The following is a 144,179-nucleotide window of genomic DNA, read 5'->3' on the forward strand; positions in this document are numbered from 1 at the left end:
GAGGTTCAGCGGGTCCATGTGGCGAATATTCACAGTGCATACACCAGAACGCCACCAATGATGATGAGGGTTTTACTAAATGGCATCCCAGTACGCATGGAGTTGGACACGGGGACCAGCCAGTCACTCATGGGCGTTCGAGAAACTATGGCCCAGTAAAGCCAGTAGACCCAAACTAGAACACATTGAGATACAATTATGGACGTATACTAAAGAGATTATTCCGGTGCTAGGCAGTGCAATGTTGGCTGTCACACACAATGGACTAGTGAATCGGCTGCCGCTCTGGGTTGTCCCGGGCGATGGTCTCGCACTGTTGGGGAGGAACTGGTTAGCCGAGATGAAGTGGAAATGGGGGACGTTCACGCAATGTCGCCTGTGGAGCGAAGTTCGTGCTCACAAGTCCTACAACAATTTGATTCACTATTTCAACCTGGCGTTGGGACTTTCAAAGGCACTAAAGTAGCAATACACATCACCCTGAACGCCAGGCCGGTGCACCACAAAGCCAGAGCGGTGCCATATGTGATGCGTGAAAAAATCGAGAGCGAGTTGGACCGGCTGTTGAGAGAGGGCATCATCTCGCCCGTTGAATTCAGCGACTGGGCGAGCCCCATCGTTCCCGTCCTAAAAGCAGATGGTTCTGTCAGGATCTTTTGCGACTACAAGGCCACCATCAATCGGGTGTCCCTACAAGATCAACACCCCCTCTCGAGAACGGAGGACCTTTTCGCCTCGCTGGCAGGCGGCAAGCTGTTCATCAAGTTGGATCTCACTTCAGCCTATTTGACTCAGGAACTGGCCGACGAATCTAAACTACTGACCACCATCACCACGCACAAGGGACTGTTCGTTTATAACGGGTGTCCTTTTGGCATTCGGTCAGCGGCCATGATTTTTCAAAGAAACATGGAAAGCCTGCTCAAATCCATACCTGGAACAATCGTATTTCAGGACGACATCCTCATCACGGGTCGAGACACCGAGGAACACCTCCACAACCTGGAGGAGGTGCTACACCAACTGGACCAGGTAGGCCTGCGACTCAAGAAGTCTAAATGTGTGTTTGTAGCTCCTGAGGTTGAGTTTCTGGGCAGGAGGTTTGCTGCAGATGGGATTCGGCCCACCGAATCCAAAACAGAGGTGATTCGACGAGCACCCAGGCCCTGTAACACGTTGGAGTTGCGTTCATTTCTGGGACTGTTGAACTATTTCGGGAACTTTCTGCCAAACTTGAGCACGTTGCTGGAGCCGTTACACGTGCTCCTGCGAAAGGGGTGCGATTGGTTTTGGGGGGACTGTCAGGAACGGGCTTTCGATCGGGCGTGGAACTTACTTTGTTTTAACAAATTGTTGACCCTGTAGGACCCCTGTAAAAAATTGGTTCTGACATGTGATGCATCGTCCTATGAGGTTGGGTGCGTGTTGCAGCAGGGCAATGCTGAGGCTTATGCCTCCAGGTCACTCTCTCAAGCAGAATGGGGATATGGGATGGTCGAGAAGGAAGCGCTTGCATGTGTCTATGGTGTAAAAAAAATACATCAGTACCTCTTTGGTAGGAAATTTGAATTAGAGACAGACCACAAGCAAGGCTGTCAACGCCAATGCATCTGCTCGCATACAGCGATGGGCCGTCATGCTGGCTGCTTATGACTCCACAATTTGGCACCGGCCCGGCACCAAAAATTGCGCAGACGCGCTCAGCAGGCTTCCGCTGGCCACCACTGAGGGGGCAGCAGAGCAAAGCGCTGAGATGGTCATGGCTGTCAATGCCTTCGACAGCACAGGCTCCCCCATCACAGCCCGCCAGATCAAAATCTGGACAAACAGAGATCCCCTCCTATCCCTGATTAAGAAATGTGTTCTGACTGGGGATTGGGCGTCCGCACACGGAGCATGCCCTGAGGAGGTCAGACCCTTCCACAGCCTGATGGATGAACTCTCCATCCAGGCCAACTGCCTAATATGGGGCAGCCGGGTAATTATGCCCCAGAAGGGGAGGGAGACATTCATCAGGGAACTCCACAGCGAGCATCCAGGCATCGTGCTGATGAAGGCCATTGCCCGGTCACACGTTTGGTGGCCTGGGATTGATTCAGACCTGGAACATTGTGTTCGCAGGTGCACGACATGTGCCCAGCTGGGTAATGCCCCCAGGGAAGCCCCGCTCAGCCCGTGGCCCTGGCCCACCAGACCATGGTCACGCATTCATGTAGACTACGCGGGCCCGTTCATGGGAAAGATGTTCCTCATCGTGGTAGACGCGTACTCGAAATGGATCGAGTGCATCATTTTGAATTCATGCACGACATCCACCACCGTGGAAAGCCTACGTGCGATCTTCGCAACTCATGGCTTGCTGGACATCCTGGTTAGTGATAATGGCCCATGTTTCACAAGCTACGAATTCCGGGAGTTCATGTTGGGTAATGGCATTAACCACGTCAGGACAGCGCCGTTCAAGCCGGCCTCCAATGGTCAGGCGGAACGTGCGGTCCAAATCATTAAGCAAGGTATGCTCGGGATCCAAGGACTCTCCCTACAATGTCACTTATCGCACCTCCTGCTGGCCTATAGATCCCAACTGCACTCGCTCATGGGGTCCCGCCATTAGTAGCAGAGCTACTAATGAAATGGACACTCAAAACTCGGTTGTCCCTCATTCACCCAATCCTGACCGACATTGTTGAGGACAAGCGCCAGTCCCAAAATGAGTACCATGACCGCAATTCAAGGGGGAGGTGTATAGAAATAAATGATCCCGTATTCATCCTCAATCATGCCATGGGGCCCAAATGGCTTGAGGTTACTGTAATTGACAAAGAGGGGAATAGGATCATTGTGGTAAAACTCCATAATGCTCAGATATGTCACAAGCATCTGGACGAAGTAAAAAAAAGGTTCAGCACCGACACAGAGGAACCTGAAGAAGACCACGAGTTGGAACACACACCACCGCCAGTGAACGAGCAACAAGAGCAATCAGCAGAATGCACAGTCCCTGCGGTCAGCCCGGAGAGGCCGGAATCACCACAGGTGACAGACACTCACGTCAGTGTCCAACAACCAGAACCCCAACTGCAGCGCTCCACGAGGGAGCGTAGACCACCTGAAAGACTAAACCTATGATCCCAATAAGACTTTGTGGGGGAGGTAATGTCATGTGTGTAACACCACTGTATTACTGTTAACACTTGACCTTGATGCACACCTTGACCACAAGAGGTGCACTTGTGGGAGACTGCCCCATACCTGGGCACCCAGGTATATAAAGGGAAGTCCCACGCAGGGTTGGGTTGTCTTTGTGCTGTAAATAAAGAAGTAAGGTCTGTGTGTGACCTTGTCCCCAGGATGTGCCTCGTGTGGTTTTATACTCTTGAGTAATGATTTTACAGTGAGATCCCCGGTGGACCCAGTGACGATGGCAGCAGTCAGAGCTCGTGTGGCACCCGGCTGAGACTGCATGAGGGCAGTCTGAGCTTCGATGCCAGCAACCATTCTCTGGACGTTGCGTTGCTTCATCCTGTGCTGCAATGGAAGTAGCCAAATCGCCCACGACATGCATAAAGAGGTCTGGGTACCCATGGTCTCTCTGGGAGTCCATCATCCTCTGCAGACTGGAAAGGATGAGCTCCATGGTGTGCGCAGAGTTCTGTGCAATGTTGCAGGCAGACTCCTCCACGTTCCTTACCATTGCCGAGAGGCTCTCAGGCATCCTTGCCATTGCACCTATCATCTCGGAGTGCATGGCCCTTGTTGTGAATACCTCCCCACCGAGATCCTCATCTGAGTCTTGTGTAGCAGAACTCGCGCACTAACTCGCCCTCCAGGGAGCTGATTCCAGAGCTATATCCCGCTCATCCCCGGTGCATCACCCAGTGCAGACCCCTCGACTAAACTTGCCTTTAATGATCGCGTAACGCCAGTCTCTGAAGTTATGCCTGCAGGTGAGAGATACAGTAACACGGTACTTGGGCCCTCCCATTCTTCTCCTTCATCACTCTCATTGGGGGGCTCAGGCATAGGCTGGTCATCTGGTTGCTGATTATCTGAAAGCATAAAGGCACAAGATTCACGTTAAGATGAGGGCAGGGGGGACGGAATGAAGCAAGGAATGCAGACAGTATCAGGAGCTGGTAACTGATAAAGCCTTCTGGTGTGAGGGGGAAGTGGGATGAGAAAAGGAGAGGGGATAAAGATACCATTGTTGCCCCCAATGGGGTCAATGGCGCCAATGGCCACAACACCCACCACCTGTCGCCCAATGAGTCGCAGCACTTGCTCCTCGAGGTCTGAGAGCTGCTGGAGCTGAGGTTCATCCCACCTGTCCTCTGCTGCTATTGTGGGCCATCTTGGTCTGCAAAAGAAACAAATGTTGTGAGTTAGGGTCCAGCTTTGTGTCTGGGAGATATTCCTGCCGTTGTTGAACAGTTGTGAATGTAGGCAAGGTGTGAGATGAGGATGTGAGTTTGTGTAGGTGCGGGTGAGTGGTGGGGGTGTGATGCTTTGCATACGGTGCATAGACAGAGGTTCAGATGCTGCTATGTTGAAGCATGTACTCACCTTGACCACCCGACTGAGGTATTTGAATTTTTTACGATACTGTGACAGGCTGTGTTGCATAACACTACTGACCGAAACCTCCTCTGCCACTTCCCTCCACACTGCCCTGAAGAGCTGGTGCAATGGCCTCCTTCCACTGGCCGGGAACAGCGCTTCCCTCCTTTGCTCCACTGTCACCACCAATGCCTCCAATGCCACGTAATGAACCAGCGAGCACTCTTCCTGGGATTTCGAGTTGGAGCAGCCATAGCCATGAGGTGTTTCACTTGCTCACAGGTCTCCTTCAGTTCCAAGAATGCTGAAAATGAGTAGCTGCACATTGATACAACCTCCCCTTTCTGACCTGGAATGAGCCAGTGTAAAAGATTGAAGGATTATTGCTAAATGCAAGTCACCTGAAATTCTGTAATGCTCTGGTGATAGCGTCCCTGTAGCTCCCCACTGAGGTCATTAGCACTTGATTTACCACCCCCCCTGCCTTCCTGGGGCGCTAAAGCCCAATTTAGAAGTTCAGAATCCTTAGCGCCTGCTGCTAATTTTTCAAAATTTAAAAAGTTAACACCCTGAACGGGGCATTACCGAATTTCTCCCCCCAAATATTTTAGTTCTACTGTTTATTCATAGACGGTCCCTCAAACGAGGATGACTTGCTTCTACACGAGTTCACAGATGTTTCAATGAAGGACCTGATGTTCCAGTCCTGAACTCCAATTAAGGGGGTGGAAGATGCCTGTGCGTGGATTTTTTTTTTATGTGTTGTGACCGTTGCACACCAGCCATCACACGGTCTTGACAAAGCTAGGCCTTTATCCAGTGGCAAGGATTAACCAGGATGATTGGAGACCTGCTCTGTTGCACAGACCTAGTGAGCACACACATCGCAGTGTGGGCTGGCCCGTGCTGCCCCTGGGCCCTCGGTTCTTCTGGGCCCCGTACTGTTTATTAGATTGTGACTGAATGTAATGAAGTTGGTCTGTCATATATAAATGACAGGTATTAGTCATTTAATTTCTCGCTGTAATACTTCTGAGACGATTTTGTTATATTTCACTTTAATACATTAGGAAGTCAGATTACCGATGTGGACCCAGAGTTATTCTCTGCTGCATTTGTTGTGTTTTTTTATTCACTCATGGGATGTGGGTGTTGCTGGCAAGGCCAGCATTTATTACCCATCCATAATTGCCCTTGAGAAGATGCCTTGGTGAATTGCTGCAGTGCATCTTGCAGATGGTGAAGTTAGTGGCAGTGCAGTTGCATTCTAAAATTTTAGGTAGTTTTGATTTCTAATATTATTTTCTTCATGCTTTTTACTTGGAGATCTGCATAGCTTGAATTAATACAGAGATGAGTCCATCAGTGCTGATGAAGCTTTGATGATCAGTTCTCCGGTTTTGACACAGGTATGATATGTTATACAACTATTGTTCAGATTCAGTTCCTTTCCAGTAGTCACGCCGATTACAAAATGCAAATGTAGCCGGAATCCATGGAAAGTTGATTGTCTCACTGTATATTGGTTACTGAGATGAGGAGGAATTTCTTCTCTGAGGATTGTAAATCTGTGGAATTCTCTGTCCCAGAGAGCTGTGGAGGCTGCGTCATTGAAGATATTTAAGGCGGAGATAGACAAATTTTTGAGCAATGAGGGAATAAAGGGTTATGGGGAGTGGGCAGGGAAGTGGAGCTGAGTCCATGATCAGATCAGCCATGATCTTATTGAATGGCGGAGCAGGCTCGAGGGGTCAAATGGCCTACTCCTGCTCCTATTTCTTATGTTCTTATGTGCATGAGGAATATTGAAATGGTAACATTATTCATTTTTATTCATTATGGATTTTGTAACTAGCTCGGACTGGTCAGTATGAGGCCAAAATTATTAATGTTTTTCTGTTCTCAGAGTTAGCAACTATTGGGAGAAATTTTGTTTCATCAAATGAGACTGCCTCACTCCTAGTTAAAAACAATCCGCTGCAAAATACAGAGAGTGTTCCTTCAATTTAAGCTCTTCTCGTCAAATCATAAACCAGCAATAAGATCCTTTCCTATGCAAATTTATTTTACTTGTCATGCATGTATTATGCCTGAGGTAATAATATATTCCTGATTAATGTTTGAATATATTTTTGCATAAAATATTCCTTATATAAATTGTTCCTTCTAAATATTTGAAATCAATTATTCAATAACCTAATACTTTATATTAAAAAACTTTAGAAGTTTCTGAATTGCATTGTTCGGTCAAAATTTGTATTTATCAGTTTTTGCATCTTAATGGATGGCTGATTCACAACATCAGTTTTACGTGGGGACGACAAGTTGAAAATCCACTCCATTACCTGACGTGGGGGCGGAGCATGTACCACTGAGTAAAAAGAAGACATCACTGAATCGATTGGTAAAATGTAAATCAATTGTCAAGCAGTGTAAAGAATTTTGAAAGGCTATTTATGGAAGTTAAGTCTTTGTAAATACACATAAGTAAAAGTTGTGCATTATGTGCTTCCTTTCCCCCTCCGCAGAAAAATTCCAAGCGTATCATAAATTTTCAGTTAATTACTCAGATTAGATTATATCATTCTACTTAATTTTTTAAACATTAAAATTAAGTGCTTGTAATGAGTAACAGAAATATTACATCCAGTTATGTATTTACCTGAACATTCAGCAGCGTGCCCAGCCAATCTAATGCAATGGGGTGGTAGTATCTTCTGGGGTATCCAATGATGTAGAAAATAGATCAGGTCAGACACAACTTGTTGGACTATGTGCCATAAAGTGGAAGGATGCGCATCCCCAACACAACCACCACTAAGTTTCCAATCTGAGTTACATTGTTTGGGGAGACACTGAGCACATGCCAGGCCCGGAGAAGGGAAAATTGCGATGGGAAGCTTTCATTGATTTTTACAGTGGCCCGCAGGAGGTGTTGAGCTGGAGGGGTTGGGTGGGTTAATTCATTAGGAGAAAATAAGGAGAAAAAGAGGGTGAGAGGGTGCTCCCACTTATTGGAAGGTATGTAATCTGAAAGAAACATCTGGTGAGCCAATCTTAAAACTAATTAAGGACTTAAAAAAAAAGTAATGCTTGTTCGTTGATCAGAAATCAGCACACCTGGAAAGTCAATAAGGTTGTTGTTTCCGTATATTCGCACTCTTCCCTTGGAGAATAGTGTGAAATAGTGCAAGAATTAACAGTCTGACAGGCCGTAATGTGAACCATCTTTCTAGGGTGGTTAGTCTTATATGTGGGAGGGCTTTTTGGGCCCCCACAACCGATAAGATGTGGGGGGGTGTGCGGGGGCAAGTGTTCCGCTGGATGTCAGAATTCAGAATCAGAACCCCAGTCTAGAGTGGGGTTCAAACCCTGCACCTTCTGACTCAGAGGCAGGAATGCCAACTCTAAGTTAAAACTGCACTCCGTCAAAGGGATGAAATTTTAGTTCTGACCGCAGAGGAAACAGCGCTATGGTAAAGCCATCTTCCTTTTTGCACATATGCTGCCTGTTATGGTTGCTATAAAATAAGAATTAAATCTGATCACAAAAAAAACAAGTGGCAGACAGCTTTTAGAATAAACCAAAAATCATTTTAAACCTAACTGCACGCTATGGGCTGTAAACATGCAGCCAGTACGCTGCTTTCCTCTGGCTGTTCTGAAATCCACTTGAGTGCTGTTTGGAGCATGTGTTCGGTAGAATTATCTGAGATATGTGTGAAATATATAACTCAAATGAGGATGCAGAATAAATCAACCCTATTTCCCTCCCATCTGGGCTGGGAAAATAACAAAAAGGGCACTTAGGATTTCCCTTTCAGAAAAAGCTGAATATTAATCTTGTCAGATTGTAGGTCATACGGGAATGAAAATAAGAACTTGACACAATATCTGTTATCTATTGCAGAGATTTCTGACTGTGTTTGTTTTGAGTGACTGCTTGTCTGACATTGCTCAGTTTCTTTGATGGTTGCTTAAAGATTTCACTTTATCTTCATTTGTCTCAAGCCTGACCTTCCTTCTGGTCCCTCTTGTATTGGTCCTGTCATAACTGGAGTGTTCTGCGGCTACTGGGCACCATGCAGCCCCAAGCTGTCTATAGTAATATGAGCTCAACTTGTCAACAGTAGTGCACAGACCAGATATTTGCTATGATTAGGATATTGGATTTTTGAAGCCATTTAATTGTTGTTTGGTCTATCATTCAGTATAACATTGATTATCAAGCTCATTTGTTAGAGACTGGCTATAATAAGATTCATAGAAAAGCATTGAAATGCACATAGTTATGAGATACAGCAACTGTCTCCTGATATAAATTATGCTACTGTGTTAGTAGTGCTGGTCTCGCACCTCTGTGGTCACGGGATTAAGTCGTGCATTTGTTGCCTTGCAAGCCACTTAACAGTATGCGTGATTGAGTTTCATTAGTTTTTCAGCCAAGCTGTTGGATGGATAGTTCCTCCAGGAGGAGAATCTAACAGTTTAGTATCACTCCAGTTCTACACACATCCTGTCAGCTGATCCACAGGGCTAGAGCCCAGAGTCTGGAGTTTTTTTCCGATTAGCCGGGGGATTGGTATTGGGTGCTAACAGCCATGAATGAGAATGGGAATAAAATTAGGAAAATCAGGGACACAACTATCAAAAGCAAATTAGTCAAATAATCTACCCATATTTTAACAAGTGTTTTACCATTTTATACTACTAATTGTACATGGATTGGGCACAATGTGATTATCTTCATTGGCTGTAAAACACTTTGAGATGTCCGGTGGTCGTGAAAAGCACTGTATAAATGCAAGTCTTTCTTTCTTTATATATTGCAACACTTATCCAGAGAAATGACAATAAAGTACTTTTTTTTTAAATAGTGGGATGTTGTGTGAACCAAGTGACATCACCAGATGCTTCCCTCCAATTTTCACGTAGTTTGGTTATTAGTGGTGGTCAGATCACTGGGCCATTGCTTGAGACAGGGACAATGCAATAAATGGTTTGAGCTTTAGTACCCAACTTGCCACACCTTAACCAGACTGTATTTTCCTTTAATCTTGTGCCATTGGCATTATGTCTGGAAAACTAATCCTGAAATAGCAAAGGATTTAGAATGATGATGCATTGTTTTGCAAAATGTGATGAAAAATGAACAGAATCAATTAATATTAACAAACTCTCAGGTAAGAAACAAGATCTCAGATTTTCTGTCATGTTGGCCTGATTTTGAAGCCGTAATTTGTTGGATGGGGGTGGGAAATGGGGCGGGAATCTATTTCACTGGATCCCCACTCACCTTGATGCCTGCCCAAGTTTTCACTGTCTTTCCTGGAATTGGAAGTTTGGATGGATGCATGTAAATGAGGTAGAAATAATGTGGTTCTATTCGCTCCATTTACTGTCATTTCTGCCTCATTGACACTGAGTCTTAATCAGGTCAATATAAACCTAGCATCCAGCATTGCTACAGACTAACCGAAGGGTAGAAGTGAGGTTACGGTGATATGCTGTTGTTGTCGAAACCTTTATTATGGTGATGATATTGTTATTTTTTTTGTTATAGTCTTTGATGTTTTCATCTACTTCTTGTGCCATTTGCTCAGGTGCTACCATTTGTTCTCCATCCCTCATCTCAACTCAAACTGTCATCTGCAGTGCAGTGTCCAATATGACCCCCAAAGTCTCCACCAAAGCATCCTTTTTTTAAATGCAGGCACTGCGAACTGCAGATTCCCAGGCTCGTCACCCAAGATGTAATAAACTTGTAGAATGGGCATCTAATTGGTAATTCAATTGCAATACAGATAAGTTGTGAGTTATTACAGTTTGGCAAGAAAAATAAGGAGGTCATACATTAATTGGGAAATAAGGCCGAGAGATTCGGGTCATTTTCACCTCCCGTTAGTGCCCCCGGGCGAACAGGGTGCAAACAACTTTTTGCTTGGGTGTGGCGCCACTAACAACTCCCGTTAAATCCGGCGAGAGTTTAGCGGTGGTGGTAACCCATAGCGCCTTGATCTTCTGCGCTGATGATGTCATCACTGTGCACAGCACCACATTAGCGCCCCGAATACTAAATTGGGTATCGCCCGCTAAAGCTGCGCCAGATGATAACGGCAGCTTCAGGGGACGTGAACCGGAGGAGGTGTAGTGGTTTTAAAAAAACAAAAACGGTGTGACTTTTTCCTGCGCCCCATTGCCGCTTTGAACGTGGGGACCGTGTCACGATCACTCTGCTTGAGTGCCGGGCTGTTGGCGCGGCACCCCCGCTACCCGGTGGTCTAGGTAGGGCCATTGTTATAAGGCAGAGTTTGCAGCTTGGGTCCTTCCCTATAATCAAGTGCAGAACACCTCCTACGCGGCAGCACTATTCGGCCCAGTGTGTAGCGCTGCTCCCTGCTCCCAATCCGTCCGCCCCACTACCACCCCAGAAAGGAAATAGAGCACTTTATTTTTATTCCACTTCCTTTTGGTGGCGGTAACCCCAATTTCTTGACAGAGGTGAGATTCTGCACTTGGTGCAAAGTCTCGCACCTCATGAGTGATACTGGGGCGGGACCCAATTTTTCCCCCAAAGAATTTAAATGGGGTAAAGGAGCAAAGAGATCTGGGTGTACAAATTCACAAATCACTAAAAGTAGCGACGCAGGTCAATAAGGCCATGCAAAAAATCAAGCTATGCACTAGGGTTTATTTCTAGAGGGATAGAATTGAAAAGTAGAGAGGTTATGCTAAACTTGTGATGAATCTTGGTTAGACCATATAGTGTACAGATCTGGTCACCGTATTACAAAAGAGATATAGAAGATAAAAAAGATTTACAAGGATGATACCAGAAATGCGAGGTTATACCTATCAGGAAAGGATGAACAGGCTGGGTTGAAAAGAGACAGCTGAGGGGTGACCTAATAGAATTGTTTTTAATTATGAAAGGTTTTGATAGAGTAGACACAGAGAGACTGTTTCCACTTGTGGGGAAGAGCAAAAGTAGATGCTATCAATATAAGATAGTCACTAAGCAATCAAATAGGGAAATAAGAAGAAATGTATTTATCTAGAGAGTGGTGAGAATGTGGAACTTGCTACCACAGGGAGTGATTGAGACAAATATTATATGTGCATTTAAGGGGAGGCTAGATAAACATAAGATAAGAAAAAAAGAAAGACTTGCATTTATATAGCGTCTTTCATGACCACCGGACGCCCCAAAGCGCTTTCACAGCCAATGAAGTACATTTTGCAGGGTAGTCACTGTTGTGATACAGGAAACACAGCAACCAAATTGCACACAGCAATCTCCCACAAACAGCAATGTGATAATGAGCAGATAATGTTTTAGTGATGTTGGTTGAGGGATAAGTATTGGCCAGGACAGCGGGGATAACTCCCCTGCTCTTCTTCGAAATAGTACCCTGGGATCGTTTACATCCACCTGAGAGAGCAGATGGGGCCTCAGTTTAACATCTCATCTGAAAGACAGCTCCTTCGACAGAGCAGCACTCCTTCGGTACTGTAGTGAGTTTCAGCCTAGAGAAGGAAATGCTGAAGAGTTAGATGAGGAAAGGTGGGAGGAGGCTGAAGTGGAGCATAAATGCCGGTATGGACTAGTTGGGCCGAATGGCCTGTTTCTAGCTGTATATTCCATGTAATTCTATGTAATTCTACGCAACACCTCTTGACTCTTTAGCCAGCAACATCTTACTTCTCCTATGGCACCATCAGCTGCTCCTACTCACCTGTGCTTTCTGTGTTACCCAGTGCACTCCCCACTATTTCAGTCCCCCCTCCCTTCCCCCTCTGGCTGATGCTTGAGAAGGACATAGTGAGTGATGCTGCATGCCATAGAGCTTTGCCACCATTGGGTGCTGAGGGATATGTTTGTTCCTTGTACTGTAGCATATCTGGGGTTGGGGCTAAGGATACAGAAGAGGAAGAGAGGCTAGAACAGTTTCATAAAGCTCACCTGCTGTTAATCAAATAAGTGAAATTAAGTTTTGTGTTATGGTTTATTGACAATAGGAGGAGAGACAGAATGTCCTTAGAAACGCTCAGCTGGCATATGCAGTCCTACTAACTAATCTCGAATATCCTTAAAAGAATGATATATCAATATCAGATTCCTCACTCAACAATATTTCCAAAACTTCCTCTTCACAGTGAGTATAAGAGTCCAAGGCCGGTGGGGGGGGGGGGGGGGGTTGGAATGACTCAAGAGTCTGGTTACTGTAAACTCACTCAGGTGCAACCTGATCCATCTTTATTCCAGCCCAAGAGTGCCAGCGACACAAAGACAGCCAGCTTATATACAGGTGACCAAGCACACATGCCACATGCGTACAGCCCGATGACCCCCAACTGCGGCACCCTCTGGTGTCTGGTGGCCCCCAAGCATTAATACATAACAACATCCCCCTTTTAAAATCTTGACAACAGTCTTTTTACAAATTAAGACGGTCTGGGGCTTTCCTCTCACGAGTTGATCGTCTCAGTTCAACTTTGGCTCTGGGCGAACATTCTGAGTCCGTTGAGACTGAGGGCTGAGTAGCCGATCTGATGGGAGTGGTCATGACCACATCAGAGACTAAAGGTTCAGAGTCAGTAATGTCAGCAGAGTCCTCTGATGAGTGAACAATGGTTGGTTGGTCACTGACTGCATCTTCCTCACTTGGTTCCAGTTCATCCGTGTGCCGCAGTTTAACCTGGTCATGGTGTTTCCTGCATGTTTGCCCATTCTTGAGCACAACAATAAACACTCTGTTACCCTCCTTGGCTGTAACAGTGCCGACGATCCACTTTGGACCTTGACCATAGTTCAGTACACAAACCGGATTGTTGACTGAGATATCACGTGATATGGCAACACGATCATGACACCCTTGCTGACTTGACATCTGTTTTCAACATGATCATTCAAATCAGGATGAACAAGAGAAAGCCTGGTCTTGAGATTTCTCTTCATCAGTAGTTCAGCAGGAGGAACCCTAGTAAGTGTATGAGGTCTTGACCTGTAACTAATGACAACCGTCTCTGCATTGAGCCCTGAGTTACACGTTTCATACTTTGCTTAATCTCTTGAACGGCACACTCTGCTTGACCATAAGAAGCAGGCTTGAATGGAGCTGATCTCACATGTCTGATGCCATTGAGTTTCATCTACTCCTGGAACTCAAGACTTGTGAAGCAAGATCCGTTGTCACTCACAACAATGTCAGGCAAACCATGAGTAGCAAACATGATACGAAGGCTCTAAATGGTAGCTGTGGACGTGCTGGATGACATAATAACACACTCTACCCACTTAGAATATGCATCTACTACGAATAAAAACATATTTTCTGGGAACAGGCCCGCAAAATCAATGTGGATCCTTGACCATGGTTTGGATGGCCACGACCAAAGACTCAGCGGAGATTCCACTGGTACTTTACTTAGCTGCATGTAAGTGTTGCACTGATGCACGCATGATTCCAGATCAGAGTCAATTCCAGGCCACCATTTTTGAGACCTAACAATGGACTTCATCATGACAATACCAGGATGAGTGCTATGAAGTTCACGTACAAATTTTTCTCGACCTTTCTTAGGCATGATTACACGATTACCCCACAGTAAACAGTCTGACTGAATGGACAGCTCATCCTTGCGATGGTTGTAAGGTTTGGTCTCACGCATCTCCATAGGTATGGCAGACCAATCACCACTGAGTACACACCATTTCACAACCGATAAGATCATGGCTGGTTCAGATCCTAACTTGTTGAGCAGTGACAGGAGATCCTTCACTCTCAAAAGCATCCATTTACTAACAATAGGTCTGCAGGTTGAGGTGTCTCCATCTCAGTTGTGGGTAAGGGCAGATGACTCAGTGCATCAGCACAATTCTCAGTGCCCAGTCTATGACGGATGACATAATCATAGGCAGACAATGTTAGCGCTCACCTTTGAATGCGGGACAATGCATTGGTATTAATACCTTTGTTTTCCGCAAACAATGAAATGAGTGGCTTGTGATCCGTTTCTAGTTCAAAACGAAGCCCAAACAGGTACTGGTGCATTTTTGTTACCCCTTACAGAGGCCAAAGCTTCTTTCTCTACTATACTGTAAGCTCTTTCCGCTTTAGACAGACTTCTCGAAGCATACCCAACAGGCTGTAGTTTGCCCGATTCATTTGCTTGTTGGAGTACGCAGCCAACTCCATATGATGAAGCATCACAGGCCAATACAAGACACTTACGCAGATCATAATGAACAAGCAACTTGTTTGAACATAGCAGATTCTTGGCTTTCTCAAAGGCTCTATCTTGAGACGCACCCCAGACCCAGTTGTCGCGTTTTCTTAGTAACACATGCAGTGGCTCTAGTAAAGTACTCAATCTGGGTAAGAAATTACCAAAATAGTTGTGTAGCCCAAGGAACGAACGCAGCTCTGTCACATTCTGAGGCCTGGGTGCATTTTTGTTGGCCTCGGTTTTCGAATCAGTGGGCCTGATGCCATCAGCAGCAATCTTCCTCCCGAGGAATTTGACTTCAGGTCCCATGAATACACACTTCGAGCGTTTCAGCCTGAGTCCACTTTGTCCAGATGCTGTAGGACTTCTTCAAGATTGTTCAGATGTTCAGCAGTGTCGTGACCTGTAACCAGAATGTCATCTTGAAACACGACAGTTCTAGGAACGGACTTCAGTAAACTCTCCATGTTCCTCTGAAATATGGCTGCAGCCGAACGAATCCCAAAAGGACACCTGTTGTAGACAAACAGTCCTTTATGGGTGTTGATGCAGGTGAGTTTCTTCGAAGTGTCGACAAGCTCCTGGGTCATATAGGCCGACGTCAGATCCAGTTTCGTGAATGACTTTCCACCAGCTAGCATGGCGAACAGGTCATCAGTCCTCGGTAACGGATACTGACCCTGTTTCGAAAATCGGTTAATCGTAACCTTGTAGTCTCCTCAAATCCTGACAGTGCCATCACTCTTCAACACAGGAACAATGGGACTAGCCCACTCATTAAACTCGACCGGTGATATGATCTCTTCATGCTGGAGTCTGTCAAGCTCAATTTCAACCTTCTCCCTCATCATGTACAGAACAGACCGAGCTTTGTGATAGATAGGCCTTGCATTGGAGTCCAGGTGAATCTGCACCTTGGCTCCCGTAAAATGACTAATGCCCGGTTCAAACAAAGAAGGAAACTTTTTCAATACTTGAACACACAAGGACATCCACCGAGGACACCATTTTGACATCATTCCAGTTCAGTTTGATTTTCTCAAGCCAATTCCTGTCGAACAGCGTTGGACCATTACCTGGGATGATCTATAATGGTAAATCGTGAACCACACCATCATATGACACCTCGATTGCTGCACTGCCGAGCACCGGTACGGGTTCCTTAGTGTAAGTACGCAACCTGGCATTGACTGGACTCAGCTTCAGTTTTGCAGCCTTAGTGCCCCACAGCTTGTCGAATGTCCTTTGGCTCATTATCGACTGGCTCACACCCGTGTCCAGCTCCCTTGATACAGGCACGCCATTCAGCTTCACATTAACGACTATCGGCTGGCTCTTGCTCAGGAACGAATACAGTCCATTCACTTCCTCCTCGGGTTGCGTATCCGGGCCATCACTGAACTGGTCCTCATCAACCACGTGGTGAGCCACACCATGCTTGCTCCGTTGTAGACACATCCTGTGAAGATGCCCCACTTTCGAACATCCATTGCATGAGTATTGTCTAAACCGACACTGATGAGGCCGATGATTGCCCCCACAACGCCAACAGGGTGAAATCTGGATCGAACCAGTTGGCGGGCTCTGAGCAGCAGCAGGTTTCACTTAAGCAGCTCTGCCCGAAGACGATACCATCTTGTTTACAGTACTTGCCGTGGAACTCCGACTCGTCGATGATATCTGCCTCAAATTATCATCCATCGTCATGCATGCCTGGGCAGTCACGATGGCCTTTTTCAAATCCAGCGTCTCTGCAGCCAACAGCTTCCTGAAGATCGCATTATAGCTGATGCCTATCACGAAGACATCATGCAGCATGTCTTCCAGCATGCTCCCGAACTTACACGGCTCAGCAAGATGTCGCAGGTCGGCGACAAATCCCGACACGTCCTGGCCCTCAGCACGAACATGCGAGTAGAAATGGTAGCGTGATACGATGATCCCCTCTTGTGGCTTCAGGTGGTTACCCACCAATGTACACAATTTCTCGTACCCTTTTTCCGCTGGACATACAAGCAAGAGAAGATTCTTCGTGAGACCGTAAATTTTCTGACTACAAACGGTGAGGAGAACTTTCCTGCATTTAATTGTGTAAGCCTCTGCCTCCATGCCTTTGGCCACAAAGTACTGATCCAGGCGGTCGACAAAATCCACCCAATCATTGCCCTCCACGAATCTCTCCAGGATTCCAACAGTGCCCATTGTGCATGCGAAGGTTCTTAAATTACCTCGTCGCCAATTGTAATGACTCAAGAGTCTGGTTACTGTAAACTCACTCAGGTGATCCATCTTTATTCCAGTCCAAGAGTGCCAGCGTGACAAAGACACCCAGCTTATATACAGATGATCAAGCACACATGCCACATGCGTACAGCCCGATGACCTCTGACCGCAGCGCCCTCTGGTGTCTGGTGACCCCCAAGCATTAATACATAACAAGGGAGTGGCATCCACTTGTAGGTAATCTGTCCCTGCTTTTATGAGCTACCCCATCTTAGATAAAGAAAACTAAAAGAGCCAAATTGAATTCAGTTACGTGACTTTCAGTAAAACCCAGGCATCAACATATATTGAGAATGAGGGTTGGTGCATGCAACAACCAAATACATTCCATGTAAGGATTTTTGTGGGGTGAATGCATGTATGAATATGACTGAAGCAGCAATTCCAAGTGAAGCTAAGGGTGTATATTCCTTATGGGCCTTCATGGTAACCAATTGAAACACTCGAACAGTGTGAGGAAAGCCTGCCTCATCGCACCCGATGGTAAAAACTTCAAAAGAAAGGTAGGTACGCCAGCTTTCTGGCAAGCCTGAATTTTGGCCCCAATGTCTTCTGACATCTATCTGCCTGACTATTAACCTGACTAAATCCTGAATAACTTCCCCAGTTAACTGTATTTCCTATTTTTGTGTCATCTGCAAATATTGTACCCAAGTGCAGATCATACATATAATAGAGAAAGAAGAGAGAAGCGTGACGATCCCAACACTGACTCCGGGGGACAACACTGTTTGCATCCTCTAGTCTGAAAAATATCCATTAGCCACTATTTTCCATTTTCTGTCATTTTCTATCCAAGCTGCTACATTCCCGTTAATTTTGTCAACGAGCCTGCTATGTGTTGCCTTGTCACATGCCTTTTGAAAATCTATATACACAACAGCTGCTGCAGTTCTTTTATCAAAACACTTCATTGTTTTCTTCAAGAACTTTATTACATTTTTCCGACATTAATTACCGTACAATATTTTTAGGTATGTATTAATTGTGGCCTCTAGAAGCTTGCCCATAAATGGGTGAGTTCTGAACTGAGCATCTCCAATGCCTCGAGTTTGCCCTTGGTAAGAACGTGACAAATGGAATATAATGGGGAGAAATGTAAAGTTATCCACTTTGGTAGGAAAAATAGAAAAACAGTATATTTTTTAAATGGTGAGAGATTGGGAAATGTTGGTGTTCAGAGGGACCTGGGTGTCCTTGTACACAAATCACTGAAAGTTAACATGCAGGTACAGCAAGCAATTAAGAAATGACATGGTATGTTGGCCTTTATTACAAGAGGATTTGAGTATAAGAGTAAAGACATCTTATTGCAATTATATAGGGCTCTGGTGAGACAACACCTGGAGCATTGTGTACAGTTTTGGTCTCCTTATCTAAGGAAGGATATACTTGCCATAGAGGGAGTGCAACAAAGGTTCACCAGACTGATTGCTGGGATGGGGGGGATTGTCCTATGAGGAGAGATTGAGTAGACTGGGCCTATATTCTCTCGAGTTTAGAAGAATGAGAGGTGATCTCATTGAAACATACAACATTCTTACAGGGCTAGACAGGGTAGATGCAGGGAAGATGTTTCCTCTGGCTGGGGAATCTAGAACCAGGGATCACAGTCTCAGAATAAGGGGTCGGCCATTTAGGACTGAGATGAGGAGAAACTTCTTCACTCAGAGGGTGGTGAATCTTTGGAATTCTCTACACCAGAGGTCTGTGGAAGCTCAGTCTTTGAGTATATTCAAGACAGAGATCGATAGATTTTTGAATATTAAGGGAATCAAGGGATATGGAGACAGTGCAGGAAAGTGTTGAGGTCGAAGATCAGCCATGATCTTATTGAATGGCAGAGCAGCCTCAAGGGACCAAATAGCCTACTCCTGCTCCTAATTCTTATGTTCTTATTATTCAAATGAGGCAACTCCAGATTGGGCAAAGAGCTGGACTTTACTGAGGACATACTTGCCATAGAGGGACTGCTCAAACATGTGCAAGACACATCTATCACATTTCCAGCAGAGATCATGTCCCTATGAGAATTTCAGCTAGGCAACATTGATTAAGCTACAAGAATATCAGCTCATGTGCCATGGAAGTCATGGACCACAGCTTCCTTTTGGGTTTGGGGTGTAGTTAAAAACTTTTTAGTACTGATCTATTCTGCTTCACTGGTGTATTCAGCTAAGAGCTCACAATAAACGTGACAGTGCTGGGCTGTATGAGGACTTATTTTCTGGAGGTTTTTACGGAGAGTGGGGAGGGGAATTAATGGATATATAGGGACTCCTCTTTACCCCACTGTGGGTATGCAGTAATCAAGAGACAGAATAATACATTTCTGGTGCTTTATAATATTGACATTGTTAATGTTTCCCTCTTTTTCAGGCACTGTCAGTCTCCCTTTCAAAACTGCCATCATCATCCCCCTTCTCTTAAAACCTTCAAGCCCCTCTGTCCTTGTTGACTACTGCACCATCTCCAACCTCCCTTTTTTCTCTCAAGTCCTTGCATATTATGTCATCTCCAAAATATCTGCTGCCATTCCCTTTCTGAATCTCCTAATTAGGTTTCCACTCTTGTAACAGTACTGAAGTAGCCCTAACATGATACAGCTTTGATATAGCTGAACACACCATCCTTCTCCAACACCTCTCCTCCATTGTTCAGCATCCTGCAACACTGTCCCCTTGTCCATCCCTTCACTCCCTTCACCCCACCAGTGGTGGTCGTGCCTCCAGCCTTCTAGGCCCTAAGCTCTGGGACTCCCTCCCTAAACATCTCTGCCTCTCCAGCTCTCTCTCCTCCTTTAAGACTCTCCTTAAATCCTAACTCTTTAACCAAATTTTTGGTCACCTGACCTAATATCTCCTTCTTTTGCTTGGTGTCAATTTTTGTTTGATTATGCTCACACGAAACACATTGGGACGATTTACTATATTAAAGGCTAAATAAATGCAAGTTGCTGTTGACTGCTCTTACTTGGTTCCACTCTTACCTATCCAATTATAGTCAGAGGTCTCTACCAATGGTTTCCCTTCCTACCCCATACCATTGCCTTGGATCCTTTCACTTCTTCATGTACATGCTGCTCCCAAGACAATATCATCCACAGACAATGGATCAGCTTCAACATATATGTTGATGACACCCAGCTCCTACTCTTCACCACTTCTCTCAACTCTGTTTCATCAGACTGCTTGTCCAACATTCAGTCTTGGATAAGTCACTAACCTCCATCTAATTATTGGGAAGATCAAGCCATCATCTTCAGCCCACATCTGAAACCCCATACCTTTGTCATTGGCTTCATCCTCCTCCCTAGCCACTGCCTTGGCTGAATCAGACTGTTCACAGCCTATTTAAGCCCAGAGTGAGGTTCCGACTCTATATCCGCTCCATCACAAAGACATTCCAAACCCCTCTCCACTTTCCTTGCTCTACCCTTGGCAGCTGTGCCTTCAATCGCTTCAGAATTTCCCCCAAAACCTCTGCCTCATTACCTCCTTTGTCTCCGTTAAGACCCTCAGTAAAGTCCAGCTCTTTGCCCAAGCTTTTGGTCTTCAGTCCCAACACCTCCTTCTTTGGCTCAATATCATTTTCTTTCCTTATGCAACTGTGAAGTACCTTAAGATGTTTTCCTATGTTAAAAGCACTGGTCAAGAGTTTCTGTAGTGGGCGCAATCGGCGATCCGGGCGTAAATTGTGCCCAAATTAAACTTAACTAATTTGCATATTGCAGAATGCAAAATCTGCCATGAACCAGCCCAATTGCGTTTGAAAATGTAATTTAAAAAAATTGCTTCAAAGTGTTTCTTGATATAATTAAGAGTGGTAACTTGGTGCAGTTTGTTTAATACAGCTCAAATTGGGTTTATCACAAAAAATAAGCATTTTTAATCACTGTCAATTCTTCAGCTGTGAGTAACCCAATTTTTAATTTACAGCAAAGGATTTTTCAAACTATACAGAATCATTTGCTAGTTATATAGTAGTCAGTTTATTAATAATTATTTTTAAATTCAAAAGCTTTTAAAATTAGCCTATTCGTATCCTTGCACCCAAAAGAACCAACTTAATATTTGGAGCCTCCTCGAAGGCCCGCAAGTGAGCACAATTAGCGGAAAGTCCCAGTGGTGATGAATTCAGCTTGGGAGAGTGGCCAGTTTTGTGGGCGGGCCAGCTTCTTCGTGATATTTTTTTAAACTAGCGCAAAAGATTGCAGAAACTTGATTAGGGCTGAATGCAATTTACGCTTACATTTCCGCAATCTTTTGATGTGGAGGGGAATTACCTTTTAACCCCTGGCTGGACATGTAGCTAGTGATAACAACATTTATAAGTGGGAATGGAACAGGAATGGTCGGTGTTAAAATCCTGTAAATTATAGTTACATTTTGCCTTCCCAATCTTTCCGTCAGCTTTGAAAAAAATTTTTTTTGTACTTCAATGTTATATTGTAATATGTTGTGAGATGAATATGTAAGGTTGTCCAAACTTACATTATTTTGTGGAAACATTTCTTAGCAGGAGTACAAGGTGTATGCATTCCTGCTTTAAACACATCTATCTGACATACTTATTTCTTGTTTTAGGTGTTCTGGGGTATAGTTTCCTATTAATAGAGGTTTAGCTTAATCTCAGCCTTTGTCCTCTATAATCTCCCTTTGAAAAATATTTCACCTCCACGTATTCCATAATAATTAGAATAATGGGCAAAATAAACTATGGTTGCCTCTACAACTGGTAATAAGAAATGAGAGGAACCATACTTTTCATGGAGCAGTTTGTATCTACAATGAGTTTTACCTCGTGATATGGTGTCCATGTTGAAGGCTTTGCTGAATTGAATAGATGTAGCTTGTAACTCAGTACGCATATATCGGGGATAGGAGCGTTAGCCAGTTTTGAAATGTGAATATCTTAACCATGGCACTCCTAGAAAACATTAAAACTTTATTTAGAAAAATTGTACCCGTGGTGCCTCTGCAATAAACTTTATAGAATATTTACTGTGTCCTTTATTAGAAAGTATCTTCAAATTTCTTCCTGTACAAATCTGAAGTGTGAGAATAATACAATGTATTGCAGGAATATTGTGATTTTTTTTAGTTAGTTTCATTTTTTTCTTGTGGTTTAATATGACAAACCACAAATTATTTAACAAAATTGAAAGCAAATATGAAGTAATGAATTTATAGATTAAATTACTTAGAAATTGCACACTTTTAATGGCGAATCTTTCTATTTGTCTGAATTTTCAACAAAATACTAAATACTTTCACCTTAAAACTAATTGGACACCAATACTTGAAACATGCCATGGGAGGGCAAACATCTGGCATTTGTAGACTGAATGCAGAAATCTTATTTTACTTATTTTCAGCTTACCTATAATGCGAATTTCAGGAAGCAATGTTTAAAGTAACAGGCTATTCTGCTGTGTAATCTACCAATAAATAATAACCTCGTTAAATTTCAGTACTAATATGATTCTGTCACACATAAAAGAACTACAACAGATTGCAAGAGCGTAATGAATCACAGCAGCAGTGTACTGTCACCAGATTAATTTAAGAACGTGCTCAGCTCATCTACAAATTCCTCAGAGAATGAGTGTAAAATGTTCTGAATAAGTGTGTAATTATGACATCTGCTTCACTCTTAGTACCTTTTTGTAGAATACTGACAAAGGAATAACAGGTTTAAAGATGTGTTAACACTTTGATAGCAAATATAATTGAAATTTAACTAAAGTGTAATGAAGATTGAATTGGAGTTTTTGGCCCCAAGTTTCCACATGATTTGCTCCTGATTTTTAGGAGCAACTGGTGTAGAACGGAGTATCTTAGAAATCGGAATTCTCCACATTTAGTTTGCTCCAGTTCTAGTCAGGTAGAACAGTTTCACTTTGGAACAGAATTTTTTTTTCAAAAGGGGGCGTGTCCAGCCACTTACGCCTGATTTCAAAGTTTCGTGAGTGAAAACTTACTCCAAACTAACTTAGAATGGAGTGTGAAGATTTTTGTACACTTGAAAAAACCTTGTCTACACTTTAGAAAATCAGGCGTAGGTTACAAATTAGGCGTAGGGAACGAGGTGGGGGGAAGGGAAGTCATTAAATTCTACAATCAATCCTTAGTTATACTTAGACAAATATTATACAAATAAATCCAACCTGAATAAAAATTTATAAGCAAAGAAAAGATTAAATAAACCATGTTCCTACCTGTGTGAAAGTGCTTCAGGCAGGCCTTTCATGTTGGAGACAGACAGCGGTGTGGCGTCAGTGTCTCGACGGCAGCGGCAGCAAGCTTCGAGCTGAGCTGCAGTGCTTGAGGCAGGCCTTCATTCTCTTCATGGCTGGCCGCGAAGAAGCAGCACCGGACGGACCCGAGGTCATTCAGCCATGAGATATCAGCGGCGTCAGTGGCTGGCCGGCAGTCGAAGAATCAGCGGACCGACGTGAGGCCATTCGGCCATGAGATAGCAGCGACATCAGTGGCTGGCTGGCAGCCGAAGAGTCAACGCAGGACACACGCAGCTCATTAAGGTTCTTAAGGCCATTCGGCCACGCTTTAGGGGCGGCGTCAGTGGCTGGCCGGCAGCCAAAGATACAGCAGCAGCCTTCAAGCTGTGAGGGGGACTGAGGCCATTTGGACAGGGAGAGGCAGCCACATAGACAGTTTTATATTTAAATTTGCAGAATGGGTGCTGCATTGTCAACACCACGTATTATGCAATGGTTTGCCATCAATTCACTGCATAGGAGAGAATTGATTAGAGCTCACCGCACCAGGAACGTCGTAGCCCGTAGGTTGATGGGCAGGAGACCTTACCCATGTCGACAATATCGAACCAGGCGCTCGTACCTGGACATGAGCGAGGCTGATTGTGTGAATAGGCTGCGTTTTCGCAGAGAAATTGTCACTGAGATCTGTGATATGGTGAGAGCAGATTTGCAGCCCAGAAGCAGAAGGATAACTGCCTTGTCTGTGGAAGTGAAGGTAACAGCTGCACTTTCTTTCTATGCCTCGGGATCGTTTCAGGCTACAACTGGAGATGTGTGTGCCATCTCGCAACGTGCAATACGTGCCTGCGTTTACCAGGTCACGGCTGCACTTTATGCGCGAAGGAATGACTTCATCAATTTCCCAATGACCGCACAAGCGATCCATGAGAGGGCTGTGGGCTTCTTTAGGATTGCCGGCTTCCCAAAGGTACAGGGCTGCATTGATTGTACCCACATAGCCTTGCGAGCACCCGTGGAGGAATCTGAGCAGTACCAAAATAGGAAAGGTTTCCACTCTATCAATGTGCAGCTCGTGTGTGACGACAAGCAACGCATCATGTCAGTCGATGCGAGATACCCTGGCAGCACCCACAATGCGTTCATCCTACGCAACAGCATTCTATCTGACATGTTTGAGCAGCAGTCAGAAGGGCAGAGCTGGCTACTGGGAGACAAAGGTTACGGCCTGACCACCTGGCTCATGACGCCCATACGCGTGACACGGACAGAAGCTGACCGACAATACAACATGGCGCACATTGCGACGCGCAGCATCATTGAGAGGACCATTGGCATATTGAAACAGTGATTCCGATGTCTGGACCATTCCGGAGGACAGTTGCAATACTCTCCTCAGATTGTCGGTCACTTCACTGTTGTGTGCTGCATGCTTCATAACTTAGCCATCATGAGGCAGCAGGAGCTGGTAGTGGAACCAGAAGACCAACGTGAGGGTCCAGTGCATGCTGATAGTATTACGGAAGATCAGGATGTGGATGATAACGACAATCAGGAAAGCATGCAAGTGCCTGATGCCGAAGCACGAGGTCGGAGGAGGTCCATCGTGCCCCTTTAACGATTGCTCGAGACTTGCGCCAGCAGTTCATCCGTGAACGCTTCAACTATTGATGCCTGAGGGCTCTGTGACCACTTTTGCATATGGACATGTTTATTCTTTGCAGTTGTTCCTACGTTGTGTTGTGTTAATGGAACATGAAACAGTTTTAATGAAAAAATATTTTATTGAAACGTTAACGTCACTCTAATAAAATATTTGTTGTATCAAACTATACTTTTTAATATGACTCTTGAAGATCACTTAAAAACTTTAAGATCACTTATAAACTTGTAAAGTTACAAAAGTTACAAAACACTTTCTATGTGAAAAATCTTACACTCTGAAGAACACTTAAGCTTCAGGATCACTTTTTAGGTGCAAAATTAAATAAGATACAAAAAAATGTGAGAGCATTTACACTATAAGATCACTTAAAAACCATAAGATCCCTTATAAGTTGTAAAGTTACAAAACTTACAAAACAATTTCAATTTGAAAAACGCTACTACAGCTACATCAAGAACAAGAACAAAAGCAGCAAAGAAAGGCTGCAACCATGTCTCATCCATATCTCAGTGAATGTTCACTTCCTCATGGGGGTATCATTTGATTGGCTGGGCTGTGTGCCCTTATTGCAGCAGCTACCTCAACCAGGCCCATCCTGACGGCCTGTGCCGACACTTGCATGCCCTCCCTGATGGCCTGTGTCATCGATTGCACTCCCTCGGACATTCCCTCCCTAAGTTCCCGTGTCATTACTGCTATTTCTCCCGTCAGGACCGTCAACTCTTCACCTACTGCATTGACGCCATCGATGAGTGATTGGGTAAGCTCATTGGTCTCCATACCCAATGCCACAACCTGAGTCGCATCTGTTGCACGCTGCATCTCAGGAGAGCGTGTCTCCAATCTCCTTCTCCTTTGCCTGGGTCTGCCTTGTGGCACCACTACACTGGGAGGCGCGGGCACGGACGGTGGGATGCTCGGTGTTGCAAGCGGCACCACTACACAGGGAGGTGCGGGCTGGGACTGTGGGACGCGAAAAACAGGCGCCCAGCTCGGAGGTGCGCCGTTTTCGCCGCGGCATGAAACTTGGGGCCTACGTACCTATCTACCATGGCAGATAATTGAACCACAGTTTGGAAAAGTGTGTCATGGATAGTACTGATTCACATTTATTGTAGGTAAAACATATTTACTGGTGAAGTGGCAAAAAACCCCATAAAAACAATTATACTATTTTTTGACAAGAATGAAAATAGCATCTTTGTGAATTTAACTTTTCATAACTTCCTATTTTCAAAATCTATCATGAGTTTTAATTATATACATAAAACATATATTTAGTGTGAGACTCTTAAATAAATTCTACGAATATAAAAATCTAATATGAATATATTAAGACCAATACTGTTGTAAAGCTAGTTCTGTCATTGTTGAAATTTATAATTGTACACCTATGCAGAAAAAACAATCCCAATAGAAAATGCTCTAAAATTAATTGGCTTGTGTCCAAAGAAAACTTACTAAGTTGCTCGATAATAACATTAGAATGTGATTAAATTCATCATATCATACCTTATACGTTTTACTGAGTTAAAGGCACCATATATATACAAGTTATAGCACAAAACACCTGGATAATTCCTTCAATAAAAACAAGTTCATTTCTCTCGGTCTATTATAGTTATGAGTTCTTCAAGTTATAAGTCCTAGAATTATCCTTGCAATGTTTTTCTAGATGGTCTCCAGTTGTTTTATAGATAAGCTGCCTAAAATTTCACAAATATTTTAAATGTTGACGAAATGCAATGACTTGTACAGAGTTGAAAGGGGAGAAATTCGCCTGGTTTGCACCTCCCGTTAGTGCCTGCGGGGGGCGGTAACGGGGCGCTAAGGGATTACCGACTGGGCACAGCAAATTCAACGATGCCTACGAGCTTCCCTGGTGATTTTACGCTGGCGCTAACGCTTACCGCCTCGCGATCTTATATTCCGTAGATCGTGACGTCATCCGGTGCGCAGCGCCCCATTAGCGCCCCAGGTGTGATATTCGCTCCCGCAACCAGCAGCATCGCTGGGCGTCAACAACAGCAGTTGCAGCAGGCATTGTCACCTCGGCTGGCCGCTTGGGGAACGATATTTAAAGGCAGTGGTAGTCAGGTAGGGCAAAATTTATTTCTCTCCCCAATCTGCCTCCTGATTTATTTTAATGCCATGATTCCTCAGCCCTGCACCCTCTTAGAGTACTTGGGGCTGCTATGCATGTAGCGCAGGTCCCATGACCTAACAGACAGTGCATGAAGAGTGATTGAACCCATCATTGGCCCTTTAAGAGAGGGAAGGGGCTTCTAAAGACAGCAGCGCTACATTGAACATTGCTCAGTGCTCTCCCACCCTCCTATATGGCTCAGAGACGTGGACCATATACAGCAGACACCTTAAATCGCTGGAGAAATACCACCAACGATATCTCCACAAGATCCTGCAAATCCTCTGGGAGGACAAACGCACCAACATTAGTATCCTCGATCAGGCCAACACCCCCAGCATCGAAGCACTGACCACACTCGACCAGCTCCGTTGGGCAGGCCACATTGTTCGCATGCTGAATACTAGATTCCCAAAGCAAGCGCTCTACTCGAAACTCCTACACAGCAAACGAGCCCCAGGTGCACAGAGGAAATGTTTCAAGTACACCCTCAAAGCCTCCTTGATAAAATGCAATATCCCCACTGGCACCTGGGAGTCCCTGGCAAAAGACCGTCCTAGGTGGAGAAGGTGCATCCGGGAGGGCGCTGAGCACCTCGAGTCTCGCCGCCAAGAGCATGCAGAAAACAGGCGCAGGCAGCGGAAGGAGCATGCAGCAAACCAATCCTACCCACCCTTTCCTTCAATGACTGTCTGTCCCACCTGTGACAGGGACTGTGGTTCCCGTATTGGACTGTTCAGTCACCTGAGAACTCACCTTTAGAGTGGACGCAAGTCTTCCTCGATTTCGAGGGACTGCCTATAACGATGATGCTACCCCCCCTCTCACTCACTTTAGCACACTAAAGGAAGTTACAGTGCTTGATTAAGCGTTCCACTTCCCTCTTGGAGCGCTAAAGTGGAAGCTCCTGGGAGCAAAAAATCTTTTTCGCTTGGTGATACTTTTGCGCTTCTTTGAAAGTTATCACAATTTCTAGCCTCAGAGGTTTTGATTTGTAATCACAAGCCTATTAGGTATATTCCAGTACTTGAACGGATACTTGCAGTGAGCAGATGCTCTTTTACATACAGAAAGAACAGTACTGGCTGTACAAATTGTCTTAAAAACATTTTTTCAGCAGATATTGTTCTTTCTGTACATGTTTCCGGTACCAATATGCAATATCTTATATTTATACATGTTAAATTCTGTTTACTATATTGTAGCTTGTTTACTTAATTTGTCGAAATTATTTTGAATGCTGACCTGACACTAATCAACCGGCCACCTTCCCCCCCCCCACCCACCAGAGATGAGGGCCCAGGGCAGCACGGGCCAGCCCACACTGCGGTCTATGGACAGTAGCAATATGTGAGTGCACGAGGTCCATGCAGCAGAGCTGGTCTCCAGTCATCTTGGGTTAACCCTTGCCACTGGATCAAGACCTAGCTCCGTCAAGCCCGTATGGTGGCTGGTGTGCAACAGCCACCCCACGTTAAAAGAATCCAGGCACAGGCATCTTCCCACCCTTCAGTATGTAATTCCGGACCTGGAATACCAGGTTCCTCATTAAATCAACTGTGAACTCATCCTTTTTTGGTTTAGAAGCGGGTCATCCTCGATACGAGGGACTGCCTAATACTATGAATACAACTGGCCACATAACTTGGTGCCATCAGCAAATATTAAATTACAAAAAAAATTACCCTCTTCCATATTTAGTATGAATTGTATAAACAGCTGAGAAACCAGAACAGACTCCTGTGGAACTCTCCCAGTCACTCCTTTCTGTTCCCCATTCCCCAGACAGTGTCATATATACTTATCATCAGCTTCTGCTTTCTTTTCCAAGTGAGTTTTCAATCTACCTAGCCAACTTGCTATTAATGTCATGTTACTTTACTTTAAAAGCCTGAGATCTACCAAATACCTCCTGAAAATGAAGGCTAATTATTCAGTTATTTAGTTGAGTGAGTTTGAGTCCTTCCCTCAAAGGTATTTTTATGGAACAGAAGCTGTTGAAATTGAGTACACAGGAAAGGCCTGCTTTTAGTGGATATAATCTGTGCTCATCTTTCAGTGCTGGACTATATCTTAGAAGTAGAAAATTGCATGGGCAACATGACAGTCCATCCTGGACCCATTTTTCCCTAAACCCACATGCTGTTTATGTTTTCAAAAGCAGGGGGAAGGGAACCAACATCGAAACGAAAGAAAAACAGCAACATATTTGTTTTCTTCATGACTAGATGCCACCTGAATGTAATTAAAGGGAAAACTTGCTCTAAAATATTTTTTATGTTTTGAAATTTTAAAGAATACCTTTTGATACTTAAAACAAATTCTGCGTTAAAAAGAAATCCAAAAAGAAGAAATAATTCAAATATAATAAAATGGTTAATGACAAGAGATTAGAAACTGTTACTACTAATGAACAGACCTTGGAACATTAGTGCCTAGTGCTTTTGACCATAATTAGCTCCTTGAAAAGCTCAATTGAAAGTATATTTTGTCAACCTCTGGTTCACAATCAAATGTGATATTCAATTTAAATGAATATTTTGGCAGAATTTTTTTTGGCTTTCCTCCATTGTTTAGAATTATTTTCCAGCCTTTCTACTAATTTTGTAGTGCTTTCCTTCAAAAAGAGGTTTTGAAGGTTTCACTTCTTTTCACTTTTTTTTTCTGTTGGCACACAGGAAATTCACAAATACTTTAACAGACCAATAGGCTTTTATAGCACACACAACAGATAAGGTAACCTTAAATTACTCCTTCCAAGAGCATGCAATAATTAATAGAAAATGCATTTGTTGTGGGATTTGATTCTTGTATGTTGTTTCCGATTGGAAGCCTGCCTATGAAGGGATTCAGAGTGACTAATAAATACTGTCGAGCTATTGAAAATGTCAAGCCTTTGAACGTGTTGGGAACTGATTCAGTAAACCTAGTGAATCAATGAATCAGTCAATCAATTTTTATTTATACATGGTATCCTAGTTACATGAACTGTGTTAGAGGTCGTCCAACCTTGGGGACTTGTTGTATTTAGGGCGGTGTATCTAATGGAAGGTAGGAAAAGAGAAATTACAAAGTAACAGCCAATTCCATTTACTAAGTAGCCGGTTTGAACAAATTTCCACCTATAGTGTACACATTTGAATGTCCTGATTTGTTACTCTGTGGTAATCCTGTTGGAATATAATGAATGGATTACAGTGCTGTATGCGGGCAGTATTACCATGCAATTCGGGACATCTAAATCTAAATTTCAAAGCTGTGACTTGTCAAAGCCAATCTTGTCCTTATCTAGTTCTGGAGCTCAACCTCCACTGCAGACTGCAAACTACTTCCACAGTAAACATTAAATACTGTATTAGCCATCAATCCTATCCATTTTCCTCTTTGTTCTCAGCATGGAACAGCAAGATGCCAAGTATACCTTGCTAATTGTCTCCAGTGTGAATTGTATGGTCTTGAGTTCCAACAATCATACAGAGTTTGATGTTTAAAATGATTATTATCCTTCATTCTTCTAAACACCAAGATAGCTCCCTGAAGTGTTCAAGTAAGAAAGATTACTTTGTATTTGAATGTACTCTGTATAAGATTAAGGCTTGTTTCTGACAGGTTCCATGATCATAACGGCGATGGTTGCACAATGATGTGTACACAGTTCTGTGTTGTATAGTAAGAGGAACAATTCTATCAAATGTTCTAATTATACGGTATCTTAAGGCTCTTTTCGGAAATCAGTCAATCCTCCATTGAATAAACACCTGCATGTAACAATGACAATACCTTATATTTATATAACACCTTTAATGTAGTAAAATGTCCCAAGGCGCTTTACAGGAGTGTTATAAGACAAAAATTTAACACTGAGCCATATAAGAAGAAATTACGGCAGATGACCAAAAGCTTGGTCAAAGAGGTAGGTTTAAAGGAGTAGTTTAAAGGAGAAAAGAGAGGTAATGAGGTGGAGAGATTTAGGGAGGGCAGCTGAAGGCATGGTTGAGCAATTATATCCAGGGATGCTCAAGAGGGCAGAATTTGAGGAGCGCAGATATCTCGGGGTAGTGGGGGAGGCTGTGAGGCTGAAGGAGATTACAGAGATAGGTAGGAGCAAAGCCATGGATGGATTTGTAAATAAAAATGAGAATTTTGAAATCACGCGTTGCTTAATCGGGAGCCAATGTAGTTCAGCGAACACAGGGGTGATGGGTGAACGCGACTTGGTGCGAGTTAGGACATGGGCTGCCGAGTTTTGGGTGACCTCAGGTTTACGTAGGGTAGAATGTGGGAGACCAGCCAGGAGTGTGTGGGAGTAGTCAAGTCTAGAGGTAACAAAGGCATGGATGGGGGATTCAGCAGTAGATGAGCTGAGGCAGGGACATGGACGGGCAATATTACAGAGGTGGAAATAGGTGGTTGTAGTTATGCTACGGATATGTGGTCAGAAGCACATTTCAGCGTCAAATATGACACCAAGTTTGAGAACAGTCTGGTTCAACCTCAGACAGATAGTAGGGAGAGGAATGGAGTCGGTGGCTAGGGAACAGAATTTGTAGTGGGGACCAAAGACAATGGCTTCGGTCGTCTTAATATTTAATTGGAAAACATTTCTGCTCATCCAGTACTGGATGTTGGACATGCAGTCTGATAATTTAGAGACCGAGGAGGGGTCGAGAGAAGTGGCGACGAGGTAGAGCTGGGTGTCATCAGCGTACATGTGGAAACTGACACTGTGTTTTCGGTTGATGTCGCCAAGGGGCAACATGTAGATGAGAAATAAAATTGAATAAACACCTGCATGTAATAATGTTTCAGCATGACCAATAAGCATTCATTATAGATGGACTCCATATAAGTAAGGAAAGCAAGGATGCATTTTCCATGTTATTTTCCCCCTCAGGTTTTGGTTCCCTCACTAAATGAGCATGACAGACAGCCTGCTGCTAGGCCTCTGTTTATTCTGCTGTGTAATTAACTGGTATTAGAGAGCTGTGTGGATTGAAACAACTTCTGATTTTCTCACCCTCCATGTGCGCAGTGTCGTACTTGTGCTTGGTCTTCTTTCAGACAGCCCTGCTGAGATTATCGCCATGCTACAGGCATCATGGGCAGGTTCTGAATCTGATAGCCCTTTTTTGCTGCAGCCTATATATTTCTACCCTTTGTTGCCTAGAATAGGCATTTTTTTTCCAACGTGATTCAGGAACGTATTATTTCAGTCTATCTCTCCGAGCTATCAGGAAGTGAAATCAACACAAGACCTTCATAGAGAAAATTATTGCTACCATTCTCCAAAATCAAAGGAGCAATGAACTTCGTTATTGGCCAGTTATTTTCACACAAGATTGACAGCAGCAGAAATCGAATTTCTCGGTTCAAACCAGCAGGTGGTGCCAGATATACTGACTGAAAGCAGTGGGACTTATCAATTGGACACATACGAAGGGGTTAAGGGAAAAAGCCAGTGGGAACAAGGTTATTTTGGAGAGAAACAAGTTCACATTCATTTTTCAGTCATAGTAAATTTCATTCAGGGTTAAAAGATTCATAGAAATGATAGCTTTGGCCCAATGGGCCTGTGTCAGTGCTAATTCTAATTCTAATTGGAGTTATGGTGATAGAAATTCAGCGATGCCCGAAACGAGTCGCACCTACCGCTGTTGATGTGTCTTCACCGCCGTTGTGGATGAGGTGGCCTCTTGGCCAGAAATTCATCTCTTTGTCATTTTTTTTTTTAGAGTGGACCGGAAGTCGGTCGTAATGGGGGCGGTAGAGGGGCGGCGTCTCCGCCGTTGTCAGTCATCAGCCTGGCACTGATAATGTCATGGTGCGTGTGCATCATCACGTCTCTTCCCTTCACTTAAAGGGGCGAGCTGCTGCGAGCTCTGCGATTATTTTAGTTAGGTCCATGGGCCACCAGGGAGGGTTTTGGCCGGGCCAGCAGCCTGGCACCCAAGAGGGGGTTCCAGGCTGCCTGTTGGGGGCCCGGCCGAACCCAGGGGCATAATTGTCAGGCCGCCCTGGCAGTCGGCTGACAAAAAATAAATAAAATGGCGTCGCGGCAGAGCGTCCTCCCACTGAATAACCGTCACACAGCCATGTCACACACACAGCGAACACAATGCACCGACAGAAAAAACTGTTGGGGGCACCGCTCAGCGGCCCGAAGATTTATTGCCCTGAATTTAGTTGGAGGTGCGGGAGATCGGCGGTGTGTGCTTTGATGGCGCACTTAGGAGGTGTCAGCAGCAGCGGGCCGGAAGTGGGGACTGCTGGAAAAAACACTGAGGATAATTTCGCAAGCGGCGGCCATTCGACTCCACTACGTGGCCGCCGCATTCCGACGGTAAGAGCCATTTTTGGGAGGCTGAATTTCGGCTCCCATGTACTCTAATCCCGCTTCCCTGCACTTTCCCCATATACGTGAGAATATGAGGGGTAAATTCCACAATTCAAGCTTCAAGTGAGCAGCCCTCTCTCTACGTGCTGCACTTGATTGTCCAACTATCTACTGGTAACGTGAAGTCGCAAAATTAGCCCGATAAAGTAAGCTACAAATAGTAACTGGGCAAAAATTACTCCTACCACACTTACTCCACAAAAGTTAACACATATTTAAAAAGGGATATAGGTAAAAGATTTGTTAATGTCTGGCTGAGGACGCTCGCTTTGATAGTGAGACACAACATGTAACAAAAATATCGTAAATCTGACCTGGATCATTTAAAACCCATTCTGTGTGTCAACAATAGCTTCTTGGGGTCGGAGTTGATTCTAGTGGAGGCTTATATGGTCCCTTTATTTAAGAAGCAATTGGACCCTGGGAATTAAAGGCCTGTCAGTCTGACATGAGGCTGTCGGGAAGCTGCTGGAAAGCATTATACGGGAAGTGATTTATGATCACTTGTAGAGTTGGGCAGTTATTAGGGATTCCCAGCATGACTTCAGGAAACGAAGGTCCTGCATCACTAACTTGATTGAGTTCTTTGAGGAAGTGGGCAGGCCAGTGGATGATGATTGTCCTGTTAATGTTGTATATGTTGATTTCTAAAAAAAACCTTTAATGTGGTGCTGTATAGATGGCTATTGTAAAAGATCAGATCATATTGGATTATAGGACAGATATTATGCTGAATAGGTTATTGATTGAAATCTTCCAGGCAGAGGGTTGTCAGTCCTTTGAGTGGATCTGAATAGGACCTGGTCACAAGCAGAGCTCCACAAAGCTTCAGGTTGGGGCTGTTGCTGTTTATCATTTTTATTAATGATTTGGAGGGGGGAATTAATGAAACGGTTTGTAAATTTGCAGATAAACAAATGTGTATGTGGGGAATAGTAATTTAGACCAAATCAATAGGTTGCAGGCCAGTTTGGATATGTGTGTGGCAGATGTCCTTCCATAAAGACAAATGTAGTATCATGTGTTTGGGCTTCAAAACACCAGGTACGATTATACCATAAAGAGAGAGAGACTTGAAATCATAGTTTGTAAAGGCTTACAAGCAGCTTAAGGTGGCTATAGATAAAGCAAATAGAATTTTTAGTTAGGACAATTAAGTACAGAACTATACTATACTTAAGCTCTACAAGACAAAGGCCTGCAATTTCCTGAAAATCTTGCGCCATGGTAATGTTGCATCTACATGGTATCATCTATTATGGTGCAGAAATTCCTGGAAATTATGACTCATTACTTTTACTTGCGCCACACCATAATTTTCTGAGACTCTTGCGCTGCTCTAAAGAGACCCTCACCTAAAAGCTCCGCACCGTTCAAAATCAATAGCAATCGCAAATTTACTGACTTAATACTACTTTTCGCTGCTGCCACTTAGACCATTACAGAATGGCACTGGTGGGTTTCAGACTGCCACTGGTGGGATACAGAATGGTGCTGGAGGGTTACAGACAGGCACTGGAGGGTTACAGAATGGCACTGGAAGGTTACAGAATGGCACTGGAGGGTTACAGAATGGTGCTGGTGGGATACAGAATGGCACTGGTGGGATACAGAATGGCACTGGAGGGTTACAGAATGGCACTGGTGGGATACAGAATGGCACTGGAGGGTTACAGAATGGCACTGGAGGGTTACAGAATAGCACTGGTGGGATACAGAATGGCACTGGAGGGTTACAGAATGGCACTGGTGGGATACAGAATGGCACTGGAGGGTTACAGAATGGTGCTGGTGGGATACAGAATGGAACTGGTGGGATACAGAATGGCACTGGAGGGTTACAGAATGGCACTGGTGGGATACAGAATGGCACTGGAGGGTTACAGAATAGTGCTGGTGGGATACAGACCGGCACTGGAGGGTTACAGAATGGCACTGGTGAGATACAGAATGGCACTGGAGGGTTACAGAATGGCACTGGTGGGATACAGAATTTGGTAAAGTATTCAATTGTTCAGCAGGTCACCACCAGTATCAAAGACAACTATTTAACATCTTGACTATAATGTTAACCAGGCACAGACACATGCAAGCATACACACCAGTTTTATCACTGCACACTGAGGAGCACAGTCATCTTAGGACTGACTTGAAGTTTAATGTGGTTTGGACCTTAAAGGAAATCTTGAGGGTAACATTTTTACTGACTTTTTCTAGGAATTTCATTTTATTCTTGAACCTCAATTATTTAATAAAATAAGTGTTTTGACAACCAGGCATTCTCCCTGACCGATATTACCGTTACATTAGTAAGGTCGTGCACTAAGCATGGAGGGGAGGGGAAGGTGGGGGAGGGGCACACACTTTTACCTGACATAATGCCATCTTTTGAAAGCCTTCTTTTTCACAAAAGACAAGAATATTCTTGTTGAACAACAGATGCAACTGAGGTACTAAATCTTTTCCCTCTTAACTGAAGCTGAATGTTAATCAAACTCTGACAATTTAAGTTGCTACTTGTGTAAATACTATTCATTTGGGGGCAATTGTTCTTAATCAAAATGCATTTGGAATTAATTTAAAGAGTTCCACATTTTCAGGTTGTAAACATTTACTATAAATATACATTTTGAAATTAATACATGTATTATTTTAAATAGTATTGTAATTTTGACCTCTTTAGTTTAAAGGTATTCCAATTCCTGCTATAATTTTTTTTGATTGCTTATGGATTTTAGCAACTAAATGATACAAGACATAAATTATATTTTTATATTCTAGTTACTGTTTTCCAATCTTAGCCTGAGTACATGACTAATTTTCAATTGATTTGTGCTTTATACATCATAAAATATTAAAAGTATATAAACTTTTAGGATGTGTGTGAGTGTTCAGAAAATTATATTAAATGAGAAGAATGCAAAGGTCACTTTTAATAATTCAACTCCAAACAATTGAAAGTATTTCACTTAAATGGTCTAAAGCTCTGACGCTATATCACATTAAACTTTTTACGGTACAATAGATAGATAGTATATGAATTTACTAATTTTTGTAACTAATGCTCTTTGATTAATTAAAATTATCTGTTGAATACCATTTGATGATTATTATAAAACAGCTTGGGTGAACTCTAGTTCTAATAAGCTGGTTTATTTAAACTTAAGCTCAACTAAAACTTTGAAGCCCGTGTCCTAACTCGCACCAAGTCCCGTTAACCAATCATCCCTGTGGACGCTGACCTACGTTGGCTCCCGGTCCAGCAACACCTCGATTTTAAAATTCTCAACCTTGTTTTCAAATCCCTCCATGGCCTCGCTCCTCCCTATCTCTTTAAACTCCTTCAGCCGACAAACCTCCGAAATCTCTGCGCTCCTCCAATTCTGGCCTTTTGCGCAATTGCAATTTTAATTGCTCCACCAATGTCGGCCATGCCTTCAGCTGCCAAGACTTTAAGCTCTGGAATTCCCTCCCTAAACCTCTGCATCTCTCGACATCTCTCTCCTCCTTTTAGACGCGCCTTAAAACCTACCTCTTTGACCAAGCTTTTGGACATCTGTCCTAATATCTCCTTATGTGGCTCGGTTACAAATTTTGTTTGATAATGCTCTTGTGAAGTGCCTTGGGATGTTTATTAATTAAAGGTGCTATATAAATTCAAGTTGTTGTTGTATTTGACTTTCCCAAGTGCTGAAAAGCATCAAGACCAAATGAAAAAAATATGCATTTTAATCTAGAAATTTCTCTTTTTATACAATACATTTCTATCCATAAATTTGTGCAAGTATTTGGTTACTGATGAGTGTATTTCCTGCCTGTGACACAAGTTTGAAAAATCTGTGTGGTACCTCAATAATTGTGGTTAGAGAAGAACATTGTTTTACTTACACTTAGTTAACAGTTTGCATGATTGTTTAAATAAGAATAGTCTTCTAATTGTTAAGCATACCTGTTAATGCATTGATCTTTTTAGAGCTCAGAATTATACTGTTAAGGCAAGGCTTGTTGTGGAGGCTGCATATCTGGTATTGTAATGTTTTTTTATGGTGGGAAGGATCATCTTCCAATGTTAATCATGATTATTATATGTATTTTGCAATACCTCCCGAAAACATTATAACCGTTTGAATAAATGGAAACACATTTTAAATCCTAAAACAAAAGTTGAGAGTTTTACACCCACATAAATTTCCTTTTCCCAGTATTGTCCCTTCACCCTCAAAGTCAGAGATCTTATAGAAGTTCTATAGAAATATAGAAACATAGAAAATAGGTGCAGGAGTAGGCCATTCGGTCCTTTGAGCCAGCACCACCATTCATGGCTGATCATTTTTGCAACTTTGGTACACCATTCCTGCTTTTTCTCCATACCCCTTGATCCCTTTAGCCGTAAGAGCCACATCTAACTCCTTTTTGAATATAACTAATGAACTGGCCTCAACAACTTTCTGTGGTAGAGAATTCCACAGGTTCACAATTCTCTGAGTGAAGAAGTTTTTCCTCATCTCGGTCCTAAATGGCTTACCCCTTACGCTTAGACTGTGACCCCTGGTTCTGGACTTCCCCCAACATCGGGAACACTGTTTCTGCATCTAACCTGTCCAATCCAGTCAGAATTTTATATGTTTCTATGAGATCCCCTCTCATTCTTCTAAATTCCAGTGAATATAAGCCTAGTCGATCCAGTCTTTCTTCATATGTCAATCCTGTCATCCCGGGAATCAGTCTGGTGAACCTTCGCTACACTCCCTCAATAGCAAGAATGTCCTTCCTCAGATTAGGAGACCAAAACTGAACCAAATATTCCAGGTGTAGCCTCACCAAGGCCCTATACCACTGCAGTAAGACCTCCCTGCTCCTATACTCAAATCCTCTCGCTCTGAAGGCCAACATGCTATTTGCCTTCTTCACCGCCTGCTGTACCTGCATGCCAACTTTCAATGACTGATGTAACATGACACCCAGGTCTCGTTGCACCTCCCCTTTTCCTAATCTGTCACCATTCAGATAATATTCTGCCTTGTTTTTGCCACCAAAGTGGATAACCTCACATTTATCCACATTATACTGCATCTGCCATGCATTTGCCCATTCACCTAACCTGTCCAAGTCACTCTGCAGCCTCTCAGCATCCTCCTCACAGCTCACACTGCCACCTAGTTTAGTGTCATCTGCAAACTTGGAGATATTACATTCAATTCCTTCATCTAAATCATTAATGCATACTGTAAATAGCTAGGGTCCCAGCAGTGAACCTTGCAGTACCTCACTAGTCACTGCCTGCCATTCTGAAAAGGATCCGTTTATTCCTACTCTTTGCTTCCTGTCTACCAACCAGTTCTCTATCCACGTCAATACATTACCCCCAATACCATGTGCTTTAATTTTGCACACCAATCTCTTGTGTGGGACCTTGTCAAAAGCCTTTTGAAAGTCCAAATACACCACATCCACTGGTTCTCCCTTGTCCACTCTACTAGTTACACCCTCAAAAAATTCTAGAAGCTTTGTCAAGCATGATTTCCCTTTCATAAATCCATGCTGACTTGGACTGATCCTGTCACTGCTTTCCAAATGCGCTGCTATTACATTTTCCCCACTACCGATGTCAGGCTAACCGGTCTATAATTCCCGTTTTTTTCTCTTCCTCCTTTTTTTAAAGAGTGGAGTTACATTAGCTACCCTCCAATTCATAGGAACTGATCCAGAGTCTATAGAATGTTGGAAAATAACCACCAATGCATCCACTATTTCTAGGGCTACTTCCTTAAGTACTCTGGGATGCAAACTATCAGGCCCTGGGGATTTATTGGCCTTCAGTCCCATCAATTTCCCTAATACAATTTCCTGACCAATAAGGATTTCCTTCAGTTCCTCCTTCTTGCTAGACCCTCGGTCCCCTAGTATTTCCGGTAGGTTATTTGTGTCTTCCTTAGTGAAAACAGAACCAAAGTATTTGTTCAATTGGTCTGCCATTTCTTTGTTCCCCATTATAAATTCACCTGATTCTCACTGCAAGAGACCTATATTTGTCTTCACTAATCTTTTTCTCTTCACGTATCTAAAAAAGTTTTTGCAGTCAGTCTTTATGTTCCCTGCAAGCTTACTCTCGTACTCTCTTTTCCCCCTCCTAATTAAACCCATTGTTCTCCTCTGCTGAATTCTAAATTTCTCCCAGTCCTCAGGTTTGCTGCTTTCTCTGGCCAATTTATATGCCTCGTCCTTGGTTTTAACACTATCCCTAATTTCCCTTGTTAGCCACGGTTGAGCCACCTTCCCCATTTTATTTTTATGCCAGCAGGGATGTACCGTTGTTGAAGTTCATCCATGTGATCTTTAAATGTCTGTCATTGCCTATCCTTCATCAACCCTTTAAGTATCATTCGCCAGTCTATTCTAGCCAATTCACGTCTCATACCATCGAAGTTACCCTTCTTTAAGTTCAGGACTCTAGTCTCTGAACTAACTGTGTCACTCTCCATCTTAATGAAGAATTCTACCATATTATGGTCACTCTTCCCCAAGGGGCCTCGCACAACAAGATTGCTAATTAATCCTCTCTCGTTACACAACACCCAGCTAGGATGGCCAGCTCTCTAGTTGGTTCATCGACATATTGGTCTAGAAAACCATCCCTTATACACTCCAGAAAATTCTCCTCCACCGTATTGCTACCAATTTGGTTAGCCCAATCTATATGCAGATTAAAGTCACCCATGATAACTGTTGTACCTTTATTGCACACATCCCTAATTTCCTGTTTGATGCCATCCCCAACTTCACTTCTACTGTTTGGTGGTCTGTACACAACTCCCACTAGCGTTTTCTGCCCCTTGGTGTTCTGCAGGTCTACCCATACAGCTTCCACATCATCCAAGCTAATGTCCTTCCTTACTATTGTGGCAATCTCCTCTTTAACCAGCAACGCTACCCCACCTCCTTTTCCTTTCTGTCTATCTTTCCTGAATATTGAATACCCTTGGATGTTGAGTACCCAGCCTTGGTCACCCTGGAGCCATGTCTCCGTAATCCCAATTACATCATATCAGCTAACAGTTATCTGCGCAGTTAATTCTTCCACCTTATTACGAATGCTCCTCGCATTGAGACTCAGAGCCTTCAGGCTTGTTTTTTTAACACTCTTTGTCCTTTTAGAATTATGTTGTAATGTGGCCCTTTTTGATTTTTGCCTTTGATTTCTCTGCCCTCCAATTTTCCTTATCTCCTTTCTACCTTTTGCTTCTGCCCCCATTTTACATCCCTCTGTCTCCCTGCATAGATTCCCATCCCCCTGCCATATTAGTTTAAATCCTCCCCAACACCACTAGCAAATACTCCACCTAGGATATTGGTTCCAGTCCTGCCCAGGTGCAGACCGTCCGGTTTGTACTGGTCCCACCTCCCCCAGAACCGGTTCCAATATCCCAGGAATTTGAATCCCTCCCTCTTGCACCATTCCTCAAGCCACATATTCATCTTAACTCTCCTGCTATTTTTATTCTGACCAGCACATGCCACTAGTAACAATCCTGAGATTATTACCTTTGAGGTCCTACTTTTTAATTTAACTCCTAGCTCCCTAAATTCAGCTTGTAGGACCATATCCCGTTTTTTACCTATATCATTGGTACCTATATGCACCACAACAACTGGCTGTTCACCCTCCCCCTCCAGAATTCCTTGCAGCAACTGTGAGACATCCTTGATCCTTGCACCAGGGAGGCAACATACCATCCTGGAGTCTCGATTACGGCCGCAGAAGCGCCTATCTATTCCCCTTACAATAGAATCCACAACCACTATAGCTCTCCTACTCTTTTTCCTGCCCTCCTGTGCAGCAGAGCCACCCATGGTGCCATGAACTTGGCTGCTGCTGCCTTCCCCTGATGAGTCATCTCCCCCAACAGTACCCAAAATGGTATATCTGTTTTGGAGGGAGATGACCGGAGGAGATCCCTGCACTACCTTCCTTTCACTGCTCTGCCTGATGGTCACCCATTCCCTATCTGCCTGTGTAACCTTTACCTGCGGTGTGACCAACTCACTAAACGTGCTATTCACGACATCTTCAGCATCGCGGATGCTCCAGAGTGAGTCCATGTGCAGCTCCAGTGCCGCAATGCTGTCTATCAGGAGCTGCAGCTGGACACACTTCCTGCACACATAGTAGTCAGTGACCTTGGAAGCGTCCCTGACTTCCCACATAGCACAGGAGGAGCATGACATGTGTCTGGGCTCTCCTGCCATGACTTAATCCTTAAATTAACTTAATTTGGCAACAATGAACCATGGTGGCCCAGACAGTGAGTTCTGGCAAGATATTCATCGTGGAATGCATCATAATTGACGGGAACTATTTCATTCCACAGGTTAGCTATACCTGTGGGTTTCCAGGAACTGACAAAGGATTTGGTTCTGTTTAAGTAAGCTTCCAGGCACAGAAAGCACATAGACCTCATCTGTTATCAGACCACAAAATAGTGATTCAGCTGTTTATCTAAGTGTGGGGAGAATGAGCTAATGCAGTTATTTCATTGGATGTTGATTTTTTCACCAATAGTGGGCTACTGAGACAAATGCTAGTAGGCTACATTAGACAACTAGAATCAAGTCTGTAGTAATCCAGTCATCCAGTTTGTAAATAGTTCTGATTCGATGGCAGAAGCAGAATTGATAGCAAACAATGTAACATAATCCTGGAAGATACTTGGCAGAGTGCATCACAATGCAACTTCCTTATGAGCTGAGTTCAGGGCCCCAAAATGTCATTTCAAAGGACATTAATATTTATATTCAGTAATATGCTGATGAAGTATTGTTTTGTGACTTGAATCATTGCCATCAGAGAACTGCTGAGTTATCCAGTTAGCAGAATGCTGGAAAGTGGTCAAAGTATGCAGAAAGTTGCAGTTCTGTATGTGATCACTATGCTGAGTCAAGCCCTACCATCAATAGAAATTATGTTCTAATTAGGATCGATTTGACCAATTGGAATGCACAACGAAAATATTTTAGGTTTCACTGACTTGATATCTTTGTGTCCAGGAGCAAAACTTGGTAAAACCACATAGTCAAATGCTGCTAGAGATTATGGCTTAGAAATTCGGTATCCTCGAAAACGGCCACGGGGATCACGATGCGTTAGCAATGTGCACCCGTTTGGAGGACTGTGAGCAACATGTAAAATTCATGCTGCCTGCTACGTTATATGGAGGAGTGCAGCTCCAGCCTTCTACGGGGTTTTGGGCAGAGCTTGGAGCCCATCCTTTCCAGTGTGGAAGGGTTGGGCAGATCCATTAAAGCATTTGTGAACCAAGACATCATGCCGCATAGATGGCCGAAGTCTCAGCTTCCACTGCAGCATAAGCAAAAGCCGCCCAATGTCTGAATGCTGCAATAGAAGCTCAAATTTAAGGCATACTGCCATCATGGCTGGGTTTACCAGTGTTGAAAGGGGCTTGCAGTGTGTCACAGCAGCCCAGCAGTCTGTAGTCCATCAGATTACGAGGATTGCTGAGGTGCTGCCCCAGGGGAGAGGCAATGGATCTGTTGAGGATAGATCCTGCTGTCCTCTCTCAGGATGACAGCATTCGTCCTCCCACCACTGCCACTGCACCACTGCCCCTTCTGTTGCCTGTCAGCCAGCCAACCCCGACTGCTGCCGCCCATGCCGAAGATGGTGCAGTCCGAAGCCGGGCCTTCTAGGCCCAGAGCTGCTTGAGGTCGTCCTGCAGAGCCATCTATAGTATTCCCTGCAGAAAATCAGCAGCCTTCCAGTAGCTATGCTGCAGCCACTGGGGCAGCATTGTGTAGGAGCACTAGGATAGGCAAAGACAAATGCAAGACAGCCACGCAAGGGCATGCACAGGGGTGATTAGTTGATGTTTTGGATGTAATAGTGGATGGATAGATGGATAAAGTTTGATTAGAATATTTGCTTTCTGGTGACTTTTATTTCAGCATTCTGGCCAAGATGACGCTGTGATGGTCAGTAACAGAGGGAAGATAAGGTGTTGGACTAATGTTGAAAGGGGCATTGGGGTTGCGTTCACTTATACTGCAGGTGGATGATTTGATCCCAGAAAGGGGCTGTTTCAGTTGTCTCCTTCCTTCTGCTTCTCCCGCCTCCTCTTCCTCCTCTTCTTACTGCTTCTGGGATGGTGGCCATATCCCTGTTGGGAAGATTGTGCACTCATGATGACCAGGTTGTGGTGGATACAGCAGACCACGATGAATCAGGACACACACTCTGGTGAGTACTGTAGGGCTCCTCCAGAGCAGTCCAGGCAGCGGAACTGTTGCTTCAGGACGTCAATGGTCTGCTCGATATTTTTTGTGCCAGCCTGGGTCTCATTGTCTGCATGTTGGCCACATGTGATTTGGGTTGCAGAGTGTGATATATTCACAGAGCACAACACACACAGCTTCCTACATGGCAGACAGCTCTCTCTCAGAAGCCTCCAGAATCTGCCTGGTTCTGTTTATTATTAACTATGCAGTTGCAGTACACAATACGTCCACATCCACAGTGTGGAGCTACAAACATTACAAGCTTACAGACATTACACTTCTCCCTCCTTAATGAAGAAGTTATTATAACAAACATTATACATAACTTTCATGTTTATACATAACACAGGATATAAACTTATTTTTTTTCTCCATATTTACAAATTTAAATTTACACTTGTTTTCTGTTTCGAAGAGGATACCTTCACTCTCGAACAGAACCTTCCAAACATCGTGTCGAATTTAAACTCATTCGAGGCTCATCCTGAGGAACGTTTTCCTCCACTGAATTTCCTTGATTTTCATTTGAACTCACTCTAACTTCAGGCTCTTTGTTTTCCTGACTCGGACTCAGACTTTCATTCTGATTCTCTCCTGGATTTGTTTCCAGTACATTGGATTTAGGATTTGCTACTGGTGTATCAAAACTACCTGATGAGTCAGAAATAATTGAATCATTCCCACCTTCAACTCCTTTCATGTCTGTAGGTAAAGTATGATCAATATGACCAAACCTAACCTGTCCATTATCAAACATCTTTACCAAATATGTGCGAGGACTACATTTCTTCACCACTCTTCCTGGTAACCACTTTAACCATTTATGGTGATGGTTCTTCACTCTCACCTTCTGGTTTAATTTCACACTTCTCTCTTTTACACTATCTCTATCATGATTCTCTTTCTATCTTAATTGTGTCTCTTCTACGGACTGTGGCAAATTTGGCTTTAACAACGAGAATCTGGTTTGTGGCTGTCGTTTGAGAAACAACTCTGCTGGTGTTCTACCCGTAGTTGTATGAGGAGTATTTCGATATGTAATCAAAAAATTAGCCAATTTGTGATCCAATGACAACTGTCATTTCCTTGGATTTGGATCTAACATTTGTTTTATGAGGGTACGTTTTACAATTTGTACAGTGCACTCTGTTGCACCATTCGAAGCAGGATGGTATGGTGGAACCTTGGTATGTTTCACACCATTTTTGCTCATGAATTGTGCAAATTATTCTGAAGGAAATTGTGGTCCATTATCTGAAACAATCTCTTCAGGGAGGCCAAATGAAGAAAATAATTTTCGTAAAATGTCCAATGTTTTACTTGTTGTTATTTTCCACATTGGAAACACCTCAACCCACTTCGAATCGCTATCAATCACAATGAACAATTGTTGTCCTTCTAACTCAGCAAAATCAATATGTAGCCTTTGTCACACCCTGGGAGGCCATTTCCATGGCTGTAATGGTACTGGTGGTGGTTGCTTGCTTACCGATTGACATGTCGTACACTGACTCACGATGTACTCTATATCTTTATCAAGACCTTGCCACCATAAATAACTGCGTGCAAAACTCTTGGTCAAGCACACTCCCAGGTGCTGGTCATGGAGGTCTCCTAATAATTTGGACCTGAATTTATTTGGTATAACCACACTTGCACCCCACATGATACAATCTCTATCGACTGATAATTAATTCCTACGAATGAAGAATGGATGTATATCTTTGTCTGTTACCTGGTTTGGCCATCCAGTTGCAATATACTCATACACCTTTGACATCACTGGGTCACGTTTGGTTGCTCTACCAATCTCTTCAGCTGTGACTGGCAGTTCATCAATGTATGAAAAATAAAACACTTCTTCCCTATCGGGTATAACTTGTGATGGGGAAGGCAATCTAGACATTGCATAAGCATTACTGTGATCAGCTGATCGTCTGTATTCAATATCATATGTATATGCTGACAAAATCAAAGCCCATCTCTGCATTCGGGCTGCAGCTAATGTTGGAACTGGGGACTTTGGATGGAGGATTGCTGTTGGGGGCTTATGGTCCGTAACAATGGTAAACTTATGACCATACAAGTATTGGTGAAACTTCTTGACCCCAAAAATTAATGCCAAAGCTTCCCTTTCAATTTGCGCATAATTACTCTCACTGGCACTGAGAGTGCGTGAAGCAAAAGCAATTGGTCTCTCCTCCACACTACGTGATACATGAGAGACCACTGCCCCAACTCCATACGGACAGGCATCACATGCTAGCTTAATCTCCTTAGATATGTCATAGTGAACTAACATGATGCTCTCTACCAATTTGCTTTTACACTCCTTGAATGCTGTATCCCATTCTTTTGGACCTGTTTTTTCAAAAGTTCATTCAGTGGATGTAATACTGTAGCCAAATTTGGTCGGAATTTCCCATAATAGTTCAAAAGACCCAAGAATGAACGAAGTTCAGTGACATTCCTGGGTGCATTTCTAATTGCATCCAATTTTTCCATGGTTGGATGTAAACCATCTTTGTCTACTCTGTACCCGAAGTACTCCACTGAGTTTTTAAATAACTCACACTTACGAGCAGACACTTGTACTCTGTGCTTCTCTAGCTATTTGAGGACATCATTCAATATGTTATTATGAATTTTCCTATTTGGTGCTGAAATGAGTATGTCATCCAAATAACATACTACCCCTTCAATACCTTGCAAAATCTGGTTCATCACCCCTTGGAATATGGCAGGGGCGGAAGACACTCCAAACGGTAGCCTATTAAATTGCTATAGGCCTAGATGAGTATTTATAGTCAAACATGGCTTGGACTCCTCTTCGAGTTCAAGCTGTAAGTAGGCATTCGTAAGATGCAGTTTTGAGAAGATCTGACCACCTGTCAGTGTCGTGAACAAATCTTCTATATTCGGCAATGTATTGGGGAAATTACCTTCGAGAACCTGGTTTACGGTTGCTTTATAATCACTACACAATCTTACCTTATCATCGGACTTAGGTACAACAACTATGGGTGTAGCCCAATTACATCGATCTATCTTACAAATAATGTTCTCAGTCTCTAGTCTTTGGAGTTCTTGCTCAACTTTCTCCTTGAGTGCATATGATATGGAACGTGGCTTGTAGTAAACTGATCTAGCGTCCTTCTGTACCCTGACACTCACCTTGAAGCCTTGGATCGGACTGCCCGTTTCGCAGAACACCTTCGGATACTTCTTGATAACCTCATCCATTGATGAAAATCTCGCTTCCACACAGAAAATTTTACTCCAATCCAGCTTCAGTTAGCTCAACCAATTTCTTCCTAGTAATGCAGACTTGTCTCCTTTCACTACTATTAGAGGCAAGTGAACTTCTGAAATTGAACTTTATATTTCACCGGTACGGTAATATGACCTACCACAGGAATTTTCTCTCCCGAGTAGCCTCGCAGCTCTATCTTGGATTTCTCCAGTTGGAAATCACGCAATTTGTCGAGCAACTCCGGTACTACACTCATGGATGCACCCGTGTCAATTTCCATTGATATCTTGAATCCCGCAATACCTGTATGGATTTTGATGCTTTCCGAATCGCTGTCTGTTAACCACGTGCTCCTGATGATGTGTAACTCTAACATCTCCTCGTCCTGTTGTTCTTCTTCCATGTTATGAGTCTCTTGGGATTTCTACTCATAGCTTTGAACGCTGGACTCATAGCTTTGGAAGCTGGTTTACCCTTCAGTCGGCATGCCTTCGCAAGATGCCCAGTCTTTCTGCAGAAGAAACACTCTGCCTTCACGTATGGACAACTTTAAGCAATGTGTTGTCCCAGGCACCTATAGCACGACTTCGACGCTCTGTTAGAATTTCCAGTTTCTGAGACTTTGGGCCCTCATCATCTTTTACCTTGAACCTGCCAGTGATTTACCTCGGTTGACTGACGACCGTAATTATTATTTAATTCTCGGGAATATTGTTCGGCCATGCTCATCGACCTCGCTGTCTGACAAACAATCTCAAAAGTCAAGTCATCCATCGTCAATAACTTCCTTCTGATCACATCATTTTTCACCCCACAAACAAAACGATCCCGTAATGCTCGGTTTTGAAAGTTTCCAAAATTACAGTACATCGATAGCTTTTTTAATGCTATGATGTAATCACGGATACTTTCATCAACCTTTTGATTCTGAATCCCGAAACGATAGCTTTCAGCAATTTCTAATGGTTTGGGGTTATAGTGCTGCTCCAGCTTTGTTAAAATCTCTTTAAACATTATGTCCTTTGGCTCGCCAGGCACAAGCAGATTTACAAGGGTTTCGTACAATACCGGACCCACCTCCAATAAGAAGATCGCTTTCTTACGTTCCAACACAGCCCGGTTCTGAACTGTATTGTCTGGAACTTTGATTATGTTATTTGCAGTGAAGTACATTTCTAGCTGATCCACATATGCTTTAAAACGTTCCCGGTCGTGTCTATATTCCCCCAAATGTCCAATTGCACCTGCCATTTTAATCTCTAGCTGTTCACACCGTGTGCTGTATTTTACCTCGGATTTTTTGTCGCTTTTTCCAAGAAATTAACAAAGTCTCTCTGTCGGCTGGCTGAATCCTTCACCAACAGAATTTAAGCTTTAAATCATCCGAAAAATCCCATCTCGCCACCAAATGTGATATATTCACAGAGCACAGCACACATAGCTTCCTACATGGCAGGCAGCTCTCTCTCGGAAGCCTCTGGAATCTGCCTGGTTCTGTTTATTATTAACTATGCAGTTGCAGTACACAATATGTCCACATCCACAGTGTGGAGCTACAAACATTACAAGCTTACAGACATTACACAGAGCAGAGTCATGAACCAGGTGGTCAAGAGTTAACCCTTGTCGCCCAGTAGCCACCCTCTGGTTTGTCTCGGTGGTTCAAAGACTGAAACAGCAGCGGAATGGCGCAGAATAAAAGCATCATGACTGCTGCTCGGATACCGGGCATTCACCATCATGATGTGCTGGGCATGGTCGCACACCAATTGCACATTCAGTGAATGGTAGGTAAACTTTGCGGTTGCGGTATATCTCAGCATTTAGATGCAGTGCCTGCAAAGCCACATGCGTGCAGTCGATGGCGCCCTGCACCATGGGAAATTTGCTATCCTGGCAAAGCCACTTGCACACTCTGTCTACTTCTGTCTGGTCAAAGAGAAGACAATGAAGTTTCCATTCCTGGCATAAAGAGGGTCTGTCATCTCTCTTACGCAGCAGTGGACGGCAAACTATGAGATGTTACAGATGTCGTCTGCTCCAGCCTGGAAGAATCCCGACGTGAAGAAATTCAGGGCCACGTTCACCTTCACATCCACTGGCAGTGCTGTCCTTGCCCTGATATGAGGCTGCTGGTCAGATTGCAAGAGGTGACAGAGTCCTGTGAGCACCTACTTTGTAAAGCGCAGACGCCTCACATGCTGCTCCTGGTAAGAGAATTGCTCTCGGAAGACCCGAGGTGGGTAAAGCCTCCTGCTGAGAACCCTTTTCTTCCTCCTCCACTTCCCTCTGTGAGCTTCTTGTCCTCTTATTTGCTGCCTCTGCTCCCTCTCCCTGTCATGCTGTAGGCCAAGGGGGATGACAACTAGAGCACCCTTGACTGCGAGCAAGTGGTTTACCAAAATCCTTGAAGTCAGAAGCAAAGCCTTCTACACTTGTTGCACCACTCCCTGTCACATCACCAACTTTATACAACTCTAAAAAGCTCCAAAACGTTCCACAAATTTACACAGAGCCAGTAGAAATCAAAAAGCATGTTACCTGAAAGTTGGCCATGATCCCTTTAAATAGCAGTGGTGGGGGGGTTCTTCCTGCTGCTGAATACATATTGAGAGGGCTTTAGCTCCAGCGATGACGACAAAAATAGCAGCATTACACGCTGATTGACGTCATGATCTGCCTATTTACCATACTTCTAGCGCATGCTCCTAATGGCCTCCCTACTGCCCTCACCAAGGTGATACCGGCTCGGCCTGCACCAGAAGGGCGCGCGCGCTTCGTGGATGCCATTCTGGTCCCAATTCAGCACCTGTGGTGCCCAAACAATGGGAGCTACACAACCTAATTTCTAGGCCTATATTTATGTTTTACCTCAAAAAAACGGAATTGGAGCTTTTAACAAATGCCGATCACTAAGCACAATGTTGGGGTATTACGGGAATCTCCATTTCTTTCTGCATTACCAGGCCCCTAAAGCTGATTGCTTAAGACATAGTGGTTATGCCATATTACTAATAACTGTAATATAGCATAAAAGGCAAGTATTTAACATATAAACAGTGTTTCATTTAAATGGTTATAACCACGTACTTGGATTTTTTCAAATCGCTGAAGGTACCAAAATTAAAACCTCCATCATATACACATTTTTAATAAACTATTGTTTTTCCTCCTACCTTCAAAAGCCCCAGAAAGCATGGGCTCTGAACCCATGACCCTGTTTCAAATGCTAGGTCCCTAAACAATAGTTTATCCTGGCTATTATCATTCCTCTATTCCTTACCTCATGTATGAGAATCCTGTCAAAAATAAATCTTTGCATTTTTGTGTCATAATCCTGTGTCTCCTTGTCTAATTGAGGACATTAATTAAAGGAGTGAAATTATTGCTCATTAAGGATTTGGGACTTACCGAGGAATGCTGTTTCCCTCGACACAGAATCAGCATGCAGTTTGAAAGTCTTCCTTGGCTGTGAGTCAGTTGTTAATTCAGGGCAAATAAATCAGCAGTCCTGATCAGCTGTGGCTGTTTGCCTGCTTTTCTCTCCATTGAACACAATCCTGCAGGGCATTGGCAAACGAGGCAGTCAGTCAGAATGGATCACTGAGGTCAGCATAGATTTTAATCCTCATCTGACAAATTAGCTCTCAACTAACAAGATAACTATGATATTTAAAAGGCTTGCGGCTTGAATTAATGTATACAGTGGTATTTTCAAAATTGTTTTGCATTCGATACAGAAACAGAAAATATTTGGTCTCAGTAAATTAAGAATTTGTTTCTCAATATAATACTCCTTTGCAAAATAGATGATGTAAGATTTTGACTCATAACATCCAGGAAAGTCAAAATTGGTAACTTGGGTATTTTATTTGTTTAGGTTGGGTTTTTGGAATTGCTTGTTGAATGCATTTTAGATTTGTTGTAAATTTGTCTGGAGACTCAAAAGTATCCTTTGGCCTCATGAATTGCCGATAAGTCCCAGAATTCATGATGTCACATTTTTCACAAGATTCTTCAGTGATTCAGGTGAGACAACTTCGTTTGACAGAAAATAATTCCTTTGAAATCATTTGCAAAGCAATGTGAAAGATGTAAATAAATGTTTGTTAGATAGTTCAACACCAGGCATTAGGCGACCTTGAAGCACCCATTTATTTAGTGCTATAGTTACATAATAGCTACATAATGAGATCCAATGGGGAAGCCCATTTCCGAACCAATTATATCACAGATGCCAGAACATCTGTGAGAGGTAGGGTAGAAGCATGTTTAGATTTCAAATATATACTTAAGAGTTATGCTTATGGCAAGGACAGATGCTCTGAAAAGTTTGAAGTGCTGTACTCTGGAATGGATTTTAGCACTTGAGAACCAGGAATGAGGACACAATGGTATGACACAACATTACGCAACATGGATCCAGAATTCCAACATTCCAAAGTGTCCTATCGATCCTCAGTTCCCTCTGTGAGGCCTAATTGGTGCCAGATGGAAGTCCTGTCATTAATTCACTTTTCAAGCAAGGGACTTGCATTGTAAAAAATCTGAGAGCCTTCCTCCTCAGAACCTGTTACATCCTGTCACAGATAAAATTGTGAATGTGCTGCAAAGGCCGCAGTCTTTACCGATTTCTGTCAAATAAAATCTTCTGAATCTTATTGTACATCCTCTTTGTGGACTGATATTAAGCTGAAGAAGTGAGCAGCATTGTCGAAAATCCCTCTTTAGCAGTCCCAGACATGATACAAAAAGAGGGACAATGAGCTCTTGTTATCTGGCAAAGATTGAGATAGGATCATTCAGAAACCCTTTCCATGATATAATGCCATGAAGAATAATGTCTTTGCACAGAATTTGTAACTCGGTACCATATTTGACAAATGATAGAACAATTGAATTACTGATTAGTAACATATTGAACTTCTAGGGTTCCACTTGGGCCCCTCCTTCTGGCCTTTTACCTTCTCTTGATCTTTTCATTGGGAACAGCCAACGTGACATTGGCCTTCTCAATATCCCTACTCCCCTCACTCACTCCAAATTACCTCCCTCTGGACTTGAACACTCCATTCTCTCAGGTCCAACCTTGATGCTGTTATTAAACGTGTTGTTTGGCAAACTTTGCGAAGGCTGAACATCAATTCTTCGACATCTCCTTTTACCTCCCTTGGACCATGACCTCACCGCTGAACATCAAGCCATCATTTCCTAGACTGTCACTGTCCTCATCTTTTCTGGAAATCTCCCGCACACCTCACGGCCTCCAACCTCAGTCTCTAAACCACACATAGCCCACTTCTACCTCCTGTCCAAGATCCACAAGCAGGACTGTCCTGGTAGACCTAGCGTTTCAGACTATTATTGCCCCACAGAACTTATTTCTTTCTACCTTGACTCTCCCATTGTCCACTGTGGGAGTACCTTCACCAGAAGGACTGCAGTGGTTCAAGAAGACGGCTCACCACCTCCTTCTCAAGGACAATTAGGGATGGGCAATAAATGATGGCCTTACCAGCGTTTCCCACATCCCAGAACAAATTTTTTTCAAAGTCTCTTCCGACATACATCCGCAACTCTTCCAACCTCCTCACCCACATGAACATTTTCCTTTTTCTGGGCCTAACACTCTCCTTTAACACTATGGGCATCCAGTCCCTCTACACCTCCATCCCTCACCAGAGTGGCCTGGCGGCCGTCCACTTCAACCTTGAATGGAAACCCAACCAGTCCCCATCCAGCACCAACCTCCTCTGTCTGGTTGAACTTGTTCTCACATTGAACAACTTTTTCTTTGACTCCACTCACTTCTTCCAAATAAAAGGTGTTGCTATGGGAACCCGTATGGGTCCTAGCTATGTTTGCCTTTTTGTGGGATACGTGAAACATTCTTTGTTCCAGTCCTGCGGTCCCCTACCTTACCTCTTTTTCTGGTACATGAAAGCCTGTGTTGCTGCCGATTCCTGCTGTTGCACAGAATTGGAAAATAGCAACTTTACTTCCAATTTCCACCCCTCCCTCACCTTCACATGATCGATTTCCGATCCTTCCCTTCCCTTCCTCGACTTCTTTCCTTCCGTAGACCCATTGCCGCCCCACCTCTACACTCCTCCCCACCTTCTTTCCCTGGCTCTGTATTCGCTTAGAAACTGTTAAATCTCTAACTTCTTCCAGTTCTGACGAAAGGTCATCAACCTGAGATGTTAACTGTTTCTCTCTCCACAGATGCTGCCTGACCTGCGGAGTGATTCCAGCATTTTCTGCTTTTATTTCAGATTTCCAGCACCCGCAGTATTTTTCTTCAATTATGAGGGTTGTTGACACTTGTAAATAATTACTTATTTGATTGTAATGAGACTCCATCATGACCAATGCCTTCACTGGCATTCGTTCATACAGAAACCTCGCAGATAAGGACATCTTAAGCCATCTACCACCAACACCCACCTCAGTCTGCTAGAAAACGAACAGGATAACAGAATTCTCCGTTGATCTTGATCTTGTTTATTCCTTCATTTAGCCATTTTCATCAAGCTTGTATGAGTGTGAAATTCAATAGTATGAACTTTTTACACTCTACAAAATGTTCGATTGTCTTTATGGACCGTTGATTAGACCGCACGTAGACCTGGTTTTCCTGAACACAGCTGGCCCAGCACCAGCTGCATTGAGGGCAACTCAATTTTGTGCACTGGGCCTCAAACAATAATTAGGCCCCTTATTTACATATGCAAAGGAGCTAACATCTGTTTCAGGCGCAGGACCTGGACACCTATTTATTTTCCTACATCAGTATGCCGAGCACACTTTCAGATCATACTGAGCGCGCACTTCCTGTTCGCCATTGGAGGCTTAGATGCCCTTTTACTGCCTGAAAAATAGGGGCGCAGTTTTTTGGGGTTACTTCTTTCTGACATCATTATGTCTGATGAACTATCTAATTTACAACCTTCAGTTCTGAGCTGTGAGCCATACTATAAATTTTCTGTCAATTGGAATGAGACTTATGCAATTTGATTTGAAATATTTAGCCTACTTCAATGTATCTCAATCCTAAAAATAAACATAGCTGTATGTATTAAAATGGGTTGCAAAATCTGTCTCACTTTTTTTCATCATGAATTTCCTGCTGATGACTACCTACTGCCCTCCTTCAGCTGATGAATCAATACTCCTCCATGATAAACACCACTTGGAAGAAGCACTGAGGGTAGTAAGGGCACAGAATGTACTCTGGGTGGGGAACTTCAATGTCCATCACTAAGGGTGACTCGGTAGCATCACTACTGACCAAGACTGGGCCTGCAGTAGGTGGTGAAAGAACCAACATGAGGGAAAAACCTACTTGACCTCATCCTCACGAATCTACCTGTCGCAGATGCATCTGTCCATGACAGCATTGGTAGCAGTGACAGCCGCACAGTCATTGTGGAGATGAAATCCCATCTTACACCGAGGACACTCTCCATCGTGTTGTGTGGCACTACCACCGTGCTAAATGAGATAGATTCAGATCAGATTTAGTAGCTCAAAACTGGTTATCCATGAGGCATTATGGGCCATCAGCAATAGCAGAATTGTATTCCGCCACAATCTGTTACCTCATGTTAACTCACTCTATCATTATCGTCAAGCCAGGGGAGCAACCCTGGTTCAATGAGGAGTTCAGAAGAACAGGCCAGGAGCAGCACCAGTCGTACCTAAGAATGAGGTGCCAACCTGGGGAAGCTGCAACACAGGACTACATGCATGCTAAGCAACGGAAGCAGCATGCTATAAACAGAGCGAAGGAATCCCACAAGCAACGGATCTGATCAAAGCTCTGCAGTCCTGCCACATCCAGTCATGAATGGTGGTGGACAATTAAACAACTAATGGGAGGAGGAGGCTCCAGGAATATCCTCATTCTCAATGATGGCGGAGCCCAGCACGCGAGTGCAAAAGACAAGAGTGAAAGGTTTGCAACAATCTACAGGCAGAAGTGTGGAGTGGCTGATCCATATCGGCCTCGTCCTGAGGTCCCCACCATCACAGAAGCCAGTCTTCAGCCAATTCGATTAATTCCACATGATATCAAGAAACGGCTGAACACATTGGATACAGCAAAGGCTATGGGGCCTGACAACATCCCGGCTGTCATGCTGAAAACTTGTGCTCCAGAACAAGCCACACCTCTAGCCAAGCTGTTCCAGTACAGCTACAATGCCGGTATCTATCCAACAATGTGAAAAAATGCCCAGGTATGTCCCGTCCACAAATAGCAGAACAAATCAAATCTGGCCAATTACCGCCCCATCAGTCTACTCTCAATCATCAGCAATGTGATGGAAGGTGTCGTCGACAGTGCTATCAAGCGGCACTTACTCACCAATAACCTGCTCACCAATGCTCAGTTTGGGTACCGCCAGGACCACTCGGCTCCAGACCTCATTACAGTCTTGATCCAAACATGGACAAAAGAGCTCAATTCCAGAGGTGCGGTGAGAGTGACTGCCCTTGACATTGTTACACTCATAATAAATGGTGAGACTGAGTTCTGTGTGTAATGAGCAAATGTGACCTTAGCTCCTTTATTAAGGTTCCAGAGTGCAGGTACCTTGTGGGTGGCCTGCTTATATATTGTGCTCCCAAGGGATGCTGGGATCCCTTGGGACTCCAACAGGTGGGCCCTCTGGTGGTCAGGTGTAGTGCAAGTTACAAAGGGTTAAATACATAACATCACTCACCCGTGAAGTCAACAGTACACTTATTTACAAGGTGAGACGATCTGCGGCTTTGCGCTCCCTTGTCGGTCGTCTCGGTACAAATGTGGGTGTGGGTGGGTTGGTCAGTTCTTCACTAGGCTGTTGGGCAGACGGCCTTGCCGGGCTGCTGGGGATAATGAGTTCGGTTTCGTGGTCAAATATGATGTCAGTTGCCACTTGTGTGTGTGTTGGAAGGTCAAAGTTACATAGAAACATAGAAAAATAGGTGCAGGAGTAGGCCATTCGGCCCTTCTAGCCTGCACCGCCATTCAATGAGTTCATGGCTGAACATGCAACTTCAGTACCCCATTCCTGCTTTCTCGCCATACCCCTTGATCCCCCTAGTAGTAAGGACTTCATCTAACTCCCTTTTGAATATATTTATTGAATTGGCCTCAACAACTTTCTGTGGTAGAGAATTCCACAGGTTCACCACTCTCTGGGTGAAGAAGTTTCTCCTCATCTCGGTCCTAAATGGCTTACCCCTTATCCTTAGACTGTGACCCCTGGTTCTGGACTTCCCCAACATTGGGAACATTCTTCCTGCATCTAACCTGTCTAAACCCGTCAGAATTTCAAACGTTTCTATGAGATCCCCTCTCATTCTTCTGAACTCCAGTGAATACAAGCCCAGTTGATCCAGTCTTTCTTGATAGGTCAGTCCCACCATCCCAGGAATCAGTCTGGTGAACCTTCGCTGCACTCCCTCAATAGCAAGAATGTCCTTCCTCAAGTTAGGAGACCAAAACTGTACACAATACTCCAGGTGTGGCCTCACCAAGGCTCTGTACAACTGTAGCAACTCCTCCCTGCCCCTGTACTCAAATCCCCTCGCTATGAAGGCCAACATGCCATTTGCTTTCTTAACCGCCTGCTGTACCTGCATGCCAACCTTTAATGACTGATGTACCATGACACCCAGGTCTCGTTGCACCTCCCCTTTTCCTAATCTGTCACCATTCAGATAAGAGTCTGTCTCTCTGTTTTACCAACAAAGTGGATAACCTCACATTTATCCACATTATACTTCATCTGCCATGCATTTTCCCACTCACCTAACCTTTCCAAGTCACTCTGCAGCTTCATAGCATCCTCCTCGCAGCTCACACTGCCACCCAACTTAGTGTCATCCGCAAATTTGGAGATACTACATTTAATCCCCTCGTCTAAATCATTAATGTACAGTGTAAACAGCTGAGGCCCCAGCACAGAACCTTGCAGTACCCCACTAGTCACTGCCTGCCATTCTGAAAAGTACCCATTTACTCCTACTCTTTGCTTCCTGTCTGCCAACCAGTTCTCAATCCACGTCAGCACACTACCCCCAATCCCATGTGCTTTAACTTTGCACATTAATCTCTTGTGTGGGACCTTGTCGAAAGCCTTCTGAAAGTCCAAATATACCACATCAACTGGTTGGTGGTGTTCTCTTCGGGTTGTTCATAACTGTTGGTGAACCGCAATTTGATTTGGTCCAAATGTTTTCTGTGCGTTTGTCCATTGGTCAGTTTGACCTGAAACACCCTACTCCCCTCTTTGGCTGTGACCGTGCCAGCGAGTCATTTGGGACCATGTCTATAATTGAGCACGAACACAGGAGCATTGATCTCATTATCGCGTGACAAATTTGCGCGGTCATGGTACATACTTTGTTGATGCCGCTTGTCCTCCACGTGATCATGAAGGTCAGGGTGGACAAGAGAAAGCCTTGTTTTAAGTGCCCTTTTCATGAGCAGCACAGCTGGGGGAATCCAGGTGAGTGAGTGGGGTCTGGTGCGGTAGCTGAGCAGCACTTGGGACAACCAGGTCTGCAGGGAGCCTTCCGACACACGTTTCAAGCTTTGCTTGATGGTCTGAACTGCCCATTCTGCCTGGCCATTGGATGCGTGCTTGAACAGAGCAGATGTGACATGTTTGATCCCATTGGGGTCATGAATTCTTTGAATTCAGCACTGGTGATGCACGGCCCATTGTCGCTGACTAGGACATCAGGCAAGCCGTGCGTGGCAAACATGGCTTGTAGGCTTTCAATGGTGGTCGTGGATGTGCTTACAGACATTATTGTACATTCAATCCATTTTGACAACCAAAACTTTTTGCCGAGGAATAGGCCCGCATAGTCTACATGGATCCTCGACGATGGTTTGGAGGACCATGACCACAAACTTGTGTGCGCCAGTGCAATACTTGCTCTCAGTTGAGCAACGCACCCAGAGAGGCACTGCTCTGGGTGCGTTGCTCAACTGAGAGCAAGTATTGCACTGGCGCACACATGACTCTAAATCTAAGTCGATGCCAGGCCACCACACGTGAGATCTGGCTGTGGCTTTCATCATTACAATGCCTGGGTGGGTGTTGTGCAGTTCACAAATAAATGTGTCTCTGCCTTTCTTGGGCAAGACCATGTGATTGCCCCACAAAAGACAGTCCGTCTGCAGGGACAATTCATCATTGCGTCTGCGGAACGGCTTAATCGCTTCCTGCATCTCCACTGGGACACTGGACCAGCTCCCATGGAGGACACAGTTTTTAACCAAGGACAGTAAAGGATCCTGGCTGGTCCAGGTCCTGATCTGGCGGGCCGTAACGGGGGACTTCTCATTCTCAAATGTCTCCATGACCATGAGCAAGTCCGCTGGCTGTGTCATTTCCACCCCGGTGATGGGCAATGGTAGCTGACTGAGAGCATCTGCACAGTTCTCTGTGCCCAGTCTGTGGCGGATTACATAGTTGCATGCCGACAGCTTGAGCGCCCATCTTTGGATGCGGGCAGAGGCATTGGTATTAATCCCTTTGGTCGCAGAGAACAGCGATATGAGCGGCTTGTGGTCAGTTTCAAGCTTGAACTTGAGGCCAAATAAGCATTTTTTTTACCCCGTAAACGCATGCCAGAGCCTCTTTTTCAACCATGCTGTAGGCCCTTTCGGCTTTGGACAAATTCCTGGATGCATACGCAACCGATTGCAAAATCCACGAATCATTAGCCTGTTGTAACACACACCCGACCCTGTATGATGACGCATCGCAAGCTAACACTAATCGTTTACATGGATTATACAGGACAAGCAGTTTGTTAGAACACAAGAAATTTCAGGCTTTCTTAAAGGCAGCCTCTTGTGAATTCCCCCATACCCAGTCATATCCCTTGCGCAGTAACACATGTAGGGGTTCTAGCAGGGTGCTTAACCCAGGAAGGAAATTACCAAAATAGTTAAGGAGTCCCAGGAACGACCGCAGCTCCATCACGTTCTGTGGTCGCGTTGCGTTCTTTAATGCCTCCATCTTGGCCTTGGTGGGTCTGATTTTCGTCTGCTGCGATTCTCCTTCTTAAGGATTCGACGTCATGTGCCAGGAAAACACACTTCGAGCATTTCAACCTGAGCCCCACGCGATCCAACCGACTAAGAACCTCCTCCAGATTCGTCAAGTGCTCCATGGTGTCCCGACCTGTAACCAATATATTATCCTGGAAGACCACTGTGCAAGGAACTGACTTTAGCAGGCTCTCCATGTTCCGCTGGAAGATCACTGCGGCCGACCGGATTCCGAATGGGCACCGGTTGTAGATAAACAGACCATTGTGCGTATTGATGCAGGTAAGACCTTTCGAAGACTTCTCCAGCTCCTGCGCCATGTAGGCCGAGGTCAGGTCCAGCTTGGTGAATGTCTTCCCTCCAGCCAGGGTCGCAAATAGGTCATCTGCCTTGGGTAGTGGAACTGGTCCTGCAGCGAAAAACGGTTAATTGTTATTTTATAGTCCCCGCAAATTCTAACTGTACCGTCCTCGTTGAGTACCGGGACAATCAGACTGGCCCAGTCGTTGAACTCCACCAGCGCGATGATGCCTTCACGTTGCAGCATGTCCAGCTCAATTTCCACTTTTTCATGCATCATATACAGTACCGCCCGAGCCTTGTGGTGGATGGGTCGCGTACCGGGAACCAAATGGATCTGCACTTTCGCCCCCGAGAAGCTTCCAATGCCTGGCTCGAATAACGATGGAAACTTGCTTAGAACCTGGGTACATGAGGCATCATCGACGGATGAAAGCGCTCGGATGTCGTCTCAGTTCCAGCGGATTTTCCCCAGCCAGCTTCTGCCAAACAACGTGGGGCCATCTCCTGGCACAATCCACAGCGGGAGTTCGTGTACTGCTCCATCATAGAAGATTTTGACTTCTGCACTGCCAATTACAGGGATTAGTTCCTTGGTGTAAGTCCTTACTTTAGTGTGAATGGGGCTGAGCTTGGGCCTGTGTGCCTTCTTTCCCCATAGCCTGTCCAAGGCCTTTTTACTCATTATGGATTGACTTGCCCCCGTGTCCAGCTCCATAGCTACTGGAATGCCTTTCAGTTTAACTTTCAACATTATTGGTGGGCATTTCGTCATGAATGTGTGTACCCCGTACACTTTTGCCTCCTCTGTATGAGTTTCCAACTCAGTCTGATCCACTGTGGATCGATCTTTCTCTGCAACGTGGTGGTTTGCAAGGTTTGTAGCTCGCCTGCACATTCGTTGGAGGTGTCCCATTGTTCTACAACCATTGCACGCATAGTGCTTAAAGTGGCATTGATATGGCCAATGATCACCTCCGCAGTGCCAACAGGGTGTAGCCTGCCTCGCATTAACAGATGGTGGTGGACTCTGGGTCAATTGAGGTCGGGCCACAGCAGCCGGCGTGTACGTTCTGCCATGTACATTTCTGCTCAAAACCAACATAACTTTATGCACAGTACTGGCCGAAACTTCTTTGTTCTGTGAAATCTGCTTGGTGTTGTCGCTGGCAGACATAAATGCCTGGGCTATCGTTATGGCTTTACTCAGATTCGGAGTTTCTACAGTCAAGAGTTTGCGAAGGATTGTCTCATGTCCGATGTTCAGTACAAAAAAGTCTCTGAGCATTTGTTCTAGGAATCCATCAAACTCACAATGTCCTGCGAGGCGCCTTAGTTCGGCAATGTAGCTCGCCACTTCCTGGCCCTCCAATCGTTGACACGTGTGAACCGATATCTCGCCATCAAAACACTTTCCTTAGGATTTACGTGCTCTCGGACCAGCGTACACAATTCTTCGTAGGATTTCTCTGTTGGTTTTGCCGGGGCCAGGAGATTCTTCATGAGGTCATAGGTTGTTGGCCCACAGACAGTTAGGAGGATCGCCCTTCATTTGGTGGTGTTCTCGTCCCTTTCCAGCTCGTTGGCCACAAAGTATTGGTCGAGTCTCTCCATGAAGGCCTCTCCCAATCGTCCCCTTCTGAGAACTTCTCCAGGATGCCGACTGTTCTTTGCATTTTTGCGCGGTTGTTCATTACCTCGTTGCCAATTGTTCCACTCACAATAAATGGTGAGACTGAGTACTGTGTGTAATGAGCAAGTGTGACCTTAGCTCCTTTATTAAGGTTCCAGAGTGCAGGTACCTCGTGGGTGGCCTGCTTATATACTGTGCTCCCAAGGGATGCTGCGATTCCTTGGGGCTCCAACAGGTGGGCCCTCTGGTGGTCAGGTGTAGTGCAAGTTACAAATGGTTAAATACATAACACATCAAGGCAGCATTTGACCAAGTGTGGTATCAAGGAGCCCTAGTAAAATTGAAGTCAATGGGAATCAGGGGGAAAACTCTCTTCTGGCTGGAGTCATACCTAGCACAAAGGAAGAGGGTTGTAGATGTTGGAGGTCAATCATCTCAGCCCCAGGACATCATTGCAACGGTTCCTCAGGGCAGTGTCCTCAGCATCTTCAGCTGCTTCATCAATGACCTTCCCCCATCATAAGGTCAGAAGTGAGGATGTTCGCTGATGATTGCACAGTGTTCAGTTCCATTTGCAACATCTCAGATAATGAAGCAGTCCATGCCTGAATTCAGCAAGACCTGGATGACGTTCAGGCTTGGTCAGATAAGTGGCAAGTAACAATCACACCAGACAAGTGCCAGGCAATGTCCATCTCTGACAAGTGACAGTCTAACCACCAACCCTTGATATTCAACGGCCATACCATCGCCGAATCTCCCAACATCAACATCCTAAGAGTCACCATTGAGCAGAAACTTAACTGGACCAGCCAGATAAACACTGTTACTGCAAGAACAGGTCAGAGGCTGGGTATTTTGCAGCGAGTGACTCACCTCCTGACTCCCCAGAGCCTTTCCACCATCTGCAAGGCACAATTCAGGAGTGTGATAGAATTCTCTCCACTTGCCTGGATGAGTGCAGCTCCAACAACTCTCAAGAACAATATCAGCCATGATATTGAATGGCGGTGCAGGCTCGAAGGGCCGAATGGCCTACTCCTGCACCTATTTTCTATGTTTTTAAGAAGTCTGGCACTATCAGGACAAAGCAGCCTGCTTGATTGTCACCCCATCCACCACCTTAAATATTCACTCCCTGCAACACCGACGTATCGTGGCTGCAGTGTGTATCATCTACAAGATGCACTGCAGCAACTCGTCAAGGCTTCTTTGGCAGCACCTCCCAAGCCCGCGACCTCTACCACCTAGCAGGATAAGGGCAGCAGGCACATGGGAATACCATTACCTGCAAGTTCCCTTCCAAGTTACACACCATCCTGACTTGGAAATATATCGCCGTTCCTTCATCGTCGCTGAGTCAAAATTCTCCCTCCCTCCCTAACAGCACTGTGGGAATACCTTCACCACAAGGACAGCAGCAGTTTAAGAAGGTGGCTCAACATCACCTTCTCAAGGGCAACTAGGGATGGGCAATAAATGTTGCCGTTGCCAGCGAAGCTCACATCCCAGGAACAAATCAAAAAATATTCCCTCAAAACATTTCCCTGATATTCATTCTTGAGCTTGGAGAGGGTGAGAGTCAAAATACAAAAAAAGTTGCAAAGTGTTTGGGGGAGGGGGGCGGGGGGGGGGTGGCATTCATGGTTAGGATGAATGAAGTGTTGATGGTTAAAGGGGCAAAGATAGGTGGCAGCAAATCAGCTGCATGTATGGTCTCAGTCATTCTTGAGCTCCCCGCAATTGGTGTTTGAGTTCAGGGTGGAAGAGTTACAGAAAGGTCGTTCAAAGAGATAATGTATCATAGAAAAATGTAATTTCTCAGTTGTTCTTACCCTCTGGGATGATCCTAGAGTTTTAAAAGGATTTGCCTTGGAGAAGGAATATGGTAATGCTTGACCCAGGCCAACTAAATTTGGCAGTGGTCAAAATGACTGGTGATTTTCCATTTACACTCAAGTCTACAACTCTTGGACTTAAGGATGTGAACTTGCAAGACTTACCAGGATGAATGACCGGGTGGAAGATGGTAATTGACTCTGTTTAGCCGGTCAAAAGCCACAGTAATAACATGACAATTAGAGGGCTCCAGGAGGGAGCTGGAAGTTGGAGATTGAATTGGTGAGTGAACTGAGGGCCGTTATTTTTTCCAGTAGTGAAGAGTGTGTTTGGTGGCTGGGAGCTATAGGGAGATGGGGATGGCAAGGGAGGCAAGGAAATCACTGGAGATGGTCATGTCAGTAATCAGAGTAACAAAATTACCAATAGTTAACAGGCTATTTACAAAGAACGGTTTTAGGTTTTCAATCTTTATTCACATAGAGAAATATTCATTAAACATATATGCATTTTATTTATTCATTCACGGGATGTGGGTGCCACTGGCAAGGCCAGCATTTATTGCCCATCATAATTGCCCATGAAAAAATGGTGGTGAGCCGCCTTCTTGAACTGCTAAAGTCCATGCAGTGAAGGTACTCCCACAGTGCTGTTCGGGAGGGAGTGCCAGGATTTTGAACCAGCGACGATGAAGGAATGGTGATCTATTTCCAAGTCAGGATGATGTGTGACTTAGAAGGGAACTTGGAGGTGCTGATGTTCCCATGTGTCTGCTGTCCTTGTCCTTCTAGATGGTAGAAGTTGCGGGTTTGGGACGTGCTTTTGAAGAAGCCTTGGTGAGTTGCTGCAGTGCATCTTATAGATGGTACATACTACAGACATGGTGCACCGGTGGTGAAGGGAGTGAATGTTTAAGGTGGTAGATGGGGTGCCAATTAAAGGGGCTGCTTTGTCCTGGATGGTGTCGAGCTTCTTGAGTGTTGTTGGAGCTGCACTCATCCAGGCAAATGGAGAGTATTACATCACACTCCTGACTTGTGCCTTGTAGCTAGTGGAAAGGCTTTGGGGAGTCAGGACGTAAGTCATTCACCACAGAATATCCAGCCTCTGAACTGCTCTTGTAGCCAAAGTATTTATGTGGCTGGTCCAGTTCAGTTTCTGGTCAGTGCTGACCCCCATGGTGGGTGGTGGGGGAATCGACATTAGTATTGCCATTGAATGTCAAGGAGAGGTAGTTAGATGTTCTCTTGTTGGAGATGGTCATTGCCTGGCACTTGTGTGGCATGAATGATATCTGCCACGTATCAGCCCAATCCTGAATCTTGTCCAGGTCTTGCTGCATGCGGGCACGGACTGCTTCAATATCTGAGGAATTGTGAATGGAACTGAACATTGTGCAATCATCAGCGAACATCCCCACTTCTGACCTTATGATGGAGGGGGTTTATTGTTGAAGCAGCTGAAGATGGTTAGGCCGAGAACACTGCCCTGAAGAACTCCTGCAGCGATGTCCTGGGGCTGAGATGATTGGCCTTCAACAACCACAACCATCTTCCTTTGTGCTAGGTGCAACTCCAGCCAGTGAAGAGTTTTCCCCCTGATTGCCATTGACTTCAATTTTACTTGGGCTCCTTCATGCCACACTTGGTCAAATGCTGCCTTGATGTCGAGGGCAGTCACTCTCTCCTCACCTTTGGAATTCAGCTCTTTTGTCCATGAGGTCTGTAGCCGAGTGGTACTAGCAGAACCCAAACTGAGCATCGGAGAGCAGTTTATTGGTGAGTAAGTGCCACTTGATGCATTTTCAGGGCAGGATATACTGGGCAGTTTTCCACATTGTTGGTAGATGCCAGTGGTGTAGCTGTACTAGAACAGCTTGGCTAGAGGCACCGCTAGTTCTGGCGAGCAAGTCTTCAGCACAACAACCGGGATGTTGTTGGGGCCCATAGCCTTTTTTTGTATCCAGTGTGCTCAGCTGTTTCTTGATATCACGTGGAGTGAATCAAATTGGCTGAAGACTGGCTTCTGTGATGGTGGGACCTCAGGAGGAGGCCGATATGGATCATCCACATGCCAATTCTGACTGAAGAAGGTTGTAAACACTTAAGCCTTGTCTTTTGCACTCATGTGCTGGGCTCCACCATCATTGAGGATGGGGATGTTCAAGAAGCCTCCTCCTCCTGTTAGTTGTTTAATTGTCCACTACCATTCACAACTGGATGTGACAAGACTGTAGAATCTTGATCTGATCCGTTTATTGCAGGATCACTTAGCTCTGTTTATAGCATGCTGCTTCTGCTGTTTAGCATGCATCTAGTCCTGTATCGTAGCTTCACCAGGTTGGCACTTTATTTTCAAGTACGCCTGGTGCTGCTCCTGGCATGCACTTCAAACTCCTTATTGAACCAGTGTTGGTCTCCTGGCTTGATGGTAATGGTAGAGTGAGCGATATGCCGGGCCATGAGGTTACAGATTATGGTGGAATATAATTCTGCTATTGCTGATGGCCCACAGCTCCTCATGGATACCCAGTTTTTAGCTCCTAGATCTATTCTGAATCTATCCCATTTAGCATGGTGGTAGTGCCACACAACACGATGGATGGTGTCCTCAGTGTGAAGACGGGACTTCTTCTCCGTAGGGCCTGTGCAGTGGTCACCCCAACCAATACTGTTATGGACAGATGCATCTGTGACAGGAGATTGGTGAGGACGAAGTGAAGTAGGTTTTATCCTCATGTTGGTTCTCTCACCCCCTGCTGTAGGCCCAGTCTGGCAACTATGTCCTTCAAGACTCGGCCAGCTCGGTCAGTAGTGATGCCACAAAGCCACTCTTGGTGATAGACATTGAAGTCCCCACCCAGAGTACATTCTGTGCCGTTGCCCTCAGTGCTTTTTCCAAGTGGTGTTCAACATGGAGGAGTACTGATTCATCAGCTGAGGAACGGCGGTAGGTGGGAATCAGCAGGAGGTTTCTTTGCCCATGCTTGACCTGAAGTCATGAGACTTCATGGGGTCCAGAATCAATAATCAAGGAAAGGTCAAAAGAAGTATCTTCAGTGAAATGGAGTTATATTTAACTTGATTGTCCTGACTGGGAAACTTGATGTTGGATTGTAAATTAGAAAAGATATTGTTGAATAAGATTTTAACTTGCTAATATGTATATCTACTAAGCCTCTAAAACCTTAAGCTCTAACACCCTCCCTAATCCCCTCTGTCTCTACCCCTCTCTCATTCTTTAAGACATTGTGTCAACAATGGCTCGGTTGATGACATGCTTGTCTCTGAGTCAGAAGGTTGCGAGTCCCACTCTCGAGATTTGAGTAAATAATCTAGGCTGACAGTCCAGTGCAGTGCTTGGTATCTAATTTTGTTTGATGAAGCACCTTTGGACGTTTTAATATGTTAAAGGCACTATATAAATGCAAGTTATTGTTGTGCTGTAAGCGCATGCAGTTTGCTCTCAACTGAGTTTCTGTCTTTTATTAGCTACATTATGAAAATGTAGTTAATAATGTTCAGTGTGCCTGAACATAAATTGCTCCATTTTTAAGAATGTTCTTATTAATCACATCACTGTAAAATTAGTCTGCTCTGTAAGTTATTTCTCCTAGACTTTAAGGGCTTATGAGTGGGTATCAAGTATAGACATATACCAGTTTTTGGTATTAATGATAACTTCCTTTTGTCAGCAGTGTACAAGGCAAAGAGCAACTCCCACGTGGATTAAATGTTGAAGCTGCAGGCTGCGGAGTTTACTCAGACCGTGACAAATGTAATGGTGAGGACACTTCACAGAAACAAACGTTATTACTATTATACTACACTTTTTAGAGTAATATAATGGAAGTTCTTGATTGCCATGTATTTTGTGAAAAGTGTATCCTTGAAACTTCATGTTCTTGTGTCTGAATGTACAGATTATTTTCTTGTAGTTTTGTGCCTCCAGATGTTGATTGCGATATCAGGTATCCATCGTTCTTAACTAACAAGAGACCCCTCATCTTTCTAGTCACCTCACTCTGACAGGCCACTATTCATAAAAGAAAACGAGGAACAAAATACCTTGTGTACATTTACACAAAATTATGGACGATCAAGGATGCATTCTACACATTTGTAGTCTCTCCTGAATTTGGAACTCAAATAGGTGCTTGTGGCCATGTCACCTGAACATATCGTGAGAAATTAGCAACTTAGAACTACATGGAAAATAGTGATCCATATTTTCATTAAATAATTAAAACTAATAGACGATGTTAATAAAGGAGGACATTTTTTTCTCCAAAGAAACTGCTATCGGGTACGTTCATGTGTACATCAAATGATACAGCATGAGTTTTTGGCAATCAAAAAAATGAAGAAATAATCTACTGTAACTAAACCATTAATATTCTGTACCCATGTATGTCTGGCGCACTCCATCTGATTTTGTGCAATGTGTTCATAACAATCCTGCATATGCCATTTGTAAAATTCTTAAGAAATTTAACTTGTGGTTATCTACAATATCAGTAAAACCTGCTAATTTTCCTCTGTCTCAACTATTGCAATCCGTGAATCATTTGTTCCACAGATTCTGAAATAGATATTAAAAAAATACCTTGTTGGTGCATGCATGGATAACTCTGCAAAATGCCAGGTGTCCAACGGTTCACTAGGAGCTGACTGTGAGTGGCCAGTACAGCAGGAAGCATTCGATACGGTTCACCCCATCTTCACCCTTCACAATTAATTTTTGTTTTCTCAGAATAGTTTTACTTATACTAATATCATACAAGGCCAACCTCCTCATTTGTGATGTTACCCATTAATAGAGGAACACTTGGTTAGATTAGTAAATCTATGGGTTAGTTCTAAAAACATTCTGAATAAACTGTGAGTCCACAGAAACTTAAACAGAATTTTTAAATTTGTACATGTAGGATTCCAGAGGAAAGAGCAATGTTTACGATGGATATAATCATACGCCATATTTTATTTGAATAGTTATTACAAAGCTAATTATTTTTTCAAAATGAAAGTGAATTATATTCCAAGCTGATTGCACTAAATGAATGTTCCATAAACAGATTTACTTGCCCTAATCGAACCTTATTTTCAAATATGTTTTCGTACCCTTTCTCCCTAACTAGGGACCAATATTGATTTTAATTAGTATTATTCAGAGGAACGCAAGTGTGTTTTAACCCAGATTACCTCAGAATTCTTGCTGTTTAAATGTCAGCTCTGTATATGTATAGGAGCCAGAAAAGTGAAGCTGACTCAGGTTACTGTGGCTCATTCTAATCTGAATCCTGCTTAAAATTCTGAATCAAATTACAGGTTGTGATATGTCATCCGCGATGCCAATGATGCAGCTTATTAACTGTGCACTTTTGAAACAGGTTCCACTTTGATTCACCTGATCTCACCCAAACGGGAAGTAAAATTAGTTTTCATGAAATTGGAATTTGATTGGAATTGTTTACACATGCACTTCATTCAAGCAGTTTGTTTGGAGTGAACAAAGTATGTCTGTGGAAATGAGACTATAGGTGAACCATTAGTAACACCTGTTTTAGTTCCAGCCCTGCCTTGTGTGGCTGTTCTGGGACTTTTCCTCAAAGCAGGAAATGTTTAGGGTTTCAGATCATCCGGATGGTTATTTGAAAACAAGTTCAGTAGAAATTCTTGGCTGAAGACATTTGGATTTTCAAACTGTACTGCAGTGATTGTCTGAAAGTTGTCAGCTAGGTTCCATTCCAGAAAGTTCATATCAGAATGTAGTCATATCTTTTGCCTTACTTTACTGGTTACCTCACCTTTTGCAGATAAAAATTGAATGCAGGTGGATGGAGGAGCAAACCTCCACAGCTGCTTCAGAGATGGTGCACAGTGTTAATGGCTTTGTGCCTTCCTTTGTGTCCTAGCTTGTCCATTGTATCATCTTTTTTTGCCTTTTTTCCCTTCCTTGGTTGCTGCTTATTTGTCACCATGATTTTTTTATGTGTGATCATTTTGATCTCGCCATTCAACTTCATTATTACAGACATGGCTTTGGCATTGTTTGTACATTGGCTGTATGTATTTTAAGGCTGCATTGCAGTGTAACATACACCAAGAGAAAGCAACAACATAAACAATGTACATAGAAGTGATCGAATCTTGTTGGTCACTAAAAACTGCTTAGGTGGTCCTTGGATAAATTGTGTTGCGAAGGGTGTGAAAATGACATAAGCATTCTGTATTTGTACATTATGTTGGTTGAGCCTGTGACTACACAACTTATTCTACGCTGCTGCCATTTTGTGTAAAAATATACCTTTTTCCTCTGTTTATTTCTGAATGAAATACAGCTGAAACTTTAGACAAGATAAATAATGTTGCGGCACTTGGACAAGAAAAGTCTCAACGAGCAGTGGCTGAAATTCAGTAGGCTTACATGTTTATTGAATTATGAGACACAAAGCTGCTTTTATTATGATGACATAACTCAACAGGAGGTCTGTTATTCATGGTAACTTAAGTTTTTTCCCAGGTGTTTCAGTTCACCACTTAACAGGAAATTACTTTTCACACCTAATTTAATTTTGAGGTACCCACCATTTAAACGTACACTGTGACCCTTTAATGACTAACACATTGTAAGCAGATCAATTGCAATCTCACAGTGGAGAGGCAACTAATCAAATGACAGCGAGTGCCTCCTTTCATTCACTCCCATCTCATGCAGGTGTCTTGCAAAGAAGTAAGCATTTTTGGGGTGGGAAGTTGTAAATTTAAACAGAGTTAACTAGATTTTTAAAGTAATGGTTTCTGATGTGCTGCTAAGCATATACATCAGTACAGAAATAGTGCGGATAAAGCAAATGTGCTTTAGCAGCAAGCGGTGAGATTGATCCTCAATTATTAACACAGTTTATCAGTGGGTATTTATTTTTGTTTGTCATCAAGGCAGCAAACGACATTAGGCTCAGGGAACCATGGTTGCTGCAATCCGCTGTTGCTTTTCCTTTGTTTCCAAGATGACGTTTTGTGTGTTCTATCAAAATGCCTGTACATATTGATGAAAGCTAAAGTATGCAACACAATCAATTCAACTGACGGGTAAACTAAGCACATTGATCTGTACCTACCTACGGGATAGTAATGTTTGGGCTTTTTTGGTAAATAGTTACATGTTAAAATTCAAAATAAATTTGTACAGCCAAGCAGTGAATGGATGCGAAGATGAATTTATCTTGTCTAAAGTTTCATCTGTATTTCATTCAGAAATAAACAGAGGAAAACGTATATTTTTACACAAAATGGCAGCAGTGAAGAAGAGCACACGGCAAAATGATTTCATGAATTTCTCATGCATTAAAATGAAATTTGTCCCTCGCTTCCTGTCACAGTTTGTCTGTTCCTCGCTCTCTCTCTGACCTGGAGGAAGACTCGGGCTCTGATAGCCACAGAAATAATCTGGGGTTTCCTTTTGTTTCCACAACTTTCCCCTTAATACAAGCCAAATCCTCAAATTTGCGTTGGAACAGAAATACTTAGAGAAAAGAAAGAACTTGCCTTACAATAGCACCTTTCACAACCTCCAAAGCTCTTTACAACAGACAAAGTACTTTTGAAGTGTAGTCACTGTTGCAATGTAGGAATCGTGGCAGCCAGATTGTGCACAGCAAGCTCCCACAAACAGCAACAAGGTAATGACCAGATAATCTGTTTAAGTGACAAAGGACAGTTTAGAGCTTGTAATAGAGGGAACAGAGTGGGAATGGTCTGGCTGGAAACTGGAAGTGGGTTAGGAGCAGAAGCATTGGTCCAGGATAACCACACGAATACTTCACCATGGACCAATTAGATATCGGAAATGGAGATACATGGATGGATCCAGTCTTATTTTGAACACTGTTGTTGCTCAAAAAGCTCAAGAAACCTGTCTACAGACAACCTCCTAGTACCCAGCTTCCCATTGCAGCCACCAAACCCACTGAAAACGTTCCCTCCTACTCACAACATGAACCCATGCCCTTCCAATTTACTCAAACAAAAAAAGTGCTCTGTACTCAAATCCCACTGGCAGTCACAGTCCTGGACAAAACAGCGGATCTTCTAGTTGAGGAAAATGCACAGTACTGATGAAGATGTGTGAGCGCAGTTGGTGGAGCAAACAGAATAAAAGTCTCCTCTCTCTCTCTCCTAGTTGTAAGGGTCCTATATGAATTGAGTTTTGGCAGTCACAGCCCAAAATGGTTCCTGATGTTCAGTCTCAATCAGTGATGCCACGCGATGGCTGGTGTGGGAAATCAAAATAAAATTGTTCCTGAGTTTGTGATTGAAGGGCAGAATAGTGAGAGCTTCAATTTGTGTTTAGCCGTGCTATACCTGACTTGAGAATGCTTGATGTTGACAATAGCTACCTGAGATGTGAAGAGTGCCATTCCTCAGCACTAATATTCCTCAGCTTTTTTTTAATGTTTCCAGAATGTAGGCAAAGCTGCATTTATTGCCCATCTTTAGTTGCACTTGGAAGGGTTTTTCCTTGAACCGCTACAGATCTTGTAGTAATGCCGCTCCCAAGATGATGATAGATAATGAATTCCAGGATATTGACCCAGCGATAATGAAGGACTGTTTATACACATCGCAAATCAGAATAGTATGTGACGTGGAGGGAAATGTGGAGTTATTATTATATAACTTTTATTTATATAGCACCTTTAACATAGTAAAACATCCCAAGGCGTTTCACAACAGTCTTACAACATGTTAGATATCGACAAGGGAAGTAAAGTGAGAAAAAGCAGGAGAAGGAAGTGTAACAGAGGTAAAAGTCTCGGGTTTGAAGCGGCAGCCAAAATGCACATGCAGATAGACACAGGCAAAAAAACTAAAAAAAAGAAATCCAAATTGCATTCTAAATGATACAATAAGGAGTATACAACAGTAAAATCAATATAATAAAGATTAATTATAGTTAAACAAAATTAAATAATATATACAATAATGGTGTTCCCATGACAATGCTACCTTTTTTCTTACTTTAGATAGAAGTTACAGGGGAGAAAGGTATTGTTGAAGCAATCTTGGTGAGTTGCTGCAGTACATCCTGTTGATCACACAGTAGATCCTGTTGATCACACAGTAGATCCTGTTGATCACACAGTACATCCTGTTGATCACACAGTACATACTGTTGATCACACAGTAGATCCTGTTGATCTCACTTGAAATAGTTTATATTTTCTGAGAAATTGGAAAATCTAGGTCAGTTTTCTTTTAATAAAATACATGATCACAAATAAAATTCCTTTAAAAACATATTAATAAAGTACACTTTTACCCATTGGATTCTTTATCAGCAATAGATTTTACGATAATGAAGGCCTCTATGGTAGAATAATTTTACAAGGGCTCAGGATCGTGTGAGCTTGATGGGACGAATAGCCTTTTATCACTCCAGAATTAATTATATAACAAGAATTTGGAATTGCTATTTATTGGGAACCAAGGAGAGGCTAAAAGTCATTGGGGCTGAAACTCAGGGTCTCAGAAAGACCCGTTACTGCCCGTTTGCGGCGACCATGCAGCGGAATCCAGTGGCCGCCGCTTTGTGGTCAACTGACTGCCCCGACCCAAATTCAGGTCGGGGATTTTTCGGCCTGGACCCGATTCTGCCCCGATGCTGATGACTGCCACAAGCGCGTCATCAGAATGCGCACCGCCGCTCTCCCTCACCTGAGAAAGACACCGAGCGAAATTCAGCTCAAAAAATCAATTCCCCGCCGCGTGGTGCCCCCACCAGCTTTTTCTGTCGGTGCACCTTAACCGGAGTGTGTGCTACCCGGCAGTGCAGCCATCCTTCAAGGGGAGGGCCCACTGCTGCGGCCACCATGTATTTATTTTTGCCGGCCGACTTTTCAATCAGCCGGCAAGATAGTGCCCACGGGTTTGGCCGAGCCACCAACGGGCAGCCACTGGCCCGGCCGAAACCCTCCCTGGTGGCCCAGTGGCTGAAGACAAAAAATGACAGATTCTCTCCCCTTTAACGGAGAGAATGTGGTGAAGCACACGTGCTGTGACGTCACCACCGCTCCACCGCTGAGTGACAGCGGCGAAGTCCCGGTCCCGACCCAAATTCAACCCCTCAGCCTGCCTTTCTGTCGATCTCCCGCCCCCACTATGAAAACATTTCAAAGTCCTAAAAATCAATCGGAAGGCCGCCCATGGATCCCAGCGGGAAAACCAGGTAAAATGTCAGGTGCGTACCTGAATTTCGGCCCCATTGAATAACTTGGACTATTTAGTGAAGAAATAGAAAGTGTGCTAGATCTTGTTTTAATACTTTCAAATTTTCTTCAATGGGTAGCCAAGATAGATACTGCAGCTTCTGAGAAATGCAATTGTTCGTTCTTGTACTGTAACATGTGGTATAAAGCTCATCCAGGCTTTGCTGAATGGCTTGATTAACTTTGTTCGAGACAAACAACAGTGTTGGAGTTGATGAATGAAGACCTTTGAAATATTAGCTTTGAAACTATTAATATTGCACTAGTTGAATAAACTAGGTTGTGCTGTTGGCTCGGAATTCTTGTATTCCATTACAAAATGAGTCATTTATTTTCCACGTTCTTAGACATTGCAGAAATAGATATAATGCCTTTGTCAGTGGGAAATAATAAAATATGATCTATCTGACTCAGAAGGTATTTGCATATTAGATGTTTTTATTGTTTGGGCAGCTCTCCGTCTGTCTCATTCTGAGAAACAGGTGCAAAAACCTCAGGAGCTTATGATTCAGTGGCAGCAATGAATATTCTCCTTTCTGAAAATAAATGGTGAAGGGCATGTGGGGTATGTTGTATTCTGAAGTGATTGATTATTGTACAACTGTCCCAACCCATTTAATATGGTCAGGGCTATCTGCTAATGTTATGTAGGATTGCCACACTCTGGAATTCCCTCCCTAAACCCTTCCCTTACATTTCTTTCTCCTCCTTTAAGACACTCCTTAAAACTTACCTCTTTGACTAAGTTTTTGGCCAGCCACCGAATAGTTCCTTCTTCTTTTTTGAATACGCCTCTGTGAAGCTCCTTGTGGCATTGGATCAGACAATTCTGATACTCATCACCTTGAAACCCTTTGAAATGCAAATGGAACTTTTAATTCAAGGGTGTCATCATCATTATCATAGGCAGTCCCTCGGAATCGAGGAAGACTTGCTTCCACTCTTAAAATGAGTCCTTAGATGACTGAACAGTCCAATACGAGAGCCACAGTTCCTGTCACAGGTGGGACAGATAGTCGTTGAGGGAAAGGGTGGGTGGGACAGGTTTGCCGCACGCTTTTTCCGCTGCCTGCGCTTGGTTTCTGCATGCTCTCGGCGATGAGACTTGAGGTGCTCAAGGGTGTAAAGCCAACAGGACCCACCGGCCACCTGCTCAGGAGCTGCACTGGGGGGGGACAGGTCCATTTTAATGGCCGGGCCTTATGAACATTCCACCAGCCTGAGCTGCCCATCTGAAATCGGCATCTGGAGGCAGCTTGCAGGCTTTGGGCCTATGAAGATCAGGCGGCACAAAGGCCACCAGGCGAGCAGTTGAGTAAGTTGCAGAGTTGGGGGGCGGGGTGGGGGGGGGGGGGAGCGGCGGGTATTCGGGAGGGTTCCGCATGTTGGGGGTAGCCTTGGCCGGCAGTATCCCAAACGTTCTTTGTGGGCCCCAGAGAAGCGTACTTGATCCTCCTGGCCCCACAAAGTTAAATTTGAACTTAGCTGATAGGCCCTCTGCTGAGTGTCCACCAGATTTTACTGAGCAGAGTTTCCACAGTAATTGCACTGTTCAGTCAGTTGTTAAAATTGCATTGGGGTCCTAATGACATCATAGGACCCTGATTTACACTTATTAATTAGGCTCTGGTCTGAGTCAGAAGGGTATCTCAACCACCCAGGAAAACAGTTAAAATGGCCATATTGCCAAGAAAAGAGTAGTAAGTGTACCACTTGGATTTTAATTCTTTTGGCCAGTTTCCATCATGCGGAGAGTTAAAATCCCTCCTACAGTCTCTGCTTCAAGAAGCCAACCTACAAGACAGAGGTGCTTTATTTAAATAGTGACAATAAGTCTCATAATGTATACACAATGGTCTGCAGATCACCATCATAGGCAGTCCCTCGGAATCAAGGAAGACTTGCTTCCACTCTTAAAAATGAGTCCTTAGGTGGCTGAACAGTCCAATACAAGAACCACAGTCCTTGTCACAAGTGGGACAGATAGTCGTCGAGGGAAGGGGTGGGTCGGACAGGTTTGCTGCATGCTCTTTCCGCTGCCTGCGCTTGATTTCTGCATGCTCTCGGCGATGAGACTCGAGATGCTCATCGCCCTCCCGGATGCAGTTTCTCCACTTAGAGCGATCTTTGTCCAGGAACTCTCAGGTGTCAGTGGGGATGTTGCACTTTTTCAGGAAGGCTTTCGGGGTGTCCCTGTAACGTTTCCTCTGCCCACCTTTGGCTCGTTTGCCGTGAAGGAGTTCTGAGTAAGCGCTTGCTTTGGGAGTCTCGTGTCTGGCATGCGAACGATGTGGCCTGCCCAGCAGAGCTGATCAAGTGTGGTCAGTGCTTCAATGCTAGGGATGTTGGCCTGGTCGAGGACGCTAATATTGGTGCATCTGTCCTCCCACGGACTACCAGCACTACCAGATAGGGCTTTCTTAATTAGATTATGCCATCAATTCATCATCATCATTATAGGCAGTCCCTCGGAGTCGAGGATGACTTGCTTCCACACTAAAAATGAGTTCTCAGGTGACTGAACAGTCCAATGTGGGATCTACAGTCTCTGTCACAGGTGGGGCAGATAATGGTTGAAGGAAAGGGTGGGTAGGGGGCTTGGGTTGCCGCGTGCTCCTTCCGCTGTCTGCGCTTGGCTTCAACTTGCTCTCAGTGAAGAGACTCAAGGTGCTCAGCGCCTTCCCAGATGCTTTCCTTCACTTTGAGCGGTCCTGGGCCAGGGATTCCCAGGTGTCGGTGGGGATTTACATTTTTTCAAGGAGACTATGAGAGTGCCCTTGAAGCATTTCTTCTGCCCACCTGGGGCCTGGCTGCCGCGTCGGAGCTCTGAGTAGAGTGTTTACTTTGGAATTCTCATGTCAGGCATGCGGACAATGTGGCCCATCCAGCTGAGCTGATGGAGCGTGGTCAGTGCTTCAATGCTGGGATGTTGGCTTGAGCGAGAACACTGACATTGGTGCGCCTATCCTGCCAGTGGATTTGCAGGATCTTGTGGAGGCAGCATTGGTGCCTGCTGTACATAGTCCATGTCTCTGAGCCATATAGGAGAGCGGGTATCACTACTGCTCTGTAGACCATGAGCGTGGTGCTGGGTTTGAGGTCCTGGTCTTTAAACATTCTCTTCCTCAGCTGACCGAAGACTGCACTGGCACACTGAAATCGATGTCTGCCCTTGCTGACAGTAGGCTCCCGAGGTATGGAAAATGGTCCATGTTGTCCAAGGCCTCGTTGTGGATTTTGATAACCGGGGGAGATTGGTGTGTGGCGGGGCAGATTGGTATAGGACCTTTGTCTTACGGATGTATAGTGTAAGGCCCATATTCTCGTATGCCTCGGTGAAGGTGTTGATGATGGCTTAGAGTTCGGCCTCCGAGTGTGCGCAGACACAAGCGTCGTCTGCATACTGTAATTCGATGACGGAGGATGGGACGACCTTGGATCTGGCCTGGAGGCAGCGGAAGTTGAACAGATTCCCGTTTGTCCTGTAATTTAGCTCTACTCCAGCGGGGAGCTTGCTGAGGGTGAGATGGAGCATTGCAGCAAGGAAGATCGAGAAGAGCGTTGGTGCAATGACATAGCCTTGCATGACCCTGATTTGAATGTGGATTGGGTCTGTGATGGATCCGTTTGTCAGGATCATGGCTTGCATGTTGTCATGGAGCAGGCGGAGGATGGTGACAAACCTTTGAGGGCAGCCGAATCTGGCACGGTTGACACGGTGAGGTCAAAGAAGGCCATGTACAAGGGTTGGTGCTGTTCCCTGCATTTTTCTTGTATCTGCTGTGTGGTGAAGGTCATATACATTGTGCCCCTTAGTGGGCGGAATCCATATTGCAACTCTGGGAGGAGCTCTTCAACCACAGGGAGAAGACGATTGAGGAGGATTCTTGCATTGACTTTTCTGCTAGTTGACAGCAGGGAGATTCCTCTATAGTTACCACAATTGTTTTTGTCACCTTTCTTGAAGATGGTCACGATTACAGCATCTCTGAGATCTCCTGGCATGATTTCCTCCTTCCAGATAAGGGAGATGAGGTCATGGATCCGTGCCAGTAGTGCTTCTCCGCCATGTTTTAGTGTTTCGGCGGGAATTCCATCTGCTCGTGATGACTTGTTGTTCTTAACTTGTCGGATGGCCTTTTCAACCTCGTGCCAGGCTGGGGTTGTGCTGAGATGGTGGCGGGTGGCATGCTGTGGGATGGAGTCGAGGACACTCACGTCGGAGACAGAGTCTCGGTTAAGGAGATCCTTGAAGTGCTGCTTCCAGCGAGCACTGACTGCCTCTCTGTACGTGATGAGCACTTCTCCGTTCTTGGCCAGTAGTGGTTTTGGACCGTAGATCATCTTGATTGCGCTGAAGAATCCTCGCACTTCATGGTTGTCAGCTAGCTGCTAGATTTCTCGAGCTTTCTCCATCCACCATCTGTTCTTTAGGTCACGGGTTTTCTGTTGGACCTTGGCCTTCAGATGCCTGTAGAGCTGCTTCCTTGCCCTCGAGTTGTGTTGCTGTTTCCAGTCCAAGAATGCCTTGCGCTTGCGGCATATTAGCTCCTGAATCTCCTGGTCATTCCCGTCGAACCAGTCTTGGTGTTTCCTGGTTGAGTGACCAAGCGTCTCTTTGCAGGTGCTAATTATGGAAGCCTTGAGGGCAGACCAGGCACTGTGGGCACTCTGCATCTCTGCGTCACTGGGAGTCATCAGGTTGGTAGCGAGGCGCTGGCCGAATAGGGCATTCTTAGCAGGATTTTGAGTGCTCTTGCATTCAATTATTATCCCAGTGATGTACACTAATTACTTCTAGTAATTGTGTTGAAATTGCACTGTGCAATATAAATAAACATTTAACTGCATTGTTATGAAATTCTGTTTTCTGCAGTTTTAAAAAGACAATTTTTCTGTTAAACAATTGCATGTCCAATTCCAGTTCTGTTGTGCTTTCCTTGTGTGCTTCTCACATGTTCTCCCTCGATCTCGCTCTATCTCTCTCTAAGTCTTGCACATCTATATTATTTCAATCTTAGTTTTCAACCAAAGTCTTCAAAGCAATATCAAATCTAACTGTAAATAATCACTGGATCCCAAGTGTTCCCCCACTTCCAGGTTACTAATCTGGTGCACTATTTAATATTAAATCTACCAACCATAAGTTATGTTAAGAAGTGGTTATTGAATGATCTCTAATGAAATTGTATTTTCACTCCTTTCTGATTGTCCCTTGTCTACTTGGTTTAGCTCTAGGACACTGATATTTTCCACTGACTCTTACTATAACCCCTTGCAACTTCTCTACTTTTCCTGAGCAACTTGCTATCTGTCTGCTAACCTTGCGCTGCCAATCAATCACAGTTGAGAATTATTGCAGTTGTCTTTATAATTTATTTTCTGTGCATATTAGTCTGCCATCTCCCCTTCCACTGTTATATAGTGCCTTTCTCTAACTTATTAGGGTTATAATTTGTGAAACTTTCTGTACCTTTTTAGTTTCATCTCTCGTTCTGAGAAGGTACACTGCCAAGTTTCTGTGATGCCAATAATGTCAATATTTTCACTAGCTGTGCAGACGTTTAATTCCCCAAGTTTATTCTTAATGCTCCTTGCATTAGTTTAAAAGATTTTAAGCTTATCCTTCAACACTTTCTTATCCCTATTTGACCTTTTTTTGTTATTCACATCTTTACTCTGAACATTATTTATCTTTACCACTTGATCACCAATAATCATTTGCTTAGCTGTGCTTAACTGAGTATTAGCACCTTTCCCCTCCAAATCTATTTTAAAAGAATTCCAATTTCTGCACCAGTCACTTCACTCGCGGTGTGGTTATCTGCAGACAATCCTTCCTGCATAAATTCTTTGTATTTGAATAAAATTTCTTACAAAGGCAGTTTATTGCACAGACCAGCCCACACTGCGATGTGTGCATGCACCAGGTCCGTGCAGCAGAGCAGGTCTCCAGTCGTCTTGATTAATCCTTGCCACTGGACAAAGGCTTAGCTCTGTCAAGCCCATGTAGTGGCTGATGTGCAACGGTCACCACACGTTAAAAACATCCATATACAGGCATCTTCCACCCTTCAGGATGTAGCTCTGGATCTGGAATATTAGGCCTTCATTGAAACACCTGTGAACTCATCCTTTTTTGGCGTGGAAGCAAGTCATCCTCATTTCAAGGGACTGTCTATAATGGCCTATGATTTCATTTTGAAATCTGTTCTACTTATTCTTCCCCAACCTGTTGTTTTGTTCTCTTTTTAGTTTCTTAGACGACTCATTTGTCTCCACATTTTATATTGTTACTAGTTCACCCTCCCCTTTTATTAGTTCAGCCCTTGTTTTTCTATCTCGTACTCTTGCCCTGAAAATCTTAAGAGCTGGGTTATGCCTGCACAACTCATTATCTGCTGGAGTATATAACATTTTATCATCAGCAGTCAACACTACCATGATGGAATGCATTTGTTGAGGTACCACCCACTCATTTGATGCTGCTGCCTGGAGTTAGAGAATCCAGGGATGCTTTAGTATATTATTAGATTAGGTCTATGTTTCACTTTGTGCTATCTTGCTAGATCTAACTCATCCTGCTCAAGTCTCTACTAAGAATCAAATATTTCGATGTCACAGCTCGGAGGAATCTGGAGTTATGTTGTTTCTTGCCATCACTAACATCAGAACCAATTCACTAACATCAGAACCAGTAAGCTACCTAGAGACATCATTTTAAAACATCAACCACTCACTGTGACAGATTAAGACTAATGAATGAATATGCACCCGTGTATTATGCAGGTGTTTCACGTCAGTGACAGAACACATGTAAGAAGACAAACATTGTAAATTGTAGACATTATTCTGTAGGTGTAAAGTACATTGAGTAAGAACTGAGTCGAAGTTTATACTAAGATGCAGTATGTGAAATATTTTGTGTTTGTACAGCATCAAACAGATATGTGGGCAATGGATAAGTGAGTTAATTTTATTTTCCAGCTGAAGCGTATGATCACTAATCTGGGCACTGAAAGTAAATGTAGTCTGGTCAAATTGAAGCTGCTCCTCAGCAGCTCCTGATTTGAGTTATCATCTGCTGAGTGTACTTTTGCTACAAATGAGACGCTGACAACTTTGTCAAGGACTGCTTTGTATTTTATGTATTTATAAGTTTGCAGCTAAGTTCCTCTGATACTTTAGTCTTAAGACAGTGAAAAACTAAACCATATGGGTCCTGAAAGTCTGGTTTGATTGCTGTTCCTGTGCTGGAAAAATTAACCTCAGTCAGGGCAGTGTTCGGAATGGTGCAATTGTCTCTGGTGTTCCTGATTGCTATCCATTGATTCCTACTGGAAGTATGAAACAATATTAGGCTTGTCAGTAATTTTCCGAGAATTTGAATAGCCTGCCAGCACTCACTATCTCGGCTTGTACTTGAAGAATAGCCACTTGGGTAAGATAAGGGAGTGCGCCTATTAAAGGAATCGTACACCAGAGAGGAGAAGGGGCCTAAGGAGAGAAATTGGTAGGGAGTCATTGTCTTCGGTCCTTGCCATTGACTCCAACCCCCTCCTTAATGCTAATCTCAAGCTGAACAAGCCTGTACACCACCTCCGCATCATATTCGCTGCCAAGCTGAACTTCTGACCCAATATCCTCTCCATCACAAAGACTCGGTAATATTACCTGCCTCCGCAGTCCCACCTCTGCTCAGCTATGTCTAAAACCCTCATTCATCTCTACGTCCCCACCTTCCAATGCTTTCCGGCTTCCTATCCTCCACTCTCTCTACACTTCAGCTCATCTAAAACTCAGCTACCCGTATCCCACACCCAATCAATTGCACTCGTGCATCACTCCTGTCCTTGCTGACCTATATCGACTTCCGGTCTCCCAGTACCTCAAATTTAAAATTCTCAGTCTCATGTTTAAATCTGTCCCTGGCCTTGCCCTGCCCTATCTCTGTCACTTCCTCCGGTGCTAAAATCCCCCGCCCTCCACATTCTTGTGCATTTCCCTTCCTTCTCCCCACTATTGGTGACCATGCCTTTACAATCCCTTCACCTCCTCCTCCTCTGTTAAGACCTTCCTGAATACTTACCTTTTGACTTTTAGGTCAACCCTCCTAATACCATCTCCTTGGGTTTAGTGACCATTTTCTTTGACTATGTGAAGTGCCTGGGAACATTTTCCTACATTACAGGCACTATATCAATGCAGGTTGTTGTCATCCCCCATTTTTAAAACTAATTTGGGGTCATTTTAACCTAATCTGACTGATGGGAAACCCACAGGATCGGATGGATGCCAGCTCTGCACCCCGCCCAATATTACTCTCCACTGACTTCAATGAAGAGTGAAATGAGACGGAGTGTAAAACCATTGGGTGGGTTCAGTTAAAATTAATCCCATTGTTCCCACTCAGACAGCTCTTTTTTTTCTCATGCCTACTCCATGCATAAAATTCACATATTCTTCACAATTTCAAGATCATCTCTCTCTTTTATTCCTCTCAAACCTCTTTTCCGCATTTTCCAAAGTCAGAAATCTTGACTTGTCGTTTGAAGAAATTACCCTTGTCACCTAACTGCAGAATGCCCCTCTCCTGTGTTTCTTTCCCTTGTAGAATAAATTGCTTTTCAGTTCTCTGCTTTTCTATCAGCCACAGCAGCAGCAGGATTTCCCAATCTCCTGTGATGTTCCAGTGCACATTATTTCCCAATCTTCTGTGGTAGTCCAGTGCATACTATTTCCTGGTAAATTCTCCTCCTATAGTAGACAACTGAGCTTCTCATCAATGACATATAGTTAGCCAGTTAGGTCAAGAAAGAAGCATGGCCCAACTTAAAGGGTTAAATTATGTGGAGAGGTGGCAGAAATAATAGAAAAGCAAATTATAATTTAAATGGAGAAAAATTGCAAAGTGCTACAGGACAGAGAGACCTGGGGGTCTTTGTGCATGCAATACAAAAAGTTAGTATGCAGGTACAGCAAGTAATCAGGAAGACAAATGGGATGTCGACCTTTATTGCAAGGGGGATAAAGTATAAAAGCAGAGAATTCCTGCTACACTATACAGGGTATTGATGAGGCCACACCTGGAGTACTGCATACAGTTTTGGTCTCCGTATTTAAGGAAGGATATACTTGCTTTGGAGGCTGTTCAGAGAAAGTTCACGAAGTTGATTCCGGAGATGAGGTGGTTGACTTATGAGGATAGGTTGAGTAGGTTGGGCCTATACACATTGGAGTTCAGAAGAATGAGAGGTGATCTTATTGAAATTATAAGGATAATGAGGGGAGCCCCACCAATTCCCCCCCTCTCCTCTCCCCTGCCTCTCCTCTCCTCTCTCTCCCCCACTCCTTTCTCCCCCCACTCTCCTCTCTCCCCCCCTCCCCCCCACACCCTCTCAACCCCCCCCTCTCCCTCTCACCACCCCACCTCCCCCCACTCCTAGCCCTGGTCGAATGGGCTCTCTCATCGGCGGCCCACTGCGTTCCCTAAGATAGGACTTCTATTTTTTATTTGTTATTTATTGATTGCTTATTACTTTGGTCTTGATGCTTTAGGGGCAGGGTTCCTTATATTTTATTTGTTAATTAATTGCTTATTACTTTTTGTGCTTTGTTTGGTACTTGGTGGTGCTTTAAATGTAGTTCCTTGTGCCGATTCCTTAACTGTAAGTAAGGTCTTTCTGTGCGGACAAAAGTGGACACATACGCTGCCCTAAGTTAGTTTAGTACAACTTTTTTCTGGCCAAATTGGCATAAATGGTGTAAGTGGCTGGGAACGTCCCCTTTTGAAAAAAAAAAACTGGCCTAACAAAAAACCTAACTAACTCACTTACACTGGCGCAAATGGCCATATTTGCAACTAAAAAGATACACCAGAAAAATCAAGTTACACCAAAAAAAACGGTGTAACTCATGGGGAAATTTAGGCCCATACTCAGAATAAGGGGCCGCCCATTTGAAACTGAGATGAGGAGGCATTTCTTCTCTCAGAAGGTTGCAAATATATGGAGTTCTCTGCCCCAGAGAGCTGTGGAGGCTGGGTCATTGAATATATTTAAGGCGGAGATAGACAGATTTTTGAGCGATAAGAAAATCAAAGGTTATGGGGAGCGGGCAGGGAAGTGGAGCTGAGTCCATGATCAGATCAGCCATGATCTTATTGAATGACGGAGCAGGCTCGAGGGGCCAAATGGCCTATTCCTGCTCCTATTTCTTATGTTCTTATAAACTTGTCTTGTATTCACTTTCGAAGGTTGAGGGATGTTCTATTCCAGGGGGCCAAAATTGCCCTCCGCCAAAAACAGGGCGCACCTACCAAATTTTAAGTGCTTCATCTGCCCCAATGCATGGGGCGGACATCCGGAGAAATTCAGCTCTTTGGCTTTTTTTTGGAGTGAGGCAGATGTGGTGTCATCGGTGGGGCGGCCGTCGATCCAAGTCATCAGTGCCGTGCTGATGACATCAGCGCGACACGGACGGGCTGCATTGTGCTGACGCATCACAATGTCCCTCCCCTTCAGTTAAAGGGGAAGGCAGCTGTGAACTCTGCAGCCACTTTAGTGGCAAACACTGGGCCACCAGGGAGGGTTACGGCCAGGCCAACGGCCCGGTACCCAAGAGCAGGTACCGGGCTGCCTGTTGCCGGCCCGGCCGGTCCCATGGCCGCCATTGTCGGACCGAGCTGGCAGTTGGCCGACAATTAAAATAAATTAGCGGCCGCAGCAGTGCACCCGCTCCTTTAAGGGCAGATGCGCTGTCTAGCCACAAGTAGCTTCCCGCCGGGAAAAGCTCTCAGTGGCACCGACCAGCAGCTGATCCACTCCCGCGGGGCAATTTCCCACGCGGGGCAGAAAGGGAGTTGCCGCTGGTCGTTAATAGATCGACAGGGTGGCAACAACAGGTGGAACGGAGACGCTTTCAGCTGGGAAAATCCACGGGGGCAATTTTCAAAATGGCGGCCCCTCCGCGCCGACCGAGCGGTGAGTGCTTACTGACCCGTGATCACTGCTTTGAGGCGGTCATGGCTCTTATAGAAAGGAACAATTTCGGCCCCAAGGTGTTTAAAATGATTAAAGGATTTGGTTGGGTCGATTGGTTTCAGTTGTGGCTCAGTGGGCAGCACGCTCATCTCTGAGATAGAAGGTTGTGGGTTCAAGTCCCACTCCAGAGATCTGAGCATAAAAATCTAGGCTGACATTCCAGTGCAGTACTGAGAGAGTGCTGTTTTTCGGATAAGACGTTAAACCGAGGCCCTGTCTGCTCTCCCAGGTGGACGTAAAAGATTTCATGGCACTATTTTGAAAAGGGCAGAGGTGTTATCCCCAGTGTCCTGGCCAATATTTATTCCTCAATCAACAGAGCAAAAAACAAGTTATCTGGTCATTGTCACGTTGTTGTTTTTGGGAGCTTGTTATGCACAAATTGGCTGGCACATTTCCTATATTACAACAGTGACAACACTTCAAAAGTATTTCATTGACTGTAAAGCACTTTGGGATGTCCTGAGTTCGTGAAAGGCGCTATACAAATGCAAGTCTTTCTTTCAGACACGGAGGGCTGGATTTGAATTCGGAGATGTGCTGGGACCGGGGGTCCCGATAGCAAGTGGGAAACCCGGACGTAAGTGCAGCGCATCTGTCAGTGTTTTTTTTAAACTCAGCCACATCATTGTCATTTTACTTCTGGGTTTCCCATCCAATTAGCGTCAGTGATGATGACCCGCATGATGCGATTTCCCTTCCAGTATTTAAAGGTGCATTCTAAACATGCAAGTTGAAGCAATTGGGACTGTCATGGAGAGACAAAGCACTAGTGCAATAGAGGCAAGGCGGGAAAAGACTGCACCCGCTTCAGCGATACCTTCCTGGATATGCTGCTGTGGGCTGTAAGGATGTTCAGCAAGATATTCTTCCCTAGTGACGGAAGGAAGAATCCCGCAGGTGCCACAAAGATTGCATGGTTGGAGGTTGCCCAGGAAATCAGCAGAAGGGTGGTGCCACCCTCCTGGATCCAATGCAGGAAGCACTACAATGATCTAAGCAGAGAAGGAAAGGTGAGAGCACATTGCCCTACATCCTGATAGGTGCTTTGGAGGGCACAAGATTCTGCAAGCCATGCGGAGCTGGATGCAGATGCTGAATCTCGGGGGTCGTTGATGAGCACAGTACTTCTGGAGCAGCAGCAGAGAATGTGTGATGTACTGGCAGGCATTCCAGCCACACTGAGCACATTACGGATAGATTGGAGGAGTCTGTCTCAAGTATGAGTGGCATGACATCACAGGCTTTTGCGATGATATCTTCGACCATGGAAAGTGTGGTTATCTGCCTGAAGCATCAAACACGGCAATCACACAAGTGCAAGCCTTCAACAGCAGCTTGCACACTTTGGATGCTACCTTAAATAGGATAAATTATACCCTAGCTTTGGCCATTTATCACCCCTCTGATCTGCAGCAAGGTGTTCTACAGCTCATTGTTAATAGGGAAGTGCGGGTGGGCCATGAGAGGGATGATGGTGAGAGGGGACAAGGAAATGGAGATTCGGCACTTCCACTTCTCACCCATTGACCTCCCCTTCCCCACCCCCACCAGTACCTGATATGTTGCCTCGTGCCCCTGCACAGGGATTGCACCACAAAGGAGCGCTAGGAAAAGGAAGAATAAAGAATTGTATTTGCATAATGCATGGATGTATTGCACATTGTTATATTGTTAAGTTTATGTTGTCTGTTTGAAGCACGTAAATATTATTCAGTTGCACCACGTTTCCGTCTTGCCCATTCTTGGTTGCTGGCTAGTGGCCTTTTCAGTTGTGTGGTGATGAATGGGAAGACATGAATTAACGGCGACTAATGGAAGGCTGTGGAAAGGATGCTTGGTTGTTTGCAGGACTGCTTTGTGTTAGTGACATTGGGTGGGGTGGGGGGAGGGGGGGGAGAGCAAAAGTGGTCTTTGCATGTGGTAGTTAGATGGGTGCACTGATGGCACCTAAATGATTCTTGCAATAATAGGGCATGTGGGGCAGCAATATGAGCAACTGGTGCTTCATTGTCCAAATCATCTTCCACCTCCTCATCTTCTTCCTCTTCCTCCTCCTCGGAATCATTCGAGGAAGCTCTGTTCTCTGCACCTTGTTTCTCCTGCCAGTCTAAACCTTGCTGCTTCGCAATGTTGTGCAGAGTGCAGCACACCACGACTGTTCTGGAGACGCTGGCTGATGCGCACGGAAGGGCTCCTCCAGATCTGTCTAGGCACCTGAAGCCCATCTTCAGCATGCTGATGGCTTGTTCAGTGACACATCTGGTGGTCATTTGGCATTCATTTGTAGCGCTCCTGGGCTTCATTTCTCAAGTTTCTGAGAGGTGTTACATCAGCCACGTTTTAAGTGGGTATTCTTTGTCTCCGAGTAGCCAGCCAGTAACTCTGCTTCCAGGTGCAAAGACATCTGGGAGGGTGGACCGCTGCAGGACGAAAGCATCAAGGCAGCTGCCTGGGCATCTTGCGCACACTTCCGAATAAAGATCTTTTTGAGGTCGCACGGCAGCTTCACATTGATGGCATGGCAGCCCTTGTGGTTGACGAACACTCCTGGCTGATCTTTGGATGCCTGAATTGCCACGTGTGTGCAGTCGATGACTCCCTGCATTGTGGGAAGCCGTCCCAAGCCACAAACCCGAGCACCCACTCATTCTGACTGGCGGCATCGCAGGCAAAGTTGACATAATTGGCGGCCCTCACAAATAAGCCATTAGTCACCTGCCTTATGCAATTGTGCGCCGGCGACTGCGAGATCCAGCAAATGTTGCTGGCAGAGCCCTGGAAGGATCCAGAGGCAAAAAAGTTGAGGGCGGTGGTGACTTTGACAGTCACTGGTAAAGCGTAGCCACCAGGTCCAGCTGGCAGCAGGTCTTATTCCATCACCCTGCGAATGTCTGCCACCACCTGCTGCAACACCTTGAGCGTCCTGAGACACTGGTGGTCAGACATGTCGAGGAAGCTTATTCTCTGTCTGTAGACCCTGAGTGCCGGGTACGGCCTCCTGTAAGCTGCATTTCTCTGCTGCTCCCCTCTCTCCTGTGGAGCACAGCTCTATGAGCAGCAGCCTGCAGAAGAGGTGCGGGCCCAGGTGTAGCACGGGCCAACCTACACTGCGGCCTATGGAGGGCTTGGTCTCCAGCCGTCTGCCACTGGATCAAGACCTAGCTCCGTCAAGCTTGTGTGATGGCTGGTGTGCAACAGCCACCCCATGTTAAAAGAATCCACGCACAGGCATCTTCCACCATTCAACATGTAGTTCTGGACCTGGAATATCAGGTCAATAATTGAAACACCTGTGAACTCATCCCTTCTTGGTGTGGAAGCAAGTCATCCTCGATGCGAGGGACTGCCTAATACTATACTGCTGTAATTGCTGCTGCTGCTGGTGCTGTTGCTGGTCCTCATCTGAAGCCCAATATAAGGTTGTGTAAGTGACACTCATGCTGATCTGATAGGTCAGAGCTCCAAAGTGCAGATTGGACCTCCAAACCTCCAAAGTGTAGATGGCACCTCCAAAGTGTTTTAGGAACATACAGAGTGTGTAAAGTAACCTCTCAGCACAAGTACTGTGAACAAACCATTTCCCACTGCCAGGTAAGAAAGCAGCTGAGCATACTGAGTACTTATGGAAATATTTCCCTCAGATTGTATCAGCCCCCTCAATTGCCGCTGTGTTCTTGCCTTGCTTTCACCGGCAAGCTCCAGGAAGCCCGGGAAACCCATGGACCCAAATTTAAAGTAGAAATCCCATGTCAATATCACTCTAATTGAGTGATTAAGATATTGAAATTGACAACGCGCCTGTCCCGAGGGGTCTACTCGCACGCAGCCGAATGCACTGCAGTGAAATGTGAAAGTAAGCCGGTCGCAGTTGGCTTCCCGACACGCTGTCAATTTCATCGGCTTTGACACCCCCCCCGCCCCCACCCCCGCCGACCCGCACCCAAATCCACAAACTCCTGCAGATTTAAATTTAGTCCAGAGAAACTAATTCCTTTGGTGGGAGAATCCAGAAGAAGATTAGCATTAGAGCTAGGCCAGTTAGGAGTGAAATCAGGAAGCACTTTTTCACACAAAGGGCAATGGAAATCTGGAACTCGCTTCCCCCAGAAGTTGTAGATGCTGGATCATTTGAAGCTTTCAAGACTGAGATCGATAAAAAAACAATTTAGGTAAGGGTGTCAAGGAATATGGAACAGAGGCAGGTAAATGGTGTTGAGGTACAGATCAGCTATGATCTAATTGAATGGCGGTACAGGCTCGAGGGCCTACTCCTGTTCCTATAGGGAAGGAGTTATAATATTGGCCAGGGATTCTTTTCATGAGGCAACAAGTGACAAAGAGAAACTGCCAACTCAGAATTGCGCAAAAGAGGCTCAATGCTTCAGAGCAAACAAAAGTTTTTGGTGGATTGCGAGGTTGGGGTAATTTTAGAGAAGGTAACTGATTGTGTTTGTCAAATTATTATCGCATAATACTTCTATTAAAGCACCTTGGGACGTTTCACTATATTAAAGGTGCTATATAAATACAAGTTGTTGTTGTTATGATGCAGATTACTTACAGTATATAATCATGCCAAAGATATTTTGAATCACGAAACTCAAATCTTCCCACCTTGGGCATTGCCAAACATCAGAAGATAATGCAAACACATTTGAAATTCATTTCATGAAAATGGATGTACAAAAACACTAAGGCTGAAAAGATATTGCTGAAAGCAAATGGCCAAACTTAAAAAAAAATCCGTGTCACAAGTCAAGAGAATGTAGTAGCTACTAAAGTATTGATAATTGATGTATCCTTGCTAAGCACATTCATTTGGTATGGCTTTGGTTCAGGAATATCTTGTTCCTGACACCCAAATTCTGAACTTAGTAATCACCTCATTATTTACTCTCTTAGCCAAACGGATGTGAATGTTACAGAATAGCTTAAATTACTTAACTATAGCTTTGTTGTGACTGTCATCTCATTTACTGCTCCCTGAGGTTTTAGGCCAATGATTCTGAGCCATGGTTTGCTCAAAAAAAACACAAAAAAATTCCAGTTGACCATTAAGGATAACAAGAAAATGGTAGTTATGGTAACTTTATAGGACTTTTATTAAAAGATTGATCGGTAGTTGCTGCATGGTGATATGAGAAGAGATGGTTCATACCATCAGGAAACACAATTTAATGGCTACCCTAAAGGGGCAGAGGTCATTTGTGCTTTCAATTCTCTATTAAATCATGACACATTTTTATTCAAGTGGCCTGGGTTGATTTGAGAATAATCTTCTAAAACATTAGATGTTGTAGGGCAGGTTTTCCTGGATTTAGCAATCAAATACCACCTGAAAAATGGATGCTATGCACAGGAAAAAATGGGTTTTTTCTTCTATTCCATTTCTGAGTAGCACTGTAGCTGAATTTCCTGTATGGCTTTTCAGGTGGTTGCACATGACTGCACCTTAAGAGCGAGCAGGAATGTAAATGAGGTGGAAATAAATGTCACACAGATCAGATTTCCTACTAAAGCACAGAGTGTAGTTCAACACTAAACTGCTTCCCCTACCCGCCAAAAAAACTAAACAGGTACTATGGCTTCCAGAGCTGCAGTTTAGCTGTTGCCTGTCTTAAAGGGACAGGATGCTCTTATCAAGAAAGGTCTTTGGCCTTTTGAATTCAAAAATGGCTTTCCAGCTTCAGAAATCATTGCCAAATTTTGTAACTCTTTTTTTAAAACTCATTGATAGAGGCAGAAGAGGGGCAACAACCACAAGCCCCCATAACATTGACTGAAGATATTTGCCTGGTCCTTTTCAGAGCCACGATTACCCTAACCCTCTCATAAGCGTCTGAGCATTTTCTATTTGGGGTACAGCTCAATATAAACTATACAATAGCATAACCCAGGGCTGATTTGAACTGGATATTGTGTCTCTCGCATGTGCGCCTCGACAATCTTTTTTAAGCTGGATTAAGAAAAGTTGAGGGCAGAACAGAACATTTACAGAGCAACAAGAGTTTCTATAGGTATATAAAAAGGAAAAGAGTGACTAGAGTAAATGTTAGTTCCTTAGAGGACGAGACCAGGGAATTAGTGATGGGGAACATGGAGATGGCAAAAACTCTGAACAAATATTTTGTATCAGTCTTTATGGTAGAGGACACTAAAAATATCCCAACAGTGGAGTGTCAAGGGGCTATAGGGGAGGAGGAGGAACTTAACACAATCATAATCACTAAGGAGGAGGTACTCAGTAAGATAATGGGACTAAAGCCAACTAAATCCCCTGGACCTGATGGCTTGCATCCGAGGGTCTTAAGAAAAGTAGTGACAGGGATAGTGGATGCATTGGTTGTAATTTACCAAAATTGCCTGGATTTTGGAGAGGTCCCAGCAGATTGGATAACTGCAAATATAATGCCCCTATTTAAAAAAGGAGGCAGACAAAAAGCAGGAAACTATAGACCAGTTAGCCTAACATCTGTGGTTGAGAGAATGTTAGAGGCCATTATTAAAGAAGCAATAGCAGGACATTTGGAAAAACATAATTCAGTCAGGCAGAGTCAGCATTGATTTATGAAGGGGAAGTTTGACAAATTTGCTGGAATTCTTTGAGGATGTAATGAACAGGGTGGATAAAGGGGAACCAGTGGGTGTGGTGTATTTGGACTTCCAGAAGGCATTTGACAAGGTGCCACATAAAAGGTTACTGCACAAGATAAAAGTTCACGGGGCTGGGGATAATATATTAGCATTGATAGAGGATTGGCTAACTAACAGAAAACAGAAAGTTGGGATAAATGGTTCATTCTCGGGTTGACAATCAGTAATCAGTGGGGTGCCGCAGGGATCAGTGCTGGGACCCCAACTATTTACAATCTATATTAACGACTTGGAAGAAGGGACCGAGTATAATGTAGCCAAGTTTGCTGACGATACAAAGATGGGAGGAAAAGCAATGTGTGAGGAGGACACAAAAAAATCTGCAAAAGGACATAGACAGGCTAAGTAAGTGGGCAAAAATTTGGCAAATGGAGTATAATGTTGGAAAGTGTGAGGTCATGCACATTGGCAGGAAAAATCAAAGAGCAAGTTATTATTTAAATGGAGAAAGATTGCAAAGTGCTGCAGTACAGCGGGACCTGGGCGTACTTGTGCATGAAACACAAAAGGTTAGTATGCAGGTACAGCAAGTGATCAGGAAGGCCAATGGAATCTTGGCCTTTATTGCAAAGGGAATGGAGTATAAAAGCAGGGAAGTCTTGCAACAGTTGTAAAGGGTATTGGTGAGGCCACACCTGGAATACTGCGTGCAGTTTTGGTTTTCATATTTACGAAAGGATATACTTGCTTTGGAGGCAGTTCAGAAAAGGTTCACAAGGTTGATTCCTGAGTTGAGGGGGTTGACTTATGAGGAAAGGTTGAGTAGGTTGGGCCTCTACTCATTGGAATTCAGAAGAATGAGAGGTGATCTTATCGAAACGTATAAGATTATGAGAGAGCTTGACAGGGTGGATTCAGAGAGGATGTTTCCACTGATAGGGGAGACTAGAACTAGAGGGCAAAATCTTAGAATAAGGGGTCGCCCATTTAAAACAGAAATGAGGAGAAATTTCTTCTCTCAGAGGGTTGTGGATCTGTGGAATTTGCTGCCTCAGAGAGCTGTAGAAGCTGGGACATTAAATAAATTTAAGACAAAAATAGACAGTATCTTAAACGATAAGGGAATAAGGGGTTCTGGAGAGCGGGCAGGGAAGTGGACCTGAGTCCATGATCAGATCAGCCATGATCGGATTAAATGGCGGAGCAGGCTCGAGGGGCCGTATGGCCGACTCCTGCTCCTATTTCTTATGTTCTTATGTTCAACAGTTAGAATTGGACTCAAGTGGTTTAATCAGTGCAACCTATCTTTGTGTAATAATACAAAATAAAATAACATACAGGCTTTCCAACATCAGTCTTGCTTAACTTAATTAATTTCAATCTACCCATCTGCATCCTAAATGTCTAGGTCAGCGCAAAAAACAGTTTTCTAGTTAAAAAGCTGACAGGCAGTTGTGTTTCTGTCACTATTTTTATATCTGTATTCACAATCATAGGGAAGAACCTATGGCATAAAATACCTGCTGTGTGCCTGGGACCAGGGACCTCCCAACACAATGGACTGATTACTGACATAGCCTAATAAATTGCTTATTGTTTTCAGTCTTTGAGGAAAAAGCTTCAATGCTTGGCATATTAGCATTTTAATCACCTTTTGTCTTTTCTTTAAAGTAACTTGCATTAATGCACAAAAAAACAATATTTAAATGTATCTCTTTTATTCCAGATCCTTTCTGTGAAAAAAATGGTCATGAAAGCCTGAACCATGATGCCCACTTTGCCCAAATGGAGTTCTGGGTACATGGTTACCTGTCCAAGTACTCCTTCTACATAATCTCCACTGACAGCATACTGGAAGAGGTAGCTAAGCTGCATCTCCAGAACATGATGCTCAAAATGAGGTGGTGTGGATCTCCTCGAGCATGAACTCTGAATGGTCTACAAGCTGTGAACTTTTTGTAGATGTGTAGATACCAAGGGCCTGAAATTCAGTACCACTGGAAAGCTGGAGCTTCCCCCCACCTTTTTGTGGCCATTAGTATCAAAAATTTTGGGTGGTTGAGTCTCCCCATATTCAGCTCCAAAAATGAACAAATGGGTTCCAGCGCAAATGAACCGTTCCAAATTGGATTTTTCAGCAGTATGCCTGTCTTAACTTGAGCGTTATCACCACTGAGAAATTCAGCATGCAGGTAAGGGTTTCTAATGAGCCAGCTGTTCAAAAGACCAGGGTTTGCAGCAAGGCCCTGAGGGGGGAAGGAGTTTGAAAGGATGGCTGGTGTAAGAGGTGCAAGGAAAGCCAATAGGTTCACTGATATGGAGCTGGAGACACTGATGGACGATGTGGAGGACAGAAGAATACTGTTTCCTGACGTGGGGAGACCTGGCAGACAGGCAGTACATAATGCATGGAGGGAGATTGCAGGGGAGGTGTCAGGCACCTCTATATATGTGAGGACGCACCCTCCCCTGAGGGTGCTGGCCAGTCTGCACCCGGCCCTTCCAGGTTGACGATGGGTCGATGCCTCCTAGCTCTGGGGCGACAGGGATCCTCCTCCTCCTCCTCCCCTTCCTCCTCCTGCATCTCCTCCTTCTCCTCCTCTGCCGCCTCCTCCTCCTCCACCTCCTCATCAGCTGCTACTGCTGGCTTGACCTGCAGTGGCTGTCCCCTCATGATGGCCAGATTGTGCAGTGCAGCATGCAGCAGACCATGACGATTATGGAGATCCATTGAGGAGAGTACTGCAAGGTGCCACCAGAGTGGTCCAGGCACTGGAACCTCTGCTTAAGGATGCTTATGCACTGCCCGATGATGCATCTGGTGGCACAATGAGCGTCATTGTATGGATGCTCTGGCGCTGTCCTGCTGTTCCGCAGTGGAGTGAGCAGCCAAGTGGACAGGGGATATTCCTTGTCCTCAAGCAGCCAACCGCAATCCTGATTCGGCCTGGTCAAGACTGTGGGCACACTGGTCTAGCGCAGAATGAATGAATCTTGGCTGCTACCTCCATGCTACCTATCTGCCCTGCTTCTGAGCAGATGTACCAGGTGTCACCCTCCCAACACGCCTCCCATCCTCAGGGTGAACCCTGCCAAGCAAGTCTCTGCAGCCCACAGGCCTCCTCCATTAAAGAGCCAGACCTGAAAGTTGTACAAAATTATGTGCAAACCTCTGAGCAGAACTCAGAAGGTTTAATGGAGCAAAAACAATTAATAAAACTATATGAAAACCTAAATACTGCAGATGATGGGATATGACATAAACACTAATAATTAATAAAACTATATGAAAAGCTAAATACTGCAGACCATCGAAAATGACATTAAAAACATTAATCAGTAATAAAACTATTTACCAACCAAAGGGCCCCAGCGGTGTCGCGTTCGAGCACTGCATTGAAAACCTCGCAGGAGCACTGCCGGGAAAAGTCCTACCTTTCCCTTGGTGAATTTAGCTGTGGTAGTTGTTGTGTATGGAGAAATGTATCAGACTGAACACTGTGAGCTCAAAGTAAAGTGTGACCTTAGTCTTTTATTGCAGGGCTCCAGAGTGACTCTCCAACCTGTGAAGCTTCCTTAAATACCTGTGCTCCCAAGGGATTATGGGATCTCAGGACTCCAGGGGATGAGCCCTCTGGTGGCTGTACAGAGAAAATACCAGTATATAACAATGCTCCCCCACCCAAAGTTAATAGTTAACTATTTACAATGTGAGTCGATCTGGGGCCCTTCTTGCCCTGGTTGATCGTCTCAGTGTGAAAGCTGGTAGCTGGTGTTGTTGAATCATTTGTTGGGCCCTCGCTGGGCTGCTGTGCAGCTGGCCTTGCTGGGCTGCCTGGTGTGTTGGGCCCTGCAGGGCTGCTGTGGATGATGGGTTCTGCTTCGTGGTCAACGATGGTGCCAGTTGCCACTGGTGTGTATGTTGGGGGATCAAAAAAGGTAGGGTCCAAGGTGGGTTGCTCAGGATAGTCCGTGAATCTGAGTTTGATTTGGCCCAAGTGTTTCTGGTGAATGAATCCATTTGACCCGAAACACCCTGCTTCCCTCTTTGGCCACGACAGTGCCGAGAAGCCACTTGGGACCTTGTCCATAATTTAATACAAATACAAGATCATTGATTTCAATCTCACGTGACACATTTGCGCTATCATGGTATGCACTTTGTTGAAGCCGCCTGCTCTCTACCTGTTCATATAGATCAGGGTGAACTAACAAGAGCCTTGTCTTAAGTGCTCTTTTCTTGAGCAGTTCAGCAGGTGAGATCCCAGTGAGTGAGTGGGGTCTCGTGCGGTAGCTAAGCAGAACTCGGGATAGGCGAGTCTGCAGTGAGCCTTCAGTTACCCTTTTCAAGCCTTACTTGATGGTTTGCACTGTTCTCTCTGCCTGACCATTGGACGCTGGTTTAAATGGGGCAGATGGAACATGTTTGATCCCGTTACTGAACTCAGCACTGGTAAAACATGGCCCATTGTCACTCACCAGGACATCAGGGAAGCCGTGTGTGGCAAACATGGCCCGCAGGCTTTCAGTAGTGGCAGCGGACATTCTAGCCGACATTATCTCACATTCAATCCACTTGGAGTATGTGTCTACAACCACAAGGAACATTTTACCCAAGAACGGGCCTGCATAGTCGACGTATACCCAGACCACGGTTTGGAGGGCTAAGACCATAAACTTAGCGGCATCTCCCTGGGTACATTGCTTAACTGTGAGCATGTATTACATCTGTGAATGCAGGACTCTAAGTCTGCATCGATACCGGGCCACCACACGTGGGATCTGGCTATCGCTTTCATCATTACGATGCCTGGGTGGGTACTGTGGAGGACATTGATGAAGGTATCTCTGTCCTTCTTGGGGACCACTACTCAATTGCCCCACAGAAGGCAGTATGCCTGTATAGACATTTCATCTTTGCGCCGCTGGAATGGCTTTATGTCTTCCTGCATTTCCACTGGGACACTGGACCAGCTCCCGTGAAGCAAACAGCTTTTGACTAGAGATAATAAGGGGTCCTGACTTGTCCAGGTTTTGATCTGCCGGGCAGTGACGGGTGATTGCTCACTCTCAAATGCTTCCATAACCATGGCTAGATCTGCAGGCTGCGCCATTTCCATCCCCGTGGTGGGCAATGGCAGCCTACTGAGAGCATCAGCGCAGTTTTCTGTGCCTGGCCTGTGGCGGATGGTGTAGTTGTATGTGGACAACGTGAGCGCCCATCTCTGGATGAGGGCTGATGCGTTGGTATTTATCCCTTTACTCTCGAAAAACAGGGATATAAGTAGCTTATGGTCAGTTTCCAATAAGAATTTTAGCCCAAACAGGTATTAATGCATTTTCTTTACCCCATAGACACATGTTAACGCTTCTTTTTCAATCATGTTGTAGGCTCTCTCAGCCTTAGACAGACTCCTGGATGTATAAGCAACTGGTTGCAGTTTCCCGAAATCATTAGCTTTTTGCAATACACACCCGACGCCATATGACGACGCATCACATGCTAGTACCAAACGCTTACATGGATCATACAACACAAGCAATTTGTTAGAGCATAACAATTTTCTCGCTTTTACAAAGGCATTTTTTTGGCTTTTGCCCCAAACCCATTTGCCCCCTTTTCGTAGGAAGACATGTAGTAGTTCTAGCAGTGTGCTGAGACCCAGTAAGAGGTTACCAAAGTAGTTCAAGAGTCCCAGAAATGACCGCAGCTCCGTCACGTTCTGTGGCCTCAGTGCATTCTCGATTGCCTCCGTCTTCGCGTTGGTGGGCCTGATGCCGTCCACCGCAAGCCTCCTTCCCAAGAACTCCACTTCAGGCGCCAGGAAAACGCACTTTGAACATTTTAACCTGAGCCCCACGCGATTGAGTCGACTAAGAACCTCCTCCAGGTTCTGCAGGTGCTCGACTGTGTTCCATCCTGTGATCAAGATGTCGTCCTGGAAGACCACGGTGTGCGGGACCGACGTCAGTAAACTTTGCATGTTTCTCTGGAATGTCGCCGCCGCTGATCGAATTCCAAACGGGCATCTGTTATAAACAAAAAGACCCTTGTGCACGGTGATGCAGGTGAGGGCCTTCAATGATTCCTCCAGTTCCTGCGTCATGTAGGCTGAAGTCAGACCCAGTTTCGTGAAGGTCTTTCCTCCCGCCAGCGTTGCAAAGAGGTCATCGGACTTTGGTAGTGGGTATTGGTCCTGCAGGGAGAAACGATTGATAGTTACTTTGTAATTGGTACAGATTCTGACGGTGTCGTCTCTCTTGAGGACTGGGACAATAGGACTGGCCCACTCGCTGAACTCGATCGGTGAAATGATGCCCTCTCTTTGCAGCCAGTCAAGCTCGATCTCTACCCTTTCTCTCATCATGTACAGTACTGCTCTCGCCTTGTGATGGATGGGTCGCGCCCCTGGAATGAGGTGGATCTGCACTTTTGCTCCTTGGAATTTCCCGATGCCTGGTTCGAACAGTGAAGGAAATTTGTTTAAGACCTGGGCACACAAAGTGTCAGCGGGCGATAGCGCTCGGATGTCGTCCCAGTTCCAGCGTATCTTTCCCAGCCAGCTCCTGCCGAGCAGCGTGGGACCATCGCCCGGTACCACCCAGAGTGGTAGCTTGTGCATTGTAGGAGACCTTTAAGATATCACTGCCGATTACAGGAATAAGTTCTTAGTTTCGTGCGAACTGGAGTTAAGACTGGCCTTGAGGCCTTGTTGCACCACAACCTTTCAAAAGTCTTTTTGTCCATGATGGACTGGCTTGCGCCCGTGTCCAGCTCCATTAACACCGGGTGTCCATTTAGTTCAACATTCAGCATTATCGGGGGAGAATTTGTGGTGAATGTGTGCACCCCATGTACCTCTGCCTCCTCGGTCTGAGGCTCTGGTTCGTCGTGATCCTCCATGGATCTGTCCTCCTCTGCAACATGGTGGTTTACAGGTTTAACAGGCTTAGCAGCTCGCCTACACACTCGTTGGAGGTGTCCCATTGTTCCATAGCCCTTGCAAACGTACTCTTTGAATCGGCATGAATGGAAACTGTTGTGTAACTGTAAAGCATGCACTCCCATGTTCCTCCACCAGGGAGCTCATCCCCTGAAGTCCCAAGGGATCCCAGCATCCTTTGGGAGCACTGTACATAAGCCGGACCTTAAGGCCTGTTCCTCACTCTGGAGTGTCTTATTAAAGACTGAGGTCACTGTTACTTTAACCTCCCTGTGTGCAGCCTCATCTGTGTTGGGAACACAATAGAAATGATGATCACCCCCACAGCACAACAAGGTGTTAATGGACTTGCAGTCATCACCCTTGATGGTGGACTCTGAGTCACCTGCGGACGTGCAGCTGCAGGTATGTGTGCCCTGCCCTGTATGTTACGAATCTAAAACAACATCACTTTGTTCACAGTACTTGTAGCAGCACTTCTGTGCTGAGATTTGCTTCGTATTGTCACTTGTGGCAATAATTGCCTGGGCTATCGATATGGCCTTTCTCCAGTTGGGGTCTCTACAGTCAAAAGTTTGCGAAGTATGGTTTCGTGGCAAATGCCAGTACGAAAAAGTCTCTGCGCATGTGCTCCAAATGTTCTTCAAATTCACAATGTCTTGTAAGGCTTCTTAGCTCGGTGACATAACTCACCACTTCCTGGCCTTCAGACCTTTTGTAGGTGTAGAACCGATACCTCGCCATCAGAACGCTTTCCTTCGGGTTCAAATGCTCTCAGACCAGTGTGCACAAATCGTTGTACGATTTCTCCGTGGGTTTCGCTGGAGTGAGCAGATTCTTCATGAGGCTATACGTTGGTGCCCCACAGATGGTGAGGACGATTGCCTTTCATTTGGCATCGCTCTCTTCCCCATCTAGCTCTTTGGCCATGAAGTATTGGTCGAGTCGCTCCACAAAAGTTTTCCAATCGTCTCTCTCCGAAAATTTCTCCAGGATGCCCACTGTTCTTTGCATCTTTGGGTTCGCTATCTGTATCTCGTCGCCAGTTGTTGTGTATGGAGAAAGAGTCAGTCTGAACACTGTGAGCTCAAAGTAAAGTGTGACCTAAGTATTTTATTGCAGGTCTCCAGAGTGCCTCTCCAACCTGTGAAGCCTTCTTAAATACCTGTGCCCCCAAGGGATTATGGGATCCCTTGGGACTCCAGGGGATGAGCCCTCTGGTGGCTGTACAGAGTAAATACAAGTCCACATATATAACAGTAATCCCTTTCCAGCGGCCCTCACGCTGCTTCCCTCTCCGCTGGAAAGTCAGCTTTACAGCGGCTTCACCCCGTTGTTTCCGGCAGAAGTGAGCACCGCTCAAATCCTCCCGAGCTGAATATGTCTCGGGGAGGGAAAACCATCTGACCGCGGCAGGTGATCGATTTTTATCGATTGGCCGCCCAAACCCTGCGGTAGCCGTCCCTTCGGGGATGGTGAATTTCGGACCCCCTGCCTGTTGGCTCTTGGACAGTCATAGGTGGTGAGTGTTGCAGTGATGTGGAACTGCCATAAACTGAGACAGAGCCTTATCTTCTATGGCCACATCCATCCTGACCCTATTTGGAGCCTTCCTGCCACATGTGCCCTCCACTCTGTGGGTGCACACAATGATGTGACATCATGAAGCTTATCCTTACCTTATGTTTGTGGCCATGCTGATCGGTAACCATGCCCATGTTCCTGAATTTGTCACTCTCTTCAAGGTTGCCTGTGGGTTCTATAAGCCGACCATTCGCACTCCACTCATGTGACTGCTGTACCCCTCCATACTAACTGCCACTTATTGGAAGCTTCTGGGCAGCTCCACCAATGACCCCAGTAGCCTGTTTTGCTCAGAGAGCATCCTTCTCTTGGAAGTTCAGCCATGGACTTCTTGTTCCCTCACCTGGTAGCTAGGCAGAAAGGTGACCTCATTGTTCGGTGAGGTGCTGCCTGCTCCTCTTCCGACATCTGTTCCTACCCTTGTTCATTGCTGCTCTGTGACTTACCACTTGCGCTGCCCTCCCATTATTTGTCTAAACCTTCTGGGGGTGGATATATTTAAGCTGGTGCATCGGTAGGGTAAGTGCAATGATAGGTGCTAGGTATGCTACAAATTCTCCCTGGGTGAAGTCCATCTTGGAAACTCTGCATCTGGGACCAGATCCAAGCGCATTGACATGATCGCTGTATAAGCAATGAATTCCACATTTTATGCAAAAGAATTATGAATAAAAATAAAATTAACCAGGGAGAATTAAAGTAACATGCAATGGTTAGATGTTACCTAGTAATACACGTGCTTTGTAAACTAGAACAAGAATTTCGTTGATAGGTTTCTAAAACATTTTACTAGAAAAGATATATTACTGTACCACTGGTCTCGGAGTTAATGATGATGCAGGTCACCAGGGAAAGACAGCTGCTGAACACTAACTTTCAGTAATGCAAAACCAAATGAAGTATTCTATAATATTTTGAAGTTATATTCTCAATGGGATTCACATTAAAAACCCATTGATTATTTTCTCACTATATGTCAAATGGCAAGTGACTTATTTGAGTGGCATGGCAAAAATGCAAATGATTTTCAAAGAGCTGCTATTAAAGCAAGCAAATTGACTATAAACGTTATATAACAAATAATATTCAGGATCATGACTCATTGGATTTTCACTCTTTAATTGCTGGCCATTTAATATTTGGCTTGGAAATTAATAATCTAAAGCAATTTAATCTGGTTGTTAATGTTCAACAGTTCATTATTTAGCTAGATGTAAAGCAGCTAAAAATTGGGATTTTCTATCCATGTTTACCATATTTGCTGACTATAGTATTTTTAAAAGCATTCTTATTTTTGAACATTGGACCTATAAGTGTACAATGAAATAAATTATTTCTTTAAAATAAAATCCATACAGTGCAAATCCATATTTATTTTCAGAAGTAGCATTAAATGTGGTCTGTTAGCTGTTCTATCACAGTGTTGGAATTACAAAGAGTCACAAGTTTAATTTAAGGCTCCTTTGGTACCTTTAGTTTGCCTGTTCTGAATGGACAAGTTTGCCAGTTCTTAGCTAGAGTGAGACATGTGGCTCCATTTCCAGTGAGGGTGAGGAAACTTTCCAGGTTGTTCCCATTCGGCAATGGCAAACCTCCTGCTTTTTAAGACTGCAACATAAACTCTTTGGCCTGCTTTTGGAACTCCAGTGATTGCCCTGAAACTGGAATATGCATGTAAAAAGTGAAGGCAAATTCAAACATGAACAATTAGTTAAAGTCAAGGCCCCACTGCTGAATTGCTAATTGTTTACTTTGATGATCAGAGTGAAAGTAACATGCAAGTTTCTGGGAAGACAATTGTGCAAGAATGCTACTTTAGTAACACGTCGAATGAACACCTATTGATCATTAGCACTTTTCATAGTTTGGACTTGGCTCTGTGATCAATGCACGAGCTTCATTCAGATCAAATTTAAGAAAGCTTAACTGAACCAAACCACTAAAACTGAGGCTTTTTAAAATTCATTCTTGGGGTGTGGGCGTCGCTGGCAAAGTCAACATTTATTGCCCGCCCCTAGTTGCCCTTCAGAAGGTAGTGGTGAGCTGCCTTCTTGAACCGTTGCAGTCCATGTGAAGATGCTCCCACAATGCTGTTAGGGAGGGAGTTCCAGGATTTTGACCTAGTGAAGATGTCGAAATGGCGATATATTTGCAGGTTAGGATGGTGTGTGACTTGGAGGGGAACGTGGAGGTGGTGGTGTTCCTCTGAGGGTGCCTCATCATTATATACCTGCCAGGTTTCAAAGACAATGTCCGGAATTTTCAGAGGTAAGAATGGGTGGGTTGGAGGTGGGGGGAGTGGGGGGGGGAGCAAGTGAAAGTTGTAAAAATCTAAATCCGACCCCAACCTGCTCACTTTCACCTTTCACTCAGGTGGGATGGGGGGTGGGGAGGGGAGGGGGGGAGGGGGGCTGCCACCCCGCTGCCGGGAGGTGGGTTGGCAATTTAAATATTATAATGAGGCCTGAAGCCTCTCCTTTAACCTGCTGTGCAGGTTTTACAGCAGGCGGCTGGGGCTCCCGGGGCTCGGGTTTCCCGGTGGCTGCAACGAGGCGGCCTCAACCTTGTGCTTCCTCCCAGCCCCTCCATGCTCCCACACCATCAGCCTGCCCCTCCCTGGGGTCGGGGATCAGACCCTCCACCCTCCCAGGCCTGGAACACCACCATCCCCACCCCATCACCAATTCGCGGTTCAAATTATTATTATTTTTTTCATCAATCATTAAAATCTGGAAGAATGAGACTCCACACGTAAAAGTTAACTTTCAGTGCCTGCCAGCTTGTTTGACAATCATTAAGACTTGCCTCGCCATTAAAAATGTCCTTATACTGCAATGGACAAGCCCTAACCTTTTCTGGCAAGTTTAGTGGGTATTTATTATGCATATAAATAATAAACAGGGTAGTAAGAGGAGGGGTGGGACCAATTAGGGACCAAAAAAGGAGATCTACACATGAAGGCAGAGGGCAAAGCTGAGGTATTAAATGGGTACTTTGCATCAATCTTTACCAAGGAAGAAGATGCTGCCAAAGTCATAGTGAAAGAGGAGGTAGTGGAGATGCTGAATGCAATAAAAATTGATAAACAGGAGTTACTAGAAAGGTTGTCTGTACTTAAAGTTGATAAATCACCAGGACCGGATGGGATGCATCCGAGAATATTGAGGAAAGTGAAGGAAGAAATCGCGGAGTTACTGACCATCATCTTCCAATCCCCCTTAGATATGGGCTGGTGCAAGAGGACTGGAGAATTTCAAATATTACACCCTTGTTAAAAAAGGGTGTAAGGATAAACCCAACAACTACAGGCCAGTCAGTTTAACCTCGGTAGTGGGGAAGCTTTTAGAAACAATAATTGGGGACAAAGTTAACAGTTACTTGGACAAGTGTGGATTAATTAAGGAAAGCCAGCACGGATTTGTTAAAGGCAAATTGTATTTAACTAACTTGGTTGAGTTTTTTGATGAGATAACAGAGTGGGTTGATGAGGGCAATGCGTTTAATGTGGTGTACATGGACTTCCAAAAGGCATTTGATAAAAGGCTTGCCAACAAAGTTGAAACCCATGGAATTAAGGGTACATTGGCAGCATGGATACAAAATTGGCTAAGCGCTAGGAAGTAGAGTAGTGGTGAACAGTTGTTTTTCAGACTGGAGGAAGGTTGTCAATGGTGTTCTCCACGGGTCGGTATTAGGACCACCTCTTTTCTTTATATATGTTAATGACTTGAACTTGGGTGCAAAGGGCACAATTTCAAAATTTGCAGATTACTCAAAACTTATAGTGAACATATAGTGAACAGTGAGAAGGATAGCGATAGATGTCAAGAAAACATAGACAGGGCTGGCGAAATGGCCGGACAAATGACAGATGAATTTTAACGCAGCACAGTGCGAAGTGATACATTTTGGTAGGAAGAACGAGGAGAGGCAATATAAACTAAACGGTACAATCGTAAAGGGGCTGCATGAACAGAGAGACCTGAGGGTATATGTGCACAATGTGTATATGTGCAGGCTGAGAAAGCGGTTAAAAAAGCATATGGAATCCTGGGCATCATAAATAGAGGCATAGGGCCTGAAATTCACCATCCCTGAAGGAGTTTGGGTGGTCGAACGAAAAAATGGATCAGCTGCCGCGGTTGGGTACTTTTCCCTCCCCGAGCCATATTCCGCTCGGAGAGGATTACAGCAGTGTTCACTTCCACCGGAAACGGCACGGTGAAGCCGCAGTAAAGGAAGGTTTCCAGCTGTGAGCTCTGCAGTGTGTGGGCCGCTGGAAAGGGACTACCACAGTGAAATTCACCGAGGAAAAGGTAGGACTTTTCCCGGCAGTGCCCCCGCGAGGTTTTCGATGCGGTGCTCGAACGCGAAACTGCTGGGGCTCTTTGGTAGGTAAAAAGTTTTATTATTAATATTGTTTTTATTTCATTTTCCAGCATCCGCAGTGTTTATCTTTTGATAAGTTTTATTAGTTATTAGTGTGTTTATTTCATTTTCCATGGTCGGCAGTATTTAGCTTTTGACATAATTTTATTAATTGTTTTGGCTCCATTAAACCTGCTGAGTGCAGGTCAGAGGTTTGCACATATCCCTGTACTTTTGTATAACATTCAGGTCTGACTCTTTAGTGGAGGCCTGTGGGCTGCAGAGACCTGCTTGGCAGGGTTCACCCTGAGGATGGGAAGAGTGTTGGGGGAGTGAGACCTGGTACACCTGGTCAGAAGCAGGGCGGCACACATGAGAAGGCATCGCTGTCAGCACTGTGCAGACAGGCAGCGGGCAAGGGTGGCAGCAGCCATGATTCGTTCATTCTGTGCCAGATCACTGGCCTGAATCAGGATTGTGGTTGGCTGCTTGAGGACAAGGGATATCTCCTGTCCACTTGGCTGCTCACTCCTCTGCGGAACCCCAGGACAGCGCCAGAGCATCCATACAATGACGCTCGTTGTGCCACCAGGTGCATCATCGAGCAGTGCATAGGCATCCTTAAGTAGAGGTTCCAGTGCCTGGACTGCTCTGGTGGCACCTTGCAATACTCTCCTCAATGGGTCTCCATAATCGTCATGGTCTGCCGCATGCTGCACAACCTGACCATCATGAGGGGACAGCCGCTGGAGGTCGAGCCAGCAGCACCACCTGAGGAGGAGGAGGAGGAGGAGGCGCAGGAGGAGGAGAACCAAAGGCGACATGAGGAAAACTTTTTTACGCAGTGAGTGGTTATGATCTGAAATACACTGCCAGAAAGGGTGGTGGAGGCATATTCAATCGTGGCTTTCAAAAGGGAAGTGGATAAGTACCTGAAGGAAAAACATTTGCAGGGCTACGGGGAAAGGAGGGGGGTCCGGGCCCGGGTGGGGGGGTGCGGGCGGAGGTGGTGTTGGGACTAGCTTAAGTGCTCTTGCAGAGAGCTGGCACGGGCTCGATGGGCCGAATGGCCTCCTTCTGTGCTGTAACCATTCTATGATTCTATGATTCTACGATTCTATCACGTAAGTACAGCAACTTCACGCCGTTCCTTGTATTTGAATGCCGAGTCTCTCAGTGAGATACCGATATAGCAAAGCTATTAGAGGAGTCGGGCAACTCGAACAGCAGCGTCCTGAGATCTGCCTTTAACTGCGGTCACCGAATGTTGCTGTCTGATTTACATTTTACTAACGGTGAGTGCTGATCGTCTCACCGTTATTTGTACAGCAAAATCTGGTCCAACAAGTACCGTCTCAGATAAACGTTACTAAAAAAAGAAAAAAATACAAATAAAAAAAGACCAAACACAGATGTTTACAGCATTCAGTATCATGCTTGTGCAAGCTGTTTGCTAGAGCAATTCAAAGCTTATCCCACTGCCCTGCTCACTCCCTATCACCCTGTATCTTCCTCTGCTTCAAATGTTTATTCAACTTCCCTTTAAAAGATGTAATGATGTGTCTCAGCCTGTAAAAATGCATTCCATGCTCCAACACACCTCTGCAGAAAGAAATTTCTTCGAATCTCTCTCCTCATTCTCTTAGTGATGATTTATAACAAAAAAATGTATTAAATCTTCTCTGAGCCTCCTGTGCTCCAGTGGAAATATTGCTAGTATCGCGAGTATCTCCTCATAAATGTACTTTTCCATCTCTGCCATCATTCTGACGAACCTATTCATATTTTCTCTACATCTTTAATGTTCTTTCAATAATAGGCTGCCAGAAGCTGCAACAGGACTCCAACTGTGACCTAACCAATGTTTTGTACAAATGTACCATTATTTACCATTACTCTGGTAAGATTAAACTCAGTTGTATATATTTCATAGCCTTCACTATAAAAGCTAAACCCTAAGGGGGCGAAATTGATCTGTGCCCCAATAGGGGGCGGTAACCTTCCGGGGTTGGGATTTTGTCAGCCGGTTCGGAAGTCCTGCCCCCGATGTGGAATTTTGGCTGACTGCCCCTCAAAAGGGAGCGGAGTGCTGTCTCCGACGCTCTGCTTGTTTTGGGGGTGGTACTGCGGCGCTAGCATGCTACAACACCCCTCCCCTTCTATTAAAGTTAAAGGGGAGGGCCACTGCGCAATCTACAGGCCCTTTGGTGGCTGCCACTGGACTACCAGGGCAGCGTGAGGTCGGGCCAGCAGCCCGGCACCCAAGACGGAGTGCTGGGATGCACGATGGCGGGCCGGACCACGCTAGGGCCGCTATTGCCGAGCCGACCCACAAGTCAGCTATCAAAAAAAAATGGCAGCTCGGGGCGCTGCATGCCTCCGCTTTAAACAACACCTCGAGAGCTGGCGTTGACTTCCACCCATGCCAGCCTCGCAGCCCATGGGGTAATTTCTCCCGCAGGGCGGTAAGGGGTCATCATGCACGGCGACGACGCCAAGGCAGCGTCTCCCAAACCTCTGGGGCAATTTCCTGGGAGGTGGTAGCGGGGCTATAAAAAGGAGCAATTTTGCCCCCTAAATATTTTCACAGTAAAGAATTGCCCCTTGCCCTATTTTTCATGCTGAGATTCATTTAAGTATCTATTGTATTTTGTTATTTATCTATCTACCTGCAGTGCCTAAGGAGAGAATTATTTACTATCCACGAAACAATCAAAAAACAGTTACTTCACTTTTTCTGGGGACATCCCCCACAAAATGTTTCCAAATTCTTCTACTGGAACTGCAATCCTCTCGATTCCACACAGAACCACTCTCCTCACGAAGTGTATCCCCCAAAGACAGGTAGGTAATATATGTAATATTGCAGCTAACATTTTTACTTCAGCAAACCACAGTTTGTGTGTCACACTTCAGCATCACATTTGTAGCCATGCAAATTTCTTGCAGGTGCTCCACTCAAATGTCCTAAAATAACAACAAATCCTAACTGAAGAGCTAGATAACATACAAATTAAATGTAAGAAAGGCAGATAAGTGAACTTCCAATGAGGATCTACTAAGATAACAATGAATTGGCTATAAATGGTTAGCAAAACCAAGCAATAAAGGAAAAAATAAGAGAACAAATCACTCCCATTTATTTTTTGAATTTGTCTGCATCACCATCTTCCAATCTACTTCCCCCTCCCCAACTGAAAGTTTATTCATAAAAGTCACATTTCTGACAGGAGAAACCACAAAACAATTGAATAATCTTGAACACTCACTGACTCTTCATGAAGAACACCACAGGAAATCTGTTTATTCTTACTCCTAGAGTTGGTTGTATGGTGGTGTAAATCCTTAAGTGTTTTCTTAAAGAAATGTGTTTCTGCACTTATAGTTTTACTGTGTTCAAAACCCATCCCAGCGTGCTCTGGAACGCAATAGTGTGAATATGTGATATATTATTGCCACTTTCAATTGTGTCGGCATGGTTACGGTTGCTTTAGGGAAGGCTGAGAAATGTATCAAGTTTAATTTAATATTACAAGAGTGAAGAAGTCATGATAAATTTATACGAAACTTCAGCTAGGTCATAGCTGGAATCCTGTTTCAGTTTGCTTTTACTGTTGCTAGTGCAGCCGTGGTCACCTTTACTCAACCCAGTGCAATTCTTTTTACTGCTTGAGCCCACTTTTACAGCTAGCCATGTAGCTGTATCAGCTTTTATTGCAGCCTGTGTAGTTACTTTTATTGCTACCTGTGTGGCCAGGACCACAGTTACTGCTACTTTTTAATGTGGCATGTGTGGCCATGGCCACTGCAGTGTTGTCCTCCCAACTGCTCCGACTCCCCATTCTGTCAGGCCCCAGTGTGACAGAAGTGTAGCTTCCAACATTTCTGCATTGTAACTCTTTTTGGATGCCATTTAGATAGAAAATGTAATAAAAAATTGGTTTCTGTTAGCTGTATATTTGAGATTTAAAAAAAATCTTGTGACCAAGAGTAGTTACTGCAAAACATTTCTGAGAAAATCTATCCATGTGACAGTAGGCATGTATGTCATCCAGGCCAAGATACAGTAGTTTTGTGATGATAGGTATTTAACATCTGTCAACATCAACTGAAGAGATTTACTATAATCTCAGACTTTATTGTTAGAAATAGTTTTTTATATATGCGGGAAGTGAAGTATTAAATTGCTGGTCTCTTGCTGTGTTTTTCTATTTCTGTGTAATTATCTTACACTTTTTAAAGCAAACGGAACAGGAATTGAGAGAACAGGAAGGAAAAAGAGAATAAGGTGGGGCAGGTGGTGGGGCGGGGGGGGGGGGCATCAGGTGGAAGAGAAGCAAGAGAATGAGAAGTAGAAGGAATGGAGAGGAACGAAGCAAGAGTGAAGGAGGGGAAAGAGGGAAAGAGACTAGGAAGGCGATACTGCCTTGCGCCCGGAATGGGGGCAGTAACCATCTGGGGCTGGCAGAGGTCCCGCCCCCACCGCTGAATTCAGCTTGCCGCCCCTCAAATGAAGCGGACACAATCTCACGAGCTCCACTTCCTTTGGGGCCAGTTACTGAGGCAGTACTAGGGTGGTGAGGGAAGCGCTAAGCGGATGCTCAGTGTAGTGCTGACGTGTTTCACTGTCTCTCCCCTTCACTTAAAGAGGAGGGTCGCTGCGCACTCTACAAGGCCTCTGATGGCCTCCTCCAGAGCAGTCTAGGCAGCGGAAGCATTGTTTAAGGATGCCAATGGTCTGCTCTATTAGATTCCGTGTGCCAGCATGGCTCTCATTGTATGCATGCTGCCCACATGTGCGTGGGTTGCGGATCGGAGTCATGAACCAGGTGATCAGTGGATAGCGCTTGTCGCCCAGTAGCCACCCTCTGTCATGTCTCCTCCCATTCCACTAGCCTGTCTATGTCCTCTTGAAGTCTATTACTGTTTACTACACTTCCAAGTTTCATGTCATCTGTGACTTTTGAACTTATGCCTTGCCTCCAGTACTTCCATATCCCAACCCAGGACACCTCAGCTGCCTATCTGCACTGGCCCTACAACTCAGCATTCAGCATTCCCAGCCCTGCAGTGTTCTGCACGTCCAGTGCCCTGAACTCCATCTGTCACTAACTGCATGCAACCCACTGAGCACTTAGATGTTTTGAGTTTGTTTTAATACACACCTGTGCCCTCCCTCTCTCGATCTCAAACTCTCTCTTGCAATCTGAAGTGCTGTTGCACAATCTTGCGCACTTGGTCTCACTCGTGCTCTTATTTGCTCCTGCTCTTGTTCACTCTTGTGCATGCTCACATGTCTTTGTGCTCTCTGCTTCCATCACTGCATTCCATATTCTAACAAGCTTCTGCATAAAATAACCCCTAAAATCTACCTTCATTGTTTTGGTGATGTTCATAAATCTGTGCTCTTTAGTTACCAACTCACCGGACCAATGTGAATTATTTCTTCTTTTTACCTCAACAAAACTTTTTCATAATTTACAACACATCTGTCAGATCTATTCAAACTCCTTTATTCTAATGAAAAGTTAGTGAATCGCTTCACCTGCACCCTCTCCATGCCCTGTACCACCTTTCCAAAAGTAAGAAGCCCAAAACTGGACACACCATAATCGCACAAGGCAATAAATCTCACATATGCTGGCCCACCCTCCGAACTTCCAACGATCCTTTTTATGAAGAGTAAACCCTATCGGACTGAATGATGTACGTTTATTTGTAGTGCTGACAGCTGAATGTAGTAGCTATTCAAGTGCCTCTGTGGGTGTATTTCTGTTATTGGGCTGATTTTCTAAATGCATGCTCCAGGCGTGGAACCTTGCCTGCTGAGACCACATATTGGGAAATCCAGACTACAATCACCCCAATTTTCTGTCCATTACTTTTGCAGAGGCCAGAGATTATACTCTTTATTGTGTTAAGCCCACGCAGCATGAAGTGGCCTTCCCAAGGGAGTCTGACACTGCTCCCCTTTCAGAATCAGATTGGCAACTTACTCTGGAATTATACTATAACTTCTGTAGTTATGCAAAAATGCCAGTATAACTGCACTGTGTTTACATGAGTGTCCACTTGCCAGGTCTTTTGCCGGGTTTTCCAATTTGTAGTGTTTTCCTTTCATAAAATAGACCGACACTGCTGGTCTTTAGTTAAGAGTGGTGCAGCAGATGAGGGGATTTTTAATGGGCTTGCAAATTTGTGGATTGAAATGGATTGTTTATCTCTGTCTTTTAATGTTTTAACAAATGTTGTAAGGTTTTGTTTTTTCAGTTCAATGCAAACTAATAGTAGTTGCTCCTTTTGGCTTTGTTAGGCTGGGGGGTGATGCTGTTGAAATTGTGTCTAATTGAAACAGAATTATTTTGCAGGGATGTTGAAATGATAGACTGAGCACAATATCGCAGAGTCCCACGAGATATCAAGTGCACACGTGAGCTATGCTTGTGGTACATACTCCCTAAGACCGTGGTCCATTATTGTGAGTCAGGTAATGAAGATTGTAACACCAGACAACATGAAAAGAGGAGGACCATTTGGTAAATCTATATAGAACATTAGCAACTGTTGATACTGGTGGGGATGGGTCATAAAATGGCTTAAAACCGTGTGGTTTGTATTAAGTGCAGCATCAGAGGCAGCGCTGCTTGTATTGATTTCATAATTGGAGGGGGGTCATTTGTGTGATTTAGGGGATAAGAGAAAAATATATAAGCACATGTCTGAACACACACAGCTGAGGAACTGGGTAATAAATAATAAATTAAATTGGTTAAAAAAAATCCCTTCAGTTCGCTTTGTTTATTAGTAGATGTCAATGGTCCATTTAGGGTAAATTTTGCAAGACTCTGCACTTTACAAAACTTACTCTTGTAACTTGATACGTTGTGGTGCCAGCTACTGTACTTAATTTTCTTAAAAAGATTAAATCTCATGAAGAAATTTGCTTCATTTTATTGATGGTTTTGCCATCTATCAACCACATTTTAATTTTGATAACTAATATAACACAGTTCCATTAAAGAATTATATGATATTACGTGGCTTACAGTTTTTGGATGGAATAAAAAAATGGATCCTTAATAGTACAGGAGATAGATTTTGTAACCATTTTTTAATACTGACTTGGTACTTTAGTTTGTAAGTAAATTAATTGAGACCTTTTCAGCATTGAATGTGTACTATTGTGAAGTGAATAAATGTGTATTTATGATCCACATTAGTATGTGATTTAATACTTGTGACCCACTCCAAATACTTGTGTTTTAATTGCATATTTTAGACCAAACGCACCTCAGCATCACTAGAATTATCTGCAGTTTGTATTACTCTGATGGTAATTGCTCATAATTTACCCATCAGATTATTTTCTATTTAGTGGGACTGCACTCCTCAACCTTAACAGAGATGGGAACATGTCCTTTGCTCTTTTTCATTACTGACGGTCTCTGCTATAAGATCAAAGGGATACTGCATTGGACTTAAGAGTTAGATTTAAGGCATTTACATAGTGCCCAGAAACTAGATCAATATATATTGATTAGGTTTACTTATAAAAACAGATAATTCCCATTCTAATAGAAAGTTATTTGCCAGCACTAACATGAAATGAACTAAGTAAAACATTGTGCTTTTCAGCGAATATCCAGAGTACAATATTAGAGATGATTAATGTGATCTTCCTGACTGCTTCATATCACACAACTGAATCAATCTGATATTCCAGAAGCACCTTTTTACCTCATTGTTATATTTGTATTGTTTTCAGCTTTCTTTCATTTCCATTTATTTAAATTATTTCCTAGAGTACTTTCAATTATACAGTGAATTTCCCATTGACTATTGAATTGAATGAATGTTGAGAGTCATCGAGTAATGTGACAGGTGTTTAATGTACTTGTCTCAAAGCTGTGGGACACACTGTATAAGCTAAGCATTGGCAGCTGTACACCATTTGTATAGCTGCTCTATCGCTATCCCCTTTTTTAGTCGTGTCTTCTCATAGTTGGGCAACTTTTTGGCGAGTTTTTAAACATTACCTGCATTAGCACTTGTGAATGCTGATGATGCTGTGATCCAGTTACTAATGTAGATGATAAATTTGGGATTTTTCAGCCTTGTATTGTATGGAAGAAATGATTGGTAACAGATTGTATTCCACAAGATGCCTGCCATTTTGAAGAGGAGGAATCATTTAGAAAAAAAAACATTTTTTTTTAAAAAAGGTTAGATCCCAATTCTGTTCACCTACACGCCAACAGTAATTAATTGTAGAAGTGCTCTGAGATGTTTCAACATGATCAAGCACGCTATAAATGCAAGTATTATTAATCATACCAGAAATTAATTGCAGGATTGACCATATCTTTAGACCATTGCTTCAAATTACTTAGTTGAAAATAGTCTAACTGGAATGTGTAATTTTGCAAATAATACTGTTTGCAGTTAGACTTATCAATGTATAAAAGATTCTTTATGGAACACGAGCGTCTCTTTGCCAGCAGAGAAACCAGAAATTGCAACAAATTCCAGCATAAATTATATAAACATTGAGAATACAGGTACTTTATTAGGGAGGCCGCAACAAGGCAATGCCAATGGAGAACTACATGGTCGATGTAAGTCTTGAGCTTTATTAAAACGAATATTTGAAAATAATTTCAGTATTACAATGAGATTTGTGTGAGGGTTAGTGTATCAATTTTAACATACACACAATGTGCATTATAGTTCCATTTCAGTATGATAGATCATTGTCTCCTGAATTACCACCAAAGAAACAATGAGGAAGTAAAGACATTTTCATTGTAGATTGGTCGATGTGAGTGCTGACATGGATTCACTGCCAAAAGTGCAGCTACAATGCTTCTGTACTTTTCATTTGTTTCTGTATTTGATTAAGTAAACCTGTCAGAATTTCAGGAACAAGCACTGGAGGGTTCATCCTTCTGGCATACGTGAAGCCATTTTTGGGAGCACGAGAGTACATTGATATCATTATGCTTACACTTACAGGGGGTCATGTTAACCTAACCCGCCCGTCGGGAAACTGATGTGAGCAGGTGGAACGCCTCGCCTAATAGTACACTCCATTGCCTTCAAAACGTGAAACCCCCATGGTCTCTTGTATTCCAATATTGCTGCTGATAATCCATGTCCCAGCACTTGTCGAACTTTACAATTGATTTGATTTTTAGCATCTCTGTATCGTGAGATTTCTCCTTTTCAGTAAGTAAACTGTGTCTATTAGCTCCACATTCAATGGTTTTTATGATGGTTCTCCTGTATTTTAATGTCTTTCTCTCCTCCCCAATCTGCAATATACTTTTATTCTGGTATTCCCAGTGCAGCTCATTTGTCTGCTTGGTGCTTTAGTACAGTTACTCTTCCCCCTTTGTACAACTTATTTGTAGTTGTATGCTATAGAAGCTCTCAGTTCCATAGAGTTGACCCAAAACACTTCTCTATAAATAAATTAGCATTCCTATCTATCAAGTGAGTTGTTTTCAGTTTTCTTTTATAATATAAGATTTAACAACATTGTTTATGGTCTGAGCTGCATTATACTGGGGGGGAAAGTTTTCAATTTTTTTAAATGAGAATAATAGTCTTCAGTTTTAACATTTCTGTGTGAGCACTGTGGCTGCATCTTCACAGTGTGCGTGTAAGAGCATTACCTCCTGCATTAGCACTTCAAAGAAACTCTGAGGCAGAGCGATCTTTATTACATGTTAGGCAGTTGTGGTACTTGAATGTTTTTGACTAAATTACTCAATAAAGAAAACTCTTCAGTCATATGTGACCCAGATGGTCGTGGAGAATTTATATAATCTGTTGCTTTCATTTATTATTTGTAGTTAACATTTTTGAGACGTGTCTTAAGTGAATATAAAACATAAATATTTGAGACTGTTCAGAAATCCCTGTAATAAAAGCTTTGCAGAAAGGCTTATTTCATCCTCCAGCCGTAGTTGAATAGATTTAGTCAGTTTTCGAAAAAAATGTCATTGGTTTTAATTGGATATAGCCCATGTGTCCAAACAAATTAAAGTTATGAAAAGCACTGAAGTTATTTGTGTAACAGTGAAATCATTCTGACGTGTTCTTCTCTGGACACAGTGTTATTTCCTTAAGTTAATTTTGTTATGTTTACCATATTTTTTTTAAAGTGCTGTTTAATATTACTGTTAACCAACAAACCCCTACTGTGTAGCTATATTGAAAATGAACCAGAAGCAGAGAAAGTGAGAGCTGTTCAATGTCTTATGATTAATGTACCTTTCTGCCAACATTTAAACTCCTTACCATTTACACAATGACAACACAGTAAGCTGATTTTACTCCCTGGATTTTATCCACTAACTCTGCATTAAAGATAAGACTGCAACAGTGAATAGCTTTCAGACTAAACAAAGGTTGTTTTCATAAAAAGGTCAGAGCTGAGGTCTTGTCATTGTGATAACAGGAAGAGGAAATGACATATTAACTGCAGTATCCATCTTGGTGGTCCTTGCCACTGAAGTTGGCAAGTCCTAGTCTATCAGTTCATGTTACAGTAAACAAAAATGGTACAGGAGCGAGTAAATCAATTCTAATCAATAAGAACAAATTGAATAGCTATAACTGCACAAATTGAATTATTTTCTAATTCTAACCAAAAGCCTTATGTGGAGAGATTATTGCTACTTTTTAGATTTTAACATAATTGGAATGGCACGTGACTTAACCTATTTTTACAGCATTGCAGCATATTCTCTGGGCAGTTTATGTGTATCCCTTAATCTAACACAGAACTTTTCATACTGCCATCCAGGGATGCTACAGATCTACAAGGCCATCAGATTTCTCTTTATCAGGGGCTGAACATAATAGGCACTGTGAATACAGTCTCAAGAATTCTGCATTCTATAGTTCTCTGTATTTGTTGAATTATTCGCACATTATTTCTGCTGCTCAATACGAATGTAAAATGTTGAGTTTGAAAATGGGTCAGACAGAGACTTCGCCACTGTCAATCTGAGCGCGTGTGTGTCACCACACTCTCTCCCCTCTGTTAAACGGGAGAGATTCCATCACCTTTTATCTTTGGCCACTGGGCCACCAGGGAGGGTTTCAGCCGGGCCAGTATTTTGCCAGCCGATCGGGAAGTTGGTCAGCAAAAATGTTTCCATTGCCGCCACGGCAGTGAGCACTCCCCTTTAAGAGCTGCCACGCTGCCAGGCTGCACTCAGTGCAGAGATGGTGCATTGGCAGAAAAACCTGTTGGGGGCACAGCGCGGTGGGGCAATCAACGAATTCAGCTGAATATCGATAGGCAAGTATTTTTATTGAATAAAATTGACGGTGCAATACTTGGGCAGGATGGGGTCCAGGCCAAAAAATCCCCTACCTGAATTTAAATCGGGTCGGCCAGTTGACCCCAAAATGGCGACCATTCGATTTTAAGGAATGGCTGCCACAAAAGGGCATTAACGGGTTGAGACCCTGAATTTCAGCCCCATTATTAACAAGTGGGTCCTCGCACATAAAGTTAGAAAACTGCTGACAAGTAAACACCTGTGTTGGCTGCTGTTTCCACTGATTATGCTTTGATGCTTGTTTTTTGAAATGCATTTGTTTTTAATAATTTACTAACAGCGGTGTCTTAGATGTATTTTTGATTCATTGATATTTAGATGATGCAAATGAACCAAATCTGAAAGATTTAGTGAATTTTTTTAACAATTATGATTTCAGATGTGATTTTAGGAATCCTCTTCTTCTCATTCTTTGTTTTATATGTCAGTTCCTGCCTCCTGTTCCTCGAATTCGGTGAGTGCTGAGCCTGCTCTTCAACTATTACCTATTCCACCTGAAAACTGTCAGCAGAAGAGACCCATATAAGGTAACGTCAGTTTGCTGGACCTCAATAGCTGGAACATCTCTTTAAATCTAGTCGCCTGGCCACAAACTTACAAAGTTTGTCCAAATGAAGAAAAGTGACCTGGAATAGCAGGTGGGTGTCAGGTGCTTCATTCCGTGAGTTACCAGCTCAGATCAGGCAGCGATCATTATATCCCAGTTCATATGACCTGCAAAACAATGTTCTGTTTTGAATATTTATTTTTGGGGGGTGAAGGAACCTTTGGTTATGTTTGGTACTTTTTACCATTTAGTACTTTGAACTTTGCAGTGGATTATTGGTGGAACGGACCACAATGAGATTCCAACATCCTATGTTTATGATGAGTTCCATTGACTGAGAATTAAATCAGAAAACAGTAACATTCCAATATTTTAAATCATTTAACTGTCGATTCTGACAATTAGCCTGCATTTAGTGGAGTGATTGAGGCACAAGAAGTGGCTCACCTTATGTAATGTCTCAGTTCTAAAACGGGTATGGGACAAAAATGACAAATTAAAAGTTTAGGCATTTATTGTTGTAAACAAAATATGATGTTTGACGCAATATATTGGGTGAGGCAGCATCTGCGTCATCGTACTACCTTTGAAACTGACCGCAACTTTGCGCTTTGGCGCATGCACAAGCAGAAATCCTGAAGTTGTGGTCTGTCAATGACAGCTCCAAAACTGGCTGCACTGTGCCCCCTTCCCCAACAACACCGAGCCGGCAATCAGTGAAATCTCGTAAGTCCTCCGCAGTCATACCACTGTTACATTTCCCACTAAAGGTTAGATGCAAAGGGATTAGGTGTAACTGGGGTTTTAACAGTGTTTTGACTCCTAAATTAAACGTTAAGGGCTTAGAAAATGAATTTTAATTTATGCAGTGAAATTTGTTCATTTTAAGAAAAATTAAAAATATGTAAGTAACTTTTCAAAAAAAGTTTTGAATTTAAAAAAAAATTGTGCATCTTTATTTTGGTTTGCCTTTTTCCCATGTGGGAACCTCAATCATTCTTTCACTCTCTCTAACTATTTAAAAAAGTTAGGGCTGGAGTTTTGGCTTTTCTGTTTTAAGGGCGATAATGATGGTGGGGCGGGTATGTTAGCGGCCGGGAATAGTTTGCTCGTTAGTATGTAAGTTTGGGCATCTGGGCTCTGCGTCAGGGAATACAGCAATAAGGGAGGTGTTGTACACCTCTCGTGGCGCAAGGAAGGTAAACTCCCGAGCTAAAGAGCCGGGCTGTGAGCACTCCGAGAGAGTCCTGGGGGTAGGGGAGGTGGGAACCTAAAAAATCCCACAAAAACATTCCTAAAACATTGCCCACGCCACCGCTACGCAAATCGCACAAAGATTTAAACAAAAGACATCCGCACTTACTTTTGTAACACTTTACCTTCTTCTCCGCCACCGGCATGGCTGGACCACTCTGATTTTCCCAGAGGTCATAGTGGGCACACGTCCGAGCGGATGGGTCGGGCAGGAGCTCAAACTCACGCCAGTGTCACAACCAGGGGCATTACACATCCGGAGCAGCTCTTCCCGGTGGTGCTGCTCAGTGCCGCTAAAAAAAGCTGGAGACCTCACCGTCACCTTTCACGCCACTCTGCGGCAAAACCCGAAACAGAATGAAAATCCAGCCCATAGAATTTTAACTGCTTACCCACTTCCTTATTCACTGTCTATGAGAATTCTGCCTTTTGATCGGCTGCTTGGATAGCCTGTTGATGTCACAGCACTTTGCACAAGGGGATTCCATTAAGTTCTGCTGAATTGAATCCTGAGTGAAGCGTACTTCGGGTCAGCATCGAGCGCCTTTGCTTCACTGCTGGCAAATTGTCAGAACGGAAGGTCATCGATCTGAAACGTGATCTCTGTTTCTCTCTCCACAGTTGCTGCCTGACCTGCTGAGTATTTCCAGCATTTTCTGTTTGCATTTCAGATTTCCAGCAGCCACAGTATTTTGCTTTTGTACTAAAATTGACTTTGTGTTGCTTGCTTTGCATCTCTGTTTCAATAAATTAAGATCTGGTAACAGGCATTTAACATTTGATGGGACTGGACAGGTTAGATGCAGGAAGAATGTTCCCGATGTTGGGGAAGTCCAGAACCAGGGGACACAGTCTAAGAATAAGGGGTAAGCCATTTAGGACTGAGATTAGGAGAAACTTTTTCACTCAGAGAGTTGTTAACCTGTGGAATTCTCTACCGCAGAGAGTTGTTGATGCCAGTTCATTGGATATATTCAAGAGGGAGTTAGATATGGCCCTTACGGCTAAATGGATCAAAGGATATGGAGAGAAAGCAGGAAAAGGGTACTGAGGTGAATGAACAGCCATGATCTTATTGAATGGTGCTGCAGGCTCGATGGGTCGAATGGCCTACTCCTGCACCTATTTTCTATGTCTATGTCTATATTACTAGTAGATATCCACTGGCCTTTGTCTGGAGCATAGTTAGTTGTGTGTTTAAACTGGCCTACCACTTTAAGCTACTCCCTGAGGGGAAGTGGACTAATTGAGCACATCCTGAGGTTCATTGAGCATGGAGCTTTTAATGAAGTTTGCTTATAAATCCACAGATTGTGGAGAGGTCTGATTATCAAAGTCAGAAAAAACAGTAGGAATTAACCAGCTTTTTCTTCATATTTTAGATAGTTTGAACTGTGATGGACATGTTAAAAACCAGATATTGCATATTATTTGAAAATATTCATAAAAACCATTGCTAATTAGCAATCAAGATTAAGCTCGTATGCTTGTTTGGCTGCATTCCTTTCTGTTTATGTAACTGAGTTACAGGAAAAAGCAAATTGGCGGATGCAAAATGTTGACCAATATTAACAGATATACAATTTTATTTACTTCTGAAAACATGGTAAATAAAGAGTTATTCTGTGGTTCATTTCATTTGACTAAATGCTTTATGTACTGCTTGCTTTGGAAATACGCAAAAAAAATTGTGAAGATGTTCAGATTAGAAAATGTCTATTTGGAAAATGGTGTATAAATCCAGTTCTCTATAGATCAATACACATGCCTAAAACCTTTGATGCTAATATATATTTTTTTCTTCTGGAGTGATTCTGTGCGCTCAGACAGAAAGTGGTGTACATTTAATTGGGATACTTTGGCATAGAAGTTGGCAAATGGTGTAACTCAATAAAAAGCAGTGTGTGACCTGTTAATAAACAGGATGTTGTTTTTAAAAAAGAAGTTTAATATTCCCATATCTCAGGGGATGAATGGAATTGAAATGTTCCATTAATGATTGGAGCTCTTCAAAATATTTAAGCTTTATGGCTACTGTAAAATTTTATGCAAATTTGGCCCAGTTGATTTAGACTGAATACTAGGTTCAAAAATGGATTTCCTTGTTAGATTATATTCCACGATTATTCCAGTTTACTTAAAAAAAATAACACACTATATAATGATCTGTGGAACAGGACACGTTTCTATCATGATGGGAACATTCTCCGTGGAGTGGATGAATAGAAACCCATGAGTTTCAGACACACAAATCTTTAACCAAAGGATTGTAGGTGGAAAATGCCATGAAAAAGGCAAATGGAATTCTGGGCCTTGTATATAATGGCATTGAATCCAAAAGCAAGGAAGTGATGCTGAATTTGTACACACCACCAGCTAGGGCACTGTTACAGCGGTGAGCAGCCCATTATAGAAAGGATATTAGAAAAGGTTCAGGACAAGGTGAAAAACAGATTTACTCAATCATACCAAGGACTGGATGGTAGACTTATGAATAAGAGACTTAAAAAAAGCACTGTATTCACTAAAGCAGAGAAGTTTAAGGGGACCTACCGAACATTTTGAAAAGGTTTGAGAGGGTAAATAGTGCAAGATTATTTCCACTGGATGTTAATCAATAACAAGGCAGCATAAATTTAGGATTCCTATTAAATTCAAGGGGTAGATATATAGTTAGAATTTGGGATGCATTATGGCAAGTGACTATCAAAGCTGGGCCGACCACAACATTTAAGAGGGTCAATAGATAAGCACTCCAAGAGGAGAAATATTGAAGGTACAAGGAAAGAACAAGGAAATGGGATTCGAGTAGATAATCCTGATGTGAAGTTAGCATCTGCACAGATATGATGGACTGAATGGTCTCGTCCTGTGCTGACATTTTAAGATATTTAAGACCTTGAACAAGAAATTAAACATTTTGTCACTGCAATTAGTAACTGAAGGCCCTTTACCTTTTAGTTAGTATTAACATTGTTTATAAGTTCTGTGAATGATGTGGTCTGCTTTGAAAATATGCCATTACTTATTAAAAGAAAAAGTGAACTCGTATGGTACAAGTCCAATCTCAGAAAAATGATATGATCACAGGTTGTATTGCATAATGACACTGAATAACAAGTTATACTGTACATGATTGTAATACAATGCTTGTCACGCTGGCCTATTAGTCCCAAACAATGATTGCCCCATTGCATTAACACAAAGGTACAGATGTCAAACACTGTAGTGTTTCTTTATAATGTAGATTTTCATTTTCTTCAATGCCTACCCATGCTTACATTTTTATATGTTTCAAAGTATTAACACAATATAATTCAAAATCTTTAAAGCTCCAGATATAGTTGTAACTTTTATGATGTTTTTTGCTGTGTAACTCCCTTTTTACAGACTTACCAATGCTGTTTTTATTGTGATAGAAATAAGAGCTGCTTCGAAATTGTGTTGAATGGCAGACTAATCAAAAATCAATAATTCCACTTGAAAAGACCCAATATGCTATGTTGCGGATTATGTAATTTGATAATATCAATCATAATTGAGTTACATGCAATCCATCTGACTTTCAGTGCATTGAGGTCAGCAGGGGCCACAATGCCTCACTTCCCATCAATTACCACATATTAGGAGAGCTCTGGTTTCACAGAGCATTTCCACTGAAAGTCTGCCTCTATAAATAATATTAAGAGGCACAGCAGAGGCAATCAATAGAGTACAGTTCTACTGTCACTGCTTTAATGGCAGCTGTTATGCTCCACAGTTTGATCAATACTCAGTCTCCTCAGACACAGACTGAAACCACAACATCCAAAGGCTGAGTAAATGACACCTTTGTTATGACTCGGGTATGACAGGGCATTTCAGTCATCATGCCAGCTACTTCTGACAGAAGATGTTAAGTTGAGGTGCGTCCTAAAAACCACAAGAGCCTGCGGTACTATTGCATGCTATATAATTAGCATATACAGTATCAGCAAGCAAATATCCTGCTGGAACCCGTTTGAACTGTAGCAGATTGATCCACGAGGACATTGAATTAGGCTGAGAATCAAGTGTAGAAGCTAAAATCAATATTGTATTAGAATTACCAATAACCCATATCAGTAGTGATTATCCTTTTTTTACTAAAAGGCACTGGTACAGTTTGAAATGAGAAGCTTTGCAGGATTGTATTGGACACCCAGTAAAAAAAATACTTAATGTATCTTATACAGCAGCATGCATTTATTTTCATCTTTACAGAATTTGGTAGACAGTGTTTTAAAGATCATGTTACATTTTTTCTGAATGCCACAAATTTGTGTTCCTTGATTGTTGCATTTTTTTAAACGAAGCTTTGACTCACTTCCCAGATAATAATTTTTTTGTAAAAGTATCAAGTACCAACCATGCTCTTAAATTAGTTCTATCCTCCATTGTACGTAGCATGCCAAATCCTTTTATATTCTGTGGAATAGTAGTTATTTGAGGAACTATGTTAGAGTAGCGACCATCTTGACTGTGGCTCAGTGGGTAGCACACTCGCCTCTGAGTCAGAAGGTTGTGGGTGCAAATCCCACTCCAGGAACAAGCACATAAATCTAGGCTGACAATCCAGTGTAGTCCTGAGGGAGTGCTGCACTGTTGGAGTTGCCATCTTTAGGATGAGATGTTAAATTGAAGCCCTGTCTGCCCTCTTAGGTGAATGTAAAAGATCCCATAGCACTATTTCAAAGAAGAGCAGGGGAGTTATCCCCAGTGTCCTCGTCAATATTTATCCCTCAATCAACATAACAAAAACAGATTATCTGGCCAATATCACATTGCTGTTCGTGAGAGTTTTCTGTGCGCAAGTTGGCTGCCGCATTTCCCACATTACACCAGTGACTACACTCCAAAAGTATTTAATTGGCTCTAAAGTGCTCTGAGACATCTGTTGGTCATTAAAAGCGCTATATAAAGGCATGTCTTTCTTTTTCTTAATAATTTGGACTGTATTTTTATAACTTTAACACCAGATATCATTCGAACTATGGAACTTTGTCCATTTTCACCTGTGTGGTTTGCTATTGAGCAGCTATCTCTTTGGGATGAAGCTTGGGATCAGTAATGCTTTAAGAGTTGAATCCAACTTGGGATGTCACACATCTTCAGAAATTATCACTGAACAAAATTATTTGTTATTTATTGTATGTAGGAAAAAAACTGTGTGTTTCAGCATGGAATATATGATGTGTAATTTTGAAATTGGAAAACATAGTTAAGTAATGCACCCCTTGGGTAAATCTCAATAGGAATTCTTGATTGTGCTGTAATTCTGCGCATTCTGTATTTGGAACTTCCAATTAGTGTGCAGTAATTGGACATCTATAGGGGGAGAAATTAGCCTGGTTTGTGCCTCCAAGGGGCGGTAATGGGGCACTAATGGCTTACCGACCAGGCATGGTGAAATCACCGACACCCGCGAACTTATCTGCTAGGTTTTTCGCTGGTGTTAAAACATACCGCCTTGCTCTCTCGCGCCCCGGAGATCATGACATCATCCGGTGTGCAGCACCCCCGGATGCAACATTCGCTCCCGCTCCCTGCAGCATCACCGGGCTTCAACAACGGCAGCTGCAGGAGACATTGTCACCGTGGCTGGCCGCTTGGGGAGTGCTAATTAAAGGCAGTGGTGGTCAGTTAGGCCAGAATTTATGTATGTCCCTATTCTGCTATTATTTGCATTTTTGTGAACCCTGCAATTGCTCAGCTTTGCACTCTCTTAGAATGGTTGGGGCTGCTATGCGCATATCGCAGGTGCCGTCACCCAACAGACACAGCCTGAGGATTCATTCAATGCAACTTTGGATCTTCCCTTTAAGGGAGGGAAGGAGCCTGTAAAACTGTACCTTGAACATTGCACAGCACTTTGCCGACACCGCCCCTCTCACTTCCTTTAGCGCTCTTGGAGTGCTAAAGCAGAAGTTCCTGGCAGAATCCATTCTTTATTGCCCGCTGAAACTTTTGCAGGAGCTCAAAAGTAATCATCCCAAATGGGATGCTAACCAATTTCTAGCCCATAGTGCCTCAACTAAACTGACTTGAGATTGGTGATTCTTTATATTTGCAGATGTTAGTTGTTATGTATGCATGCTTGTATTGTTATGATGTTCTGTAACACGGAATGTACCTTCACCCTGTACACACCTTTCCTGTACACCAGAGGGTGCTGCTGCTGGAGACCTAAGTGTCACCTGTACACTGCAGGTAATCCAGTATAAAAGGGAGCTCACCTCTTGGTGTCCTCACTCTAGGAGCTGCAATAAAGGACTACAGTCTTCACAGTTTAACTACCATACTCCTGCCTCATGGACCCATTAACAAGGTGCCTACATATATAATAACTGGCGACGAGGTCACGAACTACACGCACAACATGTTGAATCTCAGAAACTTTCAACAATCCACCGATGGGGAAGATTGGGACGCTTTCGTGGAAAGATTGGAACATTTATTCATAGCCAATGACCTGGATGGGGCCACAGCAGTTACACTACCGAATAAGCGTAGGGCCATTCTGCTTAGCAGTTGTGGGCCCACTATCCATTGTCTCGTCAGGGACTTGCTAGCCCCAGAGAAGACAACAACCAAAAACTATGAGGAACTTGTAACACTAACACAAGAGCAACTAAAACCAAAAGAAAGCATCCTCACAGCCAGGCACCGGTTCTACACTCACCAGTGACCCGAAGGCCAAGAAATTGCTAAGTATGCTACACATTTAAGAAGATTGGCTGCACCGTGTGATTTTGGCGACCACCTTAACGAAGCAATAAGGGACATATTTGTTATCGGAATCGGCCACAAGGGCCTACTCCACATATTGCTCTCTGCGGACATCACAGTCACCCTGCAGAAGGCAATTAAAGTGAGCCAGGCCTACATGATTTCAGTCGGCGACTCCAAGCGAATATTGACCCACACCCAGAACTCTAAACCGACAAATGCAGTGCACTGAATGGCTACTTCTAAAGGCAGAAATGCTGCCCCGAGTCCCACAAACCTGAGTCTGCCACATGGGGCAAACCGGCTAGCCCCATGCTGACGCTGTGGAGGAAACCACAGCGCCAACCAATGCCGCTACAAAGACTATACCTGCAAAGGCTGCAAAGAGAAAGGGCACCTTCAGAGAATGCGCAGTTAAAGCTCTACTCACTGCATCGCTGAAGAGTTGGCTGATCACCGGGGCTCCGGCACAGATGAAGACGAAGCTGCTCAACCCCTGGAAGAAGAATACGGAATTTATACCTGCTCCACCGAGAGTTCCCCATGGATGATGGAAGTAGACATCAACGGAGTTCCAGTTTCAATGGAGATCAACACAGGGCGAGCCGGTCTTCGATGAGCCAGACGACCTTTGAAAAACTTTGGATCAATCCCACCAACCGACCAAAGCTGTCTCCTGTCCAGGCGAAGCTTCTCACCTACACCAAAGGTAAAATCCCAGTTGTTGGCAGCATGGATGTCCAGGTCTCCCAGGGCGGCGTGATGAACAAACTCCCCCTGTGGATTGTTGCCGGCGATGGTCCAATGTTGCTGGGAAGAAATTGGACGAAGCAGGTCCAAGTGACGATGGCCTCCGGGCTCCAGCTATCGACATCCCACGCAGCCCCGAATATGGATCCATCGCTGCACCTAGAGATCCCACTGTCCAGCGCGACTGCGCGGCGACGACTTCACAACACCATGGCGAGATCTCCAGAACCAAAAGTCCAAACTTCACCTTCCGGGCAGTGGCAGGACTCCAAGAGGCGAATATCATCGAGAAAAATGGATTCCCGATGTCCATGACCGAACCTGAGGAGGAAAAGATCACCACAGCCTACCTGGAGGAGAGCGAGAAGATGGCGGCCACACCACGAGGCGAAGAACCTAAAATCAAAATGGCCGCGACCAGACCACGATGGGCAGCTTTGGAGGAGCGACACGTGGCACCGAGTGGTGAACCGGATTGGAAGGGCCCCTTAAATGAGACCAGTAACCCAAAGAAATTAAAGGGACAATTTAAATCGAAAGATGACAAGGACTTTAAAGTTAAAAATGCAGTTATCGAATGCAGGTACGATAATGTAACGAGAAATTGTGATGCCGGAGTAACTGATGAGAAAAATGAAATGAATGCTTGTGTAAGTAAGATTAAGAACAATGACAAATGTAACCATGTTTGGAGAGACCGTGATACAAGAAAGTGATATAAATGCTGTAATTAACAATGTAAAGGTAGTTAATAATGTAGACTCAACTATGTATGATCGGAGCCAATGTGTTATGTATACAGCTAGTAGACTGTCCCTGTAGAACCCAGTATCCTTTAACAATGTAAATGCTAGAGGATTCCCCCCGTGGGAGACCCCCAGGTCCAGCGGGCTACCCGACCATGTAACCTGGACCTTTGGAACAAATGTGATGCCCCAGGAAGGGCTCACACACACCCAGTGGGAGCAGACCCACTGCAGGGACAGCGGTCAATGGGCAGCACAGCCACCGCCACTGGCAACCTGCCCCAGATCGGCCCTACAGCCCCTGGCCACCAGGGCCAACACCAGGAGCGAGAGGCCAGTACCCTCCAGCTTTCCTGGCGAACCCTGGGATGACCAGACTCTCATCCCAAATGGAGGACAAGGAGCCCACACAGTCCTATGGCCTTGCCCACCACCACACACTTACCCACACTGCAGAGTATGTACCCTACCCACTGCTGCACTCACACAACCCTCACCACAACCTTCCACAGCCCACTACTGATCACCTCCCCAGGTCATGGTAATAATGACTTGAAAAATTCTTAGGGGGTAGTGTTGTTATGTATGCATGCTTGTATTGTTATGATGTTCTGTAACACGGAATGTATCTTCACCCTGTACACACCTTACCTGTACACCAGAGGGTGCTGCTGCTGGAGACCTAAGGGTTACCTGCACACTGCAGGTAACCCATTATAAAAGGGAGCTCACCTCTTGGTGTCCTCACTCTAAGAGCTGCAATAAAGGACTACAGTCTTCACAGTTTAAGTACCATACCCCTGCCTCGTGGAGTCATTAACAAGGTGCCTACATATATAATATTAACCATCTTCACATTGTTAATTTGTACTCCTTTGAATGTGATATTTTTAGATAACTATAGAGCATTTATGGTCCTCTCAATTTCTCAAGCAGTTAATGCGAGCACCAACAAATGTCAGTTAGATTAATCCCTGCTGGAATAGATATTGGGTGCGTAGTGGCTCTTACTAAATTCCCAAATCTTGATTAATTGCTTTATGTTGTAAAAGATTTCCAGGAGGAAGGTTAGACTGGTTGAAATATTTTTTTTTAAACAGTTATGCCTGTGTTGACAATTTTGGACACCTAGCAAGTCAGATTGAGGTTATCTATTTTCTGTTCTGATAACTCATGCGAAAACAAGGCCAAACTCTAGCACATGTTTGAAAGTCTATGGATTCAAGCTCTGCTGAATGTCTGGAGCTCACATCATATTTCTCTATATCATATATAGAGAGGTATTGTGCTACTTTGCTGTTGCAGGTTGCATAAGACGTGGTTCAGTAGTTGGAGAAAATATTGAAAGGAATGTATAAAGAAGAACTTGCATTTATATAGAGTCTTTCACGACCTCAGGGTGTCCCAAAGCGCGTTACAGCCAATGAAACACTTTTTTGACATGTAATATAGGAAATGCCGCAGCCAATTTGAATACAACAAGGTTGCACAAGCAGCAATGAGATAAATGACCAGATAAACTGTTTTACTGATGTTGGTTGAAGGATAAATATAAAGCAGGACACCAGGAGAATTCCCCTGCTCTTCTTCAAAAAGTGCAATGGGATTTCTTAAAGAGCAGACAGGGCCTTGATTTAACATCTCAACCGAAAGACGCCACCTCCAACAGTGCAGCACTCCGTCAGTCCTGTACTGAAGTGTCAGCCTAGATTATGTGCTCAAGTCCCTGCGATGAGACTTGAACCCATGACCTTCTGACTTGGAGATGAAAGTGCTACCACTGAACCATGGCTGACACCTTATTTTCTCTATTGAGAAGAAATAATGAGCAAATCTAAAATCAGCCCATTCAGCTAAGTCTATTCAAGAGTTCCATGTCTAGGCAAAGCTGTGACGGAGGGAGGTGCATTTAGTGATTCACTGTGCAATGTGCTATCATGTTGGCTTTATGTCTGAGATTTTCCCACTATCCTAATTTGCAAGGTTAATTACTTCCATATGTGGTGACACTTCTAAAAGTGACTCCCATCATTTTGATCCCTCAGACATTGGTATTCAGGCAGAAAAGCGAGCATATTTGGCAGGTGTCCTAAGTTTTGAAACATTATATAATTTCCCACCCTGTGAATAGGGTCACTTTTTTTTAAAGATCTTTTGTTCTTTTTCTTTTTACACTTTTTCTGTGATAATGATAATGACAGTTTTACAAAGTGCAAACATCAAAGTTCTTAGAAATGTGCGATTCATGCTGCAAGCTACAAAGAACAGAAAGGATCAAGGAGTTGAAATGAAGATAATGTTTCCTGATTTTGCCAGACAAATTTTAATTAATTGAATCGTGAGAAGAATGAGCCCATCAAATATATTTCTGATGGTTTGCATCAAACCCTTTTACATGAGATATAAAAGAAAAAATACAAATGATACGTCTTCAAATTAACAAAGATTAAGTAAAATGAAAGGCTGGGTTAAGTAACACCTTAGATACTAAAGAACAAAAGATCCCTATTAACCAAAAATGTGTGCAAAAATACAAAAAAGGCATAAAAATAAATGGTGTGTGGATGGAAGTTGATCAGATCAGTCAGGGATTGAGATTGGGCTGTCTTCAGATTCTACCATATATTGCCAAATAATACTAAAGATGATCGGATTTTGAGCTGAGGACCTAAGCAGCTCTTGGTTTGCCCTTTGCCTCTTCCAATGACTAAAGGGAAAATGAACAAGGAAAAAAGGTCAATTTATTTTTAAAAATCTGAAAATAATACAATTCATAGAGGGCTTGACAGGATAGAGGCAGGGAGACTATTCTGGCTGGAGAGTCGAGAACAAGGAGTCATAGACTCAGGATAACGGGGTCAGCCATTCAGGGTGGAGATGAGGAGAAATGTCTTCACTCAGAGGGCTGTGAATGCTCAGTTGTTGAGTATATTCAAGTCGGAGATCGATGGATTTTTGGGCACTAATGAAATCAAAGGATATAGGAATAAGGCAGGAAAGTGGAATTGATGTAGAAGATCAGCCATTATTTTATTGAATGGCGGAGCAGGCTCGAGGGGCCAAATGGTCTACTCCTGCTCCTATTTCTTATGTTTTTAACACAGACAATGCTGGAAACACATAGCAGGTCAGTCAGCATCTGTGGACAGGATAGACTGGTCCCTGCTTTGTGCTAGGCTGCTTTTTTAGAACTGAAAGGTGAACAAACATTTTAATAGGGGAAAATAGGGGATTTCGAGCGGGTGACAAGTGTGGAGAGTAAGTATCAGTGGAGTGACTGTTAGTGGTTGTATCAGATCATCACAGTCAGGCAGTGAACAGAAGCATTAAAGAAATGACACATTAAAGAAACAAAGAATGCGTTACTATTTAAGTCAGCGACAGGCACACACTTGTAAAAGGTATCAAAATGAGAGTGATTGAAAAAAGAGCGGCAGATTAGGTCTGAATTTAAAATAGAAAATGCTGATAAAACAGTGACCATGATTCTCCATCACAACACTCCTGGTACACATTGGGAGTGTACACCAAGAAAACCCACACTCCCCCATCTGTAATCGGTCTCAAGACCAACATCTGCAATCGGTATGAAGATCCACACCTCACTAATGCCAAAGGAGTGAAAGAATGAAAAAGGACTTTCTTATGATTACAACACTACCTAAAATAGGAGTATTGAATCTTCACTATGTGTCTTAGTTCATTCTGGAATGCTTGACTTGGCTGTGGACCATTAAATGAAATTGATCTTAACTGGATTACTGTGTTTATTTTTCACTTGAATGAGCAGTTAAAATAACATTCACTGCTATGGAATAAATCTGCTTATTTGTTTACATTAGTATCTTTATTTTTCTTTGATTGTATAATTCTACTATAAACACTATAATAATGCTACGTTTAAATGTATGTCTGCCTAAGCCAGCCCTTCCAGGCTAAAATTAGACACTGGTGTATGACTTGGCCGCATCTCTCAATGCCACCCAAATGTATTTTCTAACTTGAGACCATTTTGTGGATATGGATGTTTTTTACTCTATGCCGCTTTGCTGTGCAGTCTCATTTGCTGTTTGTGTCTCCGGTGCTTTATTGCAGCTTGCATCCATTGACAATTCATTCAGCATCACAACAGATTATCTGTGCTATATATGCAACCTCATCAGTAAAGTGCTGGCACTGAAATGTATTTCAATCCCAATTGGTCACTGTTCAAGGCTTTCCAAAGTGCTACCCTTTCTACAGCCAGAGTGGACCATCAATAGCACATACTTGTCAAATAATTTGTCACAGGGCAGGGCTTATGACCACAAAAAATTACTGGTGTTGATCTTAGGGAATTTGCAAGATTGGCAGGGAAAGTTCAAGATGTGTAGGTGCTTGTTAACTCTGAAATGCACAGGATGAATAATGATGGTTTTGATCAATTGCAGTGAAGATAAACAACAAGCCAGTGCACATCACTGAACCTGCGCATCGACTATTGCTCTAGCTTTTTTATACCTTTTAGCTCAATCGTGTAGCAATTGTACAAGCAATAATCTTGTAAGATATAATGTCACTCAGATACTTCATGTCTTCTTTGGTTACAGTGTGTTGCACATTTCATGATGTCTACTTGCAAAAATGGTGACCTGAATGGTTGGAAGAGACTCAGCAAAGACTGTACCATGACTTATTGATACATTAACAGAGCGATGATTTGGCCAAGTGCCATTTCTGTTGTAACGTTAGTGACTTAATCAATGCATGTAACATTTGTCCTTGCACCCTTGGTCTTGGATGCATTTCATAACCATAGATACGCCCAGAATTGTTTGTGTATCCTTGTGTTCCATGGGGATAAACATCTGTTCAGTTGTGCAATGTGTTTGAATCTGTTTGTGTATTACGATAATTGTTGAAGTAATATAGAAACATTTGAATGCCATTTTGCATAATGTCACTGTTCTGTATATGGCAGTGCTAGTCGCTGCTTTCTCTAGTCTGAGCATCTTGGGGGTGAAATTCTCCAGCGCCTCGTTTGGGGGTGGTAACCCAGTCGGAGAGGGACTTTCAGTGCCTGGCATGGACATCCCGCCTCTGCTGCAAAATTGGGGTTACCGCCCATCGTAGGAAGTGGAAGGCAATGTTGCATGCTCTACTTCCTGTTGGGGCGGTAACCGGGGCGTTACTTGGGCGCGATCGGCAGCGCCACACAGTTTCTCCATGTAGCGCTAAAGCATTTCAATGCCCCTCGCGTTCCGTTAAAGGGCCTCAAATGGCCTCCACTGGGCCACCGAGGCAACGTTGTGCCGAGGCCGCAGCCCGGCACAAAAAACGGTGCACGCTAGCGGCCCAGACCACGCCACAGAATCCGAAGATGAGCCAACTGGGGAGTCTGCCAAAACGAGAAAATGGCAGCACAAGGCGCACTGTGCCTCCCCTTTAAATTCCGCCCCGTGAGCATATGTCGGCCCGGTTCGTGATCCGCGAGGCTGGAGCTGACACCGCTCGTGGCAGCCTCGTGTGACACTGGCCAATTTCCGCAGCGGGGTGGAAAGGGGTCGCCACATGGCGCTAAGGGGTTGCTGCACACGGCAATTACGTCATTGCTGGTTGTATGACAGCCCAGGGGTGTGGCATTACTGTGTCAGCACCTCCACTAACTCCCACACTATTGCACGGGAGCTGGTAACGCCTCCCCACCCCTCAGAGGCGCTAAAACGAGGCGGACAACAGGGGAATTTTGGCCCCGTTATGTTTTTGGGGTGTGCTTGTATTTCCCAATGTCTCGCTGTACAATAGCAAAACCTAGGTTGTAATGATAGTATACACATAACCCAGTGTGTAATGATAGTATGCACTTGTGAGCTGAACTGGATGTTTGTGTCTTTCACATGTGCTTCCTCAATCCCTTCAAAGGTGGACTTAGGAAATTCTTAATGAAAAGAGGACAGATACGAATCACTAAGCCACTTTATATCACAGTACGGTGAACATACAGAGTAACTGTGATTGGATTTCCTTATTTCAATTAGTACAACTGATATTTATGTTATGAAATGAAACAATGAACATTCTATAGTTCCCCACATCAGTGCGTTGTCTTACAAAATAACTCCTAACTGTTCTCGTGCATAAGTCTGACAAAAGTTTGCCCACACAGCCTTCTGTTTGTGATGTGACTGAGTTTACAGCCTTTTTTGGACCTGATTGCCTGCCTGTGTCTCTGACTCTTCTTTGTTTTATCACATTCTTCACAACCAGAAGGGACCAGAGACTTCCCAACACAATGGATGTGAGTATTTATTGATTGCTGAGAAAGACTTATGAATTGCTTATTAATTACAATCTATGGGGAAAAACGATAATTAGCTTAGTACGTTCTCATTTCAGCCACCTACTTTTTCCATTTCTTTTTAAACTTTAATCCACAACATTTTAAAGTAACTTTTTTTTCCAAATCCATTCTTTGGAAGAAATGGTCAAAAAATCCTGAAATTTGACAGGTACTTTTGATTCTTTCCCTGTTGATGTTTGATCAAATTGTTGCCATTATTCTTGCAGTTATTCTGCAAGTCATAAAGGTGCTTGTTCTGCATCCACTGGTAAAACAAATGTACTGTTCCATGCTGAATTGCATTTCCTACCATGGTATTAAATCTGGAGCAATGATGTATTGCTTTGTGTATAATCCGCTGTTTTGTATTGTTCAAAAGTGGAATATCCTTTTTATAACTGGTCGTTTTTCAAACGCTTTGCAATTGAGGTTCCAACTGTTTGTGATTTCTTATTGTTTATCCTAATAAGTAACTTGTGATTATGTATTTTAATCCTCGATTATTATTTATTGGCTCAATTACAATGGTTTGAAGAAAATTGATGTCAGACATTTTGTAACAGAAATGTCATAGAAATTTGCTCTAATTATTGAAACACAGATTGCTTTTCTTCTGCCTTTTGAAATCAATTTTGAGCCTTCTCCTTGTGCTTTTATCTGGTTTTAAATGCAAAGCCTTTTAACTTTATAAGTCCCTTGTTTTCTCTTTTTGTTATATTCATGTAGTTTTATATTTCAAGACTGCATAATTTTATTGATAATATGGTGATTGCAATTACAGCCTATATCCCTTTGAGAGGAAGATTGTCACATAAAGAAAGAACTTGCATTTATATCACACTGTCCATGACCTCAGGATGTTCCAAAGTGCTTCACAACCAATGAAGTGCTTTGGTAGTATAGTTACTGTAGTAATATGGGGGGGATATAGCAGCCAATTGTTATGTTTAATGCTAAGATGCTCTCATGTGATGGTACAGTACATTACACTGTCTGCACTGGAGTGCTTTAGTGCATTGAGCAGCTGCCATAGTATTGTTGGCTTCTGGGAGTGCTCCTTGCCATGGCATATTTAATGTCTATCTGAACCAATGGAAATGAGTAGACAGGACTTTGGCTCGTCTAAAGAATGGCACCTCTGACAATACAATACTTCCTCACTGAGTCCTTCTGAGTCTTTTCAATCCTTTACACAGTTCATACAGCCATCATAATCATAGGCAGTCCCTCGGTATTAAGGAAGACTTGCTTGCACTCTTAAAATGAGTTCTTAGGTGGCTGAACAGTGCAATACGAGAACCACAGTCTCTGTCACAGGTGGGACAGATAGTCATTGAGGGAAGGGTTGGGTGGGACTGGTTTGCCGCATGCTCTTTCCGCTGCCTGCGCTTGTTCATACAGTTCATGCAGTATTAACTCCCTGAAAACATTTGTGTAAGGTTAGCTTAAAAGTTAAATACACTGTGGATAACTGCTGAGGCATTACTCGTTTCCTTCAACATGGCTTAATATTGTAGCATCACCAATGGTATCGGTCATTGTAAACCATCCTCAGTAGTAAATATTCAAGAAATGTACTGCACTGCATCAAAACTGCATAAACAGTGTCACACAATGGCATGTTGTACCCTAGCTTGTTTTGTTCATTTTCTCCCCACCATTTCTGAAATCACAAACTCATGATGAGGTTCCATGGACACTGGCAGTTTTCCAGCACCTCGCTCATATGACCATTCTTTATGTATGAGGTTGAATAGTGGATGGCAGCAGGCTGTTTCAGTATGAGTACCAGTGCAGCTGGGCCCAAACCTGCCTTCAGCTGAGCTCTCCACCTCTTTGCACATGTGCATGCACATACTAACCACTTTCCAGTACTGGTCAAGAACAGAAACGTTGACACTTTGTCTGTGTTAGTATTGGCTCAGTTGGTAGCACCCTTGCCTCTGAGTCATGGACTTGAATAAAAATATCTAGGTTGACACTCCAGTGCAGTGCTGAGGGAGTGCTGCATTGTCAGAAGTGCAGTCTTTCAGATGAGACATTAAACCGAGGCCCTGTCTGCTCTCTCAGGTGGACGTAAAAGATCCTTTGGCACTATTTGTCAATATTTATCCCTCATTCAACATCACTAAAGGAGCTATGGGGCTGGAGGAGATTACAGCGATAGGGAGGAGTGAGGCCATGGAGGGATTTGAAAATGAGGATGAGAATTTTGAAATTGAGTCATTGCTTAACCGGAAGCCAATGTAAGTCAGCAAGCACAGGGGTGATGCGTGAGCTGGACTTAGTCTGAGTTAGGACAGCCAGTTTTGGATCACCTCTAGCTTACATAGGGTAGAATGTGGGAGGCCAGTCAGGAGTGCGTTGGAATAGTCAAGTCTAGAGGTAACAAAGGCATGGATGAGGGCTTCAGCAGTGGATGAGCTGAGGTAAGGGTGGAGACGGACGACGTTATGGAGGTAGAAATAGGCGGTCTTAGTTATGCTGAGGATAGGTGGTCGAAAGCTCAATATGACACCAAGGTTGAGATCAGTTTGGTTCAGCCTCAGACAGAAATTGGGGAGAGGGATGGAGTCAGGTGGATGGAGGGAACAGTAGTCTGTGGCAGGGACCCAAAAACAATAACTTCGGTCTTCCCGATATTCAATTGGAGAAAATTTCTGCTCATCCAGAAGTGGATGTTGGTCAAGCAGTCTGACAATTTACAGACCGTGGAAGAATTGAGAGAAGTGGTAGTGAGGTAGTGGGTGTCACGACGTACACGTGGAAACTGACGCTGTGTTTCTGGATGATGTCTCCAAGTGGTAACATGTAGATGAAAATGTCATATATGTACTTTGGGGATCACTAGCCACTTGATGGCGTCACTGTTGGAGGCCATTGGGCTGCATGCACGTGTGTGCAGCTCAAGTATAAGAGGCCAGTCATTTTGTACATTTGTTACTTTGGGCCTCTATAAAGCAGAGCCAAAGAACCACTTGAAGTTAAATAGTACTCAGTCTAACAGTTATTGCATACACAACATTTGGCGACGAGATAACAAGAACTTTTGCATACAAAAATGAGCACAATTGGATTGTTGGAGCGACTTGTGGAAGGAGAAGATTGGGCAGACTTTGTGAGCCATTTGAGCCAGTTCTTCGTGACCAACAAAATGGAGGAGGTCGGCGACGCAGATCGGCGCTGAATGGTGTTCCTCACGGTTTGCCGTCCAAAAATTTATGGCATGATAAAGAATCTACTCCTGCCTGTGAGTCCAACAGAGAAGACGTATGAAGAATTGTGTACACTGGTACAGGACCACCTTAAGCCAGATGAAGGCATCATCATCTCGAGATACAGATTTTACACGCACGTTTGCTCAGAGGGCCAGAATGCGGCGGAATTCATTGCCCACCTGAGATGTCTAGCAGGACCATGTAAGTTCGGGGCTGTGTTGGCAGACATGCTGCGGGACTTCTTTGTATTCTGCATCAACCATGAGGTGATCCTGCGTAAACTATTGGCGGTGGAGACGTTGGACTTGAACAGGGCCATTACGATCACTCAGTCATGCATGACAACGGATAGAAGTCTAAAGCAGATATCAGTGAAAAATCAAAACTCGGCAAGTACTGTAAATATGATTGATTCGGCATTCGGCAGAGTGGCGCATGGCAGAGCCTACCCGACTGCGTGCACGAAACCTGTGGCTGCCCAAAGTCCACCAGCGGGAATGCATCTGACTTCTCCGTGTTGGCGTTGTGGGGGATAATCACCGACATCAGCAGTGCTGATTTAAGCAATATAGTTGCAAAGGCTGTCTGAGAGTGGGGCATCTCCAGCACAAGTGTCCGCAGATGAGCAAGCGTGCTGCGACACACCACATGGAAGATGATGGTCAGACTAGCGCGGATCCGGATACGCAATCTGAGATACCAGAGGAGGAAGTTTATGGACTGTACTCGTTCCTAACTAAGAGCAAACCAATAATAATCAACGCAAAATTTAATGGGGTACCGGTATCAATGGAACTGGACGCAGGGGCAAGTCAATCAACAATGAGCCAGAGGGCATTCGACAAGCTGTGGGATACTAAGGCTGTGAGGCCCAGGCTGAGTCCAGTCAATACCAAGTTGCGCACATACACCAAAAAACTCATAACGGTGATTGGCAGTGCCACAATTAAAGTGTCGTATGACGGTGCGGTTCACGAGTTACCGCTATGGATTGTCCCAGGCAATGGCCCAACGCTGTTCAGCAGGAACTGGCTTGAAAAAATCAGATGCGATTGGAATGACAACAAGGCGTTGTCATCGGAGAAAGATACATGTGCCCAAGTACTGAGCAAGTTCTCCTCGCTCTTCGAATTAAGCATTGGCAACTTCACGGGAGCCAAGGTGCAGATCCACGTGGACTCGGATGTAAGGCCCGTCCATCATAAAGCTCGGGCAGTTCCGTATATGATCAGGGAGAAGGTCGAAATCAAACTGGACAGACTCCAGCGTGAAGGGATCATATCACCGGTTGAATGTAATGAATGGGCCAGCCCTATTGTTCCTGTGCTGAAAAGTGATGGCACAATCAGAATTTGTGGATACTACAAGGCTACGATCAACAAGGTTTTGAAACAGGATCAGTACCCGTTACTGAAGGCTGATGACTTGTTTGCAATGCTAGCTGGGGGGGAAGTCGTTCACCAAACTGGACTTGACGTCGGCCTACATGACACAGGAGCTGGTCGAGACGTCGAAGAGACTTACGTGCATTAACACGCGTAAAGAACTGTTTATTTATCACAGGAGCCCTTTTGGAATTTGCTCGGCTGTAGCAATATTTCAGAGGAACATGGAGAGTCTACTGAAGTCCGTTCCCAGAACCATCGTGTTCCAAGGTGACATCCTGATCACAGATCGTGACTCCGAGGAACATCTGAACAACTTGGAAGAGATTCTACATCATCTGGACAAAGTGGGACTCAGACTGAAACGCTCGAAGTGCATCTTCATGTCACCAGAGGTCGAATTCCTGGGGAGGAAAATTGCTGCTGACAGCATCAGGCCCACAGACGTGAAAACCAAGGCCATCAAGAATGCACCCAAGCCGCAGAATGTGACAGAGCTGCATTCATTCCTGGGTCTACTCAACTACTTCGGTAACTTCCTACCTAAATTGAGCACCTTATTAGAACCACTGCACATGCTGCTAAGAAAAGGCATCAACTGGGTGTGGGGTGCGTCTCAAGATAGAGCTTTTGAGAAAGCCATTAATCTGCTTTGCTCTAACAAACTGCTGGTACATTATGACCCATGTAAACATTTATTATTGGCCTGTGATGCTTCGTCATATGGAATTGGTTGTGTACTCCAACAAGCGAATGAGTCTGGTAAACTTCAACCAGTAGCGTATGCTTCAAAAAGTTCATCTAAAGCGGAAAGAGCCTACAGCATGGTAGAGAAAGAAGCACTAGCCTGTATGTATGGGGTTAAAAAGATGCATCAGTACCTGTTTGGTCTTCAGTTTGAACTGGAGACAGATCACAAACAGCTCATTTCACTGTTCTCTGAAAACAAAGGTATCAATTCCAATGTTTCATCCCACATCCAGAGGTGGGCGCTGACATTATCCGCTTATGATTATGTCATTCGCCATAGACCTGGCACTGAGACTTGTGCCGATGCTTTGTGCCGTCTGCCGTTGCCCACACCGGAGATGGAAACACCACAACCGGCAGACCTATTGTTAGTTATGGATGCTTTTGAGAGTGAAGGAACCCTTGTCACGGCTCAACAAGTTAAGACCTGGACCAGCCAGGACCCGATTTTATTGGTGGTGAAGAGTTGCATCCTCAAAGGTGATTGGTCTGCCATACACAAGCAAATGTGTGAGGAGACCAAACCTTACATTTGTCGCAAAGACGAACTGTCTGTTCAGTCGGGTTGTATACTGTGGGGCAATCGTGTTATTATGCCCAAGAAAGGGAGAGAGAAATTTGTACGTGAGCTACATAGCACACATCCCGGCATTGCAATGATGAAAGCCATCGCCAGGTCTCATGTATGGTGGCCGGGAATTGATTCTGAGCTGAAATCATGTGTGCATCAGTGCAACACTTGCATGCAGCTCAGCAAAGCACCGCTGAGTCTGTGGTCGTGGCCGTCCAAACTATGGTCCAGGATCCACATCGACTTTGCAGGTCCCTTCCTGGGGAAGATGCTTTTAGTTCTGGTGGATGCATATTCGAAGTGGATAGAGTGTATAATCAGGTCATCCAGCACATCCACAGCTACCATTGAGAATCTCAGTGTCATGTTTGTGACACATGGTCTGCCTGGCATCGTTGTTAGCGACAACAGATCATGCTTCACCAGTCAGGAGTTTCAAGAGTTCATGAAACTCAATGGTATCAAACATGTAAGGTCAGCACCATTCATTCAATTTGATCCAATGGGCAAGCAGAACGTGCTGTCCAAATCATAAAGCAGAGTATGAAGCGAGTAACCCAAGGGTCACTGCAGACCCACCAGTCATGCATACTGCTGAGTTACAGGACAAGACCACACATGCTTACGGGAGTCTCGCCTGCTGAACTAATGATGAAGAGAGGTCTTAAGACCAAGCTATCTCTTGTACACCCTGACTTGAATAATCATGTTGAATATAGAAGACAAAGTCAGCAAGGGTATCACGATCGCGCAGCTGTGTCATGCGATATTTCTGTAAATGATCCTGTATATGTTCTACATTATGGTCAGGGTCCCAAGGGGATCACTGGTACTGTCATGGCCAAGGAGGGCAACAGAGTATTTATTGTCAAACTCAAAAATGGGCAAACATGCAGGAAACATATAGATCAGACAAAGCTGCAGCACACAAGACGAACCGGAACAGTCAGAGGACGAGACAATCGACGACCAACCAACCTACCCCCAGTCATCAGAGGACTGAGTGATCATCAGTGAATTGGGACTTTCAATCACTGACATGTTCAATGAAAATGGACTTTCAATCCCTGACATGGCCATTGCCACTTCCACCAGGTCAGCCACCCAGCCACCCGTAAAACACCGGACCGTCTCAATTTTTAAAAGACTGTGTTAATATCTCAGAGGGGGGTATTGTCATATATATACTTTTGGAATCACTAGCCACTGTGGCATCACTGTTGGAGGCCATTGGGCTGCACGTGCATTGGTGCAGCCCAAATCTTAAAGGCCAGCCATTTTGTATATTAGGCACTTTGGGCCTTAATAAAGCAGAGTCAAGGTCATACCTCTTGGAGTTAAACAGTACTCAGTCTAACAGTTATTGCATACACAACAGTGAAATTGGAGGGGGCCAAGGATAGATCCTTGGGGGACACCAGAGGTAACGATGCGGGGTGGGAAGAGAAGCCATTGCAGATGATTCTTTGCCTATGATTAGATAGATAAGAATGGAACCGGGTGAGTGCAGTCCCACCCAGCTGGGCGATGGTGGAGAGATGTTGGAGAAGGATGGAGTGGTCAACCGTGTCAAAGGTCGCAGACAAGCCAAGAAGGATGAAGTGGGATAATTTGCCTTTGTCACAGTCATGAAGGACATCATTTGTGACTTTGATGAGAGTCATTTCGGTACTGTGGCAGGCACAGAAACCGGATTGGAGGGATTCAAACATAGAATTGTGGGAAAGATAGGCACGGATTTGGGAGGCAATAACATGTTACAGGAAAGGAAGGTTAGAGTTTGCAAGGATGGAGGGGTTGAAGGTTAGTTTTGGTTGGAGTGCAGACCAGGGATCGAATGAAGGTCCTTCCTGATTTTGTTGGCACAGTGCTGCATCATTACCAATGAATCTTTGGAGGAGCTCCTACATGACAAAATAGATTTACTGAAGATTTACGTATTATGCACCTGGCTCAATTTGTTTTTTATTCATTGGATATGGGCGTCGCTGGCAAGGCTGGCATTTATTGTGCATCTCTAATTGCCTTCTTATACCGCTGCAGTCTGTGTGGTGAAGGTATTCCCATAGTGACTTTGTTGTAGCAGTTTGGTACAACTGAGTGGCTTGCTAGGCCATTTCAGAGGGCAGTTGAGAGTCAACCACATTGCTGTGGGTCTGGAGTTACCAGACTGGGTAATGATGGCGGATTTCCTTCCCTAAAGGACATTAATGAACCAGATGGGTTTTTACATATGGGTTTTACATATACTAGCATTTTAATTCCAGATTTATTCAATTAACTGAATTTAAATTCCCCCAGCTGCCATGATGGGATTTGAACTCATGTCTCTGGATTATTATCCAAGCCTCTGGATTTTTAGTCCAGTCACATAACCACAATGCTACCATGCCCCTAAATATAGATGCCAGGATGTAGAATATGGGGTAACATACATTGAAATATAGCATAATGACAGAGAAAAGATAGATATAGATATAGAATTTACTCGGTGATTTACACCCAGGTATACAGAGTTGTGATTGTTCATTTAGAATGCAGTCCAGCCAAATTGAATGATTGGAATGGTTTCGTATTGCAGATTTCGGTCATCTGACTTTTACATTTTAGTTTCCAAACTTAATTGGCAACTGGCCTATTGCAATGTTGGACTTAAGCAGGTACACAAGTGAATAGTGCAAAATGTAAAATCAAGATAATCTGACCGTATAAATGTAGAAATGGTACATCAACGACTTTATTAGTGGCATTGTTGTGCTGCAGCCTCTAGTTAAACTGTAATCTCCAAAGACTCGTTTTAGTTTATTATGTGACAACTGTATTTCACTTGTACTCTGACAGCGTATGTTACATGAGTGAAAGGGAGGCATTGGAAATGGATTATAACACAACAGAAAAGTTTAATTCAAAGTAAATCCTAAACTAATAACATACTTTGAAAACTTGGACTACTGCTTGAAATCCAGTTTTCCAGCATCTCTTTCGCACAGAACAGTTGGAAGATGGCACTCAGCACATATGGCCAAGGAAGGGCTCTGCTCAGTCACCTGATCTCAATCAACGTTCTCGCACCCGATTACTATAAAGTGACTTCCTGCTGAAGCGTGACCATCAAATGATAAAGGGTGTCGTGTGAAGGTACCCACTGTTGTGTAGTCTGCAGACACTGCGCAGGCTTACTAATGAAGAGCCCATATTGAGAAGTATTGGTCAGCCACTAACTTAGTGAAACTGTACATGAAAGAAAGAAGAAAAAAATAACTTGCATTTATATTGTGCCTTTTACGACTTCAGAATGTCCCAAAACCCTTCACAGCCAGTGAAGTACTTTTGAAGTGAATACTATTGTAATGTTGGAAATGCAGCAGTCAATTTGTGCACAGCAAGGTCCCACAAACAGCAATATGATAAATAACCAGACAATCTGTTTGCTTTGTGGTGTTGGTTGAGGGATAAATATTGGCCAGGACTTCCTTGCACTTCTTCGGAATACTACCATGGGATTTTTTGTATTGAGAGGGCAGACGGGACCTCGGTTTAATGTTTTATCCAGAAGACGGTATCTCTGACAGTTCAGCATTCTATCAGTACTGCACTGAAGTGCCACCCAAGGAAAATACAGGAGAGATTTGAAGAAAGGAAATGAATGGGTACAAACCCCTCATTGGGAAGAGTAGTATTGAAACATTTTAAACTTGAGTTCCACAGTTTTAATTTAATTGCCAAAGTGTTAGCACTCCCTCTTTTAGGAGGCATTGTTGTACTGAATAATTGATGAGTTGTGAAGGTAATGCAAAGAGCATAACCGAGAATCAAACTATGATATTCTTAGTGAAACACACCACTGAGAGCAGGGGAAAGAACAGAATCTGAACATGCAGATTTTAAAATTGGGAATTTAATATTAATTCCACTGCTTGTCAGAACCTAAAATGTTTGTTACTAATAATTCAGGTCAGGGGTTTACCTTAATGTGCTTCTGGCCCAAAGTATGGAGAGTTTTGCTGACAAATAATGTAGTCATTAATAAATCAACACAAGAATAGTTGCACGAAAGGAGGTTTTTACAGTACATTTAATAGGAAATTTCACCATTACTCATTCAACACATTATAAATTTTAAATTTGTCTAAGTTCCAAGTAATTACTTATTCATTGCATTTTACCCAAGTATTACAGTCTGTGACTGGAACAAATAGGAAAGGATAACTGAAGAAGTTGAGTTTAGGAATTGTTTTTAAAGCTGGAACATTTCTGGGCACATAAAGATATAATTGAATGCAGCAATCCTTTTATTATCTGGAACCATTATATATAGAATAATGGATGGATAGGAGGGAATATAAGATAATATAATCGGGTTTACGATGACCTCATAAACAATGGGCAAAGTTCAAGTACTTCATCTAAACCCTTGATTATATTACTGCATTTATGTCAGTCCGACAGAGCTATTTTTTAATTATTTATATAGTTTTGACTTTTATGAATGGAAGTTGTAAAATCTAGCTTGATATTTAGAGCTGTCTCAGACTATTGTGCTGCCCACTTATTCACTGGAGAAACATCAGGGGGTGCATAGTTCAGACCATTGTGACTGAAGCAAATGCATGCTGTTAAAAAACCTGACAGATGAAAGGGTATTATAAAGTTAATTTTATCACCAAGGTAGTGGGTCATTCATTCTCTGGTGTATATTTTAACAGTATTTGCAGTAAAATAATTTGTAGTAATCAGATATATTTTACATTATGAGGTCAACAAACAAACATTTCTGGGGAATGGTCATTTTACAAAATTGTCACTGATGATAATACCTGGTTTGGAGTGATCTTGGGGTTCAGGAGCCAATACAGATACGAATGTGAAGCGAAGATGTGTTACAACCACGTATAACACACTCAAGATGATGATGTTTGTAACATTTTCAACTTGCTTTCTATGTATACATTTTTAATTCAATTGTGTATCCCAGTCGTGGGGCAGTGGAGGAAGGAAGAGAGTCAGCATGACAGGGTGGATTAACGCACAGGCCTGCAGGGTCCGTGGAAATATGAGGCCCCTGGTAAAACTCACAACACAAAAAAACTATATACTATCAGAAGAGGTTGAGACAGAGTCAGCAGCTTCAATACTATTGTGTTCCTAACACAGATGAGGCTGCACACAGGGAAGTTAAAGTAACAGTGACCTCAGTCTTTATTAAGGCACTCCAGAGTGAGGAACAGGCCTTCGGGGCCGGCTTATATACAGTGCTCCCAAAGGATGCTGGCTGGGATCCCTTGGGACTTCATTGGATGCACTCCCTGGTGGTGGAACATGGGAGTGCATGCTTTACAGATACACAACATCACTCCCCCAGCAAAGTCAAAGTGAAAACTATTTACAAGGTGAGGCAGTCGGGAGCCTTTCTTTCCCTGGTGGACCGCCTCAGTACAAATGTCTGTTCTGGTGTATTGGCTGTGCCCTCGCTGGTCTGGTGTGTTGTTGGCCCTGCAGGGCTGCTGGGTGAGCCTGGACTTGCTGGGCTGTTGGGAGTGATGGGTTCAATTTCCTGGTCCGGGGTGGTGTTGTTGATCCTTTGGGTGTGTGTTGTGGGCTCGAAAAAGGTGGTGTCTGCTGTGGGTTGTTCAGGGCAGTCTGTGAACTGCAGCCTCGTTTGGTCCAGGTGCTTTCTGCAAATTTGTCCATTGTCTAGTTTGACTACAAACACCCTACTCCCTTCTTTAGCTATCACCGTGCCCGCGATCCACTTGGGACCATGTCCATAGTTTAGCACCGACACAGGGTCATTCAGATCAATTTCCCGTGACACAGTGGCGCAACCAACGTTTACATTTTGTTGCTGCCGCCTGCTCTCTACCTGATCATGCAGGTTGGGATGAATCAGCGAGTGTCCTTTTCATGAGTCGGGGGCACCCCTGCAAGCCAGTGAGGTCTCGTGCAGTAGCTGAGCAGTACTCGGGACAGGCGGGTTTGGAGTGAGCTTTCTGTGACTCGTTTAAGGCTCTGTTTGATTGTTTCTACTGCCCGCTCTGCCTGCCCATTGGAGGCTGGTTTAAACGGGGCCGAGGTGACATGTTTGATCCCATTGCGGGTCATGAACTCTTTAAATTCGTCACTAGTGAAACATGGCCCGTTGTCACTGACCAGTATGTCAGGCAGGCCGTGGATGGCAAACATGACACTCAGGCTTTCAATCGTGGCGGTGGCAGTGGCGGTGGCGGTGCTTCCCGACATTATTTCACATTCAATCCATTTTGAAAAAGCAGCCACCACCACCAGGAACATTTTACCATTTTACCGAGAAACGGGCCCACATAGTCGACATGGATCCTCGACCATGGTCTGGAGGGCTAGGACCCAAACTTAGTGGTGCCTCTCTGGGCGCGTTGCTCAACTGAGCATACAGGCTGCATTGCCGTACACAAGACTCTAAGTCAGAGTCGATACCAGGCCACCATATGTGGGATCTGGCTATCGCTTTCATCATTACTATACCCGGATGAGTGCTGTGGAGATCCGAGATGAACGTCTCCCTGCCCTTTTTTGGTAGCACTACGCGGATACCCCACAACAGGCAGTCTGCCTGAATGGACAGTTCGTCCTTTCACCGCTGGAATGGCTTGATTAGCTCTTGTATTTCAACGGAGATGCTGGCCCAGCTCCCATGCAGTACATAGTTTTTTACTAGGGACGACAGAGGATCTTGACTGGTCCAAGTCCTAATCTGGCGGGCCGTGACAGGTGATTTATCATTTTCAAACGCTTCCATGACCATCAACAAGTCTACGGGCTGCGCCACCATCAACAAGTTTGCAGGCTGCGCCATTTCCACCCCCGTGG

Source organism: Pristiophorus japonicus, chromosome 13 (genome assembly GCF_044704955.1).
Source record: "Pristiophorus japonicus isolate sPriJap1 chromosome 13, sPriJap1.hap1, whole genome shotgun sequence".
Taxonomy (NCBI): domain Eukaryota; kingdom Metazoa; phylum Chordata; class Chondrichthyes; family Pristiophoridae; genus Pristiophorus; species Pristiophorus japonicus.